Source organism: Budorcas taxicolor, chromosome 19 (assembly GCF_023091745.1).
Source record: "Budorcas taxicolor isolate Tak-1 chromosome 19, Takin1.1, whole genome shotgun sequence".
Taxonomy (NCBI): Eukaryota; Metazoa; Chordata; class Mammalia; order Artiodactyla; family Bovidae; genus Budorcas; species Budorcas taxicolor.
Window position 1 is genome coordinate 19,281,464 of NC_068928.1, and position 131,995 is coordinate 19,413,458.

At 48.8% G+C, this 131,995-nt stretch overlaps 2 protein-coding genes across 3 annotated transcripts; one reads left to right on the forward strand and one right to left on the reverse strand.

The window, feature by feature from the left end:
* The first annotated feature begins 16,665 nt into the window (after positions 1-16,665).
* Positions 16,666-34,813, forward strand: LOC128064989 (galectin-9). 2 transcript variants are annotated; one of them, XM_052658040.1, is made up of 10 exons: positions 16,666-16,755; positions 22,756-22,847; positions 25,281-25,482; positions 26,324-26,434; positions 29,761-29,796; positions 30,445-30,495; positions 31,151-31,192; positions 31,650-31,738; positions 31,841-32,003; positions 34,166-34,813. In XM_052658040.1, the coding sequence occupies exons 1-10, from the start codon at positions 16,717-16,719 to the stop codon at positions 34,310-34,312; spliced, it is 972 nt and encodes a 323-aa protein (XP_052514000.1). In that variant the 5' UTR covers positions 16,666-16,716; the 3' UTR covers positions 34,313-34,813. The 2 variants fall into 2 exon arrangements, with proteins under 2 accessions (XP_052514000.1, XP_052514001.1); XM_052658041.1 differs by lacking the exon at positions 31,650-31,738 and having other exon boundaries at positions 31,812-32,003.
* Positions 34,814-36,679: 1,866 nt separating this feature from the next.
* On the reverse strand, positions 36,680-76,966 carry NOS2 (nitric oxide synthase 2). The gene is made up of 26 exons (XM_052658066.1): positions 76,857-76,966; positions 67,487-67,571; positions 66,569-66,691; positions 64,928-65,076; positions 61,147-61,309; positions 60,106-60,197; positions 59,030-59,171; positions 58,799-58,938; positions 56,907-57,081; positions 56,712-56,813; positions 52,146-52,340; positions 51,042-51,124; positions 50,199-50,343; positions 49,247-49,351; positions 48,055-48,104; positions 47,525-47,699; positions 46,606-46,738; positions 45,390-45,468; positions 44,191-44,372; positions 42,407-42,570; positions 40,915-41,122; positions 39,986-40,073; positions 39,407-39,528; positions 38,943-39,091; positions 37,587-37,781; positions 36,680-36,790 (listed from the first exon to the last, which is right to left on the reverse strand). Exons 1-26 carry the CDS (start codon positions 76,964-76,966, stop codon positions 36,680-36,682), a joined length of 3,465 nt encoding a protein of 1,154 aa, XP_052514026.1.
* Between the last annotated feature and the right edge of the window lie 55,029 nt (positions 76,967-131,995).

Consider the following 131,995-nt stretch of genomic DNA (forward strand, 5'->3'; position numbering starts at 1 on the left):
GCTGTGATGAGTGACGCTGTTATGCACGTGTGCATATGCTCCCGTCTCTCTTGGGTAAATATCTAGGAGCAGAAGAGCCAGGACACAGGAGAGGTAGAGGTCTGACCTGATTATGATCCACTAACATGTTTTCGATACTGTTGTTTCACACTCCAACCTGCAGTGAATGAGTTCCAGATGCTGTGTATCCCAGTCAATGAGGAAATGGTCCCTGCTGCCCTGGCGTCGAAGAGGATTGCAGAGAATGCGTCCTTCTTTTCCTCTTTTTGCTCCAGCTGTGTCTTCTGCATCTTAAATCCATTTGAATTCCGGTTGATCCAGGGATCTGCTTGGGATGGAGGGTAGATAGAGGAAGCAAATTGGCTCAGTCTATAGGAACACCTCAAAGAAGTCAGTCTTTGCAAATTCTGGCACACCCAGGTAAGTGCCAGAAGGGAGAGAGGTGCGGACCCATGTGCGGACCTAGGGACACCTGCTCCCCCTCAGTGCCTGTAGGATGTCAGCTGCCTGTCCGGGCTGGACCCTAGGGCCCTGTCCTTAGCGCACGGTGGGACCCACTTGACATCATATTGTCTTTATGTCTTTCCTCCCCACCCTGCATCCTTACTCAGCTGATCCTGAGTCTCTGGTTCAGTTAATCATTTCCTTTAACAAGGTGCTGGTGCCCATTAAAAACAGTTTATTCAATACATTGCACCCACCGTCATGTCACTTGAAATTTTGTATTATGTCTGAGACCTCTCTGCTCCCCATTCTAAAGCCCAGATTTAAGAGAGAGAAGAGAGAAATTCATAGAGAGGGGGGATCAGAAGCTCCCGGAACATCATTGTACACAAGGATAAGGGAACCTCCAGTACGAGGTTTTCTACTTGCAAGACATTTCTTTCTACATGATAATGTTTATATGTAAGGAATAGAATTTTAAAGGGGAGGAAGATCACTAAGAACCAAAGTAGCCTTATATGGCTCAGGCTGCCACTAATGAGCTGTGTGACCTTGGGCATGACCCATAGAGTCTCTGAGCCTCAGTTCCCCTGTCTGCAAAATGGGTATAACCAGGCCTTCCCAGGAGCACTGCCATCCCATACACAGGCAGGTCTCATCACTCGGGCTTGTTGTCTGGACATTCATGACACAGCCACTCGCTCAGAGGCAGTGTCTTCTAGAAGCTCGCTGTGGTGTGCATGTGGTGAGGATTTCTGAATATACATGAACCTCTATGAACTATCTAGTCTTGGATCAGAGAGCAGAAGGAGAGCAGAGAGAAAGGGTCCTGGGTGAGGAGCACCCACTTCCACCCTCAGCCCTCCTCCCTGCCTTTCTCCTCTTCTCTAAGCCCACATCGTCTTACTCCTGGCTCCTCCCCATTGGAGAACTGCTGCGTCATTTTGGATTCTGTATCTCGTTACGTCCTCTCCTTGCAGGGCCTGTTCACTCAGCATGCACAGTGGCAGTGGGCACAGAGGTGGTGGAGAGGTCCCCTTCGTTGACACCCAGGCTGCCTATGTGAATCCAGTGAGTTCCTGGGCTGGGGGCAGCCTCAGCAGGTGGGAAGCAGCAGCTCTGGGGCTCTGAGGAAACAGCTCCTGCTGGTGACTGGGGGTTGGGGGCGGGTGGTGTCCTAAAGAAAACGCAAGGACATATACGCCAACTATGGCAACCTTACACACTTCTGCCCCACCCCCGTGTCCCAGGTGTCACTCTGGGTTGGAGCGGGTGTAGAGCGCATGTTTGTGCATGTGACACACGTTTCCTGAGCTCTCTCCAGGTGCCTCTCCTGTTCTAGGTGCTCAGAGGAGCAAGAAGGACCTACGTAACAACTAGGAAGGAGATGCTGGTTTTTTTTTTTTATTGTTTTGCATGAAGGGAGAGGCAACCAGAGCCTCTGGGAGAGTAACAACTCACCATGGCAGCAAAGGGTACTTACCTTAAGAAGCCCTCCCTGAGTTCAGCCACTTAATAACTGGGTGACCTCAAGCAAATAACTTTCCCTCTCTGGGCCTCAGTTTCTGTATCTGTATAATGGGGATAATCCTCCAGTCACCGCCCAGGGCTGGGGGGAAGATAAATGACTTAGTCCATTAAGAGAAGTTGAATGGTGTCTACCCCACCATGGATGCCACAGAGGTGTTTTAAATTGTCAGGAGTCTGCGGACAGCAGGGAAGCCCTCCTGAGGAGGTGTCGGCCTGCTGAGAGCAAGGCAGGGCGGGTCAAGGGTCAGGGGTCAGGGGAGCAGGTGCCCGTGCACTGTGGGGGCACAAATGGCTGCCTTTTTGCTTCCTTTGTGAAGGCACTGTCTTAGGAAGACTTGCTTAAACCAGGGTTCCCCAAACCCCAGCCCACAGACTGGTATTGGTCTCTGGCCTGTTAGGAACCAGGCTGCACAGCAGGAGTTGGGTGGCAAGAGAGTTAGAAAAATTTTGTCTGTATTTACAGCCACTCCCCATCACTCCCATCCCCACGAGCTTAGAAACATTGTCTCCCATGTTACCAGAACCTGCTACCAAAGGTTGGGGACAGCTGGTTTAAATCCTTATCAACCCCATATCATATACATAAAACTGAGTTTTATAGAGGTAGACGCAACTTGTCAAAGGTCCCTAGATAGCAAGTGGCTGAGGAAGGAGGTGCCCACGGAGAGAGCCCTGGGAGAGGCGGAGGCGGGCAGGCGGCCGCAGCCCGGGTCCCAGGAGGTTGCTGTGTTCCCTGTGTCCTGGCCCAGCCCTGCAGTAGCAGCCTCTCCCGGCCTCAGCTTCCTGAGAGGCTGGACAGGTGGGCTGATGGAGCCCTTCACAGGTGGGGGTGGAAGGGGGCAGCAAGTGCTGGGGGGCTGCTGAAGCTCACGCTCAAGCCCACAAAGAGAAGGAGGCGAGCCCACTGACCACTGCTTTCTCCCCGCAGCCCCTGTCCTGCACAGGGATGATAGCAGGGGGTCTCCAGGATGGATATAAGGTCACCATCATCGGGACCTTTCTTCCCTCAGACAAAAACAGGTACCGGAAATTGTGGTGTCTCTCAGCCTCACCCCTAAGGGAGCCACAGTGCTCTCAGCTCAGAAGGGTCCCCCCAGCATCCTCTGAGCACCCACATCTGGCTCAGGGGAAGGCCCGGCCCTGCCAGCAATGCTCAGCACCCCTGCCCCCTGTCCACAGCATCCAGGGCACCGTTAAGCAGACTCCCCAGAGAAAGAGGGGAATGGAGGCTCACGGTCTAGGGAGGCAAGCAGGCCAGCCCAGAGGAAGAAGTTCTAGGACTGAACTTCATACATGATGGCCTAGTGTCGCAGATACATCAACTTCCTTCCTTCCTACAGCTGCCCGCATCGACTTCGGAAACCTCGTGTGGGCTGACGTGGAAACATTTCAACTTGCCTCACAGTTGTAATTTGGTCTCTTTCAGTTTCAAGATCATTTCCAGAAAATGCTAAGCCAATTCAAAACATTAGTATCTCAGCTCTGTTTCCCATCTCCCTCCTTCCCAAGGTGGGCTGTCTGGGAACTGAGAACTTGCACGTATTCTCAGGGCTGGGCGGGGTCCTCAGGTATTCACAAGGAGCTCTGCTTAGCTCCGGGGGCTGGGAGGCCTGGGACCTGTGCCTAGTTTGGGTGGGGTTCTCATGGGCTGCACCCTGAGGTCCACAGTGCCCACGGGAGCCCCTCTGGACATGTGGCCTATCTTGCAAGCCTCTCTGTGCAATCTCAGCTGGCTTCTGCCCTCACTGGTCCTCTCATCACTTTGCATGGGGCTCAGGACCTTCTGGATCCTTCCAGGCCCCTCCCCCACAGCCCTACCTCTGCATCTGGATTCTGGATGACTTTCTCTGCCACTGCCTCCCCTGCCAGGTGACACAGCCACACTGACCATGGGACTCTGAGAGCTCTGCGTGCACCCAGAGGACTCGGAGGGAAGTGAGGCACCCAGTTCCCCACAAACCTTCCCAGCAGGGGAATCGGCACCTTGACTCTGAACTTCCATCCCTCTCTCTCTCTCTCCCTCTGCTGACCCTTCCAGCACAGGACGGCTTTCTACTCCCACTCTGTCTAATAGAGCCTGTCTCTACCTCCGAGGGTCCCCTTTCTGATGGGAGCTGTTGTTCTCTCCTTTCCGGGGACGGAATTTTCAAAGGAAGACAGCAATGAAGCTGGGGGACTGCAAAGGGAAAATGACCCCCAGAGATATTTCAGAAACACTTCATTTTAAGAGGAGAAGGAACTTAGATTTTCTTGTTCTAGGATCACCAAGAGCTTCCTTTCCTTTTGATGTTTCCAGAGGGAGCAGCTAGGCTCAGCTTTAAGCCAGCTCCCACGGGGCCTGCTGGTTGAGTGCTTACAGAGTGCCCCCGTGTTGAGGACAGCATCCAGAACTTGCCCCCTTAAGTAAGAAAGCAAATAGGTTCTCAGGAATTCCCTGGTGGTCCAGTGATTAAGACTCCACGCTTCCAATGGAGAGGGCACAGGTTCCATCCCTGACTGGGAGACTGACATCTTGCAAGCCAAGCCACAAAAAATAAAAACCGAAACAAAACACAGGATCTGCAGGTAGAATATCCATCAAGGGCCACCCATGGGTGTGGTCCAGCACCTAGCTCTGTGGGGATGACGTGGGGGCGAGGCATCTGTCTGACTTCCGTGTGTTAGCTAGGGAGCCTGAGTGACCCCAGGAAGCTGCGAAACATAGAGGTGCTGGGTTCAGGCAAGGTGGTGGAAGTCAGACCCTCACTCCCTGGAGAAACTCAGATTGGATGGACTTGATTTGGAAACATGAGTGAGTGCTAACTGGAAAAAGGCAAAACAAACATTTACTGTGCCCTTTCCCTGATAGCTCAGCAAATAAAGGTTACGCCTGCAACGTGCGAGACACGAAAGACACGGGTTCCTTCCCTTGCTTGGAGATAGCCCCTGGAGGAGGAAATGGCAACCCACTCCAGTATTCTTGCCTGAAAAACCCCATGGACAGAGGAGCCTGGCAGGCTACAGTCCAAAGGATCTCAAAGAGTTGGGCATGACCTATCGACTACGCATGCTTGGTGAGTCAGGTCCCTTGGAAGCTCCTTTTGTGTTCAGGCTTCTTATAGTCACGGCTGTACTCAGAGAAAATTGAGACGTGAGGGCCTTCCTCAGAGGAGAGTTGAGAAGAAGTGTTACTTGCTCGGGAGCATACTTGGGCTGCCTCAGTCATCATTCCCAAAGGAAGGCAGTCACCCCTCTCTGGGTGGGGCAGCTTGAGGATAGCAAGGTCACTGCAAGTGACAAAGAGTGCAGCGCTGGGGTCAGGGTCCAGGCCTGCTGACCTCACTGAGGTCAGGTGGACACACAACAGCCTCCACTGAAGGGCAGACACACACTCTGAGATCCCTACACCTGGAGACCTAGTGTTTATTGTGTCTCCTTTAGACACCATCTCTGTAGGTGTCCCATCAATGCACCTGTTCTTTCTATTTGTCCTCTTCTTTACCAGCTGAGGAGACCTGGGCTGGCCTCCAGTGAACCGCCACTTGTCTCAAAAGACTCTCATAACCAGGCACATCTCTCCCCTTCCATCTTGGACACAAATTTCTTTACCCATTCCCTCCTTATTTTTCGAAATTCACACTCTAAGGGCAAACTGTGGTAACTGCACAAAAACACTCTAAATGCAATTAGGTAGACAAAAGCGATGGCAGAAAACCAGGCGCGGCACCAACCAGCCACGCAGATTGCTCGCAGGTTCCCAGACGGGTGCCAGTCAAAGTGTGAGCACCTCCTGTTCCCGCCCTTGGCAGTCAGCCAGCACACTGTCTGATTTCCCACCATCCAGGTTTGCTGCGGGCTTTCAAACCAGCAACAATGACACTGTCTTCCACTTCAACCCTCAGTTTAAACGTAACAGGTGTGTGGTCTGCAACACAAGGCAAGAAGGGAAATGGGGGACTGAGGTGAGGATCTGGGAGGTTCCTTTCCAGAGGGAAGGTCCGTTTGAGCTCTGCTTCCACTAACAGAGCTCGGAGTTCAAGGTAAGTTGGAACTCTCCTCTCTTCGCTTCAGCTGCCTGTCCCCCAGCTCGGTCAGGCCCATTGAGCAGTCTTTAATTAGTCACGTGAGCAACACCTTTGTACAGAAAAGAGGACCGTTTCCTTGTAAGGCTGCAGTCCCCTTACACATCTTCACCTGCATCTGTGAAGGTACACCTGTTCCTTTTTTTACTCCAGAAATAAGGACCAGATAAATCACCACAGCGCTTTTTGGCCTCCGGAGTCTTTAATGTCCAAACTATTTCCATTCCTCTGCTCTAGCCCTTCTCCCAGGTCAGGTCCCTGGGAACATTTGTTTTTCTGTTACATTGTTGCTTAGTTCTGCAGGGCATTGCACATTGCTTTTGCAAGCAGAGGTGTCTCTGGGCTTGGGGAGACGGGAGGGGAGCTGGCCATTCATCTCTTCCCATTCTCCATCCCCTATCCTGGTTAGGTGGCCGTGTGGTTCTAGAAAGAACCCAGGCTTGGAAATAAAACTGAATCCGGTTTGAATCTCCAGTTCTGCCATTCTCATCGGCTGGGAGATCTCAGAAACAACTTCACCCCTCCCAGCCTCGGTTTGCTCACCTGTGGAAGGAGCATGGTCTGCTGTCCCAGGGGTTTTCGTGTGAGTGCAATGAGGCACTCTACATCAGGGGGCACAGAATAGTCTGTCTGGGTCACAGCTGAGTCTATTTGACGCTCTCTGTGTTTTCAAATTCTTGAATGTCTAAAATTAATAAAGGGCAGAATGTCACAGAGCATCACGTTGAGCTCCCTGAGTCATACAGCGAATTCCCAGGGGCTATCTATTTTACTTATGGTAATGAAGAGTGGGAGATGAGAGGGAGGTTCAAGAGGGAGGGGTCATATGCATACCTATGGCTGATTCTTGTTGATGTATGGCAGAAATCAACACAGAAACCAGCAATATTGCTTTACAATATTGTAAAGGAATTATCCTCCAATTAAAATTAAATAATTTTTTTTTTTTTTTAAAGAAAAGGTCAGGAGCTGTTTTGCAAGATGAAAAATTCTAGAGCTACAGGGTGGTTTGTTGGCTCCCCATCTATGGGAGTCAACTCTACACCGCTAGACTGTACAGTTAAAAATACTAAAGATGGTCAATTCTTTGTGACGTGCATTTCACCACCATTTAGGGGAAAAAAAAAAAGGTCAGACAGATTGCTTCTTCCTCCTGAGGATGGAGAGAGCCCAGGAGGCAGATAACCTCCAGGGTGCTGACCAGAAAATTCCAAACTGGCTGATTAAGACTACATTTCTGGGGAAGGTGGAAGCTATAAGTAGGCCAGGTATTACATCCAGGTTTGGTATCAAAGGCTTTAGCAAAAGTGTCTTCATTTTGACCCTGTGGTTTTCTCTTTAACTATTCCCCACTTTTGAGCAAACTCTCAGGTTAACCAAGAGATAAGGCATTGGCGTTACTCTCAATAACTGATCTGGAGTCCCCACCGCTTTGTTGACCTCTGATATGGTATTCAGTGGTCATGATGTTTTTGTTTAATTTCCGTGACATTTGTAACGGAGCAGGGCCAATGGAGGCTTCCCATGACAGACCCACCCCTACCTCCCTGTCTGCAGTAAAAACGTTAGCCTCCTAGGCCTTCCCCAAGTCCAAGGAAAAAAATTTAATCGAAGAAGTGAGAGAAGTGCAGAAACAGAGGAAAACAGTCAAACAGGTCAAAATGATAATAGTTTAGCCATTAAACATGGTCTATGTGTTTAGCTCCTTTAGTTCTTCCTCAGGGGCGATACATAATATTCTGAGCCAAATCCTCTGTGTTGTTTTCCAGACATAGAAACCTCCATGAGGTGGAAGGAGCTATCTCTATGCCACCCACACGCATGTAGACCTCAAACAGGCTGGAACCAGAAGCTTGATGATACTGACTCCCATTACCTCTCCACTGTCAACTACAAATTGTCACTTACCAAGAGCACTGTCAAAGACGGAACAGCAAAGGCGTTTGCCATCTGCCTCTATGGAGAGCGAACCCCATGCTGCCGATGACCTTCAACAACCCTGAGGGAGTGCAGGGTGGAGGGAGGCACTCTGTGCTCCAGGGAATCAGGTGGGACAGGTCTTCAGATAGTTGGATGCTTTTAGGAACTACTACTGCTACTGCTAAGTCACTTCAGTCATGTCCGACTCTGTGTGACCCCATAGATGGCAGCCCACCAGGCTCCCCCATCCCTGGGATTCTCCAGGCAAGAACACTGGAGTGGGTTGCAATTTCCTTCTCCAATGCATGAAAGTGAAAAGTGAAAGTGAAGTCGCTCAGTCCTGTCCGACTCTTAGCAACCCCATGGACTGTAGCCTAGCAGGCTCCTCCACCCATGGAATTTTCCAGGCAAGAGTACTGGAGTGAGGTGCCATTGCCTTCTCTGTGGGGGAGACTATATACATATATTGACTAATTATAAATAAAGCATCTCCTCATATCTAGGGAGGGAAGTCGCTCAGTCGTGTCCGACTGTTTGTGACCTCATGGGCTGTAGCCTACCAGGCTCCTCCATCCATGGAATTTTCCAGGCAAGAGTACTGGAGTGGGTTGCCATTTCCTCCTCCAGGGGATCTTCCTGGCCCAGGGATTGAACCTGGGTCTCCCACATTGCAGGCAGACGCTTAACCATCTGAGCCACCAGGAAGCCCTGTATCTAGAGAAGCACTAATCCCCTTCATGGTGACATCAGCTCCTCATGACTAACAAAAAGCCTTTTGTAAAATGAGTGTTTCATGGTATTGAACTCCCTCTTCACCAAAACCTTACATATTGACCTTTTCCCACTGCCGCTTTGGAGCAGTCGCTCAGAGCTATCTGCACGGCAGATAAAGATGGAGAAGCTCTATACAGTCAGCAAAAACAAGACCGGGAGCTGACTGTGGCTCAGATCATGAACTCCTTATTGCCAGATTCAGACATAAATTGAAGAAAATAGGGAAAATCAGTAGACCATTCAGGTATGACCTAAATTAAATTCCTTATGATTATACAGTGGAAGTAAGAAGTAGATTTAAGGGACTAGATCTGATAGAGTGCCTGATGAACTTTGGACGGAGGTTCATGACATTGTACAGGAGACAGGAATCAAGACCATCCCCATGGAAAAGAAATGCAAAAAAGCAAAATGGCTGTCTGGGGAGGCCTTACAAATAGCTGTGAAAAGAAGAGAAGCAAAAGGCAAAGGCGAAAAGGAAAGATATAAGCATCCGAATGCAGAGTTCCAAAGAATAGCACGAAGATAAGGAAGGCTTCCTCACCAAACAATGCAAAGAAATAGAGGAAAACAACAGAATGGGAAAAACTAGAGATCTCTTCAAGAAAATTAGAGATACCAAGGGAACATTTCATGCAAAGATGGGCTCGATAAAGGACAGAAATGGTACGGACCTAACAGAAGCAGAAGATATTAAGAAGAGGTGGCAAGAATACACAGAAGAACTGTACAAAAAAAGAGCTTCATGACCCAGATAATCATGATGGTGTGATCACTCATCTAGAGCCAGACATCCTGGAATGTGAAGTCAAGTGGGCCTTAGAAAGCATCACTATGAACAAAGCTAGTGGAGGTGATGGAATTCCACTTGAGCTATTTCAAATCCTGAAAGATGATGCTGTGATAGTGCTGCACTCAATATGCCAGCAAATTTGGAAAACTCAGCAGTGGCCACAGGACTGGAAATGGTCAGTTTTTATTCCAATCCCAAAGAAAGGCAATGCCAAAGAATGCTCAAACTAACGCACAATTGCACTCATCTCACACACTAGTAAAGTAATGCTCAAAATTCTCCAAGCCAGGCTTCAGCAATAGGTGAACCGTGAACTTCCAGATGTTCAAGCTGGTTTTAGAAAAGGCAGAGGAACCAGAGATCAAATTGCTAACATCCCCTGGATCATCGAAAAAGCAAGAGAGTTCCAGAAAAGCATCTATTTCTGCTTTATTGACTATGCCAAAGCCTTTGACTGTGTGGATCACAATGAACTGTGGAGAATTCTGAAAGAGATGGGAATACCAGAGCACCTGACCTGCCTCTTGAGAAAGCTGTATGCAGGTCAGGAAGCAACAGTTAGAACTGGACATGGAACAACAGATTGGTTCCAAATAGGAAAAGGAGTACATCAAGGCTATATATTGTCACCCTGCTTATTTAACTTATATGCAGAGAACATCATGAGAAATGCTGGGCTGGAAGAAGCACAAGCTGGAATCAAGATTGCCGGGAGAAATATCAATAACCTCAGATATGACACCACCCTTATGGCAGAAAGTGAAGAGGAACAAAAAAGCCTCTTGATGAAAGGGAAAGAGGAGAGGGAAAAAGTTGGCTTAAAGCTCAACATTCAGAAAAAGAAGATCATGGCATCTGGTCCCATCACTTCATGGGAAATAGATGCGGAAACAGTGAAAACATTGTCAGACTTTATTTTTTGGGCTCCAAAATCACTGCAGATGGTGATTGCAGCCATGAAATTAAAAGACGCTTACTCCTTGGAAGGAAAGTTATGACCAACCTAGATAGCATATTCAAAAGCAGACACATTACTTTGCCAACAAAGGTCCATCTAGTCAAGGCTATGGTTTTTCCTGTGGTCATGTATGGATGTGAGAGTTGGACTGTGAAGAAGGCTGAGTGCTGAAGAATTGATGCTTTTGAACTGTGGTGTTGGAGAAGACTCTTGAGAGTCCCTTGGACTGCAAGGAGATCCAGCCAGTCTATTCTGAATGAGATCAGCCCTGGGTGGTCTTTGGAAGGAATGATGCTAAAGCTGAAACTCCAATACTTTGGCCACCTCATGGGAAGAGTTGACTCATTGGAAAAGACTCTGGTGCTGGGAGGGATTGGGGGCAGGAGGAGAAGGGGACGACAGAGGATGAGATGGCTGGATGGCATCACTGACTCAATAGACATGAGTCTGCGTGAACTCTGGGAGTTGGTGATGGACAGGGAGGCCTGGCATGCTGCGATTCATGGGGTCGCAAAGAGCCGGACACGACCGAGCGACTGAACTGAACTGAACTGAACTGAACCCACAGCTATCTGAGATGGTGCCTCCCAGGCTATAATCCTCATTTTGCCCCAAATAAAACTTAACTCACAACTCTCAAGTTGTACATCTTTTTTTAGCCAACACCACCAATCAGAAGATATCCATGAGCTGATCATGCCCCACTCAACCCTCTACCTCACCCTGTCTTTAAAACCTGTTCCTGAAAGCCATGGGAGCGTTCAGGCCTTTCAAGCGTTAGCTGTCTGGACTCCTTGCTTGGTGCCTGCAATAAATGCTGTACTTTCCTTTCCTGCCACCCAGTGTCAGTAGATTGGCTTTACTGCAGGTGGATGAGCTCATAGTGAGCGGAGGTAAATCTGATCTAGTTACAGGTGGATTGGAAACTTAGATGATAAATTCAGTTCAAAGATTACCTTCCTTAGCAATGGCTTGGGGGATTTAGATGAGGGTATTGTCTTTCCAGGTCAATGCTGGAGGAAAGGAAAGGGAAAAGGAGAAAGGGTCCCATGCTTAATTAAAGTATAAAATCTTCATCCATCATCTTGGGCAGAAGCAGTTTACCTGAATGTTAGCTACTCTTCCTCCTCAGTTTGGTTCAAGGTCTCCAACATTCGTACAGCACCAGGTATCGGGTGGGGTCTTCTTCAGTTGTGAGATGTGTATCCAAGGTTCAAGTTCCTAGAGCTTGACTGCCATCTGGGTAGTTGGGACAACCTGGTACAGTCCCTTCCAAGGAGTTAAAGGGGAGTCTTTGCTCCTAGTGGTGTCAAATCTCCTGATGGAAGACAACTGGGACTCAGTTTGGTGAGTCACAGCCAAACTAAGTGCTTTCCAGCCTCAGCTCAATCAATGCTCATGACAATCATATCAAATAAGGCCTGCAATAGGCTACATCGTGCAATGATGAAAGACTGAATCAGTGTAGGGAAGCAAAATTTGCCATCCCCAAAATGCGTCACTTGGGCATAAGGATTCATTTAGGCTGAATCTTTTCAAGAACCTGAAGACCCGAAGATTTTCTTGTTACTCCCCCTCAACTGAAGCAAAGAATGTAGATAAAGGTCCTGTTCCAATAATAGAGCCATGACCTATGATATTTACAGAACATGGGCGAGGTGTGCTGGGTTTCACCTGTACAGATCAGAGTTCACTCTGCACCCAGCAAGCACTTATTTACCAAGCATTTGCTTATCTGGCTTCTTCCTCATTGAAATCCCAACCATTACCCTCAACATTCTCTTCTGTCTTAGCTCAAGGTGGTATTTAAGGTGAGGGCTTTGACCATTTTAGTGAGTTAGTTCTTCTGGGTCTCTCCCATGTATATGTGTTATTAAACTTTTGTTAGATTTTCTCCTGTTAATCTGTCTCCTGTCAATTTAATTCTTAGACTGGCCAGAAGAACCTAGAGGGGTAGAGGAAAATTTCTTCCTTCCTCAACATCATCAAAGTCCACACATGCTGAAACCTGGGTCAGAATTCCCCTCCTTTCAAGGCTGAATGACATTGCATTGTATGTTTAGACCACGTTTTGCTTATCTAGTCATCCATGATAGACACTTGGACTGGTTCTGTCTTTTGGCTGTTGTAAATAATACCATGAACATGGGTGTCCCAACATCTCAAGTCCCTGCCTTCAGTTCTTTAGGGTTTATACCCAGAAGTGGAATTGCTGGATCATATTGTAATGCTATGTTGAGTTTTTAGAGGAACCCCCATACTGTTTTGTGACATCCGTCTCAGCCTATGCATGATGATGCTGTCAGTTTAGGAACGTCTGGGGGCACTCACGTGGGTCTTTAGAACCTGTGGGAGCCCCCAGGTCATTAGCCCAGCCGGAGCCAGTGCAGTGGCTGGACTGGCCCTTGTGGTTCTTACTCCTATTACAGGATGCAGCTCAGCAACAACCATCTGGGGGCTTTGAAAAAAAAAAAAAGGATTATTATTCCAAGTCCTGAGGGCTACATAGGAGATCATCCAAACAGGAGGTGGGAGTGGGGCCCTTACTAGGGTCCAAGGTTGGGGTGGTTAAGCAGGGACCAAGGAGCAGGAAGAGACATGTGGGGCCCCACACATGGTTACCTAGGTACCCCCAAAGCTTCCCAGGAAGGAGAATGTCATGGGTGAGGCCAGACTGGGTGCTTACTTAGAAGTTGTCATACAGCTGGTGATGTGTTTACACAAGATGGGTGTCTTCGAAATAGATGCTTTGACAATCAGAGGCTTAACACCAGGCCCTTCGGATCAAGCACATATACTAGGCTTCCCATCACCACCTCCCCATTAAATATTCCCACCCACAGCACAAAAGGCCTCCTTCCTCCACATCCTCATCAATACCTGTCAGTTTCTGGCTTTTCAAGAGTGTGAGGTTGCCGACACATTTAGAACAGATCCTACCATCTACGATGCAGAGAACAGAGAGCCTCAGACAAGTGTCTGGACTTTGAATAACGGAGCTCTGAGGGCTGCCTCTCACCTCCTTAAGACCAAAGCCAGGCCCTGGGAACAAGTCTCAGTGACTGCATGGTGATGCCAGGCCACTGAGGTCAACCGTGCCAGGCACTGGGTCTTGGAGACGCCTCCCTACTATCTCCATCACCTGAAAACCCATTGGCCTTCATGTTGGCTGTTGCCCCTCCCTGCAGGGCAGGAGCAGAGGACCCTGGGCTCTCCTTTGGGGCTGGACTTCCTGGGACTCACCTCCAAGCCACCTAGCAATGCCAAAGTGAGTCCTTCCTGGAACTCTAGCTGTCCTTGTGTCTGCCTGGGCCCTGGGAGGTTTGTTTTTTTTTTAAATATATATAAAAATGAAAACAGAACTTTATTGAGATATGATTCAGGTAAATCCACAGACCCTAGTCTGCTGGATGAGTTTTTCTGTTGTAAACAGCTGTGTGGCCACCACTGAGGTCAACCTCTAGGACATTTCCAGCACCCAGATGACTCTTCAGGGTCCTTCTCAGTTGGTGCCTCCACAGGTGATCACTATTCCGACCAGATGTTGGGTTTTGTGTCATCAAAATGCTCCCAGCCTGTGCTCATTTGTTTCTGGCTCCTGTGCTCAACTGTGAGTTTCAGTGATGAACTTGCTTGTATCTTCAGTCCCTTTTTGTTGCCGAGGGCAGCCCACTGTAGGGCCTCCCTGTGCCTCAGACCATTAAGGATCTGTCTGCAATGCAGGAGACCTGAGTTCGATCCCTGGGTTGGGAGGATCCCCTGGAGAAGGGAATGGCAACCCACTTCGGTATTCTTGCCTGGAGAATTCCATGGACAGAGGGGCCTGGTGGGCTACAGACCATGGGGTCACAAAGAGTCGGCCACAATGGAGCAGCCAGCACTTCCGCTTTCAGTCCATTGTAGGCATATCACCATTCCATTTTCCTTTCTCCTGCTGGTGAACAGTTGCGTTGTTTCCAGTAAGGGGCTATGATAAGTGAAGCCGTTATGCACACATGTGTATGTTCTCACCTATCTCAAGTAAATATCTAGGAGCAGAAGAGTCAGGACACAGGAGCGGTAGAAGGTTGACTTTATTATGATCCACCAACAAGTTTCCCAACCTGCAGTGAACGAGAGTTCCAGTTGCTCCATATCCCAGTCAATGAGAAAAACAGTCCCCTTGTCCCTGGTGTTGAAGAGAATGGCAAAGACTTTTCCCTTCTTTTTCTCCGTTCTATTCCAACTGTGCCACCGGCCCCTGCCCCTTAAATTCGGTCAAGTTTCAGTTGATCCAGGAATCTAGTGAGGATGGAGAGGGGAGAAAGAAGGCATACAGCCTCAGTCTATGGGAACATCTCAAAGAAGTCCGTCTTTGCAAATTCTGAGGCACAAGAAGGGAGCAGCCCTGGAGCACCTGCTCCCCACTCGGTTCCTTAAGACCCTCAACTGCTTGTCCAGCCTGGACCCTCGGGCCCTGTCTCTGCCACATGGTGGGGGGGACCCTCTTGACCTCAGGTAAGAATATTGTTGCTGTGTCTTTCCTCTGCATCTCCATCCACGATCTAGTTGATCCTGAGTCTCTGTTTCAGTCAATCATTTCCTTTAACAAGGTGGTGGAGCCAATTAAAGACAGCTTATTCAATATACTGCCCTGGTATCCATGTCAGTTGGAATGTCTGGGACTTATCCGCTCCCCATTCTAAAGCCCTAAATCAAGGGAGAGAGAAGAGAGAGACTGGTAGAGAAAAGGGTCAGAAGCTCCTGGGGCATCATTATACACAGTGCTAAGGTAACTTTGGGCTTTCCTGGTAGCTCAGCTGGTAAAGAATCCGCCTGCAATGCAGGAGACTCCGGTTCAAGTCCTGAGTTGGGAAGACCCCCTGGAGAAGGGATAGGCTACCCACTTCAGTATTCTTGGGCTTCCCTGGAGGCTCAGACGGTAACGATTCTGCCTGCATTGCAGAAGACCTGGGTTTGATCCCTGGGTTGGGAAGATCCCCTGGAGAAGGGAAAGGCTACCCACTCCAGCATCCTGGTCTGAAGAGTTCCATAGACAGAGGAGCCTGGCAGGCTAGAGTCCATGGAGCTGCAAAGAGCCGGACACGACTGAGCAACTTTCACTTCCCTTCACCTCAAGGTAAACTTCAATGTGAGTTTTTATATTTGCAAGACATTTCTTTCTACGTGATTATGTTTTTCTTTTCTTTTTTTCCATGCCAGGCAGCATATAGACTTAGTTCCCTTATCAGGGATCGAACCCATGCTCCCTGAAGTGGAAGTGCAGAGTCCTAACCACTGGACCACCCGGGAAGTCCCAACATGATAATGTTTTTATATTAGGAATAGAATTTTAAAGGGGAGGATACCTTTTCCAGACCCTACTGATGCTTTTGAACTGTGGTGCTAGAGAAGACTCTTGAAAGTACTTTGGACTGCAAGGAAATCAAACCAGTCAATACCAAAGGAAATGAACCCTGAATATACATTGGAAGGACTGATGTTGAAGATGAAGCTCAAACACTTTGGTCACCTGTTGCAAAAGGCCAGCTCATTGGAAAAGACCCTGATGCTGGGAAAGATTGAGGGCAGGAGGAGAAGGGGGCGACAGAGGATGAGATGGTTGGGTGGCATCACGGACTCAATGAACATGAGCTTGAGCAAGCTCCGGGAGATGGTGAAGGACAGGGAAGCCTGGTGTGCTGCAGTCCGTGGAGTCACAAAGTGTCAGACACAACTGAGCAACTGAACACCACCAACCCCGAGTGGCCTCTGATGGCTCAGCTGCCACTGATGAGCTGTGTGACCTTAGGCATGACCCTGAGGCTCTCTGAGCCTCTGCTACTCTGCCTGGAAAAATGGTTATAGTCAGGCCTTCCCAGTACCACCACCACCCCATGCACAGGCAGCCCCTGTCTGCATGGGCCGTGCCAAGCAGTCCCACTGTTGTCTGGACGTTCATGACACAACCGCAACATCAGGGAGTGTCTCCTAGAAGCTCGCTGTGGTGTGCCTGTGGTGAGGATCTCTGAGCCTACAGGAAATTCTGGGACCTGTTCTGACTTGGGGCGGAGCACAGGAGAGAGAGGAGAGAGAACACTTGGCGAGGAGCACCCGCTTCCATCCCCTGCTCTTTCTCCACCCATTTCCTCTTGCCCTGGGCTCCTCCCCATTGAATAGCTGCCAGATTGCTTTGGTTTCTATTTCTTCATTAAGCCAGCAGGCGAAGTGGCTGTGGCTACAGAGGCGGTGGAGACATGGCCTTTGGTGGTGCCCAGGCTTCCTACATAAACCCAGTGAGTTCCCGGGGCTAGGGGTGGCCTCAGCTGGGGGAGGGGAGGGACAGGGGTCACAGCTCCTGCAGGTGACAGGAGCTCTTGCTGGGGATGGGGGAAGGGGGGCATCCAAGTAAGAACACAAGAAAGGCAGACACGCCAGCCGGCGTGATCCTGACAGAATTTCCGCTCCGAGCTCGCCTCGTCCCCCTAGCACCACTCAGGGCTGCAGCAGATGAGCATCACCAGGATTCAGGAAGCAAAGGTTTACTGAACTTTCCCTGGCTGCCACTCCTCTCTAGATGCCCAGTGGGGGAAGAAGGGCCCACATCATAACTAGAAAAGAGATTATTAATCTTGTTTTTTTGCACGAAGAGAGAGGTACACAGGGCTTCTGGGGAGGCTAACAACCCAGCTTGGAAGCGAATTGCACTTACCTTGAAGACGGCCTCCCTGGGTTCAGCCATGTACTAGCTGGGTGACCACAAGCATCCCAGGTGGCTCAGTGGTAAAGAATCCGCCTGCCAGGGCAGGAGATGCGGATTCCATCCCTGGGTGAGGAGGATCTCTTGGAGGAGGAAATGGCAACGCATTCCAGCGTTCTTGCCGGGAAAGTCCCAGGGACAGAGGAGCCTGGTGGGCTACATTCCAAAGGGACATGACTAAACAGTTGGGCACGACTAAACCACTGAACAGTCATGCATATGTGACCTCCAGCAAGTTGCTTTACCTCTCGGGGCCTCAATTTTTGCATCTGTACAACAGGGATAATCCTCAAGTCACCGCCTAGGGCTGGGGGAAGAAGTAAGCGAGGCAGTCCCCTGAGAGAGCTTGAAAAGTGTCTGGCTCACTGTGGAAATGTTTAGAATCAATAGGAGTCTGGGGGTGGCAGGGAAGGCCTCCTGAGGAGGTGTCTGCTCCCTGAGCGGTGAGAGAGTAAGGCAGGGCAGGTCAAGGCTATCTGAGAAGGACTCTCTGGGGAGTTATGGGGGAGAGGGGGCACTGTGGGGTGCAAGGGCTGTGTCTTGTGCCCTTTGCCTCTTGTGTGGAGGCCCCATTGCAGGTGGCCTTGTTTAAACCCTGTGAACCTTATCATCCCCAGGTCATAAATGGAAAACAGGTTCAGACAGGTGGAGGTCACTTGTCAAATGTCCCCAGATGGTAAGTGACCAAGGAAGCAAGTGCCCACGGAGAGAGCCCTGGGTGAGGAGGAAGCAGGCAGGCGGCAGGCTGGGTCTCAGGAGGTTTCCATGCTCCCTGCATCCTGGGCCTGGTCCTTCAAATCTCCCGACCTCAGCTTCCTGAGAGGCTGGGCAGGTGGGCTGATGGAGTCCTTCCTGGGGAGGGCTGGGGGGACAGCAGCTACTGGGGGCTGCTGGGCTCCACACTCATGCCCACCTCCCCGGGCGCCCCGCTGGGCCTGCCTGCTCCAGGCAGCATTCAGTGCCCCTCAGCCCACTTTGGGGGGCTCCTGTTGGGGTTGGAGGAAGCTGCCCCCCACAGTGGGTGCTTCCACAGTGACCCTGGGGTCAGGACGTGACACCTAGGCTTCCTTCTCCCTCAGATGGGGGATCTGGAGCCCCTTCCAGGCCCTGACATTTTATTATTCTAAAGACACATTTTCCTCTCTAATCCTTGGGTTCAAAAGCCAATGATTTGAAACTAGAAGGAAATTCCTTCTATTGACAGCAGGGCCTCAGAGTCTGGACGAGAAGGAGGCTGGTGCAGCCCCCCAGGGACCAGCAGCACTGTTCACCTCACGTGGCCTCCCACCCCCAGGTCACCCAGTGACCTCTAGTATCCGGGACCTCACTTCCTCCCAAGTGCAACGTGAGAGTCACCCCCCGGCCAATCGGCTGAGTCAGTGCCTCCAGGAAATGCCTCAGAAGCACCCCTATTGCTCGCCCATGCCCCGCTCTGGTCTCATCTGGCCCAGCCCCCAGAGGGCCAGAAAGGCAGCAGCCATCAGAGTCAGGACAGGACTCACTGTTTGGTCCCAGAGGATCAGGGCTTCACTGTGAGACGCAGTCCGGGTCAGGGCTGAAAGCATGGGTTGTTGGGATTCAAACCTGTCTGTATCACTGCCCAGCTGAGTGACTTCGGGAAGGTCGGGCAACCTTCTTGTTCCTGTTTCCTCATCTGTAAACGTGGTACTAATAATGACCAGCAGTGTTGGGAAGATGAGTTAACTCAGACACAGAAGGGAGGCCACCAGAAGGGTAGCAGTGCTGCCCCCTGCGGGTGAGCCCCCTAGCCAGCTATGGCTGGGTGGCCTCTGTGACACTGGGTCTCCAGAAGAGGGCTGCCCACCTCTGGCTGGTAGGGCCTGGTTCCTCTTTCTGGAAGGATCTAAAGAGGAGGGAAAGATCTTCAGTCTCCAGGCATGGCCAGGAGCTGAGACCTAGTTCGATCCCATTAGAAGGATTAAGTCATCCTGCTGCAGACAGCTACCCTTGTCACGTCCTTCCAGCCAAGGGCTTTCCACTTAGCCTTTCACCTAATCCTCTCAAGGACACTGCCAGGCTGGCCTCACTAGTGTCTCACCGTTCTGAGGAGGGAACTGGGGGGCAGACAGGTCATGTGACTTGGTCAACATCAGAGCTGCTGGCTTGGGGAGTTGGGAGGCGAGTCCATGCTGTGGAACCATAAATCCAACTTAAAAATCCTTCTTCCGGGTCCTCTAGGTGCTGCTGTTTCTTGCTAAGATCACAGACACACAACACACACATGCCTGGAGGGGTCCTTGGCCAGCCAGGCTTAAAGCAATACAAGTTCATTCTGTTACAGTTCTGAGGTCAAAATCTAAAATCAAAGTGTCAGCAAGGTTGTTCTCTGCTGGAGGCTTCAGGGGAGAATGCTTCCTTGCCTTTCCCAGTTTCCAGAGGCTGCCCGCTTGCCTTGGCTTGTGGCCCCTTCCTCCTTCTTTAAAGCTAGCAGCTTCTCACTTCTGTTGCCACATCTGCTACTGACCCTCCTCTTCTGCCTCTCTCTTTGAGGACCCTGTGACTACACTGGGCCCATGCTGACAATCTGCAATAACCTATCTCAAGATCCTTAACCTAATCACATCTGCAAAATCCACTTTGCTGTATAAAGTAGTATATTCACAACTTCCAGGAATTAGCATGTAGACATTTTTGGCAGGACAGAGGGGAGGGTGGTAATTATTCAGTCCACCCTACCCTCCTTGGAGTCAACCAATATTAATGGTTTGTTTGAATCGTTCCAGAAATGTTTTTACATAATGCTTTATTTATAATTAGTCAATATATGTATATAGTCTCCCCCACAGAGAAGGCAATGGCACCTCACTCTTGCCTGGAAAATCCCATGGATGGAGGAGCCTGGTAGGCTGCAGTCCATGGGGTCGCTAAGAGTCAGACATGACTGAACTACTTCACTTTTACTTTTCATTGGCAACCCACTTCACTGTTCTTGCCTGGAGAATCCCAGGGACGGGGGAGCCTGGTGGGCTGCCGTCTACGGGATTACACAGAGTCGGACACGACTGAAGCAACTTAGCAGCAGCAGCAGCAGCAGCCTCCCTCACCCATTTTTAAAATAATCCATGTGGAATCATTCCATATCAATTCTCAGAGTTCCCTTCTTCCTCTTCTTATGAAGTCTCCATAAAGTCCATTGTATGGAAATACCAAATTCTTCCCGGTGGACTTTTGGACTTGCTTCTGATTCTTTACAACTATAATGCAGCTATGAATAACCTTGTCTTTAGGACTATACTCAATTTGAAACAATCTTGTGTTTCAGAATTTGAGGATGCCACTTAAGACATTAAAATCTCACAAAGCTTTCTGGGGGAATCATTTCCTAAGATTCTTTACTGCCTGAGCCACAGCTTCCTTGGTGGCTCAGAAGTTAAAGAATCTGCCTGTCATGCAGGAGATTTAGGTTCAATCCCTGGGTCAGAAAGACCCCCTGGAGAAGGGAATGGCAACCCACTCCAGTATTCTTGCCTGGAAAATCCTATGGACAGAGGAGCCTGGCACTATAGTCCACGTGGTCGCAAAAAGTCGGACATGACTGAGCAAGTAACGCACACACACAGACACATTTCCTAAGATTAACTGTACTGCCCGCCCCCATGGCCCACACAGGGCTTCCTCCATCCCGCCTTCCGTCTGTGCCCTGAGGACCTCATCCCATCACACTGTGCTTTCAGTTCTTTATACCTTCGTGTGAATACGCTTGAGGGAGGCGCCCATGCTGCCAGAAGGATATATTTTAAGCCTCGTCTTTCATAATGGTATGAAAGTCTCTTAAGAGGCTTCAACGAACAAATAAGGGGATTCTTCTTCAGGAAAGTCCACCATGCTGGTCAGCCTCACTGGGTCAGGCTGATTCTACTCCAAAATCACTGACATGGACAGACAACAGAAAGAACTCAGAGATGCAGAGATATTGTAATTTGCTTAAGGTCACCAAAGTATTTACTGGCAGAGTTCAGACCTGACCTGGGGAGCCACAAAAGACACCTCTGCCCAAGGTGCATGGAGAGCACAGTCTGTCTGAATGGGATCCTGGCATCACTGGTTATCTCCCAGGGCCAGCTGTGCACACTGGGCTTGGAGGGGCTTCCCTGGATTCTGAGTCGTTGTGCGACTCAAGGACACGGGGCAGGACTGAATTGGGCTTGTGGGTGCTTTTTTGTTTGGCCTGCACGGTGTTTACTTTAATTCGCTGCCAAAGAAAATGTATAATGTGGAGAGAACAGTATCATCAACAACACACACCCATCCCTCAGTTTCAACTCTTGACTTATCTGCTTCACTCCTAGCCAACCCTCCTTCTCTTCCCACCCCTGGATTATTTTGAAGCAAATCTAGACATATTATCTCATTGCAAACATTCATTATGTGTTCCTATCACAAAGAAACTCTTCTACAATCCTTTTTTAAAAGGATTTTTGCCCCAGAAAGTAGAAAGCTTTACAGAGAAAAAAAAATCCAGATTCCTGTCTTCTCCTAATAAGCTGGAAGCTCTGTCCACACTGGGCTGGAAGGTAATCACGGTCACAGCTGAGTGGACATTGCTCTTTGGATAAGGAAGATGATGCCTCCTTTGCTGCAGTCCCCACCACTCCCGACTGTCCCCTACCTGGCCAGCTCAAATACGCAAATCAGCTGCCTCATTTCTGTGCATTGCATGTGTGTATGTGTGTGAGTTTTTTCCTTCTTTTTTAAAAAAATTTTAAAAATTTCCTTTTTTTAAAAAAAATTTTCTATATTTTTATTTTCCATTGGAGTATAGTGGCTTAACAATGCTATGTTAGTTTCAGGTGTGCAGCAAAGTGATTCATTATACATATATATGTGTCTATTCTTTTCCAAATTCCTTTCCCGTTTAGGTTGCTCCATATCATTGAGCAGAGTTACCTGTGCTATACCGTAGGTCTTTGTTGATTATCCATTTTAAATAGGCATTTGATTTTTGTAGGGAATTGACTTAAAGGAGAAGGTAGACAAGACTTCAACAGCTTGAAAACCGTGAAAATTGACTAAGAGATAGTACGGTGTGTAAGGCAGTTTGTAGAACCCCATTACGCATTTGGAAGGAAGCTTCCAAAGTTGAGATGTAACTAATTTAGGAATTTTGCTCAGAGACCAGGGTGGAAGCGGTGGGGGGGGGGGGGGGGGGGGGGGGGGCAGTAGAGAGACAACGTACTACACGATGAAATCTTCTACAGATTTTCTCATTCAATCATGAATCTCACCCCAAAAGTGGGGTTTATCCCTATTTCACACATGAGGAAACTGAGGCAAAGAGAAGTTAAGTAAGCTTCCCAAGGCCACTCAGGTAACGAGCAGCAGAATCAGGATTCAAACCTGGAGGATGCCTGGCTCTAAAATGAAGCCTCTTCACCAGAACCAAGGATCCTTTATTTATTTAATTATTTGCCTGTTTTATTACAATCTTTTTCTGTCTGCACTGGGTTGTGTGCAGGCTTTCTCTAGTGTGGCGAGAAGGAATCAGGAGGCACTGACCGCCATCTCCTCCCCACAGGTTGTCCCCTTCACTGGGACGATCCAAGGGGGTCTCCAGGATGGACACAAGATCACCATCATTGGGACCGTTCTTCCCTCAGGCGGGAACAGGTACCGGGAATTGTCTCTCTCAGCCTCACCCTGAGTGAACCACGGTGCTGTCAGTTCAGGAGGGTCCACCCAGCATCCTCCAAGTGTCTGCACTTGGCTCCAGGGATGGGAAGGGCCTGGCCCTGCCAACAGTGCATGAGACCCCGGCCACCCGCACGTAGCATCCAGGGCACCATTAAGCAGACTCCCCAGAGACAGGGGGGATGGAGGCTCACAGTCTAGGGAGGGAAGCAGGCCAGCCCAGAGCAGAGTTCTGGAACGGAACCTCATACACGACGACCCAGAGCTGCAGATACGTCAACTTCCTCCATTTCCTGCAGTCACCTGCGTCTGCTTCAGAACCCTCATGTGGGCTGACGTGGAAATATTTAAACTTGCCTTCAAGGCTGCGGTTTGGTCTCTTTCGGCTTCAAGGTCTTTGCTGCTAAAGTCAATTCAAAATATAAATATCTCAGCTCTGTTTCCCATCCCCCTCCTTCCCGAGGTGGGCTGTCTGGGAACACAGAAGAGCTTGCATATATTCTCAGAGGCGGGAGGGTCATCAGTGGCTCAAGCAGCCCTGACTGACCTCTGCCGAGGGCTGGGTGACCCAGAGGCCTACAGCATGTGCCTGTGTGGGTGGGGTCCAGGTGGGCTGCACCCTGAGATCCACAGTGTCCACCGAGGCCCCTCTGGACACATGACTTCTCTCAGAAGCCTCTAGATGACTTCCTCTGCCACTGCCTCCCCTGCCAGGTGACACAGCCTCACTGACCATGGGACTCTTGAGAGCCCTGAGTGCCCCCAGGGCACTCGGAGGGAGGTGAGGCACCCGGTTTCCCAGAAACCGTTCCAGCAGGGGAATCGGGACCCTTGTTTCTGAACTTCCATCCCTCCCTCTGCCCCCTTCCCTGTGCCGACCCTTCTTCCCAGCACAGGAGGGCTTTCTACTCCACTCTAACAGACCTGTCTCTACCTCCGTGGGGCCCCCTTCCAATGGAAGCTGCTCTTCTCTCCTTCCCTGGGAACACAGCCATGAGGCTGGAGGATGGCAAAGGGAAAATTACACCCCGATATTTCAGGAACACCATTCTTCACTTTGAGAGGAACAGGGACTTCGATTTTCTCACTCTAGAATCACTTGGAACAGCCTTTCCTTTTTTTGTTCCCAGAGGGAGCCTCTAGGGCTCAGGTCCCAGCCAGTTCTGTTGGTCTTGCTGGCTGAGAGCTCTCCAAGCACCTTAGTGTTGAGGACAATACCCCAAACTCACCCTCGTAACTGATAAAGCAGTGGGTTCTCAGGGTTTCCTTGGAAGGTGCGTGGGCACCCTTCTGCGCTTCCACTGCAGCAGGCAAGGGTTCCATCCTTAGTTGAGGAACTAAGATCCTGCAGGCCATGCTTCACAGTTCAAACAAACAAAAAACCAAAAATGGGCCCTGCAGATAGAATGTCCACTGAGGGCCGCCCATGAGTGTGCTGCAGCGCCTGGCTCTGTGGAGATGACACGGGAGCGAGGCGCACTCTCTGATTGCTGTGTGTTGGTTGGGGAGACCAGAGTGACTCTGAGAAGCAGGCTGTGAACCGCACTGGTTCTGAGTTCAGGCAAGGTGGTGGGACGTAATTCTTGCTGGAGAACCTCAGATCAGAACTTGGTTTGGGGATATGCAGGAGTTCCACCTGGGAAAAGTCAGAAAAAACATCGATGGCACCCCCTTCATGAGCCAGGCCCCTTGGAAGCTCCTTTTTTTTTAGCCCTTACCTTAGAGTCATGGCTGTACCCAGAGGAGGTTGGGAAGGTGAGGAGAGATGGGAACAAGCAATCACTTACTCGGCATCATCCCCGAAGGAAGGCAGTCACCCCCTTTCCTGGGTGGGGCAGCTTGAATAGCGTGGTCTTGGTCATTGCAAATGACAAACAGGGCAGAGCTGGGCTCAGGGTCCAGGCCTGCTGACCTCACTGGGGGCAGGTGGACACACGATAGCCTCCAGTGAGGGACAGACACACACACCGAGGTCCCCACGGCCGGAAAGCTAGGGTTTATTCTACGTCTCCCCTTTAGACACCATCTCTGTAGGCGGCCCACCAGTGCCATAAGTCCTTTCCACTTGCCCTCTTCTGTCCCAACTTAATGGACGTGGGCAGGCCTCGGCGACCACTTGGTCCAAAAGGCTCTCACTTCCAGGCACATTTTTCAAGTTCCAACTTGGATACAAATGTCTTTACCCATAGAAATTCACACTGTAAAGGCAAAATGTGGTAACTGAACAAAAGCACATTAGTGCAAATTAGGTGAACAAAACAGACAGCAGCAGACTAGGGCTGGGCACCAACCAGCCATGCAGGCTGTGTGCAGATTCCCAGATGGATGTCAGTCAAAAGTTGGAGAACTTCCTGTTCTCACCCTTGGGAATAAACCAGGACACCAAGCACTGCCTGACTTCCCTCCACCTAGGTTTGCTGTGAACCTTCAGACCGGCTATAGTGACCATGACATTGCCTTCCACTTCAACCCTCGGTTTGAAGAGGGTGGGTATGTGGTCTGCAACACGAAGCAGAGAGGAAGCTGGGGGCCGGAGGAGAGGAAGATGCAGATGCCCTTCCAGAGGGGGAGTTCGTTTGAGCTCTGCTTCCAGGTACAGAGCTCGGAGTTCAGGGTGAGTTGGAACTCTCCTCTCGTCCCTTCAGCTGCCTGTCCCCTGTCTCGATCAGGCTCCATGTATGGTCTTAAAATAGTCATGTGAACAACACCTTTGTACAGAGAAGAGGATCATTTCCTTGTAAGGCTGCAGGCCCCTTACACACCTTCACCTGCATTTACAAATGTACCTGTTGCTTCATTTACTCCAGAAATTAGCAGCAGAGAAGTCACCATGGTGCTTTTTGGCCTCCTTGTGTCTTTGGAGCCCAAGTTATTTCCATTTCTCTGTTGTACCCCTTCTTCCACTCCAGGTCCCTGGGAACATTTCTCTTCCTGTTACCTTGTTGGTGCCTTTATCCAGGTGTAATTAATGACTTGGTTTCGCAGGACATTGCACATTGCTTTTGCAAGCAGAGCAGTGTCTCTGGGCTTGGGAAGAAGGAGGGGGCGGGGTGAGTCCATCTGTGTCTGTGCTTCTCTTTGTGAACACAAATGCCGCCACGCCCTTGTCACGTAACCTGATGTCACCTCTCCTCTGCTCCCCACCAACATTTGTATGTATATTTCAATATGCATATTTCAGTAATACCCCAGGTGAGCTATGATTAGAAAGACAAACAACCAAAAGAGTAAGAAAGCAATGACTGGAGCCAGACAGAGATAGCGCCTGGATGCCCTCTGGGTCCCAAGCACGTTCCTGTGACTGGCACATCTCTGAAGGCTGATGCCCGGATCTATAGGGAATGAATGTGGAACCAGATGCAGGCCTAAGCTTCTGGAAGCAGGGGTCCCGGAGGCCCAGGTGTGTGCCCACCTGGCTGGGGCCCCCTCCCTGGCATGTGCACGTCTCTCGGCAGGTGATAGTGAACAGGAACCTCTTCATGCAGTATGCCCACCGCGTGCCCTTCCACCGCATCGATGCCATCTGCATCACGGGCGTCGTGCAGCTGTCCTCCATCAGCTTCCAGGTCAGACTGTCCACCCAGCGCTCGTCCCCAGGGGCTGGGTGTGGGGCCCAGTTCCCTGGGCCTGGGCCCTGCTGTGTGGACCCAAAGTGCCAGCCGGTCTCCTTTCCACGCCCCTGGCTCCCTTCTCCTCCTCGTGTCGCTATCTCTGTCTGGGACACCCGCTCAGTCTTCTGGACTCAAATGCCACTCATCTCTGTTTCTCTCTATCCCCACTCTGCTTAGGAGGCTGTGTGGTGGTAGAAAGAACCTGGGCTTGGGAATCAAACTGAATCCAACCCAAACCCCCAGCTCTGCCGTTCTCATGGGTTGGGCGATCTTAGACACATGACTTCACCTCTCCCAGCCCCAGTCTCCTCAGCTGCGGAAGGAGCAGGGTCTGCTGCCCCACGGTTCGCTGTGTCAGCTCGATGAGGTCACAGCCATCGAGGGCACAGAACAGCCTGCTGGGCCACTCCCAGGTCTATCTGATCCTCTCTGCGTTTTGAAATTTTTAACATGTAACCAACATCTGAAAGGTCAGGGGCAGTTTCACAAGATGAAGGAGTTCTGGAGTTGGATGGTGGGGATGGTTGCACAACTGTGGAAGTCAACCTAACACCATGACCCACACACTTAAAAAGAGTTTACGATGGTCTGTTCTGTGGGGTGTGCATTCTGCCACAGTGCAGCAGAAAAAAGGTCAGGTAACAGCACACGGAAGTCTGGATTTCAGGTTTTTTGTGTGAAAACTGGGAAGACTGGGGTATGGTGGGCCCACACTCTGTGGGGCCTCAGGCTACTGACTGGAAGCTGCCGCCACGACTCTGGTATCTGTGCATGCACCTGGAGACGGGAAAGGCACGCGGCCGGCCCTTAACGAACACGGGGTCCTCTTCTTTGGTCTGCGTCTTCCATATTCCTTCCCTCCTTAACTCTCTCCCGTGGGGGTGGAGGAGAGAGGAGAGAAAAGCAGAGATGGAGAGAGAGATGGAGGTGGAGAGAGAGACAGAGATGGAGGTGCAGGTGGAGAGAGGAAGTGGAAAGAGAGATGGAGAGACAGTGATGGAAAGAGAGAAGGAGGTGGAGATGGAGAGATGAAGACAGAGAGAGAGACAGAGGTGGAGGGAGAGATGGAGAGAGATGGAGAGCGAGATGGAGGTGGAGAGAGATAAAGGCAGAGAGAGAGATGGAGGTGGAGAGAGATGGAGAGGAGATGGAGGTGGAGAGAGCGCTGGCCAGCCTACTGTCACTCCTTGCAGCCCAGCCTTCCTTCTGCGGGTCCTGCGCATCCCTGGCTCCCCCACCTGTCTGGTTCGCTCCTCCCTGCCTGGCCCCTGCTTTCCCACTCTTCCTTGGCTACATTAATGCTTCTCTTCACCCCATGGCGCCTTTTGTTTTAACAGAACATCCGCGCAGCTCCCAAGCAGCCCGTCTGCTCCAAGGTGCAGTTCTCCCCGGCTGCCTGTTTCCCACCCAAGCCCAGGGGGCGCAAACCAAAAGTGAGTTTAACAGAGGCCTGGGGAGGCTGAGCCATCAGCACAAAGGACACAGTGTCTGAGACACTGGTCTAGTCAGCAGGCCAGCCAGGGTCTCCAGGCCCCGTTACACCCAAAGGTTCATCCACACCCCAAGCCCAGAGCTGGGGACCTGGGAGTTGTCCTCAGCTCTTCTTTCTGTCATTATCTTTCCAGGGCACTGGCGCCTCTCCTCCCAAAGCCACTGGCTTGGTCCAGGCCATCCGACCCCTCACCACCCCACCCACGGCCTGGCTCTCCACCCCCACACACCCACCCACCACCACTGTTTGTTCCCACGCACAAATCCAATTGCATCTTCCCCCTGCTTTAAAGTCCTAAAGGCCCCAAGTCCTTCTAGAGAAAGCCCAGATTCCCCAGCAGAATCTGCAGAGTCCTCCCCAGGCTTGCCCCAGTCCCCCTCCCGGCCTCACCCATGACGCTCACGCAGCCTCCACTGCTCACGAGGGGCAGCCTCAGGCCACCGTGCTTTTGGCACGTGCCGCCCTGTGCTGAAAGCTTGCTCTGCCACTCACCCCCAGCCAACCCCGAATGGCCCTCCGAATCTCTCCTTGAGTGTGGCTCCTGTGGAGCACCGTCCCTGATTGGTGGATCACCGGATGCCCCTGCATCCCTACAGACTCTCGATATCTCTGCGCTACGTCAGTCATCACGTCCTGCTATAATTGTGCTTATGTATGTCTCTCCAACACTCCTCTCCCCTGCTTCCCTACACCCACCAGGCCCTCTGTGGGCTCGGATTGTAGCTGGTTCATTCATGTATCCCAGCATTTTCCACAGCGCCTGGCATGCAGTAGGGACTCAGTTAATGAATGTGGAATAGGTTTGCAAGAGGAACAGTCTGCTGGGTGAAGGCAAGGTCCCAGACAGGAACGGGAGCAGGACCTGCCCTTTCCTCAGCCACTTAAGCAGTGAGGACTGAGGGGAGGGGGGTGGGGGGTCTCTCTACCCAGCCCTTCCCACGCCCATCATGGTGCAGCCAGGGCACCTGCCTCCTGCCATGTGGACCCAAGACTGGTAGAGCTCCAGGGAGCCTTTGCAGGGCAGCCCGACTCTGGCCCTGGCCTGGGGAGGATGGCGCATGATGGATACTATCAGAAGAACTGGGTACCATTTTGGATTTTATCTCTTGTTATCTGGGTGAGCTCAGGCAAGTTGCCTAATTTTTCTGAGAACTGGTTGCTTCACCAGCACAACAGGAGGTAAGGATGACCCTCTCATTTGTAAAGCCTTGAAGCCAGAGCCTGGCACACAACAAATCTCCAGCCAATGTTAGTGTTCACCTTATGGGTGAATTAGGGCCCTGGGAATAATGGTTTTGTCTCAGGGAGCTAAAGGAAGCAAAATGGTCTGCATCAGATATGGCCTCCTCTCCTTTTGAGGGCTTTGCCGGTGGCTCAGATGATAAAGAATCTGCCTGCAATGCAGGAGACTCGGGTTCGATCCCTGGGTCGGGAGGATCTCCTGGAGAAGGGAATGGCAACCCACTCCAGTGTTCTTGCCTGGAGAAATCCCATGGAAAGAAGAACCCAGCAGGCTACTGTCCATGGGGTCAGACACGACTGAGTGAAACACTTTCACTTTCCCCTTCCGAAGGAGCCAGTGGGAAAATTCACCCTCCTCCGCTTCCAACCCCTCCCTGTTGCATAACCACACTGTATCCTGGGGGGATGGGTGAGCATCCGGGCGCCCAGAAGGCTCAGGAAGGCTTGCTAACAGCAGGAAGGAGGTATTTCTTCCCACAGGTCTAGCTGCCATCACGCTCACGCGGCACCAATGTTAACCACCGTTTTCGCTTCTCATCCCCTTCAGCCTCCCGGGATGTGGCCAGCCAACTCGGCTCCCATTGTAAGTCTCTTGCCTCTCTTTAGAAGCGTTTCGCTTTGTTTCTTCCTGTGGGTTAAAAGAGAGCTTCCCCAGTGTCTCAGAAGGTAAAGAATCTGCCTGCAATGCAGGAGACCCGGGTTCAGTCCCTGGGTGGTAGGTTAAAAGGAGGAAGCAAGCCAAACACGGGGCGTCTCCCACTGGAAGGTGGGGCCACCAAGGCCAGACTGCTGGACCGTCTGCCTGGCTGTGGGGGTAACAGTGGGAGGGCTTGGGGTGAGGGGGAGGGTGGCTGGCCCTGATGAATTGGGAAATGGCCCCGAGGGCCCCTGGTTTGCTCAGGCCCCTGTCAGCTGTGGGCAGCCACAGGACGCCAAGACCCCACTTCCTCTTCTTCCTTCTGCAAAGTGAGGCTATGCTGGAGTGATTCCCCTAAGAAAGACAGGCCACACACCACAAATGCATATTTGTTCTCAGAAGAAACCTTTGCCCCTATCTCATGCCCTTAAGAGAAGAAATATCTCTGCTCACCAATTCGGAGGTACCTCCTGGCTGGTTACAAGCTCAAGATGAAACTCTCCCAAGAGGAGAGAGTTAAGTGCTACCTCTGGGGGCAGGTGGTGGTCTTCCCACAGGTGAGAGCTGGTTAAAAACGTGGTTTCTTCCTTCCAGACTCAGACTGTCATCCACACCATACACAGCACCCCTGGACAGATGTTCCCTGTAAGTCTGAACACTGGTCAGCTCACAGCCCCACTACGTGCCCCTTTACCAAAGGCTGAATTCCCTAGGTCCAGAGTCAGGAAGAAAGCAGTTTAGCAAGGAGGGTGGGGACATTTGGGGCTGAGGTCCTTTGCTCAGGGGGCATGCACACAAAACTCTCCTTAGAGACAGTAGAGGTTCTGGATCAGGCTGGATTTACCCAGCGGCGCAAGAAATTGATCCCCTAGTGGCCACTCCAGTGTTCTTACCCGGAGAATCCCAGGGACGGAGGAGCCTGGTAGGCTGCCATCTATGGGGTCGCACAGAGTCGGACACGACTGAAGCGACTTGGCAGCAACAGCAGCTGATCAAGGACGTAGGCTGCTTCTCCGCCTCCGCCTCCTGCCGAGACAAATTACACAGGAACCTGGAGTCAGCGGGGCTGTCCTTGGAGGGGCTGAGGGGCAGGTGACCATGATGAGATCCAGGAGTACACAGGAAGTCCCAGCAAGGCTGATACGGGGAGGAAGGTGGCTCGGAAAACCCAAGAGCTGAAACCTTTACTACTTCAGTCTCCTATTGGGGCATCCTCTCTAGAACGTGCCCTCTCACAAGAGTTTACGCATTCGGGTGCGTGCGCACTCCTGCCCTGACGTTCTCAATCTCATTTCAACAGAATCCCGTGATCCCACCCGTGGTGTATCCCAGTTCGGTTTACGTAAGTGGTTTCTCGGGGAGGCCTGGTTTTTGCTGTGCAGGGTTGGGGGCAGGGGGAGAGGGCAGCTTTCAAAATTAAAAGCAGTGCCTTAGTAAACTGAAGTTCTGGAAACTTCCAAGTAACTTAGAAGACTTACAAAAGGAGCTTTCACCTTTAAAATCATCCCTTCACCCTGAGCATATCATAGCCTCCCCTTCTCAGCCTAAGCATCCTTTGCATCCAACCAAAGCTCTTTTTCTGAAGGTAAATGTCCATTAATTTGAGGAATGCTGGAAAGGTTTTCTTTGCCATTTACTGAGCCACGTAAAGATTCCATGGAATTCTTTCTTGAAGATACTCACAGACACAGCAAACTGTGGGCTGAGGGTCCAGACACATTGAAATGGGCACAAAGGTCCCCCTAGGGTGGCGGCTGCTCTGGCTGCTGCTGGCTGACCTGCCCCACCCCTCCCCACAGCAACTGCCTTTCTTCACCTCCATCCTGGGTGGGCTGTACCCCTCCAAGAGCATCCTGGTGTCGGGCACCATTCTGCCCAACGCTCAGAGGTAAGCCAGGCCTCCCGGGGAGAAGAGACACCCCAAGGTCATTCTGGCCACCCCTCTCTCTGCCTTGGGGCAGAGAGTCCATGGGAGTGGCCCGCCCCCCAGGTTCTACATCAACCTGCGCTCAGGGAGTGACATCGCCTTCCACCTGAACCCCCGCTTCAACGAGAATGCGGTGGTCCGCAACACACAGATCAACGGCTCCTGGGGGTCTGAGGAGCGAAGCCTGCCACGGGGGATGCCCTTCTTCCGAGGCCAGAGCTTCTCGGTGAGATGTCGCCACCTGGAGCTCGAATGGGCTCTCAAGGGGCAAATGGGGGAGCGGGTGGAGGGCATCTCGGGGCACAATGATCGAGACACGAGTTGACGCCTCTAGCGTGAGGCCTGGCCTCAGAAGAAGAGAAAGTTCACCAAATGACTGCTATTATCATTTTATTGTTACTGTCCTGCGTAAGGCAGGGGGCAAGTACTATCGGCTGTTACGGATAAGGAAACTAATTCACAAGTGTAGGTTACTTGCTAAGGTCACACAGCCAGTCAGTGTGGGATGGGACTTGAGAAGGAGGTGTCACTCACTCACTCAACAGTCATTTATCAGCTATTTCATCCAGGCCCACTTTGAGCAGGAAGTATCCCAGGGGCTGGGGGGACAGTTATGACGCCAGCAGTCTCGGTCCTGACCCCACGGAGTTTACAGCCGAGGTGGGAGGAGGAAGAAGGAAACGATAGACAGATCACTGTGGAATAGCAATGGGTACCATGCGGAGAGCAAAGTAGGATAAGGAACAAGTGAGCCCCAGGGTCATGCGGCCTTAGGTGGGGGCAGATCTCAGAGGAGGCCAGAGTGCATGTGGGATCTCGGTGGTAGGAGGAGCCCAGCTTGCAAAGATTTAGGAGCAGCAGAGAGAAGGTCATGGGCACGGCCTGTCTGGGAAGCAGGGAGGACAGGGAGGTGAGGGGGGGTGGGAATTCTGGAGGCTGGGATGACACACAACTAGATTCTCGACACTGACTACACACTCAGACCACCTGAGAGCTTGGAAAAGAAAAATCAATGCCTGGCCCCACCCCAGGACCATGGGGGGTGAGCCTGGGCACCCGTATCTTTTTTGGGGTGCCCTGGGTCTTCGTTGCTGCACGTGGGCTTTCTCTAGCTGCGGCAAGTCGGGCCTGCGCTCTTGTTGCCTGCAATGCGGGGGATTCTCATTGCCGTGGCTTCTCTTGTGGCAGCTCGCGGGCTCAGTAGTTGTGGCACCTGGGCTTAGTTGCTCCGTAACGTGTGGAATCTTCCCAGACCGGCGACCAGACTGGTGTCCCGTGCATTGGCAGGCGGATTCTTAACCTCTGGACCACCAGGGAAGCCCCATCTGTGCTTTGAAATATGCCCTCATACTCCTCTCCCAGAGTTGAAAATGACCAATAGAGGGCCTTGGGGGGCAGCGAAGGAATTTGGATTTTAGTACCAGGTGTTGGTGTGTTTCAAGCCAGAGAGCGGTACACTTTGATAGCTGTGTGACCTTAAGCAAGTGACTTAACTGCTCTGTGCTTCAATTTCCTTGCCTAAAATATGGGGCTACAAGTAATACCAGTCTCGTGGAGAAGCAAGAAGGAAATGAGATCGTGTTCGTGACATGCTTAGGACAGTGCCTGGGGTGCAGGGACCACTCTGCTGGTGTCAGTGTGCGGTGGGCACGCTGATAGTCTAACAGAAGTGCTGCTGCTGCCTCTGGAGGACGTCGGGAAGGAAAAGACAAGTTAAGGGGCTGCCGCCGCGGAACACAAGCACTGACCACGCCTGTGTGCTGGGTCCTAGGGGTATGGATGACAGAGGCCAGGCCTAAGGGGGCATCTGACTTGACTCGATGGGGGTCAGGAGGTGGGGAGTTTCCCCGATGGCTCAGCAAGTGAAGCATCCGCCTGCCAATGCAGGAGACATAAGGGACATGGGTTCGATCCCTGGGTTGGGAAGATTCCCCTGGAGAAGGAAATGGCAACCCACTCCAGTAGTCTTGCCTGGAGAACCCCATGGACTGAGGAGCCTGGCGGGCTAAAGTCCAAAGGGTCGTAAAGAATCAGACACGACTGAGCGACTGTGAATTCACAGGAGGTGTGGGAAGGCTGGTTGGAGTGAGGAGGCTGAATCCTGAAGAGGGATTAGCAGTGATCCGTGTGGACAAGCCGTGCAGGGCGGGGAGCGATGACATTCTGGGTGGGGGTGCGAGGCGGGGAACACACTATGTAAAAGGCGCTGGGAAGGAGAGCGCAAAGCATGTTTGGGCACGAGTGAATCCTTCGATGTGGCTCAAATGCAGGTGTGGGTCTTGCTTGACTGAAGTTTGGGGGAGTTGGGAAGGAGGGAGGGAGACGAGCCTGCCTTCCGCTTGAGGACAGCCCAGGTGGGGTGCAAATGCCGGGGGCCTGTCTGTCCAGGTGTGGATCGTGTGTGAAGGCCACTGCTTCAAGGTGGCCGTGGGCGGTCAGCACCTGTTTGAATATCACCACCGCCTGAAGAACCTGCCCGCCATCAACAACCTGGAGGTGGGGGGCGACATCCAGCTGACCCACGTGCAGACATAGACCAGCCCTGCCCTGTGTTGCTGTCTGGATCTGCTCACCACCCGCATCTTCCCTGCTTCAGCCCCAGCCCCAGCCCTTCCCAGGCTGCCCAGCATCTGGGGGCTTTGCTGGAGAGGCCACGACCTTGGCTGGCTCTGCTCCTGGCTGCAGCCGGCACGGAGCGGAGAGGGCAGCTGGCCAGGACTGGGCAGCACCCGGATCCTACAGAAGACGGGTGGTCCACAGGCAGAAGGCCCTGTTCAGTTCCCGTGGCAGAAAGGGAGGGTCCTGGCCTTCCCAGGCTCCAGGCCTGCAGCCCCACCTGCCTTGAAACCACATTCCCATCCCCCATTCAAGTTCACCTAGTCCGAGTGCCAGCTGTCACTCCGCGTGGGAAGCGGCGTCCTCGACCCCTCCCCTTTCTCCAACCTTGACCCTCTCCCCGCTCTGTTAAATCTACCCTGCTGACACCCCTCTGGCCCCCACTAATGGACCGGAACCGTCTCGGCAGGGGGCTGTCCCTTTTCCCAGTGTCCTTCGAATAAAGAAAGAAAGAAAAAGACTTGTTGGTTTCTTAAATGAATCTTGAGACGTGTTGTTGTCTCCGGAATTGGGACGATCCTGGCTGAGGGAAGGGGGAGGAGAGATCACTGGCTCACTTTGATCAGGGGGCTTCCTGACATTGCAGCCTGCTCCCATTGGGTCTCCCACCAATCCCGCAAGGGTGTGGGAGAAAGCTCAGACGCCCTCTGGACGGGAATCTTTGCTGGAAGCTGGGTGACAGAGGTGAGCCCCAGAAAACCAGTGGCTCCATGCTTCTGAAATGGGCCGCATGGCAGGCCGGTTCAGCAGAACCCTGAGTCCCGGGGGGAGGAGGAGCCGGTGAGCTCCAGAGAAGCTGGCTCAGAAGAGAGGCCTGTGTGTGTGGTTCTGCTGTGGGTTTCCCGGCATCGAGGGTCAGTGTATGTGGGGAGTGGGAAAAGACTCGGCGTGGGGGTTCCGCCGGTCACAGAGCCAGTGCCAGGGGACCCGGCTCTGTGTCCCCATGACGCCAGCACATCCTGCTAACTCCAAGAATCCAGTCCTTGGGAACCAGGGTGGGCTTGGACCAGCAGCACCTGAGGGCTCCTTAAAAACACAGAATCCGGGCTCTGCGGCAGACCTCCTCAGTCTGCGATGTAACGAGCCCAGGTGGTCCCCTGCTCGCTGGAGTGGCAGAGGCGCTGGTCCAGGGGACTGTCCTTGACCACGTTGTACAGACGCATCGCTAGGACACTGCGGTGGCGTGCCCCTCCTCCCCACTCCCCGGCCACCCAACCTAAGCAGGAATTGGGGAGGGGGGAAGGGGGCCAAGGAGCCAAGGAAACAAGAGTCCAAACCCAGGCTGGGAGCCAGATTTAGCCAACCCTCCACTTAGCCCCTGGCTGAGTTCCTTCCTTGTTCCCACCAGGTTAGGTCCCTGAAGGAGCCTTCCCCGTGGGAGACGTGTGTCCCTCACTCACCATCAAGTCCTTGACACGTAGCCCAGCCTCACCTGCTTTGTCACCCAGGAGCCAAATCATTACTGGCCAAACTGTCATGAAACAGGCAGCCCAGAGCAGAAGGCGGTGACTCCCGAGACAGGGCTGTGGGGCAGGCCTACACTAAGGGACCGGCAGCTCGCGGCTCAGCTGGCGCCCTCAAGCCAGCCTGTGCTTCCTCGCCTCCATCACAGGTTTTCAGATGTGCACAAAACTTCATGTGCTGCCCCCAGGCCCGGTGGGCATTCCAGAGAAGCAACGTAGCCAAGCTGGTATGTCCCTTTGTGGGGGATTTTTGTCCAAGCTGAGGCAACCCCACCACCACCCTGCCAACCCTAACTCTGTACAGCTTAAGGCTGCTTTCCTTACAAAACACACACATACATATACAGTGTGGTTAAAATAAAATATATTTCGTATAAATATGTCCATCATGGAATCATACAAGGAAGGCCCAAGAGGCAGACTGGGGTTTTCTTGTTTTAAATACAGAGGCATAAATAACTGTACATGGGCAGTTAAATACAGAGTGGCGTGACAGCGCCTCCTAGTGGTCACTCCAAATGGTGCAGTCAAGGAAGTTCATCTTTCTCACCTCCTGGCCAGACACGGCTGCAGATTTAGTCTCCAAGGGACCAGGGAGGCCTGTCTCTCCATCACCCTGGAGCAGGGGCTCAAGAGAGACAAAAGGTTCCACCCTGTCTCCAAGGCTGCTACTTGGTAGCAGGTCAAGTAAAGGGTTTGAGAGGGAAGGAGATGGGGAAATAAAATGAAAAGCTTGGGGATATGATCTCCCTTCAATCTCCCCAGTCCTGTGACCTCAGATAATCGAGAGTGGGTGCCATCATTAAGGTCCATGGCAGCAGCTTTAACTTCTGTTGGCGCCTGGAGCTCTGGGGTCACTGGGCGCTGCCCCATCCTTTTTCATCTCATAGGGAAATACAGCACCAAAGATGTCTTCATGATAGCGCTTCTGGCTCTTTAAGGGAAAACAGAGACCAAGGTATTAATATAAGCTCTGTTGGTGCAGCCCCCTCTCACTCAGCAAGTCCAGGGTTCCCTGGTTTCCCCATCACACGGACACTCATGAACTATTTGCCTTCCCAATTGCCATGCTTAGATTAGATTTGAATCTCACTTAAGACTCTTTAACTCTCATGAGCATCCACTCTGGTGTGGACCACAAAACATCTCCCCAAGCTTTATGATGGCCATTATAGCCTGTTCATTGGAAAAGACCCTGATGCCGGGGAAGACAGAAGGCAGGAGGAGAAGGGGATGACGGAGGACGAGACGATTGCATGGCATCGTTGACTCAACGAACACGAGTTTGAGCAAGCTCCGGGAGATGGTGAAGGAGAGGGAAGCCTGGTGTGCTGCAGTCCACCGGTCGCAAAGAGTCAGACACAACTGAGCGACTGAACAATAACAAAGCCTGCCCTGTGCTTGTCCCACAGGGCTCTGGGCACTGGGGGCTCGGGGATGAATATGGTTGGGAAATGCTGTGCTCTTTCTCCCGGTCTTCAAGCTCTTCGATGCACAGCAGCGTGTTGGGGACTCTGAGTGTCTTGCAGAAAATCAACATGTTTGCCTTTGTCCAGCTGAGCAACCAGATCAGGACGGACAGGCAGGCCTTCTAGCACCTCACCAGCTCTGGCCTCCCGCCCTCTCTAGGATCCCTTTGAGTTCAGTCTGAGCCTGAGTCCCCTGGTCCCGGCTCCCAGGCCTGTGCCTGTGCCCCGCATCCCGAGCCCACACACCACCAGTGGTCCTACCTTGAGCTGGAAGAAATAGTCCTCCACCTGTTCCTCGTTCAGGCTCAGCGCAGTAGCCATCAGCTGCTTCAGGCTGTGGGCCACGTCCCGGGCCATGCGCACGTCCCCGCAGACATAGAGGTGGCCTTGCTCTTCATGGAGCACGCGAAGCACCTCGCCCGCCAGCCGCTGCCGCAGGATGTCTTGAACATAGACCTGAAACCAGAGGAGATGGTGGGTCCAGGGCCCTGCTATTGAGGGCAAAGGCTGTGGTCAGGCCTCCTGGACATGGGGAGGTGGGGAGCGGACACAAGGGGCTGTGGGGTGACACCCTCCCAGCCAGGGCCTTGCATGGGGACAATCAAGGTCGAGATGAGGAGGTGCACTGGCGCCCTGCCTGGCCCAGGCCTGAGCTGGGGCTGGAGAGGTGAACACCGGCCATAGCCCTGTCCTTGAGGAGCTGACCTCCAGTGAAGCTCCCAGATTTAGCACACTTGCTCTGAATTTAGCACACTTCAAAGAGGCATCAATCAAGCCACTTGTCCTGCCCAGGGCTCTGAAGCCCATCTGCTTACACCCCAGAAAAGGGAGCCTCTCAGCACAGACTGTCCAGGGGGCCCTCCTTGTAATTCAGAGCAGGGTTCCCCAGATATTCAGAAGTCCTGGAGTCAATCGGGGACTCCTTGCTCTTGCTTCACACAAGTGATGCCACCAGGCACAGAGATGCCACCAGGCATGGAATACCAGTGTGGGAGGGGCCCAATGGGACAAGTTCACAAAGGCTGAGCCAAGAGACTGTTCTGACTGCCCAGGCTCTTGGGGCAAAGTGCCTACTGGGGTAGCAGAGTGAGTCAGCAGGCCATTCAGGGAACAGCAGCCACCCCCCAGCCTTGCGGTGCCTGGACCACCACCCACCCAACAGTTGTACATCCAGAGTGGGGAGCCTTCAGCAGGCTGGGCACTGGGGATGAACCCATACATGACCCTGACTAGCCCTGACCATCTCAGGACCTGTCTCTTCTCCTGGAAGAGTGAACATACTATCAGTAGCTTCACAGCACCGCTCTGGTGACTGCATAATTGCTTCCATTTTATTTTTAAATATTTATTTGGCTGCACTGGGTCTTTGTTTTGGCCTGCAGGATCTTTAGTTGCAGGATACGTGATACAGATCCCTGACCAGGGATCGAACTCGGTCCCCTGCATTGGGAGCACGGAGTCTCAGCCCCTAGAACACCAGGCAAGTCCCTTGCCTCTATTTTGGAGCTGAGGAGGTGAAGGCTCACAGAGGTAAGGGGCTTGTGGGGAGCCAGACACCCACCATAGTCTGCTCTGTTAATGCTCCACTCTCTCTACACACGCAGTTGTGGCATTTACCTTGGGCTGGTCAGGCAGGCGGGAATAGGCTGTGTGCACCTCATGCAGCACCCCCTTGCGGGCCATCTCCAGCATCTCCTCCCAGTAGAGGTGGTCCTCTTCCGGGCGGCGGCACCCGAAAACCAGGGTCATGCGGCCGCCCTGGAGCCCTGCAAGACCCAGAGCAGGTTGCAGTTACCAGGATGGCCAGCAGAGGGCAGGTGGCTCCTGCTGCAAGGCTGGCTGAGCTGGGCACCCAACTGGAATCCCATTTCACTGCCACATCCTATCTAAAATAGTACTGTCCCTATTTTACAAATACGGAACCTGAGGCCAAGGGCATTCGTATCATTTTTCCACACAGGCTGAGGTAAACTTGGGAGAGGGGCCAGGAAATGTCTGTGGGATGGTTACAGTTACAGTTTTACTCCTAGGCAGGCACTGGGCACCACCCCTCCCCATCCCCGGGAGCCCTCCAGTTATACCTTTGTGCTCAGCCTCATGGAGCCGCTGCTGCCAAAAACTGCGGAAGGGGGCGATGCCCGTGCCGGGCCCGATGAGGATGCAAGGACGGGAGCGGTCCTCGGGAAGCTGGAAGCCGCTGGCACTGAGGGGACAGAAGGAAAGAGGTCCTGTCCTCAGACACTCTGGGTCCAATGCACACACACAGGACAGGGGCACGGGTGGAGGCAGCAGTGTTGAGGGGCGGGGGGTTGCAGTGGAGACAACGAGCTCAAATTTGGTTTCCCAAGTCCAGCAGGCTATTTCATGTCCCCCACCCAGGTGAACTACATTCACCATCACCTCACCCTGGGGTCCTTTGGGAAAAAGGCTGAGCCTCGTTGTTCTGAGCCCACCACCACTGTCAACCTCTGTCCCTGCTAGAGACGTGGCTGTGCTCTATTGCTAGGGGTTAGAATGGAGAGGCCCAGTGTGATGACCCCAGTGCCTTCTTTACAGGCCAATAGACCCAGAGTGGCATCTAAACCCCAAAGCCTCCCTTTCAACCCAGTATTCCCCAGGGCCAGTGGTCCCGCAGTAGACACAGTGGAGGGAGTGCCTACCTTTGCACAAAGCAGGGCACTGGGTCCTGGGGCTTCAAGCTGCTGAGCCACGTGCTGCAGACGCCATGGTGCAGGGGACCTTGGCCATCTGCAAGGACAGCACACACTGACCAACATGGCCCCCGCCACCCGTGCACGAACACTTTTAGTGGCTCCTCCCTGAACTGCCCGCTCAGGCACACAACAGGCTTTAATCAGAGGGCTGCTTTTCCTCCTGGTTCTGAGCTCTACTCTCTATGTGCCCAGAGTCGGCAAAAGCTGAAAGGGACTCAGAGCGGGCAAGGCGCTCTCGCTGCAGAAGCTGAGTCTCAGAGAGGCAAGGTGACGTGTACAAGGCCCCTCAGGTAACAGTAGAATCAGGTCACAGCTCAGCTTCCCTAACTCCTACTCCAGCGCTCCTACCAAGAAGTCCTGTTGGTTTCCCTCAGGGTGGATCCTGCTTTCACAGGATGTGCACCTGCCTCTGCTCCCTGAGGACTGAGCCCTGGCCTCTGCGGATGTTCTTTGAGTGAAAGTCGCTCAGTCACGTTTGACTCTTTGCAACCCCATGGACTGTAACTGTAACCTGCAAGGCTCCTTTGTCCATGGAATTCTCCAGGCAAGAATACTGGAGTGGGTAGCCATTGCCTTTTCCAGAGGATCTTTCCAACCCAGGGATGGAACCCAGGTCTCCTGCAAATGTTCTTTAGCAGAGCAAAGAGGGTCTCTGCCTGGTTTTCAGAAACCATGTGAATGTGCTTCTCAGATCACATCTCTAAAGAAGTTAGCTCGGTGCCTGTTTCATAGTGATCTCTCCCATACTCCTCCCACTGCTGTTAACAGGGCTGGAAGATGAGTGTTTAATGATGAGGAAATCATCATTTAATGCTGAATGGCTGCCCAGTAAGTAGCAGACTTGGGCTGTTCCACAGCCACTGCCCCAGCCTCACCTCGGGTGCGGTACGTGAGCACGGCCACAGTGAGGTGGATCTCCGTGGGTGTGAGGTCCCTGGAGGAGCTGATGGAGTAGTACCGGGGCTTCAGAATAGGGAGCTGGGAGAGCAGGAAGCTGGCAGATACCCGCAGGGACGGGAACTCCTCCAGCACCTCCAGGAATGTGGGGCTGTTGGTGAACTTCCACTTGTTGTAATCTGAGGGCTGAAAGCCAAGGGCAATGTGAGTGTCTCCGGGAGCTTGCTCCACATGGAGGGAAGAGGCTGTCACAATTCAGTATTCATTCATTCACTCACTCGTTCATTCCCACAGCAAATATTTCAAAGAGCTAGGTGCTGTCCATGGTGCTGAAAACACTAAGCTGGAGAGGAGTAGCATTTCTCTAATCTGTGTGCTTAGAACCTTACTGTCAACAACTGGTGGGCAGCAGTCAAAAATTTATCATAACCTAATTTAGGGGAGAGCTTTGGAATCATATCCTGGAGAAGGAAATGGCAACCCACTCCAGTATTCTTGCCTGGAGAACTCCATGGACGGAAGAGCCTGGCGGGCTACAGTCCATTGGGTCACAAAGAGTAGGACATGAATGAGCGACTAATACCTTGGAACCATACAGACCTGGGTTCAAACCTTGCCTGAAGGCTCTTACTATTAGTGGGATCTTGTCCCCATTACTTCACCTTTGTGGAGTGAGGGCAGCATCGCCTACCTCGTGGGGATGTTGTGAGAATTAAGTGAGAAAATGTGTGCCAAGTTAGTGCAGTGCAGCCACAGGAGGATGGCAGTGGAGGTGACTGGAATCAAGATAAGAAGAGATAATGGTGATGGTAATAACGATATCCAGTGCCTTTGCAAAGGGCTTCCCTGGCAGCTCAGTTGGTAAAGAATCCATCAGCAACGCAGGAGACCCCAGTTTGATTCCTGGGTCAGGAAGATCTGCCGGAGAAGGGATAGGCTACCCACTCCAGTACTCTTTGGGATTCCCTTGTGGCTTAGCTGGTAAAGAATCCGCCTGCAATGCAGGAGACCTGGGTTCGATCCCTGGGTTGGAAGTGCCTTTGCAAAGACTTGGGCCTAGAAAGTTTCCTGTGAGTTAATGCATTCTTTCATTCATTTATTAATTCAACTACTACACATCTGTTACTATGTCCATTCATCCACACCATCTATCCTCCAATACTTTCTGAGTTCCAGGTTTCTTCCAGGTGTGGGGAATACAAGAGAGAATGGTTCTCCTTTTCTAGCTAATTTCTGAGGAAGGGCACTTAGGTTGCCTCCTGCAGACATTCAAAACACTCACTTCACTCAATGCAACTATGTCCTAGAAATGGAATGGAAGAGGATGCCTGACTTCCCACCAGCCTTTGACAAGTCACACTTTGGGAAGTTGGGGTGGATCCTCTTGAAGCTTAAAAACCAGCTCTAGGCTCAGGCTCCCCCTGACTCTGGGACCCTGCCCCAGCCTCACCCATCAGCCCCGACCTTCACCTGGCATAGGGTCTCCAGCCTCTGCCTCTCAGCCTCTTCTGTGGCCAGCTGGGCCAGCTTTCGAAGCAGCAGCTGGGTTGGCGGGGTGGTGATGTCCAGGAAATGGGTGAGAGCCTGGCTGAGTGAGCAAGGTGGCAGTCGCTTGTCCTTGACCCAGTAGCTGCCTGAAGAGGGAAGAAAGGAGACAGGATAGGAAATAGGCCCCATTTAGGTTTCCCAAAGAGTGATAAGGCATCTGGGACAGACATCCTCCACCTTCCAGCTGCAGGGAAGAGAAGACACTGAAATTCTGGTTCCAGGAACAGTAAAAGGGCTCACATGACCAACTCAAATGCAGGAGGATGGTGCTCAGAGATAGGACTGCTAGGAAAGGCTAATCAATAGCCCCCTGAGGGGCACCTAAGAGGACACAATCCTGCAAAACTAACCATGCACCAGAGTCCAGTCCCTCTCTGGCACAGACTTGAACTTCAGCAGTACACACACAGGTGAACTACAGACTCACAGTGACTAAATTCACCAAAGACTGATGTACACCCTAGAGGTAGATGAGTTGTTCATTTAGAGAAAAGCCTTTTTCTATCCTGTGGTGGCTGCTTCTGTTATAATTATAATAGTAATTCTTATGACTATTCTTGCATATCTGCCCCCCTGTACTAAGTAATAGGTTTTCTGAGGGCAGACATGAAGTCTCATTCATTTTAGCACAGGTATATAGCCCAGGTGGGGGCTTCCCTGGTGGCTCAAATAATAAAGAATCCGCCTGCAATGCAGGAGACATGGGCTCAATCCCTGGGTCGGGAAAATCCTCTGGAGGAGGATATGGCAACCCACTCCAGTATTCTTGCCTGGAAAATCCCATGGACAAAGGAGCCTGGTGGGCTACAGTCCATAGGGTCACAAAGAGTCAGACATGACTGAAGTGACTTAGCACACATACACACATAGCCCAGGATATAGACGTTTTATAGCCTGGTATACAGATGGTATTGGGCTTCCCTGGTAGCTCAGAGGGTAAACCATCTGCCTGCAATGCGGGAGACCTGGGTTCAATCCCTGGGTCAGGAAGATCCCCTGGAGAAGGGAATGACAACCCACTCCAGTATTCATGCCTGGAAAATCCAATGGACGGAGGAGCCTGGCAGGCTACAGTCCATGGGGTCGCAAAGAGTCGGACACAACTGAGCGACTTCACTTTCTTTCTTTCTACACAGATGGTGGTGGTGATAGTTTAGTCGCTAAGTTGTGTCAGACTCTTGCAACCTGAGGGACTGTAGCCCACCAGGCTCCTCTGTCCATGGGATTTCTCAGGCAAGAATACTGGAGTGGATTGCCACTTCCTTCTCCAGTGGATCCTCCTGACCCAGGGGTTGAACCTGCGTCTCCTGCATTGCAGGCAGATTCTTTACTGCTGAGCCACTCAGGAAGCCCCTGGTATGTAGATATGAGTGGTTAAAATTTCGATGGAAAAATGAATCAATCAACAGAAGTGGCCAGTTAAGGAAACGAATGAAGGGGAAAGACAGCCCAGCCTCTGGTGTTGGGCAAATAGTTCCAGGAAGAATCCCTTCTTGCTGGAACTATTACAGTCCAGAATATATAGCCCAGAATAAACAGTCCAGAACTATTAGCAAGGCTACTTTGGGGCAGGCTTCAGGAGCCCCCTACTCAGCCAGAAGGACAAGACTAGATGAGTGTCTGCAGCACAACCCATCAGTGGGACTGGGGGGGCGGTGGGAGGATGCTGAGGTCGCCTCAGCCAAGCTCCCCTGCAGAAGGCTCACCATTCTCACAGAGGGTCTCCAGGCGCACGGGCTGGTGCGGGGCAGGGCCATCCACCACTCGCTCAAGGATGCCTTGAACCAGGGCTGGCTGGTTGCATGGGAAAACTCCGAGGTGCTCTCCCGGCAGGTAGCTTGGAGCTTGGCTGCCCTCACAGGAGAGTTCCACCAGGAGGGTGGTGCGGCTGGAGAAGGAAAAAGAGGCCTCTGATGACGCCACCAGGATTTCCTCCCATGCTCCCCGATGGGTGGGCCAGCTTCCCCAGGAAACATGCCCTCCTTTCGTGTTCCTGCCTGGTTCCATGAACACAGGTTGCTGGCATCCCAGGGCTAGGGTGCTCAAGAGGGCTGGGGGCTGATGGGGACCATGGCTTCTCCGTGGGGAGAGGGTGGGCAGTACCCCTCCCATGCCACCCTCCACGAGAGCTTGGCCACAGACTCTGCCTAAAGAAAGCATGTCACTGGGAGATACGTGGGCTTTGGGACAAACCTTTCCTAGTGTCAGCACAAATGTGGTTCTTATTCAAACACAGCCCAGTTTTGCTAATGAATGTAAGGACAGCACAGATCAACCTCTGGAGAATCCACAACACTGGCTGCCTGGCGGGGAAAAGTCCTGCCCCGTCCACATTTCTGAAAGTTCTTAAGAAAGTGCCAAAGGGTTTGAGTTTCTCTTGCCCTCCTTTTTTTGGTGAAATAGGTAAATCACAAAGGACAGGAAGTAAAGCAGCTGCCTGATTCCCAAGCTGGAAAACTTGCTCGTGGTTAATGCAGACCTGATGTGAAGGTGTTGGTGGCCACAGGGGTGGGCAGTTTAGCTGGTCCTACCAATAGCACCGTAGCTAAGGCCAGCGGACACTTCTGTTTTCTTCTTTCAAAGACTGACTTACTTTGGTCTTCCCTTGATTAAAATAAAATCTGTGGGGACCTCCCTGGTGGTCCAGTGGTAAAGAATACGCCTGCCAACGCAGAGGGCATGGATTCAATCCCTGGTCCGGGAAGATCCTATATGCCTCGGAGCATCTAAGCCCATGCGCTGCAACTATCAGAGCCTGTGCACCCTAGAGCCTTGCTCCACCTGCACTCCGAAACTAGAGCGTGGCCCCTGCAGACCGCAACTACAGAAAGCTAGCGCTGCCAAATATAAATGAATACGTAAAATCTGTGGAATTTCACCCCGGAAGTCCTGTCTTCTGCTGTACCTGGATTTCGGACTCTGCAGATTCTGCTGCGATTTGAGCCTCATGGTGAACACAGGCTTGGCGTGCATACTGCTCAGGGCTGTGGAATAGAGAGACGGTGAAGTGGCGACGTGGCTCGTAAGTGTTGGTGGGGCAGCCTGCACGTGCTGAGTCAACTACACCCGACATTCCCCTGGGTGCCGCACAGTGACGGTGCTGGGGTTTTCCTTCCCTGCCTGTTTTTTCCCACTATGTTTCTCAATCACAAATAAAGACCCTTGTTCTGACAGAAGGTGCTTGTGCTGCTGCCAGGTGCTGGGAAATGCAATTTAGATGCCCCCAGAATGGGGATTTCTAGAGCATCCCACGGCTTGGGATCCACAGGAGAGCACAGCTGAAGCTGAGGATATCCTAAACATGCAGAAACCTGCAGCACCACCGCAGCTGCAGTACAGACAAGAGGAATCATGGGAGCACAGCATCGGTGGGGCCATCCAGAGTTCCCAGACCGCGGCCTGGAATTGCCTCTGCAAAATGTCCTTCATTAATACCCGGATGCCACTGGAGCTGGAAGGCTGGGGCCCAAATCCCAGCTTGGCCTTGTGCTAGCAACTTGTCGCACCTCCCTGAACTTCAGTTTCTCTGTCTGTGCTTTCCACTTGAGCTGAGTGTCAGAGGTCACTTAGAGCAGGTGGACAAAGAGCCCAGCACAGTGTCCGGCACACGGGAGCACCCTTCTCTTTCCACCACCCTGCCAGGGTTTCCTTCTGAATACCCTTCCTCAGAGACCAAACAAGCCCTGGGTCTTACATCCCTACAGACTCTTGGACCCAATGAGAGAGAGACACCTGGTAGCCCTAGACTAGCTGCCTCCGTTCAGAGGGTCCTAGTGGTCTCCTTGGGCTTCCCAGGTGGCACAGTGGTAAAGAATCCATCCACCATTGCAGGAGACACAAGAGACCTGGGTTCGATCCCTGGGTCGGGAAGACCCCCCGGAGGAGGGCATGGTAACCCATTCCAGTATTCTTGCCTGGAGAATCCCATGGAAAGAAGGGCTGGGTGGGCTATAATCCAGGGAGTTGCAAATAGTCAGACATGACTGAGCAACTAACACACACGTGCAGATACACACACACACACACACAGAGTGTCCTCCTTGACCACAGGCTCAGGGCTCAGACACGCCCACCCCGGCAGGAAGGGCAAGCAAGCTCCGTGTGGTGCAGGGAAGCAATACCTTTGTTGAGGTCCAGAGGCTCTGAGTCCTGCACGAGCCTGTAGTGGTGTGGGTCCCAGGTCACACTGGAAGTGTAGAGCTTGGGGATCTCAATGTGGTGCTTGCCACTGACATCGAATGTCTCACAGGCTGCCTGGACGAAGATGGCACAGACCAGTGTTAATAACCATTCCTGTCATCAGCAGCAGCATCACCACCCCTGGGGCTACCACATTCCTTTCAACTGAGCCAAGTGCTCTAACTACTAAGGCCACTTATCTGGCAGGGCTATTACGAAGACTGTATAAAGTGTCTGCTTCTAGCACGGAGTAGCTGTTGCTACTATTATGATTATTAATAATGACAGCATCTCCTTTTAACTGCATGCTCACACCACGAGACAGGTTTGATTGCTCCCATTTTCCTGATGTGGAATTGTGTGGAGGAGACCTGGGCTTGGGAATCATGCCGGCCCCTCTCAAGCTGGTGCTCATAAGCCCTGCTGCGGAGTGAAAGACTTTGCTTTAATGAGTTTTCTCAGTCAGTGGGGTCAAGCCGCAGGCCCTAAAGACCTACTGAGATAGCCCTGTCTCCAAGTTCTCTGTAGCTGGGACACTGAAACAGGACAAGGACGTCAGGAGGTGACCTGGATAATCAGAGAGGGGAAAGATCTTAAACCACAGCTCCCCGAGGGCAGGGAAGCATCTTATCCACCTTCTCCCACCTGAGGGACACATATCTCAGTGGAGCTCTTCTGGGGGCTGTTGGGGTGCAGCAGTGACCTGAGTCCTCCAACCTGCGACCCTGCCCACACTGGGACCATGCCTATAGGGCCCAATGGGGCGGTGACCGCCAGGATGCCTGGCACAGGTGTCTGGGGCACAAGCGCACCACAGCCTCCCTGCCCATGTGGTGGGACAGCTCCCAGCTGTGAACCGACCTTGAAGGTTTGCACGGCCCAGCTGCGGAAGGCCTCCTCCTGCCCGCTGAGTTCGTCCCCTTCCCCAGTTGGGGCAAGCTGAGAAGCCCCCAGCTGGGACAACTTCTGGTCGATGTCATGAGCAAAAGCACAGAACTGAGGGTACACGCTGGAGCCAAGGCCAAACACGGCATACCTGCAGGAGAAGGACACGCATGGGGCCTGGGTGAGCCGACCCACCACCTGCCCCAGAGCCGACAAGCCATAGGCCAGCTCCCGGACACGTTCATGCCAGCTGGGCAAGGGTCACCAGGGCACACGTCCCCTTCCTGTCTTCCCTGACTGCCGAACCTTGTCATCAACTCCTAAGACCAACCCCACCCCTGGCCTGCAGACCCGAGAAAGGTACTTGGTTTTCCTGCTTTGACCCATGACATCCCTGAGGACAGGCTCTCTTTGGGCCTGGATGTCCCAGAGAAATCCCCTTCTTATACATCCCCAGCTCCATCGTCAGATGGAACCCAGAGTCTGGGAGCAGGGAAGAGCATTACCGGAACTTGTTGGTGAGTTTTTTCAGCATCAAGAGGGACTTCTTCAGTTTCTAGGAAGAGAATCATAGAAGTCTCAGCACACGATCAATGAGAGCACTGCTTTTCCTAGTTATCCAGTGGCTCATTTGGAAACTGGCCAGATCTGGCAGGACAAAGTTCAAGATCCTCAAGTGGAAGTTGGTTTATGTGGACCATCTGGCTGGGACTCGGGGACAATTTCAGCCTCAGCAACTCATGGGGGCCTGACCTTTGATGGGGGACCCAGGAGAGCCCAGCCCTGGCCAGGCGGGGGGTGCTGTCTAATAGCAGGGTATCTCTAGAGGGTCTCCTGATGGCACCTGAGCCTTTCTTCTTGTCAGATTGACGATTGGTCCCATATTCTCCGAAATAACCCTGATTTCCCAGAAACTCAAGATAACTTCCCAGTGGCAAAGAACCTGCCTGCAATGCGGGAGATCTGGGTTTGACCCCTGGGCCAGGAAGGGAATGGTTACCCACTCCAGTATTCCTGCCTGGAGAATCCCATGGACAAGGAGCCAGGCAGGCTATAGTCCATCAGGGTCGCAAACACTCAGACATGGCTGAGCAACTAACATTTTCACTTTGTTTTTTTCCAAGATAACTTCAGATGGAAAATCAAATCACATGGTAGGAAAATATTCTTTTTTCTATAATTTTTAAATAGTTACTCCTGTTTCAATTATTTTATTTTCTCATCCTAAACACTAGGGAAAAAAGATCTCAGATCACTGCCAATGGAGACTTAACACTTCTCTAATACTTGCTTGTTACTCTTTATGAAGAACAAAGCAAGCCATGATTAGGCAACAGGATCTGGCTAAAATTCAATAACTGTTTGACTTTCATTGGATTTACATGGGACCACTCTTTGCTGGCTTTCCATTTGTGAGACTGATATAAAATTTCCTCTAAAAATGAATTTTTGAATTTAAAAAGGCAAGTCAATTTGCTGAAATATATTAAGCACATCATAGGCTTGGCGGCTCGAGTATACACCAGTAATTACCAAGGAGGAAGGCTGATGGCTAACGTTAGGGCAACCCAGAGTGATCAGAGCTCTCACTCCCAAATGCCCTCCTTAGGACATGCTGAGTCCCCATGTCCTTTCCTTGGTCCTTTCGGGCCCTTACCAGCTGCCAGACCCCTGGGCCCTGGGCCCTGGGCCACCCACCTCTCCGTTGCCAGGGGAGTCCCCGTTGCCAAAAGTGCTGGTCACCACCAGCAGCAGCTGTTCCTCCTCCAGATGGCTCAGCCGGTACTGATCCATGCAGAGAACCTGCAGAGCACCCAGGGTGGATGTCAGCCCTCGCTTCCCAGGCTGACTCCCTCCACGCCCTCCCCAGGCATCCAGCGCTTGGGTCCCTGTCATCAGCTCTGTCCCCTGGTGCCTGCCATGGTGGAGGTAAGTACTTAACAAGTCCCTGCCAATCTAATCTATTTGCACACAGCGTCCTCGGTTCTTTGACTCTCCCACGGCTAGCACATCAGCCAGCCCTTGGGGGGTCTGCCTCCAAAACACTTCATGTCCCACATCACGTCTTACCACTTGCACCGCTATTTCGGATTCCGAGAATGCAGACATATTTTTCACAAAAACAGGATGAGTGGGTTACAAAATTGCTCAACTCCTTTGGCATCTTGGAAACACAAATGCTTTGCCTGAAGCTAATCTCAGGTGAAACACGTCAGGGCCTCAGGTTTCTACCCAGGCCAGCCTGACCTGGGATGCCTTCAGTGAGTTCAGTGACGGAGGCTCAAATCCAGCACTGCTAGAGGGAATGAGTCACCCTTCGGGGTTTGTTTTATTTCTCTGCATCTTATCCATTCTCTGCGTCCTTCGCCTTTAGCCCCACAGCCCGTATAGGAGGTGCTCTGCAAATGTGAATAACGTTCCCCTGGGACAGTTCATGTATATGGAGACATGGCATCATTAGGAACATGTTTCTCAAATTGTGTTTTCTGGAACACTATGAAAAGCTTATCTACTGGGTAAGCTGGGAATCCCGGGACACATATCTCTCCTTCTATCACAGAGTTGCAAAGTATGCCTCAGGGCTACCTAGGAGCAGAGCAATCACTGTCACTCCTCCCAGACTTCCCCACACACAGGCCGAGGCAGCTACCTTGGGGTTGAAGGCACAGCTGAACAAAGCCCCAAGGTCTTGGGCCAGCGTTTCCGATCTCCCCGTCTCTGTTGCAAAGAGGATCGTGGCTCTGACCCGGGATGACATGGCCTTCTGCATCAGCACCGAGGCGAAGAACACGGCTCTGTGGGGACAGACAGTGTAGGTGCCAAGTCAGCCTTCCAAAAAGGAAGCTTAAAGCAGGGCAGGTTGAGGGAAAAGAATCCAGGTCAACCTGCCACTCAGGTCCTTTGGGAAAATAGAGCAGAGAGAACTCTGGGGCAGAGGTGGCAGGTGACCCATAGAATTGGGGTCTGGTGGCGCCTGCGGTAAAGAACCCATCTGTCAATGCAGGAGACATAATGAGACACAAGTTCGATCCCTGGATCAGGAAGATCCCCTGGAGGAGGGCATGACAATCCACTCCAGTATTCCCGCCTGGAGAATTCCACGGCCAGAGGAGCCTGGCGGGCTACAGTTCATAGGGTCGCAGAGTCAGACGCGACTGAAGTGACTTATCATGCACGCACGTCTGGGAATCAAACCCTTTCTCTCTCTCTTTTTTAAATAGTTTTAATATGCTTTTAAAAAAAGATTTTAAAACTCTCTATTGGATTCGTTACAATGCTGCCTCTGTTTTATCCTTTAGTGTTTGGGCCATGAGGCACGTGGGATCTTAGCACCCCCAGCAGGGATCAAACCCATGCACCAGTGGAAGCGCTGAGTCCTAACCACTGGACTGCCAGAGAAGGCCCTCCAAACCCTTTCTCTTTGTTCCCTGTCCATCAAAGCCTAGAAGGAAGGGCTGCCATTCAGATGTCAACATCAACCATTCCCACTTACTTGATCAAGACCTTGAATCGAATCTCTCTTCTCTGGGGCCTCCGCCTCTCGTCCTGCCAGACGTGGGTTTTCCAGGCCTCCACCTTCAGAAAAGAGGGCAGTTATGTGGGCAAGACAGGCCCTGGCTTGGTTCCGGCTTGGAGAGACAGAGGGCTCTTTGTGCCCCTTGTAAGTTGGGGGCGGGGTGGGGAGGCAAGCAGGCCCTGTCCGCACCCCCTCACTGAAAGCCACACAGGGAAGGGCTGCGTCTGTCTGTCTCCCTCAAACCTGAAGCTCCTGTCTGGCAGAGATCAGCTGATTTTCATCCAACTGTCCCCCTGGAAGGAGGGGCCACGTGTCTCTTTTCTTTTGATGTCTCACCACTAGGAAGCCTATATAGACTGTATGTCATGCACAGTCTGACCTGGGATGCTGCTGAGAGTTGAAGGAGGTGCTGTGACAGCAGGCCCACAGTGTTCTGGGCAGTCAGTCACCCTCCTTCTCACCTTTAGAGCAAGGAAGCTCCTCCCTAAATCTAACCAAGGTCCTTTTTGATAAAAAGGAAAAAAAGAGCCCGTTTCACTGGGTGGCAGTTCCTGAGTGCACTCTGGGTAGGGCACTGGGCTGGGCTATCTGTGCATTGGCTCACGGGATTCTTGACCACCTGTGCCATCATGGAGCTGATACCCATCTTTTCAGAGATGAAAAAATCAGGGCTTAGATGGGTGCAATGACCCACCCGAGGTCACACAGCTAGGAAGTGGGAGAATCACCCCAGATGTATGTGACTGGGAGCCAGGCTCCTGACCACGGTGCTCTGTGACTGTCCACGCCCCTCCCAGGCAGGCGGGCACAATGGGTGTGCAGAGCGCTGGGCTACTAAAGGTACAATGAAAGGTGTTTCCTCCAGTCTCAGCTCTGTGGAAATGGACAAAAGCATCCTTGAGGGAAGCCCAGAAAGCATTAAATATATGCCTCTGTGTCCCTGATTCTTCCCTGTATGTCCTGCATGAGTGAGCATACACATGCACACGCAAACACACACACACGCATGTGCACACACACAGTCTGAGTGTGTCTCCACCCCTGAGTTCCCGAGGGAGTAGAGGAAGCCCCCTCTTTTACCTGGTAGTAGTAGAAAGGGGACAGGATGTAATTTAGCATTTCCTGGTGGAACACGGGGGTGATGCTTCCAGAAATTGGGGGGACCAGCCAAATCCAGTCAGCTGGGCAGCCCCCTCGGGAGCGGTACTCATTCTGCATGTACTTCATGAAGGACTCTGCAGCGGAGTGGTGGTCCATGATGGTCACATTCTGCTTCTAAATCGGAAGGGGGCAAGAAGGCGAGTGGATGAGAGGAGTAAGGAGAGTGGCCGGGGAGCTGCAGGGCTCCTGGATGGACCATGGGAGGGCCTGGCAATCTGTAAAAATGGAGTGTAATCCCCTGGACCCATTCTCACTGATGACAATAAATACCCAAATGCAAGGTACAGCCAGAGCCTCTGAGGAGTCCAAGCAAGCACAATAGCCGTGGTCAGCCCTCAGACCACAGGCTGCCGCCCTTGGCCCTCTGGGGGCGGCGTCCAGCTTCTCAGGCCATGCTCACACTCTCCCCAAACTCCCAGCAAATGGCTCTCTGGATGCTGTTGAATCAAACCACAGTGCCTTTTTTGTCACTTGTTGGCAGATAGTTCCCTGAATCACCTCCCAGAGTGGCTGTCTCAGCTAAGAAGGAACTAGACATCTCTGAAGAGGGCTGAAGCCCTGGGGGAACTACAGCGTATCGAAGACAAATTACCACTATATCCCACGTCTTAAAGTTAGAATCCAAGGGGCCTGAGCCTTTTTGGAATGATTCAGTAAAAGCAGCCACATTGTCTGGCGCAACTCATGCAGTCAAGAGACATTTGTTTCATGGAGTAGTTCAAACCTTGGGCTCTCAATAGCTCTGTGACCTCAGTTTCCTCGTCTGTAAAATGGGGATGGTAACAGTTGGTACATCATCATGCTGTTGAAAGGATGCAATAAATAAGGGACGTGCCTGGGGGTCCAATTGCTAAGAATCTGCTTGCAAGAGGGAACATGGGTTCAGTCCCTAGTCTGGGAAGTAAGATCCCACCTGCCATGGGGCAGCTAAGCCCATGCACCACAACTACTGAGCCCATGTGCCCTACAGCCCGTGCTCTGAAACAAGAGATGCTACCGAAATGGGAAGCCCACGCACAGCAAGCAGAGAGCAGCCTCTATTCACTGCAACCAGATGAAAGCCTGTGCACAACCACGAAGACCCACCACAGCCAAAAATAATTTTTAAAAATCTTAAAATAGTTAACAAGTAAAGCATAAAACATGCTCAGTAAATGTTAGCTGCTATTATTATTTCTATCTACCAGGAACTGCATATAGAGGTGGAAGACGCAGCCCTGTTTCTGCCTTAAATCGTGTTCTAACTGTGGGGAGGCAGAAGGACCTCAGCCGTTTCACATGGTCTGACAGAAGCTACGACAGAGGTCAGAGCAGGTGCTGACGGAGGGCTGAGGGAGGGCTATGCTCAGACAGGGTCCCGGAGCAGAGATGGGGGACTTTAGAGACAGCTTCTAAGAGGAGGTGAGTTCCTTAGAGACAGCTTCTAAGAAGAGGTGAGTTTTGAGAGACGGGTACAAGTTAGGCAGCGGACGGGCATTGCTTGAGACCAGGTCAGGAGGCAGGAGAGGAGCCCGCTGGTGGAGGGATTAGTAGGACCAGCCACGCCTTGTAAACTTTTAAATACACAGCAACTGGGGGCTTCCCTGGTGGCTCAGACGGTAAAGCGTCTGCTTGCAACGTGGGAGACCCAGGTTTGATCCCTGGGTCGGGAAGATCCCCTGGAGAAGGGCATGGCAGCCCATTCCAGTATTCTTGCCTAGAAAATCCCATGGATAGAGAAGCCTGGTGGACTACATACAGTCCATGGGGTGGTAGACTTGGACACGACTGAGCGACTAACACTTCACTTTTCACACAGCAGCTGCTGGACGCCAGACCAGTTTTAGGCTCCGGAGCCGATGGTGATAGTGGTGAGAATGGCTGCAACAGTAATAAATAACAATAACAACAAAACTGATGCTGGACTTCCCTGGTGGTCCAGTGGCTAAGACTCTGAGCTCTCAATGTGGGAGGCAGCGGGGACTAGGTTTGATCCCTAGGTGAGGAGCTACTAATATTGAACAGATTCTACATGCTGCAACTAAAAGATTCCCCAAGCCGCAATGTAAAAGGGTCCTGCATGCTGCGATGAAGACTGAAGATCCGTGTGCAGCGACTAAGACCAGGTATAGCCAAATACATAAATAAAACAGAAAAAAAAAAACTAATGCTTTTTGAGTGTTCACTGTGGGTCAGGGACTACAGCTAAACAATTTGCATTGGTTTTCATTTCATTTTTACTGTAACCTAGTGAGGGAGGTACCATTATTATCTCTGTTTTGCAGATGAGGAAATGAGCCCAAGTCTTTTGAAGCTGACCCCGAAGGAGGGTCACGGGGAAGTCCTGCCTGGAGACTCTCAAGCAGTGGAGGGACGTGGTCAGCAGTGGTCAGGAGACTGCTGAGGGTCAGCAGATTTTCTGGGATGTATCCACATCCTGCCAATGTCAGAGCTGATTCCGGGGTCAGGATGTGTGGTCCACAGCCTTGGGGCCTTCCCAAGCTGGGCCAGCTGCAGGGGGCTCTTCCTGACTTATCTCAGAGCTTCCCCATGCCCCCTACTCCCCACAATCAGGCATGAGCTTGACCTGTCTATAAGGTGACCAGCCCTAGGGAACAGTGCCTATGTATTTACTGGGTGTTTAAAGTCAGCTCCCGCTACTTTCCACAAGGTCAGGGTTTCTATCTGTTTTGTTCACTGCTCATATTCTTGGGCTGGCCTAGTGCCCGACACATGAAAAATGTACAATAAAACTTTGCTGAATGAATGGATGACTCTCAGCCCAGGGGCCGGGCTTCCAGGACATCTGCCCGCTTTGTGGAGATGATTCCAGCTTCTAAAGCAATAATAGCTTCACACGTCCCATGGCTCCTTCCCACAAGGGGAGTGTTGATATGAGAGAGAGCAGCAGATGGGCCCGAGGGCTCAGCCCCACACAGAAACCAGCCTGCTGTGTGCGGTGGATGCTGCTGCCCAGATAGGGAAGCAAGAGTAACCACCGCTCGTGTGGACGTGGGCTCTGGGTCTCTCATCCAGTGAATACATTTTTAGCATCTCCACGTGCCAGACACTCTTCTAGGCTCCAGGGGTAGAGCAGTGAACGAGAGAGACAAGGTCCCTGCCACATGGAGCTTACATTCTAATGGGGCAAACAAAGAAAGAAGGAGATGGACTTCTCTGGTGCTCCAGTGGTTAAGAATCCACCTGCCAGTGCAGGAGACATGGGTTCGATCCTTGATCCGGGAAGATCCCTCATGGCACGAGGCAACTAAGCCCGCACACCACAGCTACTGAGCGCATGTGCTGCAAGTACTGAAGCCAACGAGCTCAGGAGCCCACGCTCCACCATAAGAAACGCCACTGCGATGAGAAACTGGCGCACCACAACCAGAGAGCAGCCTCCGCTCGCAGCAACTAGCGAAACCCGTGCACAGCAACGAGGACCCAGCGCAGCCACAAATAAGCACAGAAAGAAAACCAGAAAGGAAGAGAGGGACTATGTCAGGATCTAATAAGGACTGTGAAGGGAAAGAAAGGGGTAAAGGAATACGAGACAGGATGAAGGGGGGTGAGCGTGCCATTTTTATGGTGCAGAGAGGGCTGCTCTGAAGAGGTGATAATTGAGACCTGGCTGAAGGGAAGGAGCTGGTCATAGGATGATTCGTGGCAAGAGTTTTAGGCAGAGGGAAAAGCAAATGCAAAGGCCCTACGGTGGGGACCATCTTGGTGAGTTTGAATAAAAGCCAGAATTCCACTGTGACTGGCAGAGCTGTGGAGGATAAAAGCCTGACTGGAGGAGGTGGGAGGTGAGAATGTACTATAAGGTCTTTCAATGGTTTGGGGGCTTCCCTGGTGGCTCAGATGGTAAAGAATCCAACTGCAATGCGGAAGACCTGGGTTCCATCCCTGGGGTGGGAAGATCCCCTGGAGGAGGGCACGGCAACCCACTCCAATATTCTTCCCTGGGAAATCCCACGGACAGAGGAGCCTGGTGGGCTACAATCCATGGGTCACAAAGAGTCAGACACGACTGAAGCAACTTAGCGCATCAATAGTTTTTGCTGTAAATGGAAGTAGAAAACAAGGCAGCAACTGCTTAGGGGGAGTATTTGGCTGGCTGGTCATTTATCTCTTTGAGATGGGAATCCTTACACCTTATTGGTCATCAGTGGAAATGATCCAGTGGATAAGGAGACAGCTGCTATGAGAGGGGGAGGATTTTCAGGAATAAAAGTCCTTGAAAATTGGGAGAGGATAGGATTCAGTGTTCAGACGCCAGGATTGACCAGTCTTGAGAGGTAAGGAGTTGCCTGTTGCTAGAAGCATTCAAGTTTACACTAGAAGACCCGAGGAGGCTTGTCTCTGTATCCCCCAGCACCTGACATAACCCGGGTATTCAACACTGTTGGACGCACGAATAAATGAGCAAATCAAGAACGACATGAGCGGCTGCACCAGATAGCCTTCTAACCAGAGCGCCTTCAGACCCACAGACAGCACACATGCCTGGAAACTGTGGAGCACCGCGACGTTGATCTCAACGACAGCCCGGTCCTTCCAGAGTGAGGCCAGCTTGTGCGTTTCCAGGCCCATCCTTCTGCCCACTTCCTGCAGGGGCAGAGAAATGGGGGTGAGTCAGTCCCTGGGGCCCCATCCGCAGGCCCGCACCTCCACCTGGCCCAGCTGGACGGTCCTCATCACCTCCAGGATGTTGTATCGCTGGACGTCGCAGAAGTCCCGGACTCCAACCTCCGTGCCCATGTACCACCCGTTGAAGGGGCACCCTGGGAACTCGAGGCCGCCCACCTCAAGCAGCATGTTGGCCACGGCTGGCAGGGCGTACCACTTGAGCTCCAGCTCCCGGAACCATTCGTACCTGGTAGGGAGGCAAGGCTGGTGGCAATGGACCCTTCACTTCGGCCCACACTCACACCCTAATAAAAGCTTCAGAAAAAGAGTCAACCAAGAAAACTCCTTTTCAAGTGCTGATCTCTAAGTTCATCCCACCTGGAGAGGTGACTTGGACATAACATGTGGCTAATTACGCGTTCATTCATGAGATTATTCAAGCAAACGTATTAAGCCTCAAGTAAGTCGCAGGCTCTGGGCTAAACGCTGAGGACTCAACAGAACATAGCAATTAAGGATCCCAGTGTCAGAAAGCCTAGGTTCAAGTTCTGCCTGACTGATTACCAGCTGTGTGACCTTCAGATATTATTCAGCCTCTCTGAGCCTCAGCATCCCCACCAGCAAAGCAGAGATAAATCATGGGATTACTGTGAAGATAATAGTACCCTTTACTTATATATTCATTCACTCCAGAAATATTTATAACTGAGAACCTACTATGAGCCAGACATCTTGCTAGGTGTTGGGGATATATTGCTGAACAAGAAAGACAAGATCCCTAATTCTCGACCTTACAGACTACAAATAGGTAAACAAATAAATAAATGAGAAAATAAAGACAAGGTGATGGGACTGCCCTTGCGGTCCACTGGTTAAGAATCTGTCTTGCAACGTAGGGGACTCAGGTTGGATCCCTGGTCGGGGAACTAAGATAACTATGACCTCATGTGCTGAGGAGCTGCTAAGCCCAAGGGCCACAACCAGAGAGAGTCCGTTGTGCTTCCCAAGTGACGCTAATGGTAAAGAACCTGTCTGCCAATGCATGAGACATAAGAGATGCGGGTTCAGTCCTTGGGTTGGGAAGACCCCTGAAGGAGGAAATGGCAACCCACTCCAGTATTCCTGCTTGGAGAATCCCATCCATAGGGTCACAAAGAGTCAGACATGACTGAAGCGACTTAGCACACACACAGAGTCTGTATACCACAACTAAGACCCGATGCGTGCAAATTAATCAATATTAAAAAAAAAAAAACAAAACACAAAGTGATATGTTAGATGAAGGGTAAGGGTTCCTACCCTAGATTGGGTGTTCAGAAGAGGCTTCTCAGAACAGGTAATGGAAATACCTCATTAACAAGAAATGAACTCTGCAAAATTCTGAAGAAAGGGCCTGTCAGGCAGAGGGAACAGCAAGCGCAAAGGCCCTGAGGTAGGACTACGTTCAGTATATTTAGAGGATAAAAATAATAGCGCAGCCTAATACCTGCTACATAGTGAGTGTCAATGTATGGAGGCATTTTTGTAATTCAGCCCCGGAGCAGAGGCTGAACCCGATGAGCTCTTGAAATACTGTCACCTTATCCTGTCACCACAGTCAGGAGATGAATGGCTAAGAGAGTTGGCAGGAAGGTCAAAGAGGCCCGGGCGTCCAGTGTGAGAATCTCAGGGCCTTTCAAGGCTCCGCCTCCCAGGGTCACCGCTTCCCAAGCTCCCAGGACCCGGTCTACCTAAGCCATTGCTTTCCTCTCCCCTTCAGCATCTCCTCATAAGTCTGAGGCCCGACAAAGCTGCTGTACAAGGGTGGTGTGGTGGACTTGGAAAGCCAGCCCTGCTGGGCATCAAGCTGCTGCTGGCTGGGCTTTGGGGGAGGAGCAGGGAGGGTCCTGAGGACTGCGATCTCTCTTCGGAAAGGAGGGGGCATGCATGTGAACTCACACTCTCAGCACCCACAGCCTGCTTACCTGGGATGTTCCATGGGCACCTCAAGCACAAGGTCAGGGGGGATTTCGAAGAGCTCTGGGTCGCGGCCGTCAGCCTGCAGGACTAGAGGCAACACGTCGAAGCGGCTGTACTTGGGCTTCCAGCCCAGGTCGATGCACAGCTGGGGGCAAGACAGGCCCAGTGAGCCTGGAGACGCCGGTCTCTGGGCCTCTCTGGCTTCCACTCTCACCCACCAAAGCTGGGTCTGGTACCTGTGTGAACTCCACGCTGGCGGGGTCCCCTTTGATGCTGCCATCTGGCATCTGGTAGCCGGCATAGCGGATGAGCTGGGCGTTCCAGACCCGGAAGTCATGCTTCCCATCGCTCCGCTGGGGGAACACGGTGATGGCCGACCTTTCCCAAGACGAGGATGGTACTGTTTGCCACCCGGCTTCGGTGGGGGCTTCCAGCCACCACCCCCCTAACAGGTCCCCCTCCCCCTCCCGTCTTCCCACTCCCCAGCACTCTGCAGCCAACCTAACTGAACCAAACCCCTGCAGCCCTGAGACACGCCAAGCTCTTGCCAGCCTCTGTGTAGCCTGTCCACTTCCTGACATATCTGCTCCTTCCTTCCCCCCACCGGCTCCTACCCTTCCTTGCAGACCAGCGCAGGGACCGCCCCTCCAGGGAGCCCTTCCCACCCTTCAGGCTGTCCCGGCCCTTTAAGCAGATGGACCATCTCTTTTTGGGGTCGAGTTAGCTGGGTGACTTTCTAGTGTAAGCTGTAGATTCGCAGTGGGCTGGAGCCTCGGCTTAGGGTCCTGCTCACTTCCCACCCACAAGCCTAGCCCTGTGTCGGGTCCCCATCAGGCAGACACTGAGTGTTTGCTGAACAGAAAAATAATTGAGTGACTGAGTGAGTTGGCCTTGACCTCCCTGGTTGGGGGAGGGAGATGGTAAGGGAGAGGGTTTGGGGTGGGTACGGATGAGTAGTGAGTCCCTCACCTCCAAGGGAAACACCACACTGGACCCATCAGCTGCAAAACCCACTTCTCATCCCCTCTACAAAGTGGGGACCCTAACCTTGAAGAGTGAAGTTACCTCTTAAAGATCCCCCCTGTCTCCTCCAAATGGCTCTAAGTCAGAAAGAAACCAAGGAAATGGACCACTGATGAGGCACCAGGCTCACAGAGGCGGGCTCACTGTGAAGACTCCCTGAAGAAGCCAAGGTCTTTCTACTTTCTTCCTCTCTGGCCTCTCTGGGAGCTTAAACCCGCCTGCATCTCTCGGCTAAGCCTCAGGGGGCTGTGCAGGGCCCCAGCCGTGGCCTCAGGATAGGCACACGCACCTGATGTTGCCGTTGTTGGTGGCGTAACGCACGTGTCTGCAGATGTGTTCGAACATTTCCTGGGCCGTGGAACAGCTCCGGGCGTCAAAGACCTGCACACAGCCCACCCAGACCACGCCCGTCAAGGACCAGGAGGACAGAGGCCTCGGCGGGGCTGATCAGAAGCTGAGTCAGGAGGGACTGAGGGAGCGGCCCAAATCCCCACCACCTGAACATCCTGCAGAGGCGTGCTCCCGCCCCCCGCCCCTTCTTCCTTCTTCTGCTTTCCTGGGGTAGCCCAGGCGCTCCCCGACTTGGAAGACCCTATCTAAACCTAACCCTCAAGAGAACTGGATTCTCAAGCACCATGATTTCCACAGCCTAGTTGCTTTAAACATTTCACATATGGCCTCCAGCACATTTCATTACAGCCAGAGCCCGTGCTGTTGGCATTTCTCATCTATTTTTCTGTCCAAGTATTTTTACTACTGTTGTTGTTTAGGCGCTAAGTTGCATCCGACTCTTTTGCGACCCCATGGACTGTAGCCCGCCGGGATCCTCTGTCCATGGGATTTCCCAGGCAAGAATACTGGAATGGGTTGCCATTTCCTCCTCCAAGGGATCTTCCTGACCCAGGGATCGAACCTGCATCTCCTGCATTGGCAGGCGGATTCTTTACCACTGAGCCACCCAGGAAGCCCACAGTTACCCAGCAATAAATGTAAAGATGACCTAGGAGGCTAGGATAAAGAAAATGTTTGCTAAAAGACAAGAATTCAATCAAGGTGAAGAACCAGGTCCACAGCAATAATACTAGCAAGGCCGTTTAGTTTCATGCTGGCATTTAGTGTCTCGGATTCAACACAAGGGAGAAAGATGGGCTAGAAATCCTGGTGCAGAGGTTGGAGTCTAGACTCTGGGGGGGTGGGTGTCTGTGAGCCCTCATCTCAAGTGCAGGGATGGAGAGAGAGAAGGTGAGGACCCTGCACACAGCTCAGGGCCCGCGTGCCCGCCCCCCAGCTTCCTCTCCCGCTCCTCCCTCCTCCGTCTAAGGGCATCGACCTGCAGGTTCGACCACTGGATCCTCCCGATGCAGCGGGGGGCGTTGCGCCAGGCCTGCTTGGTGGCAAAGATGAGCTCATCTCCCGTCAGCTGGTAGGTTCCTGTTGTTTCTATCTCCTTTGTTACCGCTTCCACCCTGGCCAGATGTTCCTCTATTTTTGCCCTGCGGGACAGGAAGACATCAGGAAGATCAACAATGAGATGGTTTTAAATGGAGACTGATTCAATTCGCAGAAGCAGGAACTGAACGAGGACACCGGGAGGGCAAGATGCCGCTCAGGGAGACCGCCCCCTCCAGGGCAGCTTCATGGGCATGCGTCCAGCGCGCCAAGCTCAGCAGGGCCCCACTGGGCTTAATGCCCTGCTCTGACTGTCTTGAATTCTTAATCATTCACGAACAGGAAGCCACCTTTTTATTTTCACACTGGGTCTTGCAAGCTACATAGCTGGTCCTGATCCCACCGGCTCCCTTATTTGCTTCCAGGCACCTTTTCTCTAGTCATACTCATCTCAGCGAAGAGTGCAATGCTTTTCAATGGTCTTGCAAGACCCAGACCAGCATCCATCAGGCGGCAGCCACATCCTGCCTCTTGGCCAGGGGAGCACTGATCCACCTTCTCTTGGTTAAGAGATGAGTCAGTTCCTCCCCTGCACTGAAGAGTCACTAATGAGCCGGGTACTGGGCAACACCACCCATAGTCAGGGTCCCATTGAGTCTGTGATGGAGGCGTTTTTGTGTCCTTGTTATAGTTGATGTATCTGGTAGGTTAAGTACTGGCCTGGAAACAGATGTGTGATAAAAAGCAAGCCCAAGATTCAGACTCGGGCTGCCCCGATGCCAAGCCCAGGCTCTTAACCTTCTACCTTTTCACCCTAGGAGGTGGATCGCAAGCCCAGAGATGTGGAGGGCCTGCCCACATTTTCCCGGTCAGGTCCGGGCAGGGATCGGCTCTCAGGACTCAGCCGTCAGGGCCCCAGGGCGGTTCAAGGAGGTGTCCTCCACAGTGTCGTCCGACATCGCAGGGTCCCCACAGCAAGCTTTCTCAAACCCGGTGCCACTTGGCCAGCCCTCCCATGTGAGATTTCCAAACTGGCTTCTGCCCTCCCCTCTCAGGCTTGTAAAAACATCTCACAGCCAGGAAGGTTTTGAAACACATGCACACAGAGCAACCTTGAGATTTCCAGTCAGCACCAAAGACGTCTGAAAGCGCAACAAACAAAACTATTTAAGGAATGAACTCTTGATTAAGGAGAGTGGACAGCTCAGGACAAAATGGCCTTTCAGTGGATGAAGAGTGTCTCGACAACTCTTCCTTGATTAAAGAAAAAAGCTGAAAGACAAAACACTTGGTGCTATTTATCTTCAAGGACACTCCTCGCATAAGGACCTGCTGGGTGAGGTTGAGGCTGCCCCACCAATGGCAGCCCTCCCCCCACAACCCGCAAACAAAGCTTCTAGCAATGTTTCATTCTGCATCCAAGCATGGAAACAGTAGTGACTACCAGCACGCTGATGCTGCCAACATACTTGGTAGTGTTAATATGTGACTTTTTAAGAAAAGATTAAGTTTTCACTCAACTCCTTTAGAGTTTTACATTATACCTTTGTTTTCAAATAGTCACATTTCTAAGGCACTAAAATGCTATGACGCCTATTAGTTCTGAAAAAAAAGGGAGTGGCTTTTGGCATCAGTAAACTGGCTTTGGACAGAACATTCAGAAAGCTATCATTTCTGACTATACAATCTTCCACCTACAAAAGACTGAACTGGTCCAGGTGTGGGAATGGGCTGCCATCTGTCACTCACACCCCCAAGACCTCTTGGGGGAAACCAACGCACGGACTTGTGACTGTGAAAACTTCTTCCCTCTGCGAAAAGCAAATGGATTTGAAAAGCTATCAGCAGCAGCCCTGTAGCTTCCCCAGCTAACCACCCCCCAACTGCCTTCCAAACACCAGCAGGAACCCGTTAGGTCCAGCACAAAGTCTGAGCCTTCAAAATCAAAGAGCTGGATGCTAGATCATTGAGTTTTAAAGCAAGGGCTCTGGCTTAAAATGCCCGAGTTCAAATTCCAGCTCTGGGACTTCAGAACGAGTGACTTTGAACAAGTTACATCTCCTCCATGGGCTCTGGCTTCCTTGTCTGTAGAGCAGGTAGGATAATCACAGTACCAGTCCCATAGGGCTGTGGTGAGCCTTACGTACAAGGCAGAGTCCAGAATATACGTAGCACATCAAAACAGTGGCCCAGTGAAGCCCATTGAGAAAATTCCTGGGGGCTTCCCTGGTGGTCTAGTGGTTAAGAATCCACCTGCCAATGTGGGGGACACAGGTTCGAGCCCTGGTCTGGAAAGATCCCACATGCTGCAGGGCAACTAAGCTCGTGTGCCACAACTACTGAGCCCACACGCCACAACTACTGAAGTGTGAGCACCTAGAGCCTGTGCACATCAAAAGTGAGAGGCCCACACACCCCAGTGAGGAGTAGCCCCCATTCACCTCAACTAGAAAAAGCCCGTGTGCAGCAACGAAGACCTAGCACAGCCAAAAATAAAATAAATCTTAAAGAAAAAATTCCTGGACCCTGAAAGTCTTCTTAGTCAACAATCGAGCAGAAAACCTAAGGACCTTGGACTTCCCAGTGATGGAGCATTTCCGCAGAGGTTCTATTTACACGACACAGGCAGTAGCAAACCCCTGATGGAGTTCTCAGTCTACTTAGAATTGCCTCCGGAGCTTTTAAAGAACAAGGATGTCCGCCCCCTCCCCACTTCCTGAGAAGCTGATGCCCTTGCCCAGGGGACCCTGGCATCAGTATTTTACAAGGCCCTTAACAGCAACTACTGTGCAACCAGGCTGGAGGATCACTGGCCCCAGAAGATAAGGACCTCTTTCATAGACTCAAGGTCCCTTCCAGCTCACACACTCCAGGTCAGAGCCAGGGGGTGTGGCATCACCAGGAGCCAATCTTTCTGCCACAGTGGGTCCCAGGGTAGTTCTGTGGCTCGCTTCCTACAGTAAAGTGCCTTGTGGGGCTGCATCGTAAAAGCCACACTCCCCTCCCAGCCCATAAAACAGCAAATCCATTCCCTCGGCCTTTCTGTCTTATAATCCCTTTGCGTGTTTTTATTTTAATGATATAAATGGACTTAAATTAAGAGCCATATATTTTATGCAACTCAGAGATACAGATCCCAACAGAGAACAGTACAAAGAGCTCTCTCCAAGTCAAGCAGCCTGAATTCCAGCTGGGACTGAACTCTAGCTGCTACTGGGCTTCGTGGCTCACACCTGGAGGTGGAGGGCTTGGCTCGGTGGTCTCTGAGGTCCTTTCTCTCTCAAACATTTCATAATAAAAGGTTTTTGCATATCAACTCATTGCTTTGCTCCAGGATGCTGTTTCAAACGTATTTAATCCTTGAAACAATCTTAGGAACAGTTTTATCATGATCCTGCTTTTGGCTTCTGAGGAAGTGGCGATGCAGAGAGGATCTACCTGGGAAGCAGATTTCCCAAAAATACAGAACCAGCTACTGGTTGAGCAGAATCCAAACTCAAACGTTTAGACACCCGACCCACATTTTCAACCAGTACCACCATGCTCCTTTCTCTTACTGTTTTGAGAACCTATCCAAGGTCTTTTCCCTGAACTGCTGTGTCTTAGCCTTGGGTTCACTGCAAATCTGGGAAGGAAAGAGGTTTGGGGTCAGAGGGAGATGGCAGGAAACTAGAGAGTCCAGGGGAGAGAGAGGGAGTGATGCTGAAGGAAGCGAGCCTTACTCTTTGAAGGAGCCGAAATACTGGTTGACAAATTCGATAGCTTGAGGTAGAAGCTCGTCTGGGGGGGTTGGCTTGTCCCGGGGTCCTATGGTCATACTTTTGGGGTTCATGATGGATGCCAGGCAAGACTTGGACTTGCAAGAGAGATCCTGGAAGGAAAGAAGAGGTGGTGAGGCTGATCGCTTGGTTCCTCAGCACAGGCATTGATGGCCATCCTCTTCCAGGGCCAACTCTCCTGGCCACCTCCTTCCACTCTGGCTGTTCCAGCTCCCCACCACCCCTCTCTACCTCTGTGGCACCTCCTCCTTGGGGTCGACCAGGCTTTTCCTCCATCCATATCTCCTCTCCTCTGACTGGCTGAACACCACGGGCTGTGGGCTGGGGCCGCCTCCCAGCCAGCCCTGGTTGTTGTTCTTTAGTCTCTCAGTTGGGTCTGACTCTTTTGCAACCCCAAAGACTGGAACCCTCCAGGGTCCTCTGTCCATGGGATTTTCCAGGCAAGAATACTGGAGTGGGTTGCCATCTCCTTCTCCAGGAGGGTCTTCTGAGCCAGGGATCGAACCCAAGGCTCCTGAGTCTTTTGCACTGGGAGGCGGATTCTTTACAACTGAGCCACCAGGGAAGTCCCCAGCCAGCCCCAGATCCAGAGAAAAGTCAACAGTTCGAATGCTGGGAACATCTCGACTATCTTCTCATTTAAAGAAGCTGATACGACTCCTGGGGACAAACTACTGCTGTTCAGCCAAAATGAATTTAGAAGGGGCAAATCCCGAAGTAGGGGATGGCACAGGAAAAATCCTGAAAGGAAGCACACTCATAGGTGAACAGAGGTCACTTCTGGAAGGCGTGGGAAGTGATTCTGCTTTCACGGCCTTGAAATTTTCAGTTCTTTCCTACTTTACAATCACAGAATGCATATAAACTTAGAATAAGAAACCTAGAAGTTAAGAAGCCTTAAAGGGCACTTAGTCCAACTACTCGCTGGATGCTTGGAACCCCTCTCCAATCTCCCTACCAAACAGCACTTGAATCCTTTTCGTGACAGGGAGCTCACTACCTCATGATGTAGTTCAGTTCAGCTTTGGGCAATTCTTGGAAAATTCTCCCCGATATAATGATGAAATCTGTCTCTCTGAGAAAGAATTCATGTGTTCCTGTAATTCTTTATCTCACCTTCTGGATTATCCATCGTCTCTGGGGTAGGGGGAGGGAGGTTGGGAGAGTGGGATGGGGTGGAGCTAACAGATAACATCATTTAGTCCTACTGTGATTCATGAGAAACAAGAGTCTCTGTTCCCAGTACCCTTTGACCAAGCAGATGGCTGTCTGGTTTGCTGATGGGGCCATCTGTTTGATTCATTAACAGCCTTGATGGCTTTGCCAGTTTGGGACAAACGTTGTTCTTGAGGGACTTCCTTGGTGGTCTAGTGGTTAAGAATCTGCCTTGCAATGCAGGGGACGCAGCTTCAATCCCTGTTCAGGGAACTAAGATCCCACATGTCACAGGGCAACTAAGCCTGCATGCCACAACTACCGAGCCCACACTGGAGACTGCATGACATAACAAAGGTCTCACACACCACAACTAAGACCCGAGGAAGCCAAAAAGAAGAAAGAAAAGTAGCTCCTCAGACTGCTCACCCCTTTGGCCTTCTGGTGAAGCGTGTCTTGGAAAGTCACTCCACTGCCCCAGTTTTTGATCCTCACATGCCGTGGACAGGCTGACGGGGGTGCATCCAGCTTGCCCAGGGGATCTGGAGACATCTAAGAGGGAGGCAAAAAAAACAGGGATTTCCAAGTGTCTCCAACCCCAGGACTGCAGGGGTCTCTCCCAGCCCCGAGGCCCTGCTTGGCCCTGCTTGGGCCTCGGGTGGGCGGGGAGTTGTGGGCGGGCACATGGGTCGAGGTGTCAGCCCACGGCCCTCCTCCCTTTCCGGTAGCCAGGCCACCTGGGCCAGAGTCTGCTGGGAGCTCCAGGTGCCTGGGCCACTGGCCAGGCTCCTGTCCTCATCCAAGAGCCTGCCAGATGCTCTCTCAGGGGAGTTACAACAGGAGGGATTAAGGGGTATACATGGCACAGATTACCATCACAGCCGCTAATCCTGAGAATAGAAAATGGGACAAGGAAGAAGGGATCGCAGCCTTCAGGGAGGCACTGAAGAATATGCAAATCAGTCCTCTGCCCACCTCTGTGGAACACTAAGGGCCAAAGCACACGGGGAGGACGGAACCGGTGGACCAGGGACTGGGGCTGGGCCTGGAGGCTCAGCTGCCAAGTCTGGGATCACCTCTGAGGGTCTCACTCTGACTCCACAAGTGGTCTGCTCCCTCCCAGGGCTGCCTGCCCACAGACAAGTCACCCAGATGCCCACCCCCCTGGGGGTCCACCACTCCTGATCACCATGGTCCACTGCCTCTCTCCCAAAGCTCTCCCTCGCCCCAACCTGTGTCGCTGGGTCTCTACTCACTGCCCAGACCCCAGCGTCCACCAGGCTGTCCAGCCCGCATCTATCTGGGCGAGGGAGGAAGGGGCTTCCCTCACCCGAGTGACTCACTGACCTTTACCGTCCCCGTGAGGGGCCGGGGAGACTCATTCCCGTGCTTGCCCGGGCTGTGACGTTTGAGGTCATCCTGTGTCACTGGACTGCAAAAGGAAACAGCTCTCATGAGATGGAGTGTCCGAGGGCAGAGAGGGAACTCGGGGTCGCCTCGGCCGGCCCTCATTTGACAAAGCGGGGAGTGAGGTCTAGAGGGTGGGAGTGAACGTCATGGTTTCCAGCCAGCGTGGTGGAGGGGGCAGCCTCTGCACCGTCACCATCCTCCTTCCTCTTCTTCTCCCCTCACCTGCCCCCCAACAAAGCCAAAGAGTCAAGAGGGGAGCTGAGCCAAAGTTAACAGGCCAAAGGGTGACCCACAGGATCTCTGTGAAGATGACTCCCTCAGAAGGCAAGTACAAACCAGGCACAGAGAGGAGCTGGCAGAGAACAGCTCCTTCAGCCCTGCCCTCCCGGGCCAGCAGTATTGCCCGCCACCCCACCCACTCCCTCTTTGGGACTTAAGCTTTTTTTCTTTAAAGCACTTGGTTCATCCTGGTTTATTTATTTATTCTAAAATTTGATTATGGAAAATGTTAAACAGACACAATTAGAGAGAAGAGTGTAATAAACCCCTGTAAGCCTGTCACCCAGATTCAGCCCAATTAAACAATTATCAACCCACGGCCAATTCTGTTTCAACATTACTCTCCCAGCCTTCGTTCTCATTTTAAAGCAAGTCTGAGACATCATGCCATTCATAAATACCTCAGTATTTCTAGACGATAAGGATACTTTAAATATATATTGGTTATATTTGCTTGAAAACAACAGATTTAAAAGAACTTAACTTGGGACTTCCCTAGTGGTCCAGTGGCTGGGACTCTGAGCTTCCAATGCAGGGGGCCCGGGGTTCAATCCCCTGGTCAGGGAACTAGATCCCACATGTCGCAACTAAGACCCAGCGAAGCCAAATAAATATTTTTAAAAAGAAGAATTTAGCCTATTGTTTGAAGAAGAAAAAGCCCGAATAGTCTGAAATCACTCAGAAACCATTGGTTCCGGTTTGGGATTTTAGGATTGCTCTCCCTACATATACTACAGAGAACAGAAGGTGTGAGCACCCCTCTAATAGTCACACCCCACACATGCCTCCCCTTGCGGCATCTCAGGAGGAAAGCTTATTGTGTCCCACATTCTCTACAGTATTTTCTAGGGTGCGCACACATCCCGGGGGAAAGGTGATTAGAGAGTACTACAAAGGTTGCTCGTTTTCCACCTTACACACATTTGTGATATCGGAAAACGACAAATGAGTGTGTGCTGTTTTGTTATTAGAAAAAGTAATGACCATTTTGAACTGTGGTGTCGGAGGAGACTCTTGAGAGTCCCTTGGACTGCAAGGAGATCCAACCAGTCCATTCTGAAGGAGAACAGCCCTGGGTGTTCTTTGGAAGGAATGATGCTAAAGCTGAAACTCCAGTACTTTGGCCACCTCATGAGAAGAGTTGACTCATTGGAAAAGACTCTGATGCTGGGAGGGATTGGGGGCAGGAGGAGAAGGGGACGACCGAGGATGAGATGGCTGGATGGCATCACTGACTTGATGGACGTGAGTCTGAGTGAACTCCGGGAGTTGGTGATGGACAGGGAGGCCTGGCGTGATGCAATTCATGGGGTTGCAAAGAGTTGGACACGACTGAGCGACCGAACTGAACTGAACTGAACTGAATGACCGTTTACATCGTGCTGCGCTGTGCTCAGTCACTCAGCTGTGTTGGACTCTTTGCAATCCCATGCACAGTAGCCCACCAGGCTCCTCTGTCCATGGGGATTCTCCAGGCAAGAATACTAGAGTGGGCTGCCATGCCCTCCTCCAGGAGATCTTCCCGACCCAGGGATCAAATCCAGGTCTCCCACATTGCAGGCAGATTCTTCACCCTCTGAGCCACCAGGGACAATCGTTTACATTAGCATTATGTAACTAACTACATATATTATATGGTTGCATTGTATGATTTATAACTATAAAGAGACAGTGTCCCTTTAAGAGAAAATGAGTATGTATCAGAAAGCATCTTCATTCTGATTCAGGTGATTCAGTGATAGCCTCCCTGTGACTGGCTATCGTCACCCCACTGGTCTGGTCTGGTGTGCCCCACCAGAAAAGAAGCCAATACAGGGAAATCTGGACACTCAGAACAGGTAAGCCATGACTGAGTTGTCATCATGGGGCTGCTTACGCGGGAAGATGTTTTGAGGCTGGGGTCCTCAGGGAGGCAATGCCTTACTGCTCTTCTCAAGCTTTTACCATTACCCCCCACCCCATTCCACCATTTTATTCTTGTTTCCTCTCCTTTACTTCTGCCTGGTTGGATGGCATCCCTGACTCAATGAACATGAGTTTGAGCAAGCTCTGGGAGTTGGTGATGGACAGGGAAGCCTGGTGTGCTGCGGTCCATGGGGCGGTGAAGAGTCAGACACAACTGGGTGGCTGAACTGAACTGACAGAACCGGAGAACCTGCGACGCTTACTGGTCTACAGTAACTTTTAGATTGAGAAACAACGTCCTTGTTCTCTTAGCAAAACTATTGCCCCCCGATTTAAAATGTTGGGACTTCCCTGGTGACTCAGATGGTAAAGAATCCACCAGCAATGCAGGACACCCAGGTTCAATTTCTGGGTCGGGAAGATCCTCTGGAGAAGGGCACAGCTATCCACTCTAGTATTCTTGCCTAGAGAATCCACGGACAGAGAAGCCTGGCAGGTCAGACTCCTCCGAGTCAGACATGACTGAGCAACACTCACACACACACACACATTAAAAAGTTACCTAAAAATCCACTCTACCAATGGTCTATATTGAGTCTGACCCTAGTGTCTATGGCTGGATTTTAGGAAGCATCCAATTTCTTCACCATTATAAATAATGCCTCAAACGCTATACGTGAGCTGATGCTGGCTCTGTGTGTGTGTGAGTGTGTATGTGTGTACAAAGGCATAGAAAAAAACCTGGGGTGGGGGGAATGCTAGCAAATATTAACAGTGATTAGCACTGATAAGATCACAGGTGATTTGAATTTTTCTTTATCCGCGTGTGTTTTTTCCAACTTTCTTCAGTGACTTCAATTCCCTCCGTAATTGGGAAATTTCTTTTTAACTTGAAACATGAATATACCGAGCTATGCACAGTCTCCTTTCTCCCCTAGTAAGCGGATTTCTGTGGGTTACTTGCTGGAAGATAAGGGTTCACCCAGAGGGTGAACATATCAAGGTTCTGGAATGCAGGTGTTCTCAGTCACTAGGCGGTGTCTGACTCTTTGGTTCTGGATACCTATTGCCAAATTATTGCGGTGTCCATCCAGACAATGCAATTTGGCTAAACCCACAGCTGTGCTGGGTCCTGCTTGATCCTTCACGGGAACAGAGGACCCTAAGGATCTGGCATCAAAAGGAAAGCTGAAGTGCGGCTCTTGTTCAGACTCAGCACTGTCCACAGGTGCTCGAGTGACAGGACGCTGAGGTCAGAGCTGCAGTCGGTGGCTCCTTCCGGAGCTGATTCCCTTGCGGTCCCAACTTCGCCACAGGTGTCCATCTCTATATACGGGTGGTGGGGCAGGGGTGGGGTGGGGCAGGAGGCATTCTGGAAAATGGATCTTACTTGTAAAACAAGAACCTCCTTGCTCTCTAACCCTATCTATCCTAACGGGTGTTGCAGCCCCAGTGTTGAAAAATCTAGAAAGCTGCCAAGTGCTGAAATACCCACACAGCCCGCACAGACACCTCTCAGGGGTGCATGTGGGGTTTCTCTGGGTCTTTATGGCTACTGAGTTGCAACCCCTTATGCGTTCTACACCAGGAAAAACTTTTAAGTAAATCCCCATCGGAATCCAACAGAGCGAATATCCCAACCCTCCTATTTTCCCGGAAAGCCGAGGCTCAGTGCGCACCGGGGTTAGCCTCCCTCCCAGGGTGGACCCCGGCCCGCGCAGTACCTGGCTCGGCGGAGGCGGCAGGCGGGCTGCGGCCGAAGGATCCTGCGGAGGAGCCGGCAGAGCCGGGGCCGGGCGGCCTCGCACGCGGCGCCCAGCCCCTCGCGCATGGCCCAGCGGTGGGCGCAGCTCGGAGGGCGCCCCGCGCCTCGCCGCGCTGGCCCCTTTATCGCCGCCGGATTCCGCAGCCCCCGCCCCGGGGCGGAGCGAGCGACTCGCTTTCATCCCGAGCCTGGATCCAGGCCAGTGTCTCCTCGGCCGGCGGCTGCCTGGTCCGGGCCGGGCGCCCCTCGCCCTGCGCCTCCGCTCCAGTGGGCGTCCGCGGGAAGGTAGGCCTTATGGATGCCACTGGACTGTCTCTGGGCTGAGACTCCGGCCTTGGGTTTGTTACTCCTCATGAAGGAACATTAATGACCATCATAATAGCTCCCATTGTGCGGTGTGTCATAGTTTACAAAGCAAACTTTCCTGTTCGTTATTTCATCTTCCCTTTACTAACTCCACTCAAGAAGGCAATTCTATATCGTTATCCTCACTTGATAGGAATCTCGGGGCCCAGAAAAGTGAAGGCTCTTGCTCAAGGCCTCACAGGAGCCCCAGGGCCACAGCTGAAGTTCTCCCACCTTCCAGGGCTGGCCCAGGAAGTACTATTTCTTTCCTGCTTGTTCATTTCGATTCCAGGAAAGAAGCCCTAAAGAAGTGCAGACCTAGAGGGTGAGCTTTAGTGGGAGTCAGTGTGGCTGGCCAAGTGCTTCCTCAGGTCCCTTGGAAGCTCCTGGTCCTTATTACCTGGAAGGCGCAACGGGGCCACGGACCTTGCTCCCTCTGTGTGGTGCTCCTTATACCGGAGCCGGATAATTCCTAGGGTCCAGACAGAGGCAGGACAGCAGCCCTCGACCTCAGAGTACGGGAGCCTTCCTACGCATCCTCCAGCATGTTTAATCCGAAACCCAAATTAACGTGGAAAGAGGATACATATTTATTCTGAGCCAACTGCAACCCACCTTGATTTTGTCCCAAATCCCATTTAACTTCACCTAGATGTTCTCAACATTTGTCTTTGTCTCTAAAACACAGGCCCACGAACGCCCCATGTTCACTTCCTAATCATTTGTTTTCATAAAATATAGAACCATTACTCACATACAAAGTCCTGGGTCTTATTACACCTGAATGGATTTTAAAATTACTTTTCCAAATCAAAACATATTAATTGGCTCCCACTGCTTTCACGATAAAATCCCCTTTGTACTGCAGCTTCCTCTTCCAGGAACATTCTCCCCACCCCCACCCCACCGGTGGGTGAAGTCCAGCTGGGCCTGCCTCCTCTCTAAAGCCCTCTCCCCATTCCCATCCCCCAACCCCCAACGCGCTCCAGCCAGGCCAGGCCTCCTACGATATTCCCGGAATGGATCCCAGCATCCCCCAGTTCTCCATTCATCCCCCTGTCTACCTCTCTGTCCACCCCACCCTAATTTATAACACTCTTTAACATTCTAATTTGTGTGTATTCTTCCCCAAGCCAGTGAGAAAGGTATCCTTTTCCCCGCCCTCTCGCCAGCAGTGGGAACTGGGTCTCTTTCCTCTGTGCCTTTCTCAGCCCAGCACCCACCAGGCCATCGGGGAGGGCCTGTATAGTGTCAAAGTTATGAGTCTGGACTTGGTTCAAGCCTCAGCTCTTCCCCTTTCCAGATGTTGATTTCAAGTAAGTCCACTCAACCTTGTAATATAAGGCTAATAATAATTCCTACCTCATCACTGTCCCAGTAATAGTGTTAATCACTCAGTCGTGTCCGACTCTTTGTGACCCCATGGACTGTAGCCCACCAAGTTCCTCTGTCCGTGGGATTCTCCAGGCAAGAATACTGGAGTGGGTTGCCATTCCCTTCTCCAGGGGGTCTTCCTGACCCAGGGATTGAACCCAGGGCTCCCTCATTGTGGGCAGATTATTTACTGTCTGAGCCATCAGAAAGGACAACACAGTAATAAGGACTTTCTAAACAGTATCTATTCTGTTTAGCTGCTGTGTATGCAATTAATGGGCTTCCCGGGTGGCGCTAGTGGTAAAGAATCCTCCTGCCAATGCAGGAGACGCGACAGACGTGGGTTGAATCCCTGGGTCAGGAAGATCCCCTGGAGAAGAAAATGACAACCCTCTCCAGTATTCTTGCCAGGAAAATTCCATGGACAGAGGAATCTGGTGGGCTACAGTCCACAGGGTCACAAACAGTCGGACACAGACATGCTATGCGATATATTATTTACTTAATTGATAAACAAAAGAGCTTCACCGACAGCCCTGTGACTCCCCAGCAAGGTGTGAGAGGAGTAGCCCTCAGCAAATTATCATTAATGGATGGAACGTGCCCAGAACCCAAAGCAGGGCAGCCAGTGTAGTGGTCACCAGCCAACCTGCCTGGGTTCAACTCCTGCCTCTGTTGTTTGCTAACTATGAGATCTCAACAAGTACTTAAACTTTCTAGCCTTCAGTGTTCTCATTGCTGCAATGTGAGGACAACAAAAATTCCTTCCTCATCAATTGTTGGGAGAGTTAAATGAATTAATGTGTGGTGTTTTCTCCCAATGATCTCTAATATCTGATTTGAGTACTTTCCAGCCTAGCCCAGCTTAAAAAGATGCGATAAGTCAGCTGGTTTGCTTCAGGTCAACCCACAGCTCAGGTCTCCTGAATGGTCCCAAAACACAAGTCAGTGCTATTAGAGGGTCTGAAATTCAAGGCCACAGCCTATAGGCCACACTGTAAGGATTTGGGGAGGAGGGGGATTCAAGATGATCTCAAAGATTAGGGGATGGATTGGGTCTGGGTGAATCAAGGGAGGAATGTGCCATGTACAGGAAAGTGAGGAAGGCCTGACTGAGCAGGTGGGATGGACCCTTGGTCTGGGAAGGGTGATAAGACAGAACCCAGCAGTCAAGCCTCCATGGGCGATCGGCAATGGGGAGCCACTGAAGACTCTAGAGCCAGAGCATGGCTTGCTAGAAGGCAAGCTGGAGTGAGAGAGGTCAGAGCCAATGTGGGGGCTGCAGTTAGGGGAGGTCAGGAGGCCAGGGCTGCAATCATGACGTGAAGAAAGGCAGGAATGACCAAGAAGAGTCAAGGCAGACCCCTGGAGTTCAGAGACCCCAGAAGGAGGGTGGAACTGCTGTCAGACTGCAGCATCTGAGTCTGGAGGGCCAGGAAGACATCTAGAGGCAACCGAACCCTGCGTTCTCATCCTGGGTCTCCTGGCCACGTTGGCCACCACAGCCCAGACCGCCTGGTCTCCAGCATTCTCTCCTCCAGTTAAACCCACACTCTCTACCTGGACCACCTTGCTCAAGAATCCACAACGGCTCCCGTTTCCAAGCAGAGAAAAATCCAACCCCCCCTGCTCTACATTCAAGCTTCCTAGCTCCGGCCTGGCCTCGCCTATCCCAGCCTAACCCCATGCCCGCCCCGGGCCCCATCACAGTCATGCTGGCTTGTGTCTCTGAGGCTTTGGCCACCCTGCCCCCTCCCTGGAATGTCTTTACTATGTCTTTTCACCTCCTCCCAGTCTACCCACCCTTCCACGTCCACACCGAGCCTCCCACTCCTGTGCAGTGGCTAGAGGGGACTTTGTTTGATGTTGCTCAACTTTGTCCTACGGACTGCAGCAATTATAATGCTGTCAGCTGAGAGAGATGCTGTTTATGAAGCACGGACTCTGCCAGGCATGCGGCTCAACTGTTTCCATGTCAAAACTCACGTAATCTCCTACCACAACCCCAGGACACAGGCATTCCTACCCCTTCTTACAGATGAGGCAGTTGAGGCTTAAGGCCAGGGGACTTGCCAAAGGCCACAGGCTTAAGGTTGCCATTAAGTAGTAAAGCCACCTGTTTATCTGGAGAAGGAAATGGCAACCCACTCCAGTATTCTTGCCTGGAGAATTCCATGGACAGAGGAGTCTGGCAGGCTCCAGTCCATGGAGTTGCAAAGAGTCAGACACAACTGAGCAACAACATGCACGCCTGTTTATATGCAAGCCCAGGCTCTAACTGGAGCTGCCTTTCTGTGTTGCCCTGCTGCCTGCCTGCAGGGGGCGCCCTGCCCACTGTAGTCCAGGGGGGAAGGCTCCCCGGGAGCCCTGGGAAGCCAGGGGCTTTGGTTTAACTCGGGCTGTGGTGTTATCACAGGTGGACTTGTCTTTCCGAGGGAGTAAGCCTCAACCTGGAGTGCGAGGCCATGAGTTCTCCTAGCTTTGGAAGCCTGTCCACTGATCGGCAGGCTGGCACACTAATTCTCTCTGGTTCTATCTCTGGCTTGCTTCTTGTACAAGGTGCAAGGGACTTTGAAGCAAGTCACACCACGCATATGGAAGGTTTCTGTTGCCTTAACTGTAAAATGAGACAATAAGTTGTGCTTCACAGAGCCCCCGAGGAGGGCAGCTGAGTGGCAGCCCCTGTGATGGGCCCTAGATGCCCCTGGCCCAGAGTGCTCGGTAAGTTATAATAAACGCTTGCGTTTCTTGAGCGCCTGCTCTTTATGGGCACACTGCTGATAGATCTAGACGCCCTCTCTCACGGGGCTTCCCTGATGGGCTGTACAGTCCATGGGGTCGCAAAGAGTCAGACACGACTGAGCTACTTACACTTTCACTTTCCCATTCCCGTTTCATCCTCAAAATGCTACAGAATGGGTTGCATTGGTTCCCTGGATGGCAGATGAGAACACCTGAGGCTCAGAGAGGTTCACCTGCCCTAAGTCACACAGCTGGTGAGAGATATCTCAGAGCCAGTGAGTGCGGCCCAGCACAGGGCTTAGATACAGTTCATCTAACATGTCCATGTTCAGCTGTGTGTGACCCCGTGGACTGTAGCCCGCCAGGCCCCTCTGTCCATGGGATTCTCCAGGCAAGAATACTGGAGTGGGTTGCCGTGCCCTTCTCCAGGGGATTGTCTTGACCCAGGGACCAAACCTGCATCTCTTATGTCTCCAGCACTGGCAGGCTGGTTCTTTACGAGAGCCACCTGGGAACATCCTGGTAACCTGCCCCAGGTTGATAGTCAAGATATCTAATCACCAGTGAGGCATGCGCACTGGCAATTCAGAAGGGATGTCGGCCACGATGCTGCCTGGTTCTAACCACTGGCCTCTACTGCCCCCACCCCCATTCTCAAGTCAGGTATTGCATATCAGACGCTCCCTCCAGGACTGTGCCATGGCCCTTCCTTCTTCACATAGTGTCAGGTGCAACAGTAGCTACATCAAACTCCAACAGGGACATCAAAGAAGCCTCTGGCAAGAGCAGACCTCCAGTGAGAAGCCAGGAGCAGAAAGAAATTCCGAGTGGGCAGAGTGGGGAATGGAAACCCAGAGGAGACCAGCAGGAGGTGGCAGGCAGCAGGGGAGAACTTACCTGGACGGGGGCTGGTGGTCTTTTCTCACGTTGTTGTTGATGTCCAGTTCCGTAGTCAAGTCCACCTTTTGGGATTTGATTTTGAACAGAAACTGCCAGGGACAGGCCATCTCTGAGGTCTTGCAAAGCACGTCGTTTGTCTGGATTTAAGCTTGGAGCTTCTTCTCTGCAGGCTGAGGAAGGAGAGGGAGAGCGTGACGGGAGGTTGGGGAAGAGGTGACAGGCCTGGGCCTTCTCGGTGTGATTAGTTCACCACACTGAGGCATCAGTGCAGAGGGTAACATACATAAGTCATGAACTGCCACTTCATCAGGGTTTTGCGACCTCTGTTCCTCTCCTGGAGTTGTACGTGGGGATCCTATGGATTTAATTCTACAAAGCAACGTAACTATCTAAAGGAAGAACACATAACAATAATGACAAAGCACAAACCCTGTGAGCCTCTTGAATGGGACCTGGCGAGCTTCGTGGTTGAGCTGAAGCAAGGTGGCAAGGAACCTGCTGGTCATTGGAATACCATCTGCCTGGCCCTGCAGGCAGAGTACATCACTGGGGAAAGCTTTCAAGTCATAGCTGTGCTAAATCTTTCCTGATTTTGCAGTTATTATCAATGCTGCCATCTGCTCCTTTTTTAAATTTTATTTATTTATTTGGCTGCACCAGGTCTTAGTTTTGGAACATGGAATATTTTATTTTGTGGCTTGTGAACTCTTAGTTCTGGCATATGGTATCTAGTTCCCTAACTAGGGATCAAACTTGGATTCCCTGAGCTGGGAGCATGGAGTCCCAGTCACTGGACTACCAGGGACATCCCTGCTCCTTTATTATTATGGGGGCGGGGGATAATTATTTGTGGGGAAAAAATGCACTCAATTCTCAACATTTGAGATCATCTTCTTTTAAAAAAGGATCAAAGCAGAAGACCTAAGTGGAGCTCCAGTTCTGGTCTGGGCTTGCCCCACCCCCTCCACCTCCCTATCCCCCACACCCACCCCTGCATATCTCCATGGAAAAAGCATTGGGAGCCAGTGTGGTGAGACGTGGCCCTTGGTAACTGGGACTTAGAATCTTAGAGCCTGGGACTTCCCTGGTGGTCCAGAGGTTAATAATGCACCTTACAATGCAGGGGATGTGAGTTCAATCCCTGGTCAGGGAACTAAGATCCCACATGCCATGGAGCCATTAAGCCCGTGTACCACAACTAGAGAGTCCATAGACCCTGTATCCTCCAACTAAGACCCACTGCAGCCGAATAAATAAGTTAAAAAAAAAAAGAAAGACTCTTAGGTCCTCCCAAATCTGGGTTCAAATCCTAGCCTTATGTGACCTGGCTCAAGTTATTTAAAAGACTCATTTTTTTTCTTCCATAAAATAGGCTTAATAATATTTAGCTTACCTTTCCCCTAAAGCTGCATGTTACAAGGACTGGACAGTATCACCAAGGTAGAAAAGAATTCTCAGCAGATTACTCCCCATTCTCCAAAAAGTTTCCCTTGAAATGTAGCAACTACAGCCAATTTGGCAGAAAACAAAATATGAACAAGATGCCAAACCTCATATTGGCATTTCTTAGATTTTTTTTTTTCCACCAGTTTATCTTTATAGGCAGAAAAGTCCCACAGTTTTCTGAGCCTTCCCAAATAGGAAGAAACAGAATCCTCTCAAAACAGAAGCTTCCCCAGAAATGGAGACAACTCACCTTGTGGCTGGCCACGCTGCCTATGCAGGGTCTGGACAAGAGAACTCAGGAGATCTTCACTCTGAGAGCTTTGGAACCGTCTATAGCTGCCCAATTCCCTCACCAAGGGTGGCTGAGAGGTTTCAGACCAGTGACACTGAGCTCTCTAGGGCTAGAGAGCCTCAGTCTTCAACTCACTGCGAAGTTGTGATTACATCGGCAGCTAAGAGGAATTTATACCCAACCTGTGGCTTGCAGGGAGCCGTTGTTGCCTAAGTTTTTTTTTCTTTCCCTAGGGAGTGTCACTGGCTGGCTATACAGTTAGCTAATTTATGACTGGCCTTTGAGTGACTTGATGTTGCTGTTACGTCACTCTGTGTGAGACATCCTCAGTAAACCCAACTCATCCTGGTCCCAGGTCCAAGACGGTGGTTCATCAGCAGGGTGCTGGGTTCAATAAAGAGGTCATTATGGAGCCAAGTTTTATTTAGCTAAACCATGTTGCCTCACTTTCGTACTCTCGGGGATTTTTTTTTTTTTACACCTCAGCAGGGAGCACTCCAGTTCATTTCTGTCCAGCCTCTTGGTTTTCCAGTTCATGGCAGAAGTCCAGGAAGCCAGGGAATATTGACAATATGGAACACGCTGGGAAATGCTCAGGTTACAGAAGGCCAGTGATGCTGGGTCCTGCCAGTGTTCCCAACAGATCATTCAGCTTGAGGTTTCTGGAAGGGAAGGAAAGCCCTTGGCACAGAGAGACCTGTCAGATGCTGGTATTGCTAATCTCTCTCACTTCAGTTCTGAGTAAGGGAGGGCAGAGTGGCAGGTAGAGTGCTTTTCTACAGGGGAAAAAAAACCCTTTCTTATAACAGAGAGTATATCTTAACTTAATGATACTTTCTTAAAATTCCATTGCATTATAGTGCCTCAAACGCAGTGTCCTTATATGGTATGAATTGTTCCATTGTAAAAGAAAAGTAATAACTATGTTAGGAAAAAATAAAAAATGGAGGGGAAAAAAAAAACCCACCCTTGTTTTCACCATCCTAATGCATTGCTGTCACAATCCATTCATTTCCTTCCTGCATTTTCCAAATTAATGCAGGATTCTAATCAATTGGATATGCCTAAGATAGGGAAAAAAAAACTGGAGAGGGGAAGGGCTACGCACTCCTGTATTCTTGCCTGGGGAATGCCATGGCAGAGGAGCCAGGCAAGCTACAGTCCATGGGACTGGAGAGTCAGGCATGACTGAGCGACTACTGAATAAAGACATGAATAGGAGCTCAAAAGATCTTTGTAGAATGAGTGGTTGAATGAGTGAATGAATGAAAAATAGGAGTCGACTTCAATGAGTTTCAATGTATCAAGACCATTCTTGTTTTTAGCTGGCTTTAGCCAGTTCAGTTCAGGGAAACTAATGCTACTTGAGGGGAGATACAGAGTCCCTGGGTTCAGAGAGTACAAGCTTAAAGAATAGATAATTATGGATAATTATATGGAGTGATCCGTGCAGTGATGCAAGGGTGCTACAGCAGGAGAAGCTGAAGCTGCATTGCTCAGGGAAGGTTGACAGGGGAGAGGACACCAGGACAGGGTTTTGGGGGATAATTAGGAGTCTGTCTTACTCTAACCAGGTCCCCTATAATTGCTTCCACATATTCTGGCTATATCTGCAGCAAATAAGTGTATTAATCCTTTAACTCCTCCAGCAACCCTGAAAGGGTACTACTCCTTGCCATTCATGGACTCCTCTAGAATCTTATCTACTCGACCTCAAAACACCTGGCTGTTTTTGCTTCAGAATATGCAGTTATTCAGTTATTTAATCAATCAGACATATGATAGAGGCATGGAGGCATGGGCAGTGAGATCCCAGGATGTGTGTATGTTGCCTCTCACTTGAGGCTGGTCCCTGGCTCACTTGCATAAATGCTCCCACCCTGATGAAGAAGATCACTCCTAAACGCAGTCCCCAGAGAGTATCTCTGTGTCTTCATTATCTTGTCAGTGTACCTCCACAAGGGGCCTCCCTTTACATGACCCCCTGAAATACGTGATGCCTATAACCGGCCAGCTGCCTGTGTATCCACGGCCTTCTTTGATTCCCCTCCCTGTGGATAGGTGTGGAAACCGAAGCACCTGGAGTCTCAGGTGAATCTGTGGCAGAGTCAGTGGGAACCCAGGTCTGGTGACTCTCTCCCTGCTAAATCGTGAGCTCTGGGGAGTAAGGGACTATGCTGTCCCCATCAACCAACATTCCCAGCACCTACTGACCAGCATGGAGTGGGCATGGGGGGGCACTAGACGAATGAATGGTGGATGAATGAGTGATGAGTGATGCCCCTCTAGGGGCCCTGGAGTAGCTGGCCCAGAGCTAAGGCTCTATAACTGTTTGTTTCCTTTGCCTGTTCCTTTGCATGCTGTTCAGGTTACCAGCCTGAGCTCCGAGGCTGCCATCTCACCTTGGGTCTTGCTCTGACTCAGCATCTGCCAACTGTGATGTTCTTGGCTCCTGGCAGCATTTGGGTCAGCAGTGACTGTCCGACCTGAGCACCAGGTTCAGCACCTGACCTCTCAGCCTGAGGTTCTGGGTTCCAGTGACAGTTCTGGTACTGAGCTGCTATGTGGCCTCAGAAACGATCAGGCCTTAGGACTGACCTCCGGCCCTCTAGTCTCTGGGCCTGACTTTTCACATTAGAAAGAGTGGCCAAGATAAAGTGAGTAAATGAGATACTAGAAAATGCTTTGAACTATGGAGCAAAAAGGTAATCACGCAAGAATTTCTGGTTCCCACTGTGGGTCAGAGAGGAACAATTTACTTTTTGATAAACAGCAAGCAGGTGAAGATCCCCTGGAGTAGGAAATGGCAACCCCATTCAGTATTCTTGCCTGGAGAGTTCCATGGAGGGAGGAGCCTGGTGGGCTACAGTCCACGGGGCTGCAAAGGGTCAGACATGACTGAGCGCACACACACTCACATGCAGGTGACATGACCTGCCTTTGAAAGTTTCCTTCTTCACAAGGGTCAGCTGCTGCTGCTGCTGCTGCTGCTGCTGCGTCACTCCAGTCGTGTCCGACTCTGTGTGACCCCATGGACTACAGCCCACGAGGCTTCTCTGTCCATGGGATTTTCCAGACAAGAGGACTGGAGTGGGATGCCATTGCCTTCTCCAACAAGGGTCAGCACTCTTCTGGAAAAACTTGTGTTTTTTAATTAATTAATTAGTTTGGCTGCACTGGGTCTTAGCTGAGACACGCGGGCTCTTTGATCTTCGTTGCAGTATGTGGAATCTAGTTCCCTGACCAGGGATCGAACCCTGTCACTCTGCACCAGGAGCACAGAGTCTTAGCCACTGGACCACCAGGGAAGTTCCACCATTAGCTTTTAAATTCCCAATTCTCTTTCTCTGTATAACATTACATTTATGTATTCATCTTCTTATTAGCATAAAATTCATATAACATACAATTCACCATTTTAACTATTTTTAAGCGTTACACGAAGTGGTGTACAACCATCACCACTCTCCCAATCTCTCTTAATTAGCAAATGGCAAAGAGGGGAGTAAAAACAGCACTAAGGATGGTACCCACAGAGAAGTTAAGAGACTACCCACAGTCACACAGTAGACAGTCCCCGAGCGGGGACAAACAGGGCTGCTCAGCTCAGAGCTCTAGCTTGCAGGGTCCAGGGCTGGTTCCCATCCTGGAGGTTGTCATGGATTTCTATATCTGCTGTTCTGTGCGTTCTGGGTCCACTTCACCCTTGGCCCTGCTAACCCGACAGGCCGCATTCCTGCGCATCTGTTGTTGATAGATGAGGCAGGCGAACGCTGCTGAGGGGAAATCAAAGCACAGTTTGAAGAGCAGGCAGAGGGCACATGGGCCCCCAGGAGGGTGGCGATGCAGGTTCCAAGGCTGCTGTGAAGAAAGCCTCTACCCTACCCAACCCGTGCTTCAGGGCACCATGCCGATAGCAGCTGATGCTGGCATTTCTCGGCCTCCTCATCCTGGGATTGACTTGCCATCAGATAGAGTTGGGGCTTCCCAGGTGGCTCTAGTAGTGAAAAAAAAAAAAAAAAACCCCACCTGCCAATGCAGGAGGCATAAGAGACAAATGTTCAATCTCTGGGTCGGGAAGATCCCCAGGAGGAGGGCATGCCAACCCACTCCAGTATTCTTGCTTGGAGAATCCCATGCACAGAGGAACCTGGTGGGCTACAGTCCACTGGGTCACAAAGAGTTGGACACGACTAAAATTTTAGCACGCACACACGCGCTCTAATCAGTAATTTGCAGAAGAGGAATCTGCAGTTCCGAGAGGGAAGGTGACACTTTGTCACCCAGGGTGGAAGGGGCAGAGCTGGGATTTGAACCCAGAACTGTCAGACCCCAGAGATAGGTTCTCCATGTGTTTATGAAGCGGTGTGAGGGGGCTGTTACGCAGGATTCAGCATGCTAGTGAGCAGAAGGGTGATCCTCACGACATGGCCTTTGTCCTCCTCACTCCAGAATAAGGGAAAGAGGGTGACCCTTCAGCATATCCCAAGTTCCATGAGGACAGGAGGGCTCTATCACATTTATCTCCATATTACCTTGGTACACAGCAGGTGCTCAAGCAGTGATTACATGGCGGATCTGTGCACTTACCACATGCATAGTAACGTCCAGACAACCCTGCAATGAAGGTGTCATTGTTCTCATTTTGTAGCAAGGCACCGAAGCTCAGAGAGGCGGCCCACACTGGCTCGAGGACCCAGGGATCACCACGGGACAGCCACAACTGCGGTTCTGCATGCTCCCAGCTCTGAAGCCAGGGGGGCTCTGCCCTGAGAGTCTCCATGCTGACTCCAGCACTCTGCCAAGTGCTGGGCTGTGTTGCATAGATCCTGAGGGCACCAGATCTTCAGGGATGGGGGCTCGAGGGCTTCAGGCCGTGGGGGGAGGACTTGAAGGACAGAAGGACTTAGACGGGGGGAAGAGACAGAGGAGGGTATCTCAGGCCAGGGGAAAAGCCTAAACCTCCCCTAATGCTAAGTGCTCTGTCTCCACAGGGAGAGCCTTCTCTCTGGATCCAGGGAACTCCCATTCCTGGTACTGGCTGCTCTCAGGGTGGTCTGGAGGACTTAGGAGCAGCCTCCCAGCTTCAGCCAGGCCGGGCGGCCAGGCAGCCTCAGGCAGGCACTGCAATGGCTGATTCGTCCAGTGATGTCATTTCGGCAAGGCTCGAGACAGTCGGGCTTACCTTCACCCCTAGTATACGTGGGACCGTGAGGTCATCCTGGGGTCGTGAATGGTGGCCCAGGCCCAGCTCAGCCAGGTGACCTTGGCCAGACCCTTTCATCTCACCCCTAACCTCACTTTCTTTAGCTGCCAAGAGAGATCAGGAAGCACTTCTGTAGGATTTTCCTGAGGATAAAATGAGATCCTCTCTTTTTTTTAAAAGAGGTTTTATTTTAAATTTCGTTATTATTTTTGGTTGCACTGTGTCTTCACTGCTGCATGCGGGCTCTCCCTAGTTGCGGCAAGCAGGGGCAGCTGCAGCTTCGGAGCCCAGGCTTCTCTCTGTGGTGGCTTCTCTTGTTCCAGGGCACGGGCTGCAGGGCACTCGGGCTTCAGTGATTGCAGCACACAGGCTCAGCAGTTGTGGCGCACGGGCTTAGTTGCTCCACGGCATGTGGAATCTTCCCAGACCAGTGATCAAACCCATGTAACCTGCATTGGCAGGCAGATTCCTATCCACTGTACCACCAGGGAAGTATGAGGCCCTGTCTTCAAAGTGCCAGACACTCAGTAAATCCTAGGGGTTCCCATCCTGGCGGATGGGGAAGCTGAGGCCAAGAGTAGCTCATTCCTGGGTCTCACGGCAGTTCTTTCTGGCCCACTTCCTCTTCTAGGCCAGCAGGCCCCTGACCTTCCTGGTAGCTACATCAGGCCCTTCTCCTCCTCCTTCCCCAGGCTCTCTGGTACCACCTCCCCTACCCTTTGAGATGATGACATGGATGCCCTCTCCCCACGAATAACCTCAGCACTCTCAGATGCTCAGTAGATGCCCTTACTGGTGATGCTAAAGGTCCATATCTGCATGACCTGGGATCTCTTTTTCAAATGACAAGTTTCCCAAAACGTGACCAATCCAGAGGAGATTTGGGGTGGTAGGTGGTGCTAGTGGTAAAGAACCCGTCTGCCAATGCAGGAGACTTAAGAGATGCAGGTTCGATCCCTGGGCCAGGAAGATCCCTTGGAGGAGGGCATGGCAACCCACTTCAGTATTCTTGCCTGGAGAATCCCATGGACAGAAGAGCCTGGTGGGCTACAGTCCACGAGGTCACAAAGAGTCAGACGTGACTGAATGACTTAGCATATACCTGGAGTAACCTTTTTTAATTTTAATAGTTGAAATATTTATCAATGTGTTTACTGTCTACGACCATTTACTGACATTTCATGTGTGGGAAATGATAAAAATGGATTTGAGAATTACATTTATTTAAATTAAAAAAGGAGTAGGTTTAAGGGGAAAATATCGGAGCAAATAATAATGTAGGTAGTATGCAGGTGTGACAAAAATTATGAAGGTGGGATGCAAGAAAACTGCAAGGAGCATCCACGAGAAGATGTGTGACTTTGGTTCTTTCTCTGCACGTGTGCCTGTGTGTGACCTGTGATGTCGCTTGTCCTATTTAGGCTTCATGCCCCTCACCTGACAAAGGAAGGCAAAGGGAAGAAGCTCTCTAAGGATCCTCCAGTTCTGATACCCTAGGTCTCATGCAAGACCCCTGGCCCTGAGCCCCTCCCTTGTCATTTGTTGACTAACCACTGGAGGGCGTGCGTCACACAAGGTCTCCTGAGTGTATGCCACCTTGAATGACTTGGAGTTGATGGAAACAGAGGGATTTTTGCTGGAAATGACCCGGTTGTTACCTAAGGTGGACAGACCTAGGATGGACCAGGATTTGGACGGCTTTGATCGCTGAGTCCCTGGAGTATGACTCACGCTGGCTGGCACAAGCCCGGCACTTCACTGGTAGGCTGGGCACAGTGGGTGGTGACCTGACCAGCTCTCGGGGGCGGGTCAGCCAGGAATTTTCTTTAAGGGCCCAGTTTCGTGTTGATGCTTCCCAGAACATCGTCCCTTTTCTGCCCTTCTTCACTGCTTCTCGGGTTGAGGATTAATACTTGGCGTGGCATCAGGGCAAGTCCTGAGGTGTGGTACTTCAAAGGTCAAAGATTAAGGTGCAATTGGTACCTTGATTCTGTGCAGAGGACATCAGTAGGGGAGCAAGGAAGGACAGGTAGCCATCAAGTGTGCAATGCTAAGCTAGTAACCACAACAGGCAACTGGAGTTCAACCCCACAGAGAAACCTAGGTAAAACCCAGACCTCACCCAAGGTACGAGACTTCTGACTATTTGCCCGACAATTCTAGAGCATCACTTACAGGAGCAGGGTAGGGGCATTAACTCCGAAGGCCTGCTATGGGCAGGGTAGCCGTCCTTGGCTCTGGAAAAGCCCACAGGCACAAAGATGCCAAGGCTGGACGCACTGCTATGAAGGATGCGGAATGGGCTAGGGTGAAGTCAAACGGAAGACAAGTGTCTGGTCACTTTCTCCCCCTCTTCAGCCTCTGAGGCTGTTGGGTGCTGATCCAAAGAGAAGGTCTAAATACCTTCTCACCAGCTTGGGGGAGCGCATTGTCTTGGATCCTCCCCTAAAGAGCCGTGCATCTTTTGTCGGGCCCCGTGAGCCTGCTGGGTCTCTGTGTTCTCAATTAAGGTTCTCTGCAGCCTTTCCAGCTCTGATATCTGGGTTTTTCTGAGACTCCCCAACTCAAGCACATCTTGTCTCGGGTGCTCTTGGGAGAGTTTCCTTGTCGAGTGGAATGCCCTCCAAGAAAGCAGAGCACGGCAATAACCAGTGCCAGTGACTCCAGACGCAGGCCACAGAGATGTTCAGGGCATCATTGCACAGAAGGCTCAGAAACAACCTAAATGATCATCATTCAAGAAAGGCACCCTGGTCCAACTCTAGGGGCCAGGGTTATGGAGGACCATTACACGAAGAAATGAAGTATTTTAAGAATATTTTATGACAAGGAATAATGTTTATGGTATCAGTAAAAACATCAGATTATAGTGTAGAATCACCCCCATCAAGTAAAATAAAGGCATAAAAAGACATGAGAAAAAATATTAAAAGTGGTAGAAATAAAGGTGCTAGTTGCTTTCTTGTTTTCCCTTCTTTGTATTTTCCCTACAAGAACGAGGGTGGGGCAGGGGGCACAGGCAGTTTGTTCGATGTGTATGTAAATCGGAACCTGGAAAGGTTCTCTGAGTAGGTTGATGCTTTGGGTTTTTTTAAATATTTATTTATTTTCTATTGGGCTTCACTGGTGGGTCTTCACTGTGGCCTTCAGGATCTCTAACTGCAGCACATAGGATCTAGTTCTCTGACCTAGGGTCAAACCTGGGTCCCCTGCATTGGGAATGTGGATTCTTAGTCACTAGACAACTGGGGAAATCCCAGAGTTGATGCTTTATTTCCTCCTGCCCAGGGAACGTTCCTCTCATGTTACTGTAGGAGCGAACTTTGGCCTTTGGCATCTGACGCTTGGATTTGTCCTGCCTCATCCTGGTCCCTGCTTCAACGTTTTCCCCTTCTCCTGGGAGCACCCCAGCCAGCCACACCTTTGCATAAGTTACTCTCTCTGCTTGGAATATCCTTCCCGGCAGCTCCCCATCCCCACCCTTCTCAGACTCTGCTCCACTTTATGATGCTGTCATCTCTAAAAAGTACTCCTGACCTTTCATCCCAGGCTTCCCTGGGTTCCCCTCCACCTCAACATTAATCTCACTCTTTTAGTTGTGGACTCACTCATTTGTCCCTCTATGAGCTGCAAGCTCCTGCAGGCCAAGGCAACACCTCACACATCTCTGCTGCACCAGCACTGTGCCAGACAGATAGTAGATGTGTCAAGACAATTTCTAATTGAGACATGATTCACACGTCATAAAATCCACCCTTTAAATGTGTACAGTTCAGTGGGCTTTATACTCACAAGGCTGTGTAACCATCAGCAGAACCTAATTCCAGAACATTTCCATCACCCCCAAAAGAAACTCCATACCCATTAGCGTCTCTCCCTCCTTCCTCCTCCCTCCCAGCCTGAGGCAACTGCTAGTCTGACGTTTGTCGCTATGGACTTGCCTATTCTGGATATTTTATATATATGGAATATGTGACCTTTGTGTCTGGCTTCTTTCACTTCAGTTCAGTTCAGTCACTCAGTCATGTCTGACTCTTTGCGACCCCATGGACTGCAGCACACCAGACTTCCCTGTCCATCACCAACTCCCGGAGCTTGCTCAAACGCATGTCCATCGAGTCAGTGATGTCACACAACCATCTCATCCTCTGTCGTCCCCTCTCCTCCTGTCTTCAATCTTTCCCAGTATCAGGGTCTTTTGCAATGAGTCAGTTCTTCGCATCAGGTGGCCAAAGTATTTGAGCTTCAGTTTAACATCAGTCCTTCCAATGAATATTCAGGACTGGTTCCCATTGATTGGATAGATCTCCTTGCTGTCCAAGGGACTCTCAAGGGTCTTCTCCAGCACCACTGTTCAAAAGCATCAATTCTTTGGCGCTTAGCTTTCTCTATGGTCCAACTCTCACATCCATACATGACTACTGGAAAAACAATAGGTTTGACTATACAGACCTTTGTTGGTAAAGTAATGTCTCTGCTTTTTAATATGCTATGTTTGTCCTAGCTTTTCTTCCAAGGAGCAAATGTCTTTTAATTTCATGGCTGCAGTCACCATCTGCAGTGATTTGGGAGCCCAAGAAAACAAAATCTGTCACTGTTTCCATTGTTTCCCCATCTATTTGCCATGAAGTGATGGGACCGGATGCCACGATCTTAATTTTTTGAACGTTGAATTTTAAGCCAGCTTTTTCACTTTCCTCTTTCACTTTCATCAAGAGGCTCTTTAGCTCCTCTTTGCTTTCTGCTATAAGGATGCTGTCATCTGCATATCTGAGGTTATTGATATTTCTCCCGGCAATCTTGATTCCAGCTTGTGTTTCATCCAGTCCAGCATTTCGCATAATGTTCTCTGCATATAATTTAAATAAGCAGGGTGACAATATACAGCCTTGATGTACTCCTTTCCCAGTTTGGAGCCAGTCTGTTGTTCCTTGTCTGGTTCTAAGTGTTGCTTCTTGACCTGCAAGCAGATTTCTCAGGAGGCAGGAAGGTGCTCTGATATTCCCACCTCTTGAAGAATTTTCCACAGTTTGTTGTGATCCACACAGTCAAAGGCTTTTGCATAGTCAATAAAGCAGAAGTAGATGTTTCTCTGGAATTCTCTGGCTTCTTCTATGATCCAGTGGATGTTGGCAATTTGATCTCTGGTTCCTCTGCCTTTTCTAAATGTACGTGAACATCTGGAAATTCTCGTTTCACATACTGTTGAAGATTAGCTTGGAGAATTTTGAGCATTACTTTCACTTAGCATAACGTTTTCAGGGTTTTTTCATGTCGTAGCATGTATCCGTACTGCATTCCTTTTTGTGACCGAATAATATTCCATTGTATGGACGTAACACATTTTGCTTATCCATTCATCAGTTGATGGGCATTTAACTTGACTTCATTGTTTAGATATTATGAATAATGCTGCTATGAATATGTGAGCACAGTTTAGTATGAAAAAATATTTTCAGTTCTCTTGGGTATATATATAGGAGTGGAATCGCTGGGTCACAGGAGAACTTCACGGTTAACTTTTTTTTATTGTTTAACTTGTGGAGGAACTGCCCTAATATTTTCCAAAGGGGCTACTCCACTTTATGTTCCCACCAGCAGTGTATGGGGGTTCCTATTTCTCTATTCAACCCTTGCCTGTCAACTATTGCCTGTCTTTTTCATTATACAATCACTTCCTAGTAGGTGTGCAGTAGTCAATGGACTTCTGATGAATGAATGAGTGGCTGGCCAATGGACGGATGGATGGACATGTAAAAGTAGGTGTCAGTCCCTGAGCTCCGAGATCTGATTTTGGTGGGAGAGCCTGCTCCTCCCGCTCGCTGGGGGCCTGCACTAAGTGGAGAGACAGCAATCTGCAGCCTGCCCCCACCTGTGGCTCCAGACACCCCAAAGCTGCCTCAGTTGGCTTACAGCTGCTGGGTGGCTTATAGCATGGCTCTGAATGGGACCTGTTTCTGGGTGGGGCTAGCTCTGTAACCCTTCTGGGCCTTGGTTTCCTCTTCTGGGAAATGAAAATAAAGCTCAGCATGTGGAATGACTGTAGGCTGAAGCGATGCACGTAAACTGTCCACAAAGGGCACAGAGTGGGTGGCGCCTTTTTCCAGACTGTTTTCTCAGAAGTCTGCCCCATTCATGCATAAATGTCACTTCACTGGTTAACTGCTGGACAAGAGTTTGAGAAGAGAGGGGCGGTGGAAGGGGTAGGGGAAAGACCGGAGGTTTACAGATAGCTGGGAGCAGCAGCAGGGGCAGCCGGCGGCTGTGGAGTAGGCGGGCAGTGCAGACAATCCTGGGAGGATTATCACAGGCCTCCACAGGGCATCTCCTCCCAGGCATTTCTGTCCTCAAGCTCTCCGGATTTTCAGATCTCTGAGTCTTCTATGTAGGCCCTTGAAGGGCATTGGTTGGGGGTGCTGCGGGGGTGGGGGTGGGTGTTGGGGTGGGGAGCACCTAAGCGGTGCTGATTCAAACTCAACTGCGGGTCTACAAGCCAACCTCATGGAAGGGAGATCGAACGCCAAGATGTAGGATGGCATACGGGTTATCTGTTGTGTCCAACTTAACAGATAAATAATAACGATTCGGAGCCTCTTGGCAGGAATGAGTTTAAGGTTCTGTACTTTAAGGCTCAGCAGGAAAAAGTAGCTGTACCTGTCCTAGCTCAGGAAAAGGGCGTGGTCAGAGCAATGACCCATATTTACTCTTCTGGACCAATATAAGGTGAGCTCTCTGTTGGGTAGTTTCTATGTTGCCTAAGTAATTTGTTGGTTGGGGCAGTTTAAAGGTCAAGAGAGATTCAGAGAATTTGCTCAAGTGCCTGAGGGCGGTGATGGCCATGGCTTCTTCCCACTCTAGCTGTCTTCCAGAGGCTCTAGCACGTGTCAGAAGGTTGTGCCCAGTTTACGGGAAACCTGGCAGAGGTTTACAGGAAGCCCCGGGCAGAGGGCGTCACTCACGCAGAAAGGCCATGGAGTGTCGTTAGAGCCTGACCCGGTTGGGGGGAATTCTTAGCTCATCTGAATGGCTCCCGGTGAGCCGGTTCCCTGGTTCTGTGTAACATGGGGCCACGAGCCTCTTGGGGCTTCTGGTCCAGGTGATCTGATGGACCCTGATCAAGAAAGTAAAGGTGCATGTGGGGGAAATGTATGCTCTTAGTTTGACCAGAAGAGAAAACTGCAGCCTGTACTGGGTGGAGAGAGATGGAGAAAGTACACTCAGAGAGGAGCAGCTTTGTGACTGCAGCTTGGATTTGTCCCTGTTTTGTCTGTGAAAAAAAAGCAGCCACTCAGTCATGTTTGACTCTTTGTGACCCCAGGGACTGTAACCCACCAGGCTCCTCTGTCTATGGGATTCTCCAGGCAAGAATATTAAAGCGGGTAGCCATTCCCTTCTCCAGGGGCTCTTCCCGACCCTGGGATCGAACCTGGGTCTTCCACATTGCAGGCGGATCCTTTACCGTCTGAGCCACCAGGGAAGCCGGTTTTGCCTGTAATTCTGTGTTAATTGTTTTCTCATTAATACCTAATTCCCAGCTGGAGAGACTCCTAGAAGCATTGGGACATCTGCTCTGGCCCAGACACTTCTGAGGAATTTCCTGGGCCTATTTCCCTGCTGTGTACCATGTGACCCCTCCCGGTCCATTGAACAAGGGTGGGCACCTCACCCTGGGGCAGCCAGTGGTCTCAGAGGTGGACCCTCTGGCTTTGAGTATTTGAACTGGAGACAGAGGAGCAGCAGTTGACAGCAGTGTAGACCTCCAAAAGACCCCCAGAAAGAAGAGAGAGGGTGGGAGGCAGAGGGCGGAAGCCACCAGTAAACAGAAGTCTGGGGTGGGGAGCAGAGGACAGATTGCAGGACGCCCCAGATGGGCAGGGTGGAGGAAGCCCAGGCACTGGACATGATGACCTTCCGGGTCCCGAACTCTCCCCCAGGCTTTGTGACACTGGCCATGTGACCCAGCTTCCTTATTGCCCAGAATATTCTCCAGTAAACTCTTTATTCCCCAAAGAAGCCTATATGAGAGGCTTGTGTTTTTGCAGCTCCCTAACAAAGCCTAACACGGGTATTACTGCTTTATTGAGAAAGTTTCCTATTTCACAGTAAAAATGGAAGCAAACTGTTTATCAGGGACTGAGGAAGGAGAGGAGCTAGACGATGATAAGGCTCGATGCTGGAAAGTACCCTGACTCCGCATCTTCCGGGGCTCTGGAACAGATGGTTTTGCTGAAGTTCCTGTTGGAAAGAAATCAACCTTTCATGGCCTGCTAAGTGACTTTGCTGCTGCTGCTGCTAAATCACTTCAGTCGTGTCCGACTCTGTGCAACCCCATAGACGGCAGCCCACGAGGCTTCCCCGTCCATGGGATTTTCCAGGCAAGAGTACTGGAGTGGGGTGCCATTGCCTTCTCTGATTAAGTGACTTTAATGAAGGCCAATTTTATGATTGCCTGGTGCACCCACCTGTCCTCCCTGGGTAATATGGAGGCACGGACTTTCTCACCGTGAAGCTAGAGAAGTCAAATGCTTGCCCGAAATTACACAGCATCTACCACCTGACTTGTTGAACAGTTAAAAATGAACAGAAACCTCAGTTAAACAGACTTGGGAGATCACACAGCAGAGCTCCTCTGACCTGTGCATCTAGCAGAGCCCAGCAGGAAGAAGAAAGACTCCTCTTCTTTCCTGGCAAGCACTCAGCCAAGGGAAGCCACAGATGCCTTGTCTGCACAGACTTCCCAGCTTCCTTTGCCCTCTATAAAAGCAGTCTTCTTCCCTTGCCTTGCAGAGACTTGCACATGGCTCTTGGACCCCAAATTGCAATTCTCTGCTGATCCCAAATAAACCCATCTTTAAAAAAAATTTTTTTTTTAATCCATCTTTGCTGGAGAAATATCTGGCAGTGTATTGATTTCAGGTCAACCAGACCTTCAGTGCGCTTCTCAGCTTAACTCCACTTCCCACACACTAGGTCTGCAGTCTGCCTGAAGACCTGCAGTCTGCCTGTCTTCCCTATTGTAGCTCAGAGGGATGAATCCAAGAGCCAGGAAGAACGAGGGAGGATCTCCAGGGCAGGCAATTCCTGAACAGAGCTTTGTGTTTGAATTAGCATTGGTTTTTCTTTCTTCTGATGTGCAGATATATGAGTGTTAATACTTGTATAAATTCATGTGACCACCACCATATTCAGGATAGAGAATAGTCCCATCACCCCGCCAAACACACCATACTCCCAACCGCAACCCCCTGGAACTGTTATGTTCTCCGTCCCTATGGAGAGAAGTTTTGTCTTTTATAGATTGTCATATAAATGGAATTATAAAGTGTGTAATATTTGAAAATGATTTATTTCACCCAGCATAATGCCTTTAAGCACCGTCATAGTTTGTTCTGTTCTGTTGCAGAAGAGGAAGCCACTGTATGGACAAAGGACAGTCTAATAATTCATCCACTGAAAGATACGGGGTGGTTACGTTTTTGACAGTTATGGGGAGAGCTGCTGCAATCATTTGTGTGCAGCTTCTTGCATGAACATAAGTTTTGTTTCTCTAGGTTACATGCCTAGAAGTGGAATTACTGGGTCTTGTGGTAAGTGTATGAGAAACTGCCAAACTGTTTTCTAGAATTGACCATATGAAGAGTTCTGTGTTGGTCCAGTGTCTGCACTTCCACAGCAAGGCGCATGGGTTCAATCCCTGGTCAGGGAATTAAGATACCACATGCTGTGATGTGGCATAAATAACTAAATAAATGTAAACAGCTTGTCACCTCTTTCTAAACAAACAAACAGACCCAGAATGGTTACACCGAATCACATTTCTACCAACAATAATGAAAGTTCTAGGAGAAGGCAATGGCAACCCACTCCAGTGTTCTTGCCTGGAGAATACCAGGGACCGGGGAGCCTGGCGGGCTGCTGTCTATGGGGTCACACAGAGTCGGACACGACTGAAGCGACTTAGCAGCAGCAGCAGCAGCAGTTGCTCCACACACTAGCCAGTCCTTATGATCGTCGGACTTTGGTTTGTTTAGTTTAACAGGTTGTAGGAGTATCTCACTGGGGTTTTGCGTTTCCCTAGTGACTAACGGTGCTGAGCATCTTTTTGCGTGCCTATTTGTCATTTGCATATCTTCTTTGGTTAAGTGTCTGTTCAAGTCTTTTGCTCTTTTTAAAAATTTGATGTTTGTTTTCTTCTTGTTGAGTTTTGTAAATTCTTTTTATACTCTGCGCACAAATTATTTTCCAGACACATAGTTTACAAATACGGTCTCCCAGTCTTTTCAATTTCTTTAAAGTGCTCTTATAAAGCAAGTGTTATTGATTTTGCTTTTTTATGGATCATTAAGCAGGGTTTTGAAGAACACATCTGAACGATTCTAGGCAAAGGACATACTATGTGCAAAGCAGCTCAATACTGCTGGAGAGGAGCATGTGGGGTAAGGGGTGGAGGGAGTGACTGGATCATAGAAGGATCAGATCCCATGTCCCCAGGATGCCACACCAAGGAGTGAGGACAACTTGTCCTGTAGGTGAGGGAACCACCGAAGGACATGGCAATTGCTTGCTTTTATTTTGACTAACTTTTAAAAATGAGTTTCTCATAGGAAAACAAAGAGCAACAAAAAGACAGTTAAAACCCTGTGTGATCCTACCACCGAGAGGGGAGGTACACTCATTAACATTTGGGCTGGTTCTTCTTTTCATACACACACGTACACACACATTTCCTCTTTTACAAAAATGAGGCCATGTCATCATACTGTTTTAGAACATGTCTTTTGCTTTTGCTCAACAATAATATCTGTGAACTCTTTCCCATATCATTATTCTTTTACTTCCTCATGTCTTCAATTAAGATTATTATTTTTTCGGGCTTCCCTGAAGCCCTGGTGATTCAGTGGTTAAGAACTTGCCTATCAGTGCAGGACACCGATTTGAACTCTGATCTGGGAATATCCCACATGCCATGGGGAGACTAAGCCTGTGGGCCACCGCTACTAACCCCTTTATTGGAGCCCATAAGCCGCAACTACTGAGCTCACACACCACAATGCGTGCCCTGGAGCCCAGGCTCCTCAACAAGAGAAGCCACTGCAATGAGAAGCCGGCACACCTCAAAGAAGAGTATCCCCCACTCACTGCAACTAGAGAAAGCCCGAGCAGCAACGGAGACCCACTGCACTCATAAAGAAATAAATAAAATAAATTATTAGAAAATTAACCTTTTTCTTTTGTTATATTTTAATGGAAGATTTCATGCATTTAAATTAAAATGCCCAATGTGAAAACCATGACAATATTATGAACTACCATCTGGATAAAGGATAAGAACACAAACAATGGCATCATCTCTGTGGTGAACACGTGTCTAGTTCTTCCTATGTGCCAGATGCTGTTCTGTATGTATATGAAGTCCTGTCCTCTCCAAACAGCCCCCTGAGGTAGTGACATTATCTCCATGTGACAGTGGGGAAAGGCGCAGAGAGGTTAAACCAGCTTCCCCAAGACCACACAGATAGTGAGTGGCAGAGGTAGGACTGGAACCTCTAGGTATGGAAACACCAGGTGGCCATGGAGGATGAGGGGGCACAGGGGTCAGGGGTGACTCCTAGAAAGCTGCTGTGACTGAGGAGCAGAGATGCCACTTACTGAGCCAGGAAGATGGAGGAGGAGCTGAGCTAGGGGTAGGGGAAGGTCAGGAACTCGAGGTTGAAAAGCCTGTGGAACAGGAAGGTAGAAATGAATGAATGTCTGCAAAATGGAAAAAAGAAATGCACGAATGAATGGAGAAATGACCCACTCCAGGCAAGGACGTTCACAGCAGAGCAGCAAAAAACTCTGACCAGTCAGGTCAGGGAAACCATAACGCTGCAGGGTATAGTTGAAGAGGGTCACAGCTGTTTACAACAGGGAGACACATAGACATACAGGATTTGGGAGCAGTTGTTTTCACCAGTGTTCATCAAGTACCCAGGGTCTGGCAACTGCTCCATCCACAAGTTACTATCGCTACTCTGAACCTGGGATTGGGGGTCGGGTGGAGACCATGTCCACCGCTGGGTCCTGCCATCCCGACACCCAGCTGGGAACAAGGCACATTCCTCAGCGGTCAGGGCGGGAGGGAGGTGGTGGGATGGGGGACGCTTCCATGCTTCTTCTCAGAAGACAAAGGGCTCTTCATGATTTAATTAAAATGCCCATCAAAGGCCTCAGAAGATAAAGGCTAGTTGGAATGAAATAAAAATTGCTGGAGTGAACATATTACCAATTTAATTTCATTCTGGGGGCATCTATGAGGTTCCAATATTAAAGAGAGAATCCATCACTGAATTCCCGTCTGTCCTGCCGTGAGTGAGTGAGTAGGTGGGTGAACGTCACTCAGTCGTGTCCGACTCTTTGTGATCCATGGTCTGTCCATGGAATTCTCCAGGCCAGAATACTGGAGTGGGTTGCCATTCCCTTCTCCAGGGGATCTTCCCAACCCAGGGATTGAACCCAGATCCCCTGCATTACAGGCAGACTCAGACTCAGGTACCATCTGAACTACCAGGGAAGCCCCATCCTGCCATACTGGGGGCATTTCTGAAGATGTCCAAGTTCTGTTTGAAGAGGCCCGGGGAGCTCTTAGCAGCTGAGCTCATCTGTCCTTTGTTTCTCAGTGAGAGGAGAGCTGTAGGGGGTGAGAGACTCTAGAATACAGAAGGCACTCAATTCGTGTATGTGAAAGGGAAGGAAGGAGAAAGGAAGGGAGCGGGGGTCAGGGGAGCTTTGGATTTAGAATTCAGCTGATTTGAGGGTGAGTCAAAGCCTTGCATAACAGCTTTTCCTCCAGATAACCCCATGACTCCCTTCCTCCCCGCCTTCAATTCTTTGCTCATATGTCCCTTTTCATTGAGGCCAACTTTGCCACCCGTTTAAAAGTACATCCCTTCCCCAACCCTGACCTTCCTGATCCCCCCTTCCCTGCTCCATCCATCTCCCCCAGAACTTAACTTCACATCCTATATAATTTACTAATTTGTTTGTTCGTTGTCTATTTCTCCCCACTAGAATGAAGGCCCCGTGAGAGCAAGAATGTTTGTCTCTTCTGTTCATTGATGTATATATATACCCCGTGCCTAGCATCATGCCTGCCTCGATAAATATTTGTTGGATGAATGCATTGATTCATCTGGCAGAGAATAAATTACTTGTTAATAATTTATTAACTATCTCCTTCCAAGGAAAGTGAGTCTCAAGAATGACCCTGACTCTTCCCAGTGTCTCAGTAAGTCTCTGACCGTCTCACATTGGTTCTTCCTGGTCCAGCCTGCAGTCTCCCCTGAAACCAGTCCAGGATGGCCTGCCAGTCATATGCCTTTTGTATAGCTCTGACATTGAGCAATAGGAATATTTCATAAACACTGCACAGATTTTAAAGTGTACATAGTCTATACCAATCAGGAGGTGAAAAATATAAGCCCTTTCTCCAAACTACAGAAAAACTGGGCCAGGCAACGCCTCTTGTCAATAAAGAAGAAAAATTTAAGTTAAAAAAAAAAAAGGAGAACAATCCTGGGTTAGCGGAGCCCACCGATCCAAAGGTGACATCCCCTGTTCACCTGCGCCTGCAGACTCTCAGGTATAAACTACTAGTCAGGGAAGAACTACTCTTCCAGCATCAACTCAAGGGTCATAGCTCTCACCCCCAGGTCTGCTCCCCAGCTCTGTGCCCACCAGCCAAGTCCAAACCCCATACACTTTGGAAATGGTGAGAAATAACAAGCGCCTGTCAGCCCCTTCCTCGGAGTGTCAGAGTGAAGTCTACAATAGCAGCTTTCTTGTCCCTTGCAGATGGCAGGGTGGCTGCTGGGGCTCACGTAGCCAGGGGGAAGGCCCTGAGGAGGAAGCCAGGAACACTCTGGACAGTAGTCATCTGTCTGGAAAACATTAGTCCTCAGTCTGATGTGTGCATAACCTGAGCCCAGACACTCTTTCGCTTTCACTTACAGAAATAAACAGTTCTGGGTCTCAAAATACTCAGGAGTTTCCTTGGTTACTGCTGCTGCCAGTACTGGTTAATCTTTCAGTGTTTAAAGCCTATTCTTCTCCGGAAGCAAACATTTAGCCTGGGCAATGTGAAGAGTCATGAAAACATCGTAAAATGCAAAGCCGGGTTCTTTTCTCCAAGGGTAATTTCTTGGAAATCTTGTTTTGCCAGCAACACCTAGAAAATCTGGCCTGGTGCAACATCCTTCTAAGCATTATGGAGACAGAATTTTAGAAATGGAAAGAACCAAACTTTTCCCCTTATACGTCCCATCCATCTTAGAGTTGATGGCTCCATACTATTTCAGCCCAAAGCATCTAGACTCCCTGACCCTTCATCTCTTTCTTCTGAGGCATAGTTCAGAGACCTTCTCACTAGTTCAGAGACCCTCTCAGATTTTAAAACTCTACGGGTCCAGATCCCTTTTAAAGGCTAGATCTAAGATTAAGTCCACCCCTCCTACTTTGGCTGGAAAATACAGACTTTTCACTAACTTGAACTGAAACAGTTGGGTTTCCATAGGGAATGAATACAAAGAATTTTGGGCCCTACATCACATTAAACACAAACTTTAATTCAAAATGAATTGCAGGCCTAGACATGAAAAGGTACAACAATAAAGCTTCTAGAAGAAAACATAGTATGAAATCTTCTTGACCAAGGGGTAGGCAAAGATTTCTTAAGCAGAATGCAAAAAGTTCCAGCTGTAAAAGGAAAGTTAATAAATTAGACCTCATTGAAATTAAAAACTCTTGTTCATCAAAAAGATATGATAAAGGTAAAAAGTTAGCCACAAACTAAAAGATATTTGCCAGACTTACAAGTAACAACATATTTTATATATTTTTGTATCCCAAATATGCGCTTCCCAGGTGGCACTAGTGATAAAGAACTCACCTGCCAATGCAGGAGACATAAGAGATGCAGGTTCGATCCCTGGGTCGGGAAGATCCCCTAGAGGAGGAAATGGCAACCCACTCCAATATTCTTGCCTGGAGCATCCCATGGACAGCGGAGCCTGGTGGGCCATAGTTCATAAGATCACAAAGAGTCAGACACGCCTGAGCAACTTAGCACACATGCACACACATCCCAAATATATAACAAGGTTCTAAAAGTCAACAAGAAAAAGACAAATGATTCAATTATTAGGAACAGCTGAAAATTTTTACTTCGCAAAAGAGAATATTCACATGGCCCAAAACAGCATTTTAAAAGGTGCTCAACATCATTATTCACCAAGGAAACACAAAATCCACAAGGAGCTACCACAACATACTGACCCAAATGGTGGAGTTGAGTACCTGTAGCAGAGGCTTGGAGAAGGCAATGGCACCCCACTCCAGTATTCTTGCCTGGAAAATCCCATGGATGGAGGAGCCTGGAGGGCTGCAGTCCACGGGGTTGCTGAGAGTTGGACACAACTCAGTGACTTCACTTTCACTTTTCACTTTCATGCATTGGAGAAGGAAATGGCAACCCACTCCAGTGTTCTTGCCTAGAGAATCCCAGGGACGGTGGAGCCTGGTGGGCTGCTGTCTATGGGGTCACACAGTCAGACACGACTGAAGCGACTTAGCAGCAGCAGCAGCAAAGACTTATATAGTCTGTGTAGCTGAAAATGTTTATTATCTTACCTTTTACAGAAACAATTTGCTGACCCCCCGATACACAGCAGGTCTTTTTGACAAAGACCGACTCCCTAATACATGCAAAAGCCTGAGTGATTCTCACAGACAAAATGCTGAGTGAAAGAAGCCAAATACAAGCGCACCCTGTATGATTCCATTTAGATGGGGTTCAGCAGCAGGCAAAATTAATCTCTGGTGATGGGAGGTCAAGCCAGTGATTACCTCTGTGTGGATGCGAGGAAGGAAGCAAGAGGGACACTGTGCTCTGTCTCTTGATGGGGTCAGGGTGGAGATTCCACTGGTGTGTCATTATGCAAAAACCCATCAGGCTGCTTAGTGTAATTTTGTGCATTTTACTGCATATAACTTCTCTTCAATTTTAAAAGGAAAAAAGTGCTGGTCTTCAGGCAGGGCTTCCCGATAGTTCAGTTGGTAAAGAATTCGTCTGCAATTCAGGAGACACTGGTTCGATTCCTGAGTCCAGAAGATATGCTGGAGAAGGGAATGGCCACCCACTCCAGTATTGTTGGGCTTCCTTTGCGGCTCAGCTGGTAAAGAATCCTCCCACAATGGGAGAGACCTGGGTTTGATCCCCGGGTTGGGAAGATCCCCTGGAGAAGGGAAAGGCTATCCACTCCCAGTATTCTGGCCTGGAGAATCCCATGGACTACATTGTCCATGGGGTCGCAAAGAGCCGGACACAAGTGAGCAACTTTCACTTCACTTCAGGTCTACCGTATGCAAAGCACATTGGGGGGAGGTTTCCTCTTTCATCCCAGAAACTGAACTCAGTATTAGAGTGGCCACACCCTGGCCCCTTGCTGACTCAAGCATGCCAAGATCTTTGCATTTATAGCCACAGCCCACCATGCTTCGTACCACTTGAGCCCACCAACCTGGCTCCAGAGACCTAGATCCAACCGGCGGTGTCACAGGCGACTCTCCACATCTAGTCTTCAGACGTTAGGACAACTGTGAACGAGCTGAGAGTTTGCTAGTGGCGCCTATTCCTGGCCCCTCCTCCCCCAGTTTCTACTTCTCTCAGGTCCTGGGTGGCATTGTCAGTAGTTCGGCATGTGACTCTGACCCAGAAGATCTGGAGACCACACTTTGGGAAGCGTTGCTCTGCAGGCTGAGGCAGGAGGTGTGAGGGTGCAAAGGGAGAGAGACAAATGGCTCTAGAAAGGGAAGAGAGAACCTGCGAGGAAGAGGCAGTGGGTGAGACTGAGGGGAGTAGAGAGAGAAGTACCGATCGGAAATGGGGTTGGGGATCTTTATTAAGCTGGTGTCTAGGGGAACACCTATTCTCCATCTCTCCACCCAAGTGTTGTAAAGATCCCAGTTCTTATTACTATACTAAGACGTGCCCACCTCCGAGGTGAGCTCAGGATGAGAAAAGAGCCTGTTCTTAGAGATCTGGTCACATCTGGATTTGATAGCCACCCAGGAAAATACGTGTCATCCCCCTTTCAGCACCTGGGGCCAGTCATTCCCCTTCATAAAGCCCAGGTTCAAGCTGCCCCTTCCATCATATTCAGGCAGGTGTTTTTTTGTTTTTTGTTTTTTTTTTCTATTTAGGAATTTTTTTTTTTTTTTAAGAAAGCACTTGAGTGGTGTTCTTTGATTTTTCTTTCCATGGTAAACTGAAGTTTTACAGAGAATCCATACCCTTTGAACTGGTGGTTTGAGCTTCTAAATGAACAAAAATCAACTAATGGGGTTATTTTCTTCTCAGGGAAGGAATGAAGAAACTGCAAGAGAGAGAGGTTTACCTTTTATTTAAGGAAAATTGAAAGAAAATAAGTTATAAGTGGCAGCCTTACTAACAAACAAATTTAACACTACCTGCACCTACAGAACATGATTTGGAATTGTATAGCTTTCCCAGTCCTACTAGGTCAAGGTGTATTAGAAGAAATACAGTATTTTCCACCATATGCGTTTCATGTTGCCTGTGTACAGCTCTGCAATTTTGTGGACCTAGGGAAGGAACAGAGAGTTAAAAAGTAAAACAGACACTCAGTATTTGGGCCTGTGGAGAATCATGGGAAAGCAAAACCCTTTTACTAGATTTGATTTTTTTAAAAAACAAAACGAAAATAGGAAAACTGTGCACACACCATGGGCAAGATCAAATAAGCCAGACAATGTGGCCAGATGAGTCCACAGGAAATAGGTTGCATTAAGAAAACTGATGGAGTTTTCAGCAGCTGTTACAAAGAGCAAACAAAGCAAGACGTGATAATATCACATGACTTGTGAAAAAACTGCGGGACAAATACCTCCACAAACGCTTTCCCACTTTAGGAATCTTGGAGAGGAATGGGCACTGTGGTTGCCTCTGGGAAGGGAAACGGTGTGGGAGAGAATCAGGATTGGAAAGCCACTCAGTCGTGTCCGACTCTATGCCATCCGTGGAATTCTCCAGGCCAGAATACTGGGGTGGGTAGCCCTTCCCTTCTCCAGGGGATCTTCCCAACCCAGGAATCGAACCCAGGTCTCCCACATTGTAGGCGGATTCTTTACCAGCTGAGCCACAAGGCAGGGTTGGGAGGAAGACTTAATTTCTATCCTACATTCTTTGAGGCTGTTTGACTTTTTCACCCTGCATAAATTTTGTCTACTAAGGGAGTAAAAATTAAGAAGCAAAGAGAGGGAGGGATGGGAGGAGGGAATAGAGTATTTGGTGGGCATTTGTTCTTGAAAAGCCAGCTCAGAGCTGTTCTAGAATGAGAAGCACGCACAGGCTCCAGAGTGTTCCTGCTGGCCAGCCCGTGGTGCCCACAGGCCGCGTGCCAGGTCTGTCACTGTGCCCGGCACTCTGTCCTCCATCACTTGCTCCACAGCCTGAGGTAAGAACATGTTGTCTTGAGGTCGTGCCCACACCCTGGGTGGAAACACTGTGGTGTTCCAATGTGGAATTTCCAGCAGCTCTTGCAGCACAGGGTAGGAGTTTGGAAAATGAACTCCAAGGCAGAAGCAAGAAGTGCAGAAGGGACAGGGGTTAGAAAATACACAAAGAGCTGTCAAAGGGCCTCCTGGTCACTGTCAGAGCATAAGAGATGACAGGCGGGACAGGGCAGTGGTTACAGGTCTGGACCCATGTTATCTGGGGTCAAATCCTGGCTTTTCCACTTAGAGACTGCGAGACCCTCCAGAACATCATTTCCCCCGTGTACAATGACAAAATCTACCATGCAGGAATAGTGAAAATTAAATAAATTAAGGTGTTAGTGTTTAAGTACAGAACAAACACATAGTAGATGTTAGCTATTTATGGCTCCTCTATTTTCTTTGAATTCTCATAGTACTGTGTCAGACAGGATGTGATTATTGGTCTGTTTTCCCCTGATACATCAAAGTTCAGATCAATAAACTTTGTTAAGGGTTAGACAAAGGAGTCTCTGATACCAAGCACAGGGTTTCGTCCATTACATCAGCATTTCCCAAACTCTGTTCCAATGAACAACTGATGTATCCCCCAAATCTTAATGAATGTTCCTCCAACACAAGGTTTTGTGACCAATAAGTCTGAGAAATACTGATTAAATGAAATTAACCAGGTTATTTACTGTAAGATTCGTCAGAGCCTTTAAAATGCTAATCCACCCATGACTCCATGATGGAGTAGCATTTCCCAAGTCATGTGACCACTGAACGATTTTGTTTTCCGTGGCATACATATTAACACAGAGGGAAACATTAAGGTTCTATGAAAAATAGCTCTGGACATGCTTTGCTACATTAAAGGACAAGCACGTCACTTCCCTGGTGGTCCAGTGGTTAGGGGGACACAAGAGACACCTCGTCAGATCCAGTTAAGTCTGTGAGCCACAACTACTGAGCCCAAGCTCTGGAGCCCAGCTCCACAATCAGAGAGGCTATCGCACAGAGAGGCCCACACGCTGTAGCTAGAGAGGAGCCTCTGCTCGCCACAGCTCGAGAACGCCCTCGCAGCAACGAAGAGCCCACGGGCCACAGCAAAGACCCAGAGCAGCCATAAATAACCAAACATTGTGAAAAGAACCAGCGCGACTAGAAGAGGGCTGTTTAAGATCTGTTTTCATGTCAGTCTCCATCAAAGAGAAGGTCTTCCAACCACGAAGTGTAGAACACATGTGGGCACGGTGGTTAGGACAGGGATGGTGAGCCACGTAAAGTACATGAGCACGGAGGTAAGACTGGGATCTGAACTAAGATCTTTTGTTGGGGGGGAGCATGCTAGGTCTTCACTGCAGCGCGTGGCTCTTCATCGCAGCACACAGGCTTCTCTAGTTGCGGCACACAAACTGAGTTGCCCCTCAGCATATGGGATCTTAGTTCCCCAACCAGGGATCGAGCCCATGATCCCTGTAATGGAAGGGGGGGTCGTTACCACTGGACCACCAGGGAAGTCCCCTGAAGGCAAATCTTGAGTTCCCTGGAATGATGGGTCGTTTGCTATCTCAGAACCTCAGTTTCCTCATCTATAAGTTGGCAGAATAACATCTACTTCGCTTGGCTGTTTTACGATTTAAATTTCAGTGAGTAATATCTCAGGGTTAGTTTCCTTTCTTCAGTTAGAATGTTTTCGGTTGCAAACAGCAGACAGAAACACTTTAATTGGCTTAAACAAAAAGGGAATTTACCAAAGTAAGTAGAAGTCCAGATAAGGTTTTACCAGTGCTTATGATGTAATTAGAGTAGGTGATAATTCTCACTGTCAGGAAGCTTAATGCCCATCCCTGGAAAAATTCTAAACTGAGTATTGCACAGATGATCTTTTAGTGCCTTGATCTCTAGGGACTAATGCAAATTCACTAAGAACAAGTCATTGGAAGATAGTCCTTTTTATTTTTTCAAAAAAAAAATTATCCCATCAGGGGACCAGTGATTCTCAAGCTGTGTAGGCAGGCACCCTAGACAGCTCTCAGAATTTCCAGAGGCATTTTCTACCAAATTCCCTTGGCTGATAGATCTATTTTAAAAGTGGAATAAATAAGCATTGCACAGGCCATGGGCGAAAAAAATGTTTGAGAAGCACTGTCACAGCCATAGTATGACTGGTTCTCAGAAAGGGCATTTGATAAAACCTCTCTCGAGGGCTTCATAGATAAATACGCCTGGGGCATGTGAGCAGCAGCAAACAACAGCTCCTAATGATGAAACACTATACAGTTTTGTGTAAAACACACAGAATCTTGAATTTTCTATTTAAGCAGAACTTGAAATCTTTTATTAAATGTGCATTGGTTATATGTATACTGCTCAATGATGGATAAATTGTGAAGTCCAACTTATATTCAGTGGATTAAAAAAGAGTTGTGTACCAAGATGCTCATTTTAGCATTATTTATAGCAGATAGGGAAAACAATGGAAAAGTCCAACAATAGCAAAATGGTTCGTAAATCATACAAAAGAGTATTAAGGTAAAACACAGACTAAATGAAAGAATTATCATATAGTCATTATGATGTTACTTGGGATTCCCTGGCAGCTCAGCAGTAAAGAAACTGTCTGTGATGCAGGAGACACGGGTTCGATCCCTGGGTCGGGAAGATCCCCTGGAGAAAGAAAGGGCAACCCACTCCAGTATTCTTGCCTGGGAAATCCCATGGACAGAGGAGCCCGGTGAGCTACAGTCCATGGGGTTGCAAAAGAGTTGGACACAACTTAGCAACTAAACAAAAAAATGATGTTACATGGCCTCATTATGAAGTAAGATTGTGAAGAACACATAATGACATGAAATATATAATCTGAATTTTGTTTTAAAAAAGTTTAAACACAGAGAAATGGATAAGAAGGTAGAATGAATGATAAACATGTTAATGATGGATTTCTTTTTCTTTTTTTTTAAACTTTCTATGGTTTCCCAAAGTCCCTCTCTTTTATAACTAAGTGGGAGAAACAGCAATAAACGTTCTTTTAATATATCGTTGGGTGTTTTTACAGATCATAAGCCCAGCATGAGTCAACAGTGAACAGACACATCTGCCAAAAATACTAAAAACTCTCCGCTCCTGAAGAGAAGCAGAGTGTTCTGAAAATAGGAGGTGACAACCTTTGGCATACAGATGGCTCATCCTCATATGAAACTTTGTGTCCAGTTCAGGAAACCACATTTTTAAGGGCATTGGGACACTGCGGCATGCCCAAAGTAGGGAAAGAAAGGACATTAGGAAAGTTTATACCATGTCATATTTACTCATTAATGAATTCACCTATTCAACCTCAAAAGTACCTCTAAGGCACTGTAGGTGAAATGGGAGAATTGTATCAAAGGATGGTTGATGCATATAAGTTGGGGGCACAATAGCTGTCTACAATATTTTAAGGTCTATCATGTGGCAAATGGACCGGGGGCATATAAAGTTTCAAGAGTGCATGGAGGCATATATGGTCAAATAATTTTCTACAAGGATGCCAAGACCACTCAATGGTTAAAGGACAGTCTTCATCAAATGGTGTTGGTTTGATGAATATCCCCATGCAAAGGATGAAATTGGGTCCTCCTCTTACTCCTCATTTCTAAAAGTAACTCAAAATAGATCAAAGACTTAAATGTAAGAGCTAAATCTACCAAAGCCTTAGGCGAAAACATCATGGCATTGCAATTAGCAATAATTTCTTGGATATGATAGCAAAAGAACAAGCAATGAAAGAAAAAATAAATATGCTGGCATTCATTACAATTTAAATGGAAAGGAAACCCCAAAAAAGAGGGGCTATATGTATATATAGATATGGGCTTCCCTGGTGGGTCGGATAGTAAAGAATCTGCCTGCAATGCAGGAGACTCGGGTTGGATCCCTGGGTTGGTAAGATCCCCTGGAGCAGGAAATGGCTGCCTGCTCTGGACAGAGGAGCCTGGCAGGCTACAGTCCATGGAGTCACAGAGAGTCAGATACAACTGAGTGACTAACACTTTCTCTGTCACTATGCATACATATAGCTGATTCACTTTGCTGTACAGTAGAAACTAACACAACATTGTAAAGCAATTATACTCCAATAAAAATTTTTAAAAAAACATTTCTGTGCCAAAGGATGCTATCAACAGAGTGAAAGGTAATCCCCCAAATGGGAGAAAATAATTGTAGCAAATCCTATTCCTGATCCTTATGGGATATCTATATCCTCGACTTATATCCTGATAAACCCACGGTAAAGTTGAAAATATCACAAGCTGAAAATGCATTTAATACACCCAAACTACTGAACATCATAGCTTAGCCCTCCTTAAATGGGCCCAAGCCACTCACATTAGCCTACGGTCGAGCAAAATCATTTAACACTAAGCCTATTTTATAATAATATGTTGAATATCTCTTATAACTGATTGAATGCTGTATGGAAAGTGATCAGCATGGTTGGCTGGGTGCAGAATGCTTGTTAAGTGTATCAGCTGTTTACCTTCATGATTGCTTGGCTGACTGGGACCCATGGCTCCCTGCTGGTGCCCAGCATCAGGAGAGAGTATTTTCCCTCATATCGCTAACCTGGGAAAGATCAAAATTCAAGGTGTAGTTTCTACTAAATGTTTATCGATTTCACACTGTCGCAGCTCAAAACCAACACAGTTTGGAGACCATCTGACTCTGTGTGTGTATATATTTCTACCTGCAATTCTAATCTTTTCTGACTAATGATAAGGATTAATAAATCTCCAATGACTTAACAACCAAAACACACAGCCCAATTAAAAAATGGGCAAAGGACTTGAATATACATTTCTCCAAAAATGATTTACAGTACCAATAAATACATGAAAGGATGCTCAATATCAATACTTATCAGAGAAATGCAAATCAAAACCCCAATGAAATACCACTTCACACACATTAGAATGATGGCTATTATTGAAAAAGTAAAATAGAATAAAATAAACAGATAATAACAAGGGTTGGTAAAGATGTGAAAAAATCAGAACCGTTGTATATAGCTGGTGGTAATGTAAAATGGTGCAGTCACTGTGGAAAAAAGTATGACAGTTCCTCAAAAAGTTAAGCATAGAATTATCATACGATATAGCAGTTCTACTTCTGAGTATATGCCTAAAAGAATTGAAAGCAGGGTGTCAGGACTTCCCTGGTGGTCCAGTGGCTAAGACTCTGTGCTCCCCATGCAGGGGGCCTGGATTCTATCCCTGGTCAGGGAACTAGATCCCACATGCTGCAGCTAAGAGGTCTCATGCTGCAACTGAAGATCCCACATGCCGCAACAAAGACAGAGGAAGCTTCATGCCGCAGTGGGGACCCGGCACAGCCAAATAAATAAATACTTTTTAAAAGCAAGGTGTTAAACAGATGTTGTACCTCATGTTCATAGCATCATTATTCACAAGTATCCATTGACAGCTGAATGGGTAAACAAATGTAGTATATACTTTCAATGGAATGTTATTCAACCTTTAAAAAGAATTCTGACATGGATGAATCTTGAAGACCTGATGCTAAGTGAAATAAGCCTGTCCAAAAGGACAAATATCATATGATTCACTTATATGAGGCACCTGTATGCGTGTGTGTGCTCCAACTCTTTGTGTGTCCAGCTCTTTGCGACCCCGTAGCCCGCCAGGCTCCTCTGTCCATGGAATTTTCCAGAATACCAGAGTGATTGCCATTTCCTACTCAAGGGGATCTTTCCGACCCAGGGATAGAAACTGCATCTCCTGCACTGGCAGGCTGATTCTTGATTTTATCAACAGCACCACCTGGGAAGCCCATATGAGGCACCTAAGGTGTCAAGGTGTCGTCACTCAGTCGTGTCCGACTCTTTGTGACCCCATGGACTATAGCCTACCAGGCTCCTCCGTCCATGGGATTTTCCAGGCAAGAGTACTGGAGTGGGGTAGCCATTTCCTTCTCCAGGGGATCTTCCCGACCCAGGGATCAAACCTGGGTCTTCTGAATTGCAAGCAGATGCTTTACCCTCTAAGCCACCAGGGAAGCCCCATGAGGCACCTAGAAGTAGTCAAATTCACCATCAGACAGTGCAATGATGGTCGCTGGGTCTCAAGGGAGGGACGGATGAGCGGTTTAATTAATCGTTTAACGGGCACAGAACTTCAGTTTGGGAAAATGAAAAGTTCAGTAGATGGACTGCAGTGATGGTTGAGAATACATAAAGGGAGGGTCATACCCACCAGGATAGCTAAAACAAAAGACTAAGAACCAAGTGTTAGCAAGAGCATGGAACAACAAACTCCCATACATTGCTGGTGGGAATGTAAAAGCTGAAACTGCTGCTGCTGCTGCTGCTAAGTCGCTTCAGTCGTGTCCGGCTCTGTGAGACCCCGTGGACGGCAGCCCACCAGGCTCCCCCGTCCCCGGGATTCTCCAGGCAAGAACACTGGAGTGGGTTGCCATTTCCTTCTTCAATGCTTGAAAGTGAAAAGTGAAAGTCAAGTTGCTCAGTCATGTCTGACTAGTAGCGACCCCATGGACTGCAGCCTACCAGGCTCCTCGGTCCATGGGATTTTCCAGGCAAGATTACCGGAGTGGGGTGCCATTGCCTTCTCCGAAGCTGAAACTATGACCCAGCAATTCTATTTCTATATATTAACCCAAAGAAGACACTTCATGTGCAAACAATAATACACACACAAGAATGTTTATAGGGCACTTTATCCATAATAGTCAAACACTAGGTACAAGTAGAAGGCCCATCAACAGAATAATTAATTAATTAATTATGGGATAGTCATAAAATGGAATACTATTCAACATAAAAAAGAACAAATTTGAGTTTACAAAGTGAGATAAAAGAATCTCCCAGATGCTATGCTAACTGGAAGAAGTCAGATAGATAATGGATCATTTCTCTTGCCACTTTCAAGAATTTTTTTCTTTAATTTTTAGAAGCTTGATTACGTGTCTTGGCACGAATTTTTTTTTTTTTAGGATTATCCTGTATGGGATTTTTTCAGCTTCTTTAATCTGTGTCTGTTGCCAAGTTTGGGAAGTTTTCATCCATCTTTGCTTAAAATACATTTTAAGCTTCACTCTCTTTTCCTAGGGCTCCAATGACACAAATATTCTTTTGTTATAGTCTCATAGGTCCCTACAGCTCTGTTTTATCCCATATATTTCTTTTTACTGTTCAGATTTGAGAATTTCTTTTTTTTATCACCAAGTTCATTAATTCTTTCTTCTGTCCTCTCTCTATTCTTCCCTTAAGCCCATCAACTGAGTTTTAAATGTTTGGTTACTGCATTTTTCAGTTCTAAAATTTCTGCTTGGTTCTTTTTGACATCTTCTATTCCTTTGCTGAGATTTTTCAGTTTTTTATTTGTTTCAAACATGTTTGTCATTGCTTGTTGAGACATTTTCACGATGACTACTTAAAAATCCTTGCCAGTATGGATTTTAAATCCTTGCCATCCTTGTAAGTTTAGCATCTGTTTCATCTTGGCACTGGTCTGAGAATCCCATGAAATGTTATACAACTACAGTCTAGGGGCCTGAGATGCTAAGAAAAATTGTTTCTGATTTCCCACAATTATGATAGGAACTGAGAACCAAAGGGACTGGATCTACCAAGTAGCAAAGTCCATGAGCCACCAGGGAGTTCCCTGGGGATCCAGGGGCTAAGACTTCAGGCTCCCAGTGCTGGGGGCCTGGGTTCAATCCCTGGTCAGGGAACTAGATCTCACATACTGCAACTAGGACTCAGAGTTCACACGCCACAGCTAAAGATCCGCATGCAGCAGCTAAGACCTGGAACAGCCAAATAAATAACCTAAAAACAAAAAAGCAAAGTCCATGAGCTACCAGCTTGGAGTAAGCCACCTTTCCACCAGGCCTGCCAAGAGATTAACGCTCGTAGGAGTCAGGCACAGACCCCCTTCTCTCCACCACCTGGGTCTATATAAAGCTGGTGGTTGAGGGTGAGTGGGGAGATGCTTCTTGGGGGAGGACAGTGTTTGTGAAAAGAAGTTCTTCTATCCTTACTCCCCTGGGGATGGAGAGGGAGGAGTGGGCCTTCGACTAGTTCAAACAGGGGTGAGACTCAATAAAATCCTGGCAGTGTCTGCACGATGGGGAGATGGGCGCTTCATCGCCTAGCCAGCAGCCAGGACCTGCAGGTGCCAGAGTTGGGGCGCTGGAGAGCAAGACGAGCTGGCAGGCTGCTGGTTTGCTGAAAACGAGGAAGCAAGCCCCACTGGGCACAGAGGAAGGAGCGGCAGGGGCTTCCTGCTGGCAGTCAGCCTGAACATGTCCAGTCTCAAGGGGCTCCCACAGCCTGGCAAAGTTGCTTGACACCATCGTGTACCAAGGGGGTATGGTCTGCGTAAGTGGGAAGGAGTATTTGATCACTGACGTTGTTTGATATTTTCTGGGCATAATGAGGACAAACGCAGACTGACGTTTGTCAGTTTTACGATTGCTTTTAAATTCTGTATGGACAGTGCCCCCAGCACGCCCACCCCTCAACATGCCACTTGACCTTGACGTTGACACTGAGTCTCTTGCAGGTGGGCTCTTAGCAGGTGCCTCGTCTGACCTGAAGCAGGGATTATCCACGGAGGACAGAGGGGTTGACTGACAGCAGACACACCTCACCCAGCACGCACACTCACATCTCAGAAGGAGAGGAGCCTCCGGGGAGAGGAGGCCTGGGAGAGGAGGGATGTTTGGAATTGAAACGGGATTGAAGTTTTTAAATGGAGAGAATGTACCTAACATTGTTAACATTAAGGTTTAATAACTTAAACGAGACTGTTCCCTTCCCGCTGCCCCAGCTTTATGGAGCTGTAACTGACAAATAAAATTGTATACATGTGTGACATGTACAAAAGACTTTAATAAACGCAAATGACTAGCATTATGAGGACAGACTGAGAAGTCCTGTTGCTTGCTCATCAACAGAAGCTTGCCTGCAGAAAAGAGGGCTGAGAGCACCACTCTCAGATAAATGCTATTTATCAGTATCAGAAAAATGATATTATTCCTTGTTAAACAGTCAGTGAGGTGCAATTCCTCAAGTAAAGCAGCTATATTGGGTTTTTTTCCTACGATAACACATAGGTACATTTTTCTGGAAAGACAGTATATGCTTTCAACCTATTCTCAAAGGGCTCCTGGATTCAAAGAAGATTCAAGAGCATCAGGCCTGCAGACAACCCAGTCCCTTACCTGATGACACTTTCTTAGTATACTGTGTTCAGCAGACATTATCTCACCTCTGTGTGGCCATGGACAATCTGCTAACCCTCTCTATTCCCAAAGTTCATCACCTGTAAATGAGAATAACACCACCAACCGCACAGGGCTGTTAAGAGCATCAAATGAGTAAATGTAAGGGAAGTGCTTAAAATAGAAGCTGCACTTATGTATTTATATATGTGTGTGTATATATATGTATACATACACACACATATATAAAGCGCAGTGGTTCAGTGGTAAAGAAGCTGCCTGCAATGCAGGAGACCCCAGTTAGATTCCTGGTTAGGGAAGATTCCCTGGAGGAGGAAATGGCAACCCACTCCAGTATTCTTGCCTGGGAAATCCCACGGATAGAGGAGCCTGGCAGGCTACAGTCCATGGGGTTGCAAAAGAGTCAGACATGACATAGCAACTAAACAACAACAAATACAAGCAATGGCTATTATTATTTTTTTACTACTTTTACTTTCTATTCCTCTTGGGAAGCCAGAATTTCTGCATGAATGTCAGTCTCTCTAGCAAGTGGCTCAGTTAAGTGATGCTTGTTTCTGAGAAGTATTTTTTTCCTACAGCAAAGTTAAGACAGAGCCAAGAGCCGAGAAGGGATATTAGCCAAAGAGCTGAATCACATGTCTCACCCAGACAGGGAAAACCCCACAGTTGCCATGCTCAGAACAAAATTGGGTGCCTCAGAATGCATCAGTTTAATAAAATAGGGAAGTTAGGGAGCTCTCTTCCTGTCCTTTGACTCGACTTTGCTTAATGTCCCTCCCATAAGGGGATAGCCCCTTGCTTCTCAATGCCAATTCATGCCCTCTGTTGTCCATAAGACAGCTCAGTGTTCCAGAAAGAAGATTGTTACTCATCACCCCTGCCATTCACTTGGCATCTTGTGTCTTCCAAAGGACGCACAGCCAAAAAGAATCCATCCCTAGGCTGTCCCCAAGTGGAAACTGTCTCATTTAGAGGCTTATAACCAGGAGATGGAATGGGCACGTTCAATTCTGTACCTGCTTCCTTGTGAGGCAACTTCTCTTGATCCAGAGAAGTTGTGTGCCAAATGCACTTGCAGCATGGACATTTGCAGATGGCTCCAAAGATCCAGATGAGAGACAGCAAGGGAACAAGTTAATTGATTTCCTGCAACTGTGTATCAGAAAAGCTGCTATTGTATATACAGTCAAACACTGGAACTGGGTCAGTTTGGTAAAACCAATATTTGTCCTTGGGCAGGGACCCACTCTTACTATAGATAGCAGGCGGGGCTTTCTTCTACCATCCCAGGAAGTCCATACTCCAGGTGGAAAAACCAAAATGTGCCCACTGGGAATTTCCTACAGCTGAGGCTCCTGCTCAGCCCATGAAGTCAGTGCTGTTCTTCACGTTTCCTTTGGCCAAAGGCTGTCCTGGTTGTTTCATTTTCTCTCTTGACAGCATCACACAGGGGTAAATACAGTATTGAGCAACCAGTGGAAAAAAGAAGAAACGGGGCTTTTCTGGTGGTTTGCTCAAGCTGATTTGTTTGTAGTACCTGTACTGGCTGTGTCTCTAGCATCCATCTTTCTGGAAGTCAATTCATGACGAGCAACCACTTCACATCCCTGAACCAGAGTTAAAAATAAACGTGACATGGAATTAGGCTTATATTCGGAGCATAATTATGAGTTGACGGCTTTCCTTGGAAGACCCATCATTGATTTACGCTTTCATGATTTCATGGTAAGATGGGGGCCACTTTTGCTCCTGCAAAACTACAGCTGAAGACATCTCTGAGCAAGTTATCTCAAGTCCCTTATATGAGGATCTACAAAATTTAATTTTCCAATAATATAATGCCAGGTGAATGCTGGCATTCTTCAAACAAAACTAGATGCAGCTCAGCTGCTTTGCTTCTCCATCTCCTCCCCTCCTTTCTCCATCTCCTTCAGATAATGATGCTGAAACTCACATGGCCCACATTTCTACTTTTGCCTCGGGTGTTAGAAAGCTCAGGGTTAAATTTCATGCTCAAACTATTTTATCCACATTTCTGAAAGTACTTCCTATTTTTCCATAACCAGCTCCCAGTCCATTTTTAAATTTTCCATTTTCACTGTATTTAAAATTATAAAATCCTTTCTGTCCTTTGTTTTTTTAAATAAAGAGGCAGAGTAAAATTAATTAACTAATTAAACATGAGTTGGGAAGATCCCCTGAAGGAGGAAATGGCACCCTGCTCCAGTATTCTTGCCTGGAAAATCGCATGGACAAAGGAGCCTGGCAGGCTATAGTCCATAGCATTGCAATGAGTGGGACACGAATGAGCAAGCACACACACACAATTAAACCTGACTTTGGGGTTAAGTGCCCACGCTCCTTAAAATAGTTGATCACCCAATGTTCAGGGAGGCATTGGTTACAGCTATTGTTCACAAAGAATTGGCTCTGGGTGGGGTTTGGGTTACTGATTTGAATCTGTTTTCTTGGAGCCAATTTGAATTCACTGGTAAGGCTGAAGGACTGTTACTTCCTACAGTCCTTTGTTCAAAAGGATTGTGTTTTGTATCACAGCCCAGGGAGACAGGTGCAGTGAAGCAAAACAGCTTTTTCTCCTCTCTCCAAACGCTTAGCACAACTACACACATCCATGTTCTTATCTTTGAGCTAAACTTTGCTACAACAAGGAGCCGCCCAGCAACATTCTCAATAGAACAAAAGATTCCTAAGCCTTGGGAAACAGAAGGGGTCCACTTGTTAGAACAATTATCAACTAGTATATTAGAAGAACAGCTACATTTGGACTGAGCTCAAGGTTGGCTACAGTGAGGTGTGACTGTTTGTGGTTTACAGGTTGAGTAAATGCAGGACTCAAATTTGCCTTAGGGTTCCATTATTTACAAAATCAATCAACCACAATTCATTAATTAAAGCCCTCAGTTAACTGGAATTTTATCTATCCATCTCATTCCTAAACGTAGATGCTCAGCTTTTAACACAAAAGGCCAAGTTACAAGAAGTTAAGTGTATGTCTGAGAAAGAACAAAAGTACTAATATCCAAAGAATGACCTTGATTTAGCTCAAGTTTTTGGCTGTCTGTACCCAAATTGGAAAAAGCCTTGCTGTACTCAGCCCATAGACACTATATATCATCCTTGGCTACTGAAAGCAAAAGCATTGTCTCTCAATATAATTTTTTAAAGATTTTTTTGATATGGACCATTTTTTTAGAGTCTTTATTGAATTTGTTATAATATTAATTCTGTTGTATTGGTTTTTTGGTCCTGAGGCATATGGGATCTGAGCTATATATATAACCAGGGATGGAACCCACACTTGCTGCATTGGAAGGTGAAGTCTAAACCACTGGATCGCCAAGGAAATCCCTATAATTCTGATTAAGGACACAGAAGTGTACCGATCAAGATAGAGTGAATTTCTGTTCAAGTAAATCAGGAAGAGCAAGATATCATAGCAGTCTCTTCCATAAGCACCCTGGAGAAGCAAGTTTGGCCAAGATGCTTCTCCTTGAGACATTAAAAAATCCCACTCCCACCCCGTGTGACCTGACAGCTTCAAGTCAATTCCTTAAGGAAGTAAGGGTGTTGCAGAAACCAGTACTCGAGAAACCAAGCTCCACACTCGGAGAGCTGGAGAACACAGGTTTATTATGCCAGCAGGGCCAGAGGAGTTAACAGTTCAAGCTCTGAGCCCGGAACAAAGGGATTACAGAGTTTTTATAGACAGACTGTAGTGGGCAACACTAGCTGTCAATAGGCTGGTTTAAACTAAGGGGTTTCGCGCACGCGTGGTAACAGTAGTCAAGATGGGGAGGAGGATGCCTGGCCTGGACAGGCATGATTAAGCAGATTTGCGGGGTCTAGGCAATTGCAAAGAGCAGGACTAGGGTGAGTGAGATAAACTCCAGTTCCTAGTATTGCAAGTCCCCACTTTCTGAGACTACGTGACCTACGTGATCTAGATTTTGCAAGGGGCAAGCTAAGTTACAGAGGCAGAAGGAGAAGGAGGTTATGTAAACTTTCAACTTTTCCTCTTCAAGGGGAGCAATTAAGTGAGCCCCTGGGCCACAACTACTGAGCCCACCTGCCACAACTGGAGAAGCCTGTGCACTACCCCCTTGCGTTGCAATGAAGATCCCTCACAGCCAAATAAAAAAAGAGAGAGAAGAAGAATGAACCTGACCATCATAGTCAAGAACAATTTACTAAGGGGGACAGGGATCGAAGTGGGGAGACTAGTTCAGAGGCTATTAAAATAAGCCAGGCAAGAAATGATGGCCACTTGCACAAGGATGGTGGCAGGAGAGGTGGGGTGAAGCGGTCAGATTATAGGTATAGAGCTAACAAGATTTGCTAATGCATTAGATAGTGTGGTGGGAGAAATGGAGAGTAAATGGTGATTGCAAGGGTTTTCCTTGAGCAACTGGAAGAGCAAAAGCACTTTACCTGAGAAGAAGCAGATGGCAGGCAGGAATGGGAGGAAGTAGGATTTGGACACCTCCCTAGAGGTGAGATGGAAACCACAAACCAGGAATGTGTGGTGTCCTTGAAGCCAGGTGAAGAATGTGCCTGAGGGAGAAGGGAGGAGAGGGATAACTCTGCAAATGCTGCTGATGAATTCGCTGAGATGGGGACTGAGAGCTGAGTGATGGATTTAGCAACCTGACAGCCACTGGGGACCTTCACATGTGAGAGAAAGTCACTCAGTCGTGCCTGACTCTGCGACATGGACTGTACAGTCCATGGAATTCTCCAGGCCGGAATACTGGCTGGAGTGGGTAGCTTTTCTCTTCTCCGGGGAATCTTCCCAACCCAGAGACTGAACTCAGGTCTCCCGCATTGCAGGCAGATTCTTTACCAGTTGAGCCACAAGGGAAGCCCAGGGGACTCTAACAAGTGCACTACTAATTACTGAAGTTCTCAGGCACCGCACCAAGCATGGAAATTCAAGTTCTGTCATGTGGAAGATGCTGGAAGAAAAATGAGCTCTTAACTCCACATGCTGCAGCTGTCTTGGGAGTCATAGCAGCAAGTCACACCTAGACCTGCAACACCACAGACCCTAAGCCCAGAGAGAGTCGCATTATTGATACAAGCAAGGCCATTTGTGTGACAGCAGACAGGGAACTGCTGGGAGTTCAAAAGTAGGGTCCCAAGTTCCCAGCCAACCCACGGGCTCCTGTAACATACTGAGAAACCAACCGACTAACCAACTCAGAAGCAAAGCAAAGCAGTATCGAAAAGGCAGCAGCAGTAGCCTTATAAAGCTATCTGAGATCTAAATCCTTCCACCTCCAAAAAGAAGTGATTAGAACAATCATTAAGTTCCTTTAGGGCAAGGACTCTGCTTCACAGTCACACACCATGCCTGGAACAGAGGAGATACTTAATAAGGGTTGCTTGTTGATTGGCTGATTGCTATGTCTCTTACATGTTATCTCATTTCATATTCACAATACTCTTCAATAGAGTCACAATACTCTTCAAGAATTAATGCTTTTGAGAGTAAAACCTACCTGACTTTTAGGGCACGAAACATCAGGACTTGCTGCAATGGGAAATCAGGCCTTTATGTAATCCATTTACATTAGAGAGAGAGCATTTTCTTTTGCTTGAGAGGTTGACATGTCTTCACGTGTTTTCCACTTAATCAGCAGAATCATTAAGGCACTGAGGGTTTTGATGATCTCAATAAAAATACCTATTTATGTTAAAAAAAAAAAAAAGAATTGATGCTTTTGAACTGTGGTGTTGGAGAAGACTCTTGATAGTCCCTTGGACAGCAAGGAGATCTAACCAGTCAATCCTAAAGGAAATCAGTTCTGAATATTCATTGGAAGGACTAATGCTGAAACTTAAACTCCCATACTTTGGCCACCTGATGCAAAGAACTGACTCCTTGAAAAAGACCCTGATGCTGGGAAAGATTGAAGGCAGGAAGAGAAGGGGATGACAGAGGATGAAGTAGTTGGATGGCATCACCAACTCGATGGACACGAGTCTGAGCAAGCTCCAGGAGTTGGTGATGGACAGGGAAGCCTTGAATGCTGCAGTCCATGGGGTTGCAGAGTTGGACGTGACTGAGCGACTGAACTGAACTGAACTGAATTTCAATATATAGGTGTCAAGAAGAGACATACTAGAAGACAATTCACAAAGATGGTCAGAATGAATTCCTTTAAGTATTGTGCACCTAATGTTTACCAAGTGGTTTCTGCAGACTTTTAATCCCACCACGGTGCTCTGTGATAGACGGTGAGGCCTGGTGTGCTCCAGTCCATGGGGTTGCAAAGAGTCAGACACAACTGAGTGACTGAACTGAACAATGCTCTAAGGTGGGTAATGGGATTCCCCAGTTTACAGATGAGGGAGAAAGAGGCTGAAAGAGCCAAATAACTTGTTCTGGACCAGTGGACTGAATTTTGGCTGTATACCAGAATACCTAGAAAAACACAATAAGACATTACAGCAGAAGAGAAACTGTCATGTAGGAGGAAGTAGAATAACTTTAAACCTCTAAGCTAATGCAATTGCCAAGGTCAAACACCGGGGTAGGCAGCAATATGCAACAAACTGAACATAGGTTTGGGAGTTGGACAAACTTACATTTGAATCCCAGAGCCACCAGGTGCTCATTATAAAGCTCTGGGCAAGTCATTTAACTTTTCTGAGCTTCGATTTCCTTATCCATAAAATGAGGTAATAATAATTACTTTGAGGATGTTGTATTACATGAGACAACTTGCATAACTGTAGATACGCAATAAATGCTAGTCCTCCTTTCCTCAACCTAACCGTCAAGGGAACAGGGGAGACGGAATTATGTAACTGTTATTATTTCTCTGCTTTGTTTCAATGGTTCTCAGAGTGCTATTGTAACCCGCAGCATCACTTGGGAATTTTTAGGATGCCAATTCTCGGGCCCCACCCACACCTACCGTCTCAGAACCTCTGAGGATGGGGCCCAGTAATCTGTGATTGCAGGTGCTCTCTGGTTTGAGAACTATAGCTCTGTTTCATTATGGACCCCGTCTGCAACATAGCTGTGGCGGAAACTTGAGTATCTGAGTAACTTGGCAAGATCACAAAGTTATTCACTGAAGACGCCATTCAAATAAGGATCTCAGGCAAAAGAGTGCTCTTATTCCCAACAATAATTACCAATGGAACATAGACTTTTCTCATTTTACAAGTGAAAATATGGGACTCTCCGCCTTTGTGAGCCTTAATAAACTTTCTTATAAGGCAGTTTCTCTGCTCATGTTTCTTTTCCCTACTCAAAACTATGCCTGGTGGTAAAGTACTCTATATATCTTCTGTTCACTCATGGTGAGGAAAAATATGTTAACATGTATAAATACATGTTAAATAACCAGGCTCAAAGTAAACGGGCATGCATGTTAATTCAGGGTGTCATTCTAGGACTGGGGGAGTTGGCACAACACAGCTCTAAGAAGAAGAGGCGTTTGGCCCTCCCTCCTGTGGCCCTGCAGTAGGCTCAGTGTCACGGCCAAAACATAGCTGGGTGTGCATCCAGGCAAAGCACCGGGGGTGGGAGGGGAACAGATTTTCAAAGTACGGTAGTCCCGGACAGCACGTGCTGTAAACCGGCTCTTAGAGGTGTCCTGATTTTCACGGTGAAATACTCTCACTACAAATGATTTCAAGCTACCATGGTTGAAAATCCTGCTAACAAAGTTACTGAATATTCAACCATCAGCAGTGGGCAGTGGAGCTGGGCCCAGCACACCACTGTGACATCTACTATCGGTGGGCCCAATTTTGACATGGCAGGTGGCACGGTGTTTTATTTATTGTACTTGCAAGTACCTTCAGAATGCTTTACAGTATGCCTCCTGAGGAAGTAATCACACTGAACGTGACTTTATGAACCCTGCCTGATTCTCAGGAAACCAAATTTACATGTTGGATTCTTTCAGTAGAAACAATTATTTTGACTTTACACCTATTTTTTTTTAACTTGAAAAATTCTCCTTTATTTTGTTTTAAAAATTGCAATTATGAAATCTATAGTACATGTAGAAAAATATTTTTAAGACATGCATGTGATTCAACACAAAGCAAATAAATACTCATGCAGTGATCATGCAGATCAAAAAATAGAACATTGCCAGCATCTCATACCCCACCCCTCCACCCATAGTTACCCTTTTCTCTTTCTAAAAGATTGACTCCTTCTAAATGGTAATTGCTTCCTTGATTTATTTGACAGATGTCTGTCTAAACATGCATTCTTTTTTTTTTTTTTGCCCCACAATTTTTATTTTTATGTATTTTTTATTTTTTTTAATTTTTAGTTTTACTTTATTTTACTTTACAATACTGTATTGGGTTTGCATACATTGACTTGAATCCACCACGGGTGTACATGCGTTCCCAAACATGAAGCCGCCTCCCACCTCCCTCCCCATAACATCCCTCTGGGTCATCCCCGTGCAACAGCCCCAAGCATGCTGTATCCTGCATCGGACATAGACTGGCGATTCGATTCTTACATGATAGTATACATGTTTCAATGCCATTCTCCCAAATCATCCCACCCTTTCCCTCTCCCTCTGAGACCAAAAGTCCACTATACACATCTGTGTCTTTTTTGCTGTCTTGCATACAGGGTCATCATTGCCATCTTTCTAAATTCCATATATATGTGTTAGTATACTGTATTGGTGTTTTTCTTTCTGGCTTACTTCACTCTGTATAATCGGCTCCAGTTTCATCCATCTCATCAGAACTGATTCAAATGTATTCTTTTCAATGGCTGATTAATACTCCATTGTGTATATGTACCACAGCTTTCTTATCCATTCATCTGCTGATGGACATCTAGGTTGTTTCCATGTCCTGGTTACTATAAACAGTGCTGCGATGAACATTGGGGTACATGTGTCTCTTTCAATTCTGGTTTCCTCGGTGTGTATGCCCAGCAGTGGGATTGCTGGGTCATAAGGCAGTTCTATTTGCAATTTTTTAAGGAACCTCCACACTGTTCTCCATAGTGGCTGTACTAGTTTGCATTCCCACCAACAGTGTAGGAGGGTTCCCTTTTCTCTACACCCTCTCCAGCATTTATTGCTTGCAGATTTTTGGATCACAGACATTCTGACTGGGACTTTACACCTATTTTGACTGGCAGTTGTGAAAGCAGGATGACCAAAATTATTATTTTCAACTAAATAGAATGTTGACAATAATATGAAGTAGATTAGACGGTAAAGATAAGTTCCTTCCTTGAAAATCTCTTCACAAAAATTATTATATATAATACAGGTTTATTATATTATAATATATAATATTATAAATATATATTATATTATATATAATAAATATATAATTATATATTTGTATATATTATATATAATACAGGTTTATGTTTATAAACATAAGTGTATGTTTATATTATATATTAATAGAAGAGTTTTATAAGTATTAAATAAACAGTCTTTGGCATAATTTTACATGGTTAGATTTTCAGGAAATTTTATTTGTTCCAATATTTCTATGTATTGCTGAGAAGAAGAATGAAGTGAATTATAGTGTTCTGAAGTGAGGTGGTTGACCTCAATTACACAAAGGATAGGAAATTTTTAGAAAGAAGATCATGGTTTTATTTTTTGCCTGCAGTCTCAGGATTAAATTCACTATCAAATTCTTTTTTCTATTCATTCTTAAATTATCCCAAGATTCTTGTAACCTCATAAATAAGACAGTAGACTAAATCAAGTGCATTTCAACATTTTGCAAATTCTAATCTTAAAAATATAACCTATTTATTCATAAAATTTATTTTTAATTTATATCTAGCAGAGTATTTTATTATTTTTTCAGAGAGTAGAATTTTTTAATATTTATTTCTATTTACTTATTTGGCTATGCCGAGTCTTAGTTGTTGTGGCTTGCAGGATCTTTAGTTGCAGCATGTGGGATCTAGTTCCCTGACCAGGGATTGAATCCAGGCCACCTGCATCGGCAACACAGTCTTAGCCAATAGACCACCAAGGAAGTCCCCTGAAAACAGTTACTGGTGGAAGTGAAAATTGATTCAACTTCTATGCATGGGAACTTTACCACCTCATTCAAACTTACAAATATATCGACATGTACCTTTTCACCCAGCAAGTCCGTTCTAGGAACTTACTCTGCAGATATACCTGCCGTGTATGAAATGACACTTGCTCAGCATTACTCACTGCAGTGTTGTTTATAATAGCAGCAGAATGTGTCTCTCAACAGGAGAGGACTGAAAATGTTGTGATGCCTCCATGCATCCCAGTGGACTAAAATAAACCATAAAAAAGGATAAATGAAGCCTCTTGTGCATTTTTAAAAAAAAGAATCCTGAGATACATTAAGTCTTAAAGAAAACCAAGATCAGAGCAGTTTGTAAATGACTACCATTTGTGTGGGTTCAGTTCTGTTCAGTTCAGTCGCTCAGCCGTGTCTGAGTCTTTGCAACCCCATGAATCACAGCACGCCAGGCCTCCCTGTCCATCACCAACTCCTGGAGTTCACTCAAACTCATGTCCATCAAGTCTGTGATGCCATCCAACCATCTTATCCTCTGTCGTCCCCTTCTCCTCCTGCCCCCAATCCCTCCCAGCATCAGAGCCTTTTCCAATGAGTCAACTCTTCGCATGAGGTGGCCAAAGTACTGGAGTTTCAGCTTCAACATCAGTCCTTCCAAAGAACACCCAGGGCTGATCTTCTTGCAGTCCAAGGGACTCTCAAGAGTCTTCTCCAACACCACAGTTCAAAAGCATCAATTCTGGTGGCCCTAAGATGGCGGAGGAATAGGACGGGAAGACCACTTTCTCCCTCACAAATTCCTCAAAAGAACATTTCAACGCTGAGTAAACTCCACAAAACAACTTCTGTAGGCTGGCAGAGGACATCAGGCAACCAGAAAAGCAGACCATTGTCTTCAAAAACAGGTAGGAAAAAATATAAAAGACGAAAAAGGAGACAAAGGAGGTGGGGAGGGAGCTCCGTCCCGGGAAGGGAAGCCCGTCCCGGGAAGGGAATTTTAAGAAGAGAGGTTTCCAAACACCAGGAAACACTCTCCCTGCCGAGTCTGTGGCAAGCCTTGGAAACACAGAGGGCAACATAACAGGTAGGAAAAATAAATAAATAATTAAAACCAACAGATTACAAGCCCAACAGTAACTCCCCCAGCAGAAAAGCAGCACAGACACCTACATCCGCCACTTGGAAGTCGGGGCAAGGCAGGGAAGCGCGGGAGGCACGGGCTGCAGTGCTTTGTAAGAATCGGGCAGGAACGCCCCACGCGCAACCAGAACGATCTAACTTGGGCTAGCAAACCAGACTGTGGGATAGCTACCACTCGAAAAGCTCGAACATAAAACACCGCCAGGACCGCGCACAGAACAAAGAACAGAATGGAAAAAGCCGGCTGCAGACCATCCCCAGCCAGGGACAGGCAGCCAGGGCTGTAAGGGCTGGAAAGGGGCAATTGCAGACCCGGAGAGACTTTACTTACCAAACTGCAAGCCGGCTTCTTTGCTAAGACTTCTGGGGGTGCTGGACAGTGGGGTGCTGGACAGTCACCATCTGCCTCACAAGGGGCGCCAGCGGTCCACCCAGAAAATTGAGCAGCAGAGGCAGAAAAGGCGACAAGTCGCAGCGATCGCGCTCGCCCAACGCCTGAGCTACTCGGACCTGGGAAGGGCACAAAACGCAGTCCCAACCGAATCTGTGCCTCTGAGGGCTACCTGAGCGCCGAACCTGAGCGGCTTAGACCGGGGAAGTGCACACAGCCTAGGGCCGGCCTCAGACGGTTCCCAGCTGAGCATCGTAGAGCTGGAGCGGTTTGCGCGCCGCGAGAAGGGACAGGTCCAGCGGGGCTGAGACACTGTGTGCACACGACAGTGCTATTTGTTTGCAGCATCCCCCCCGCCCCTCCACAGCGCGACTGAACTAGTGAGCCTAAAAAACCAGCATAAAGAAGAAGTTAAACAGAGGGAACCGCCTTGGAAGTGACCCCACACTGCCCACAACATCAGAGAAGGGCCAGATATATTTTTACTATTTTTAAAATCATTCCTTTTTTTTCTTTTTCTAACTTTTTTTTAATTGTTAAGTCTTCTATTTCTCCTCTAATTTTTCTTTCTAAAACCTACTATTACTATCCAAAAAAAAAAAAAGACTTTTTTTTTTTAAGGCAAACACCATATATAGTCTTTCGGTGGTTGTTGTTGGTGTTTTTTTTAAATAATTCTTGTGACTTTTTTTTTCTTTTTTTTTCTTTTTTCCTTTTTCCTTCTGCTTCTTTTCTTTAATATTGTATTTTTGAAAATCCAACCTCTACTCTAGATTTTTAATCTTTGCTTTTTGGTTTTTGTTGGCAATTTTGTACTTTTAAAAACCCAAACTTCACTACCCAATTTTACCTGAGAGCGAGATTACTGGCTTGACCACTCTCTCCTCCTTTGGACTCTCCTTTTTCTCCACCAGGTGGCCTCTGTCTCTTTCCTCCCCCATCTCTTCACTATCCAACTCTGTGAATCTCTGTGTGTTCCAGACGGTGGAGAACACCTAAGGAGCTGGTTACTGGCAGGATTTGTCTCTCTCCTTCTCATTCCTCTCTTTTATCCTCCTGGCCACCTCTGTCTACTTCCTCCCTCTCCTCTTCCCTGTATAACTCCGTAAATACCTCTGAGCAGTCCAGACTATGGAGCGCACATAAGGAAGTGACTACTGGCTAGCTTGCTCTCTCCTCTTTTGATCTCACTGCATCTCATTTCAGTCACCTCTAACTACCCCCTCCCTCTTCTCTTCTCCTTGTAACTCAGTGAACCTCTCTGGGTGTCCCTCAATGTGGAGAAACTTTTCATCTTTAACCTAGATGTTTTATCATCGGTGCTGTATAGATGGAGAAGTCTAGAGGCTACTGTAAAAATAAACCTGAAAACCAGAAGCAGGAGGCTTAAGTCCAAAGCCTGAAAACATCAGAGAACTCCTGAATTCAGGGAACATTAAGCAATAGGAGCTCATCAAATGCCTCCATACCTACACTGAAACCAAGCTCCACCCAAAGGGTCAACAAGTTCCAGAACAAGACATACCATGCAAATTCTCCAGCAACACAGGAACACACCCCTGAGCTTCAATATACAGGCAGCTCAAAGTTACTCCAAAACCTTTGATGTCTCATAACCCATTACTGGTCACTTCACTGCACTCCAGAGAGAAGAAACCCAGCTCCACCCACCAGAACTCCAACACAAGCCTCCCTAACCAGGAAACCTTGACAAGCCACTGATACAACCCCACCCACAGTGAGGAAGCTCCATAATAAAGAGAACTCCACAAATTACCAGAATATAAAAAGGCCACCCCAAACGCAGCAATATAACCAAGATGAAGAGACAGAGGAATACTCAGCAGGTAAAGGAACAGGAGAGTTGCCCACCAAACCAAACAAAAGAGGAAGAGGTAGAGAATCTACCTGAGAAAGAATTCCGAATATTGATAGTGAAAATGATCCAAAATCTTGAAATCAAAATGGAATCACAGATAAATAGCCTAGAGACAAGGATAGAGAAGATGCAAGAAAGGTTTAACAAGGACCTAGAAGAAATAAAAAAGAGTCAATATACAATGAATAACGCAATAAATGAGATCAGAAACACTCTGGAGGCAACAAATAGTAGAATAACAGAGGCAGAAGATAGGAGTAGTGAAATAGAAGATAGAATGGTAGAAATAAATGAATCAGAGAGGAAAAAAGAAAAACGAATTAAAAGAAATGAGGACAATCTCAGAGACCTCCAGGACAATATGAAATGCTCCAACATTCGAATTATAGGAGTCCCAGAAGAAGAAGACAAAAAGAAAGACCATGAGAAAATCCTTGAGGAGATAATAGTTGAAAACTTCCCTAAAATGGGGAAGGAAATAATCACCCAAGTCCAAGAAACACAGAGAGTTCCAAATAGGATAAACCCAAGGCAAAACACCCCAAGACACATATTAATCAAATTAACAAAGATCAAACACAAAGAACAAATATTAAAAGCAGCAAGGGAAAAACAACAAATAACACACAAGGGGATTCCCATAAGGATAACAGCTGATCTTTCAATAGAAACTCTTCAGGCCAGGAGGGAATGGCAAGACATACTTAAAGTGATGAAAGAAAATAACCTACAGCCCAGATTACTGTATCCAGCAAGGATCTCATTCAAATACGATGGAGAAATCAAAAGCTTTACAGACAAGCAAAAGCTGAGAGAATTCAGCACCACCAAACCAGCTCCCCAACAAATTCTAAAGGATATTCTCTAGACAGGAAACACAAAAAGGGTGTATAAACCGAACCCAAAACAATAAAGTAAATGGTAACAGGATCAAACTTATCAATAATTACCTTAAACGTAAATGGGTTGAATGCCCCAACCAAAAGGCAAAGACTGGCCGAATGGATACAAAAACAAGACCCCTCTATATGCTGCTTACAAGAGACCCACCTCAAAACAAGGGTCACATACAGACTGAAAGTGAAGGGCTGGAAAAAGATATACTACGCAAATAGAGACCAAAAGAAAGCAGGAGTGGCAATACTCATATCCAATAAAATAGACTTTAAAACAAAGGCTGTGAAAAGAGACAAAGAAGGCCACTACATAATGATCAAAAGATCAATCCAAGAAGAAGATATAACAATTATAAATATATATGCAGCCAACATAGGAACACTGCAATATGTAAGACAAATGCTAACAAGTATGAAAGGGGAAATTAACAATAACACAATAATAGTGGGAGACTTTAATACCCCACTCACACTTATGGACAGATCAACTAAACAGAAAATTAACAAAGAAACGCAAACTTTAAATGATACATTAGACCAGTTAGACCTAATTGATATCTATAGGACATTTCACCCCAAAACAATGAATTTCACCTTTTTCTCAAGTGCTCATGGAACCTTCTCCAGGATAGATCACATCCTGGGCCATAAATCTAAACTTGATAAATTTTAAAAAATCGAAATCATTCCAAGCATCTTTTCTGACCATAATGCACTAAGATTAGATCTCAATTACAGGAGAAAAACTATTTAAAATTCCAACATATGGAGGTTGAACAACACACTTCTGAATAATCAACAAATCACAGAAGAAATCAAAAAAGAAATCAAAATATGCATAGAAACTAATGAAAATGAAAACACAACAACCCAAAACCTGTGGGACACTATAAAAGCAGTGCTAAGAGGAAAGTTCATAGCAATACAGGCATACCTCAAGAAACAAGAAAAAAGTCAAATAAATAACCTAACTCTACACCTAAAGCAACTAGAAAAGGAAGAACTGGAGAACCCCAGAGTTAGTAGAAGGAAAGAAATCTTAAAAATTAGGGCAGAAATAAATGCAAAAGAAACAAAAGAGACCATAGCAAAAATCAACAAAGCCAAAAGCTGGTTCTTTGAAAGGATAAATAAAATTGACAAACCATTAGCCAGACTCATCAAGAAGCAGAGAGAGAAAAATCAAATCAATAAAATTAGAAATGAAAATGGAGAGATCACAACAGACAACACAGAAATACAAAGGATCATAAGAGACTACTATTAGCAATTATATGCCAATAAAATGGACAACGTGGAGGAAATGGACAAATTCTTAGAAAAGTACAATTTTCCAAAACTGAACCAGGAAGAAATAGAAAATCTTAACAGACCCATCACAAGCACAGAAATTGAAACTGTAATCAGAAATCTTCCAGCAAACAAAAGCCCAGGTCCAGACGGCTTCACAGCTGAATTCTACCAAAAATTTCAAGAAGAGCTAACACCTATCCTCCTCAAACTCTTCCAGAAAATTGCAGAGGAAGGTAAACTTCCAAACTCATTCTATGAGGCCACCATCACCCTAATACCAAAACCTGACAAAGATACTACAAAAAAGGAAAACTACAGGCCAATATCACTGATGAACATAGATGCAAAAATCCTCAACAAAATTCTAGCAATTAGAATCCAACAACACATTAAAAAGTTCATACACCATGACCAAGTGGGCTTTATCCCAGGGATGCAAGGATTCTTCAATATCCGCAAATCAATCAATGTAATTCACCACATTAACAAATTGAAAAATAAAAGCCATATGATTATCTCAATAGATGCAGAGAAGGCCTTTGACAAAATTCAACATCCATTTATGATAAAAACTCTCCAGAAAGCAGGAATAGAAGGAACATACCTCAACATAATAAAAGCTATATATGACAAACCCACAGCAAACATTATCCTCAATGGTGAAAAATTGAAAGCATTTCCCCTAAAGTCAGGAACAAGACAAGGGTGCCCACATTCACCGCTACTATTCAACATAGTTCTGGAAGTTTTGGCCACAGCAATCAGAGCAGAAAAAGAAATAAAAGGAATCCAAATTGGAAAAGAAGAAGTAAAACTTTCACTGTTTGCAGATGACATGATCCTCTACATAGAAAACCCTAAAGACTCCACCAGAAAATTACTAGAGCTAATCAATGAATATAGTAAAGTTGCAGGATATAAAATCAACATTCAGAAATCCCTTGCATTCCTATACACTAATAATGAGAAAGAAGAAAAAGAAATTAAGGAAACAATTCCATTCACCATTGCAATGAAAAGAATAAAATACTTAGGAATATATCTACCTAAAGAAACTGAAGACCTATATATAGAAAACTATAAAACACTGATGAAAGAAATCAAAGAGGACACTAATAGATGGAGAAATATACCATGTTCATGGGTCGGAAGAATCAATATAGTGAAAACGAGTATACTACCCAAAGCAATTTACAAATTCAATGCAATCCCTATTAAGCTACCAGCCATATTTTTCACAGAACTAGAACAAATAATTTCAAGATTTGTATGGAAATACAAAAAACCTCGAATAACCAAAGCAATCTTGAGAAAGAAGAATGGAACTGGAGGAACCAACTTGCCTGACTTCAGGCTCTACTACAAAGCCACAGTCATCAAGACAGTATGGTACTGGAACAAAATAGAAAGCCCAGAGGTAAATCCACACACATATGGACACCTTATCTTTGACAAAGGAGGCAAGAATATACAATGGAGTAAAGACAATCTCTTCAATAAGTGGTGCTGGGAAAACTGGTCAACCACTTGTAAAAGAATGAAACTAGATCACTTACTAACACCGCACACAAAAATAAACTCAAAATGGATTAAAGATCTAAACGTAAGACCAGAAACTATAAAACTCCTAGAGGAGAACATAGGCAAAACACTCTCCGACATAAATCACAGCAGGATCCTCTATGATCCACCTCCCCAAATTCTGGAAATAAAAGCAAAAATGAACAAATGGGATCTAATTAAAATTAAAAGCTTCTGCACAACAAAGGAAAATATAAGCAAGGTGAAAAGACAGCCTTCTGAATGGGAGAAAATAATAGCAAATGAAGCAACTGACAAACAACTAATCTCAAAAATATACAAGCAACTTATGCAGCTCAATTTCAGAAAAATAAACGACCCAATCAAAAAATGGGCCAAAGAACTAAATAGACATTTCTCCAAAGAAGACATACGGATGGCTAACAAACACATGAAAAGATGCTCAACATCACTCATTATCAGAGAAATGCAAATCAAAACCACAATGAGGTACCACTTCACACCAGTCAGAATGTCTGCAATCCAAAAATCTGCAAGCAATAAAACAACCTCGATGTCCATCAGCAGATGAATGGATAAGAAAGCTGTGGTACATATACACAATGGAGTATTACTCAGCCATTGAAATGAATACATTTGAATCAGTTCTGATGAGATGGATGAAACTGGAGCCGATTATACAGAGTGAAGTAAGCCAGAAAGAAAAACACCAATACAGTATACTAACACATATATATGGAATTTAGAAAGATGGCAATGATGACCCTGTATGCAAGACAGCAAAAAAGACACAGATGTGTATAGCGGACTTTTGGTCTCAGAGGGAGAGGGAAAGGGTGGGATGATTTGGGAGAATGGCATTGAAACATGTATACTATCATGTAAGAATCAAATTGCCAGTTTATGTCCGACGCAGGATACAGCATGCTTGGGGCTGGCGCACGGTGATGACCCAGAGAGATGTTATGCGGAGTGAGGTGGGAGGGGGGTTCATGTTTGGGAACGCATGTACACCCGTGGTGGATTCAAGTCAATGTATGGCAAAACCAATACAGTATTGTAAAGTAAAATAAAGTAAAAAAAAAAGGAAAAAAAAACCCAAAAGCATCAATTCTTCAGCACTCAGCCTTCTTCACAGTCCAACTCTCACATCCATACCTGACCTCTGAAAAAACCAAAGCCTTGACTAGACAGACCTTTGTTGGCAAAGTAACATCTCTGCTTTTCAATATGCTATCTAGGTTGGTCATAACTTTCCTTCCGAGGAGTAAGCGTCTTTTAATTTCATGGCTGCAGTCACCATCTGCAGTGATTTTGGAGCCCCCCAAAATAAAGTCTGACACTGTTTCCACTGTTTCCCCATCTATTTCCCATGAAGTGATGGGACCCGATGCCATAATCTTCGTTTTCTGAATGTTGAGCTTTAAGCCAACTTTTTCACTCTCCTCTTTCACTTTCATCAAGAGGGTTTTTAGTTCCTCTTCACTTTCTGCCATCGGAGAAGGCAATGGCACCCCACTCCAGTACTCTTGCCTGGAAAATCCCATGGATGGAGGAGCCTGGTAGGTTGCAGTCCATGGGGTCGCTAAGAGTCAGACATGACTGAGCGACTTCATGTTCACTTTTCCCCTTAATGCATTGGAGAAGGAAATGGCAACCCACTCCAGTGTTCTTGCCTGGAGAATCCCAGGGACAGGGGAGCCTGGTGGGCTGCCGTCTATGGGGTCGCACAGAGTCAGACACGAAAAGCGACTTAGCAGCAGCAGCAGCACTTTCTGCCATGAGGGTGGTGTCATCTGCATATCTGAGGTTATTGATATTTCTCCTGGCAATCTTGATTCCAGCTTGTGCCTCTTCCAGCCCAGCGTTTCTCATGATGTATTCTGCATATAAGTTAAATAAGCAGGGTGACAGTATACAACCTTGATGTACTCCTTTTCCTATTTGGAACCAGGTTAGAAAAACCCAAATCAACAACAACGAAAAAAAAAAAAAACAGGCAAAAGGAAAAATATGTACAGCTTTTCTGTACTTAGCATGACTTGAAAAGGAGACCCAAGAAACTGGTAACTTTGCTGCCTCTGGAAAGGGAAACCGGATGGCTGGGGAGTGGATTGTTGCTGTCATTTAGTCACTAAGTCATGTCCGACTCTTTTTCAACCCGCCAGGCTCCTCTGTCCATGGGATTTCCCAGGCAAGAATACCAGAGTGGGTTGCCATTTGCTTCTCCAGGGGATCTTCCCCACCCAGGGATCGAACCTGCGTCTCCTGCATTGCAGGTGAATTCTTTTACGTCTGAGCCACCAGGGAAGCCTGGCGAGTGGGTGGAAGGGGGACTTTTACAGTGTCCCTTCTGAATTTTGAACTACGTGAACATCTTACAAATTCTAAAACTAAAAAAATTCACGCGGCAAGTACACGTTGGCTAAAGGAACTAATGAACTAGAAAACTGATTTATTAAATAAAGGGCTTCCAGTCAATACTCCTCTCTGCTCTTTAGAGGAAAAGGTTTTAGAGATTCCTAGCCTCTGCCCCTTCCCTAATTCCTGGCAGAGTCCCCACAGGGAATCACCAACAGAGGTGCTCTCTGGGTGTTCAGAAAGGCATGTGGGAAGAAAATATTTATTCTGGTCAACTGGCATAATTTCCAGGAAAGGCCTCCCTTTTTCATCCTGAAACCATGCTTTCATGTGGCCCCACAGAGACATGTCAGTTGGAGGACTTTGCCAAGCTTGTTTAATTAGGCTCCTTGCTGAAAAGCTGAGCCATTGGTCTCTGAGATAGCAGCTGGCCCCAAAAGATGCAATCACTTCTCCACAGGGAACTCTTTTAAAAAAAGTCTGATAGTTAACGCCTTCCTGCATACAAACCAGCATATAAAAATTATTTACAATATTGAGAAAAGCAAAGTGAATAATACCAAAGCCTCCAGAATTGCAACAACCTGAAGAGCTGGTCTGTGAGTGCTGATTAAATTCCAGGGGAAAGGGTAGTGAATGGCACTGGTATGTGTTTTGGGCAGCTCGGGTGTCATCACTTGGGCTTGACAAGGAGGATGAAAGGGAGACTGACCACTTCCCCGGGAGGAGGCTCCAGGTGCTCCAGGTGCCAGTGAAGGAGAGTCCCATCCTGCAGGCCTGCAGGCCAATAACAAAAGGAGCAACAGAAATGAATGGGAGGAGTGGGGGCCTACACCCCT

What these genes read in the sequence shown, in the direction of transcription:
- NOS2 (XM_052658066.1), bottom strand. Translation starts at nt 76,966, where the DNA reads ATGGCCTGTCCCTGGCAGTTTCTGTTCAAAATCAAATCCCAAAAGGTG. An exon ending in TATTTCGGCTCCTTCAAAGA is followed by an intron (nt 61,310 to 64,927) that starts GTAAGGCTCGCT and finishes CCTGTCCCGCAG; the next exon opens with GGCAAAAATAGAGGAACATC. An exon ending in GCCTCTGGACCTCAACAAAG is followed by an intron (nt 45,469 to 46,605) that starts GTATTGCTTCCC and finishes TCTATTCCACAG; the next exon opens with CCCTGAGCAGTATGCACGCC.
- LOC128064989 (XM_052658040.1), top strand. Translation starts at nt 16,717, where the DNA reads ATGGCCTTTGGTGGTGCCCAGGCTTCCTACATAAACCCA. An exon ending in TGTATCCCAGTTCGGTTTAC is followed by an intron (nt 31,193 to 31,649) that starts GTAAGTGGTTTC and finishes CCCTCCCCACAG; the next exon opens with CAACTGCCTTTCTTCACCTC. An exon ending in TCCGAGGCCAGAGCTTCTCG is followed by an intron (nt 32,004 to 34,165) that starts GTGAGATGTCGC and finishes CTGTCTGTCCAG; the next exon opens with GTGTGGATCGTGTGTGAAGG.